The 141,873-nt window shown below is 37.9% G+C and overlaps 11 protein-coding genes, 4 long non-coding RNA genes, 1 other non-coding gene and 4 pseudogenes across 33 annotated transcripts; 9 read left to right on the forward strand and 11 right to left on the reverse strand.

The window, feature by feature from the left end:
• Window positions 1-6,584: 6,584 nt before the first annotated feature.
• On the reverse strand, window positions 6,585-8,137 carry LOC147478014 (protein NUCLEAR FUSION DEFECTIVE 4 pseudogene; annotated as a pseudogene).
• A 2,511-nt stretch (window positions 8,138-10,648) lies between these two features.
• LOC147478015 (uncharacterized) lies at window positions 10,649-14,835 on the forward strand. The gene is made up of 3 exons (XR_015207192.1): window positions 10,649-12,129; window positions 13,046-13,210; window positions 14,475-14,835. It is a non-coding gene; the product is annotated as an uncharacterized LOC147478015 (long non-coding RNA).
• A 1,531-nt stretch (window positions 14,836-16,366) lies between these two features.
• Window positions 16,367-20,992, reverse strand: LOC147478016 (O-Glycosyl hydrolases family 17 protein). Its single transcript, XM_086581667.1, has 4 exons — window positions 20,521-20,992; window positions 19,136-20,437; window positions 18,288-18,315; window positions 16,367-16,785 (listed from the first exon to the last, which is right to left on the reverse strand). The coding sequence occupies exons 1-4, from the start codon at window positions 20,588-20,590 to the stop codon at window positions 16,638-16,640; spliced, it is 1,548 nt and encodes a 515-aa protein (XP_086437793.1). The 5' UTR covers window positions 20,591-20,992; the 3' UTR covers window positions 16,367-16,637.
• Window positions 20,993-21,793: 801 nt separating this feature from the next.
• LOC147478017 (uncharacterized) lies at window positions 21,794-25,752 on the forward strand. Its single transcript, XM_086583234.1, has 4 exons — window positions 21,794-22,708; window positions 24,239-24,384; window positions 24,457-24,567; window positions 24,944-25,752. Exons 1-4 carry the CDS (start codon window positions 22,168-22,170, stop codon window positions 25,526-25,528), a joined length of 1,383 nt encoding a protein of 460 aa, XP_086439360.1. The 5' UTR covers window positions 21,794-22,167; the 3' UTR covers window positions 25,529-25,752.
• A 387-nt stretch (window positions 25,753-26,139) lies between these two features.
• TRNAF-GAA (transfer RNA phenylalanine (anticodon GAA)) lies at window positions 26,140-26,212 on the reverse strand. The gene has a single exon. It is a non-coding gene; the product is annotated as a tRNA-Phe (tRNA).
• Window positions 26,213-26,588: 376 nt separating this feature from the next.
• LOC147478019 (uncharacterized) lies at window positions 26,589-30,392 on the reverse strand. 6 transcript variants are annotated; one of them, XR_015208159.1, is made up of 7 exons: window positions 30,262-30,359; window positions 30,080-30,142; window positions 28,542-29,480; window positions 28,218-28,334; window positions 27,584-27,668; window positions 27,324-27,392; window positions 26,589-27,239 (listed from the first exon to the last, which is right to left on the reverse strand). XR_015208159.1 is itself a non-coding variant. In XM_086583235.1 (6 exons), exons 3-6 carry the CDS (start codon window positions 29,175-29,177, stop codon window positions 27,174-27,176), a joined length of 888 nt encoding a protein of 295 aa, XP_086439361.1. In that variant the 5' UTR covers window positions 29,178-29,480; window positions 30,080-30,142; window positions 30,262-30,359; the 3' UTR covers window positions 26,589-27,173. The 6 variants fall into 6 exon arrangements, 4 of the variants coding, with proteins under 4 accessions (XP_086439361.1, XP_086439362.1, XP_086439363.1 ...); XR_015208160.1 differs by lacking the exon at window positions 30,080-30,142 and having other exon boundaries at window positions 30,262-30,392; XM_086583235.1 differs by lacking the exon at window positions 27,584-27,668.
• Window positions 30,393-30,564: 172 nt separating this feature from the next.
• On the reverse strand, window positions 30,565-34,717 carry LOC147478020 (putative serine/threonine-protein kinase PBL22; annotated as a pseudogene). Its single transcript, XR_015209849.1, has 6 exons — window positions 34,315-34,717; window positions 33,557-33,729; window positions 32,673-32,811; window positions 32,332-32,403; window positions 31,920-32,105; window positions 30,565-31,301 (listed from the first exon to the last, which is right to left on the reverse strand). The product of XR_015209849.1 is annotated as a putative serine/threonine-protein kinase PBL22 (transcript).
• Window positions 34,718-39,281: 4,564 nt separating this feature from the next.
• LOC147478021 (uncharacterized) lies at window positions 39,282-39,782 on the forward strand. The gene has a single exon (XM_086586146.1). The coding sequence runs from the start codon at window positions 39,282-39,284 to the stop codon at window positions 39,780-39,782; it is 501 nt and encodes a 166-aa protein (XP_086442272.1).
• Window positions 39,783-52,893: 13,111 nt separating this feature from the next.
• LOC147478022 (uncharacterized) lies at window positions 52,894-58,381 on the reverse strand. Of its 2 annotated transcripts, XR_015207998.1 has the most exons (7): window positions 57,731-58,381; window positions 56,151-56,819; window positions 55,743-56,060; window positions 55,203-55,561; window positions 54,065-54,403; window positions 53,840-53,971; window positions 52,894-53,430 (listed from the first exon to the last, which is right to left on the reverse strand). It is a non-coding gene; the product is annotated as an uncharacterized LOC147478022 (long non-coding RNA). The 2 variants fall into 2 exon arrangements; XR_015207997.1 differs by having other exon boundaries at window positions 55,203-56,060.
• A 437-nt stretch (window positions 58,382-58,818) lies between these two features.
• LOC147478023 (uncharacterized) lies at window positions 58,819-61,036 on the forward strand. The gene is made up of 4 exons (XM_086583110.1): window positions 58,819-59,501; window positions 59,585-59,730; window positions 59,808-59,918; window positions 60,255-61,036. Exons 1-4 carry the CDS (start codon window positions 59,165-59,167, stop codon window positions 60,837-60,839), a joined length of 1,179 nt encoding a protein of 392 aa, XP_086439236.1. The 5' UTR covers window positions 58,819-59,164; the 3' UTR covers window positions 60,840-61,036.
• A 127-nt stretch (window positions 61,037-61,163) lies between these two features.
• On the reverse strand, window positions 61,164-66,461 carry LOC147478024 (uncharacterized). 2 transcript variants are annotated; one of them, XM_086583109.1, is made up of 15 exons: window positions 66,267-66,459; window positions 66,056-66,177; window positions 65,918-65,968; window positions 65,661-65,780; window positions 65,442-65,561; window positions 65,059-65,200; window positions 64,785-64,958; window positions 64,402-64,557; window positions 64,169-64,275; window positions 63,993-64,083; window positions 63,680-63,821; window positions 63,405-63,561; window positions 63,199-63,315; window positions 61,899-62,019; window positions 61,164-61,823 (listed from the first exon to the last, which is right to left on the reverse strand). In XM_086583109.1, exons 1-15 carry the CDS (start codon window positions 66,306-66,308, stop codon window positions 61,512-61,514), a joined length of 1,974 nt encoding a protein of 657 aa, XP_086439235.1. In that variant the 5' UTR covers window positions 66,309-66,459; the 3' UTR covers window positions 61,164-61,511. The 2 variants fall into 2 exon arrangements, with proteins under 2 accessions (XP_086439235.1, XP_086439234.1); XM_086583108.1 differs by lacking the exon at window positions 65,661-65,780 and having other exon boundaries at window positions 66,267-66,461.
• Window positions 66,462-74,772: 8,311 nt separating this feature from the next.
• On the forward strand, window positions 74,773-79,895 carry LOC147478025 (uncharacterized). Of its 6 annotated transcripts, none has more exons than XR_015208141.1 (6): window positions 74,773-75,186; window positions 75,284-75,333; window positions 76,091-76,586; window positions 76,682-76,895; window positions 78,071-78,404; window positions 79,842-79,895. It is a non-coding gene; the product is annotated as an uncharacterized LOC147478025 (long non-coding RNA). The 6 variants fall into 6 exon arrangements; XR_015208145.1 differs by lacking the exon at window positions 79,842-79,895 and having other exon boundaries at window positions 76,091-76,302; window positions 76,477-76,586; window positions 78,071-79,260; XR_015208144.1 differs by lacking the exon at window positions 79,842-79,895 and having other exon boundaries at window positions 74,773-75,190; window positions 78,071-79,260.
• Window positions 79,896-90,128: 10,233 nt separating this feature from the next.
• Window positions 90,129-92,932, reverse strand: LOC147478026 (uncharacterized). Its single transcript, XR_015208147.1, has 3 exons — window positions 92,770-92,932; window positions 90,415-90,565; window positions 90,129-90,240 (listed from the first exon to the last, which is right to left on the reverse strand). It is a non-coding gene; the product is annotated as an uncharacterized LOC147478026 (long non-coding RNA).
• LOC147478027 (senescence-specific cysteine protease SAG12-like) lies at window positions 90,213-91,517 on the forward strand (annotated as a pseudogene). Its single transcript, XR_015208146.1, has 2 exons — window positions 90,213-90,589; window positions 90,883-91,517. The product of XR_015208146.1 is annotated as a senescence-specific cysteine protease SAG12-like (transcript).
• Window positions 92,933-94,202: 1,270 nt separating the features above from the next.
• LOC147478028 (senescence-specific cysteine protease SAG39-like) lies at window positions 94,203-95,747 on the forward strand. Of its 3 annotated transcripts, XM_086584541.1 has the most exons (3): window positions 94,203-94,505; window positions 94,542-94,735; window positions 94,972-95,747. In XM_086584541.1, exons 1-3 carry the CDS (start codon window positions 94,297-94,299, stop codon window positions 95,601-95,603), a joined length of 1,035 nt encoding a protein of 344 aa, XP_086440667.1. In that variant the 5' UTR covers window positions 94,203-94,296; the 3' UTR covers window positions 95,604-95,747. The 3 variants fall into 3 exon arrangements, with proteins under 3 accessions (XP_086440667.1, XP_086440665.1, XP_086440666.1); XM_086584539.1 differs by having other exon boundaries at window positions 94,203-94,735; XM_086584540.1 differs by having other exon boundaries at window positions 94,203-94,735; window positions 94,975-95,747.
• Window positions 95,748-106,428: 10,681 nt separating this feature from the next.
• Window positions 106,429-107,924, forward strand: LOC147478029 (senescence-specific cysteine protease SAG39-like). Its single transcript, XM_086583693.1, has 2 exons — window positions 106,429-106,989; window positions 107,140-107,924. The coding sequence occupies exons 1-2, from the start codon at window positions 106,548-106,550 to the stop codon at window positions 107,730-107,732; spliced, it is 1,035 nt and encodes a 344-aa protein (XP_086439819.1). The 5' UTR covers window positions 106,429-106,547; the 3' UTR covers window positions 107,733-107,924.
• Window positions 107,925-125,618: 17,694 nt separating this feature from the next.
• LOC147478030 (putative inactive dual specificity protein phosphatase-like At4g18593 pseudogene) lies at window positions 125,619-139,079 on the forward strand (annotated as a pseudogene). The gene is made up of 4 exons (XR_015209850.1): window positions 125,619-125,759; window positions 127,729-127,891; window positions 128,151-128,346; window positions 137,970-139,079. The product of XR_015209850.1 is annotated as a putative inactive dual specificity protein phosphatase-like At4g18593 pseudogene (transcript).
• Window positions 132,357-132,716, reverse strand: LOC147478031 (uncharacterized). Its single transcript, XM_086586147.1, has one exon. It carries the CDS (start codon window positions 132,714-132,716, stop codon window positions 132,357-132,359), a length of 360 nt encoding a protein of 119 aa, XP_086442273.1.
• On the reverse strand, window positions 136,084-137,459 carry LOC147478032 (uncharacterized). Its single transcript, XM_086586148.1, has 2 exons — window positions 137,295-137,459; window positions 136,084-136,929 (listed from the first exon to the last, which is right to left on the reverse strand). The coding sequence occupies exons 1-2, from the start codon at window positions 137,457-137,459 to the stop codon at window positions 136,084-136,086; spliced, it is 1,011 nt and encodes a 336-aa protein (XP_086442274.1).
• Window positions 138,493-139,893, reverse strand: LOC147478033 (senescence-specific cysteine protease SAG39-like). Its single transcript, XM_086583614.1, has 2 exons — window positions 139,398-139,893; window positions 138,493-139,255 (listed from the first exon to the last, which is right to left on the reverse strand). The coding sequence occupies exons 1-2, from the start codon at window positions 139,837-139,839 to the stop codon at window positions 138,663-138,665; spliced, it is 1,035 nt and encodes a 344-aa protein (XP_086439740.1). The 5' UTR covers window positions 139,840-139,893; the 3' UTR covers window positions 138,493-138,662.
• Between the last annotated feature and the right edge of the window lie 1,980 nt (window positions 139,894-141,873).

The raw sequence follows: 141,873 nt of genomic DNA on the forward strand, positions 1-141,873 counted from the left end.
ATGGACGCCAATTAGATCTCTATGACTAAAACATAGGGGACTAGGCTCTGTAGTTTCTGAACGAATTTCTTCAACAAAATCAATGTTATTGACGTGATAAAATTCACGTAAGAAACCGAACTTGGCTCGTTGTTCACACTTTTTCCTTGCTCGTGAAATGTCCTTGATTTTGGCATGACCAGCTAGTATGATATTGTGGCTAGTCATTGCTAAATTTTGCTTCACAGTTTTTGAAAACAAAAAATTGTCTAATTGTCCCTTGTCAACTAGTCTCTGTATTTTTCCCTTGAGGGATCTGCACTCTTCTGTTTCATGGTTGAAATCATTGTGGAAGTGACACCAAAGATTTTTGTCACGTTTAGACTTAGTGTGTTCAGGTAAGGGCATCAGAGGAAAAAGTAAGTTGCGTCCCTTGATCTTCTCATATATCGCATCATACTTGGCATTTAATGGAGTGAGCTTCATTTCCTCATGAACTGCGTTAACTTTTTCAGATTTCTGTTGTTGCCCTTCCGATATATTTTACTTATGTTTTCCTTTACCTTCGTTTGAGTCTTTACTCCGAAAGTCTTTATCTCTGGAAGCTTTTGATCTAACATCTTCCTCCACATTAATGAATTGTTGCGTTCGTGCAAACAAATCGGACTTTGATTGTGGAGGGTCCTGTATAAGGGAGTTGTAGATTCCATTTTTATCGAAATGAACTCCTTCCTTGAATGCATGAATGATCATTATGTCAGGGACATCAGAGACCTCTGCTTCTACTTAGCGAAAATGAATTACGAACTTTGCCAGTGCTTCATCCTTTTGCTGCTTGGTGTTAAGCAAGATGTTGGCATCTTTAGGATGTGTCTAATTATGCTTAAATCGATATGTGAACTGGTTTGCTAATTTCTGGAATGACGCGATAGATTGAGCTGGCAAGCTGGAAAGCCAACATAAAGCTTCTCTTTTTAACGTAGATGGAAAAAGTTTGCATAAGAGGGGGTCATCTCTGTGCCAGAGAATTAGCCTACTTTTAAACTCCATAATATGATCGTTCAGGTCACCTCCTGCTTTTTTGAACGTAGGAAGTTCTTATTGTTTGAATCCTTCCTGATGCTCTGCATTTTGTATCTTTAGGGAAAATCTCCCGACGACATCTTCGTTCACTGCAAGGTCTTTCCATCGTGCATCAGTGACACCTACATTGGTTATTGTTTTCTTGACAATGTCTTTGAATGGTGCGCCTGTGACTTCTAGATTTTCGATTTAAGGAGTAATTTCACCACGTTGCATCTCACGGTGTTGTCGCCCCTAACTATTGCTTGCTTCTGTATTTGGCTGGTTCCTTGGGCTGCGAGACCTATGCCGATAAAAAGGGCTAAGCTGTCGAACTGGGGAGCCTCTTCTTTGGTGTCGCCGTACTCTAGGCTGACCTTTGTTAACCTGTCTATATCGGTTTGCTGCATTCAAGCCATGTCTAAGGTCATGTTGCAATTCGTCTTTGAGGTCCTGATCTTGGCGTCAAACATTGCGTCTTATGGTGGATGTTGTCCACCTTTCTGATGCGCTATGATCAACATTCAATGATCTTGTCATGTTATGACCACTGCTACGCCTAGTGTCGTTGGTATTTCTGGATCTGGATCGCCTTCTTGAATGGGATGAATGTCTGCTTGACCTTGAGTGATTCTGATGATGCTCAGGGACAGGCTCCAATGGATGGGATGTACCGTAATTAAATTGTAGTCTGTTGAATACACTCCGGTTTCACCAAATCTGGGGGCTCTTGCTGGTGTGGAAGATGCAGCATTGGCGTCATCCCTTTGTACTTGCTTCCCTTTGTCCAGTTGCTTCTGCAAGTAGTTGCTATGTTCTTTCTCTCTTCTGAACCTCTAATGCAACACTTCTAAAGGCACATTTTCATCTCCTATCTCCATATTCTCTGAATCCGCTTTGCTTGCCTCTAGATCTTGAGAATGAGTTATTGGAGCTGAAGTGGGTAATGCGTCTAGATCCGCGTTGTTTGGCACTGGAGGTTTGAAGGCTGAGCTTGCAGATCTGGAGCGACTGGTTGATTCATCAAGGTCTGATTAGTCGGAACTTCGGGATTGGGTAAGTTGTTTTCTTCTTCTTGTTGTAATCTTGCATTCTTGCTCACTTCAGATCTTGTTATTTTTGCCATTACCGAATCTTAGAAGAAAGAACGTGGACGAAAGTTCGTTGGTAAGAACCACGGATAAACCAATTATGTTTGGGTAAGAACTCACCCGAACACACTAACGATCTTGTTAGAGAGATGGTTGTAGAATTGTTGAGGATTTGTACCTTCAATGGCTGCCCTCATTATCCAAATCGTTCTCGGAATCAAGTCTCTCAAATGAGCGTAGTTCTTTGTTTCAAAGGAATGGGGTATTTATAGGATAATAATGAAATATCATTTCCTTAATTGCTAGAAAATCTTATGTAATTATGTAAAGTCTTAATATGGAAGCATATCTTGACAAATATGTTTTCTAAATCTAAACCCGCTATATATCTAGCTTATGGCCATAATTTTGGGAAGGCGGCGGTGCACGCCATAATTTTTTTGGGGAACGCCATAATTTTGGGCAGGGCCGGAACGCCATAATTTTGGGCAAGACAGGCACGCCATAATTTTTTAGCTGCGCTGGCATGCCATAATCTTTGGCATCGTGCCTAGTAGTGAGTGGCACTATAATGGTACCCAACGATGGTTATTTATAAGGGTGCAGATATTATGGCACATACCGTAGAAGCAGCCCTTTGTGGGTGTTAATATTGTTTAGCCCCAGTGTTAAAGCTTGATTAACATGTTTAGATGGCAATGACTTGTCCCAGTTCGGAAATGGCTATGGCTAGTCCCCCAGTTTGATTGGCTTGCAATAAACTGCAAGGGAGTGAGCTTCCATTTTGCAATTCAAGCGACTTACTGGTTTGTAGTATATGCAAACTGTCGAGGAGGGAACTGCGTGCTTTGAATTGTTATATCTGATTCGAGAACACTTAGATGCTTCTCGGTTTGGAATTGTTGATTCTTTTATTCAACAAAGTATTGATTCCCCTTGATTTGTTATTTCAATTGATGATGGATATGTTGTCAACCTTTTGTGTGTGGTATAACTCCATGGCGAGCGAGCTTTTTAGATTGATTGACATTATCGATGTGAGCTTTGCGATGTGGTTAGTCTAGGACGACTTGGAATATTGATGTTCGTTCAATCTCCAGTGAACTGATGATAACCTCGCGGTAAGCCGAAACCGACAGCCGGTGATGATTGTTCGAGTTGAGGCCCGATAGTTGGAATATTGATTGCTTCTTCCAGGTTGTAGACATGCTCTGACTTGACTTAAGGATGAGTTGATCTGAGGACGACCTGAGCTGAGGATGACCTGAGCTGAGGATGACTTGATTAAAGGATGAGCTTATCTGAGGATGACCTGGCTTGAGGACGACGACTTGAGGATGAGCTGATCTAAGGATGAGTTGAGTTGAGGCCGACCTCAGCTGATGATGCGCTGATCTGATGAACGACCTGGATGAGGACGACTTGATCAGAGGATGACCTTATCTGAAGATGACCTGACTTGAAGACGACATGACTTGACAATGAGCTAATCTGAAGATGACCTGAGCTGAGGTCGACTTGAGCTGATGATGCGCTGATCTGATAGACGACCTAGCTGAGGACAACCTAACTTGAGGATGAGCTGATTTGAGGATGCAGGAGGATTTTAGTCAGATGATGCTGAGTTGTCAGATTGCACATTGATGGTAGTAAAGTATCATGAGTTTGCGGATCAGCGCAAAGATGGCAAGTAATCGTGATCTTTAGCTAATTGGAGTAAGTTTGGATGTGTTTTGGTATTTTGGCCATAACTTTTGCTACAGTTGTCAGAATCACACGTGTGACCCCAATTCAAAAAGATATCGGCGGCGTGCACGCTGTCACCACCAAGCTATGCTCTGTGGTGGCCATTTTTTAGGTCAAAATTCACTGTTTTCTCTTGCAAATTCATCTTTTTCTATTTTTGTCCGACCTGAGCTGATGATGCGAGTAAACTGATGGACAACCTAGCGGAGGACGACCTGGTTGATGGAAGACATGACTAATGACAACCTGGCTGATGGACGACCTGGCGGAGACCCAACACCTTAGTTGACCTAGTAAGGAGTGACCTGTAAACTGGATTCCTGAATCTGTATTGTCACTGATTTGCCGTAAAGGAAAGTGTGACATGGTGGTAGTTGCAGCCCTTGGGTCGGTACTGGATCGACTGCAAGTGATATGTAAGTATGAAGTATATCTTGCAACATAAAAGTGTGCACAGATTATCTGAATTGATCCAAAGATTAAAGATTAGTATAAATGAATGATAGTTGAATGTAAACTTATCTCTTAGAACGTTGATTTTCCGCTTGCTGCCATTGATAATCCACACCAACGTCATGGAAACTTCAATGACGTGCTTGTTGGATCCTAAACCTAACCTGGTTGCTAAATTTAAACTGCCATTCATCGATTCTGCAATTTGTTTTTCTCCAATTGTCACTTGCAAATCTATGATTTCGATAGCTTTTCCCTTCGATTACCACGCTTCGTGAGCTTGAAAATTGAAAATTTTAGAGAGGTTGAGAGAGTTAAGTGGATGAATTTTCAAGTATTTCGATCCACATACGGCACCAGTGTAGAGGTAGTATTTGTTCGACTGAACTCGGTTATGTCGAGCTGCCTATGTATTGAGTTCTTTAGTGAATTCGAATCAAGTCGGACGTAGTTCAAGCTTTTGATTGGTTGATTGGATGGGATATGGAGATAGATGATCGAGAAGATGGAGCATTGGCCTCCCCTGAGAATGGAGAAGACGCTTCCTTTTATAGGCGTAGATCCTACTTTTGCACTGTCTTAATGATTGCTTGTACTCCTTCCATTACGAAGTAATGATCTCTCATTAATGATGTTGTTGACTAGCTTGTAGTAGTTACGTTTCCTAGGTCGTTTGGACGACCTGACATTAGGTCGTATTATGCACGCGACGCTTATCGCGTATCCGACCGTGGTCTACCGTGGTCTACCACGAGTGGTTGAGAGTGGAGGGTACTGACACCCCTCAAGTTGGTCATGATTTTATCTCCAATGCCAATAGCATCAATATTCTTCCAAGCATTTTTCAATGTTGTAAAAGCAAATCCAATCACCCTCAAACCTTCCCAAGATTCCAAAACCAAGTTTCTAATTACCAATCCTATATAATTTGATAATAATTTACCAATGCTCAAATCAATAAACTTTAATTTGAAACCAAATCCCCTGTTTAAAGCATTTTATCTGTCTAAGTGAAGGTGGAAAATCTATGCGTTAAGTAGGAAAAGTATCGGTGCTACAGAGACCTGTGGGCGCGACACAGAATAACGCAAACGGCTTAGCGATTTCTTGTTATTCTATACCCTAATAAATGTTGCTGTGAGATTCTTCTCATTTTACATGTAATCACATTGGTTATTGGTATGGTACTACTATATATTTAGCAGGTGCAAATAGAATATCTAGCTAGGTAACCATTGATATGATACTTAACAACCACCTCATCAGCCTCCACAACCACCAAAGCCAAGGTCCTCTGCCCCCCCACCAAACGTTTTGAGACTGGAAGGAGCTTTCCCATACCAAGATAACCATCCAATATTAATTGCATGCAACAACATGAAGAATCCCCTTGAGACAAGCCATGAAGAATCCTAGCCATCTGTACTTTGGTTAACGATTTCTGGCCATAGCCAGTTAGGTATATGTATAAGCCTAATTGTCTTCTTTTATTTATTGAAACACGTTAATGACAGTTTTCCACGAAATTCCATTCACCGACTTTGAACTTTTCATCAAGCTGAATTTGGCTAGCTGATGCCTGATTGAGTGTTAAACAAAGAAGCAATCAAGGCTCGTATTTGCTTGGTTGCTCCTATGAATTTGAGTTGACTTGAGCTTATCCATAATCCATTTGCAACACAAACTATACATAATAAATGCAAAAATGGCAAAGTTTTTAAATAGAGTATGTGGGGTATAATGCCAAAAAAATTTAATGTCCATTCTGATCTAAAGGGTTGCAGGGGTGGTATGCTTCCAAAATTCATAGTTCCATGTAAGTATCTCGGTTTACCTTTGGGTGTCAGTTTTAGACTTTTAGTAACAATGCAAGGAATGAAGTCTGGACCACCACCATTTATCGGTTTAAACTTCTCTCTAAAGGTGTCGCACCATCCTATTGTTAAATGCCTGCGGCTCTCGAGTTCATTACTTGGAAATTAGAATTCAAAAACATCAAAAATTGTCCATAAATTCCTGATTGATTGTGTGTGTTTTTTTTTAGGATTAGTTTGACTTACTCCCCCATTACTAGTTGCAATTAGTGTTACCCCCATTTTCAAAAATATTAGTGATACCCCCATTTGTAAAATCCAACGGCTCTGGGGATGATTTTTTTCGGATGAAGAAGAATCATCCTTTGTTAGATCTTACAAATTTGGGTAACACTAATTGCAACTAGTGAGGGGGTTAAGTCAAACTAACCCTTTTTGTTTTACAATATATAAAGATTAATTTGTAAAAATCTGAGGGGATGTAGCTAAACTCATTGGTTAGCGCTCTAGCATTAAGTCCGATGGAGTTGTCGTTGGCCCACGGCTGCAAACGCCTTCGAGGTTCGACGCTGATCCAAAGAAGCAATTAGAGTTGCTAAACTGTTAATAATTCTTTATAGGGGCTCAACCGCTTAATGTTTAATGAAATTGACTCCTCCTGAAGCATACTTCCTTTCTCAATTTTAGATTCATCTGGAGGAAGGCCCTGGTGATGTACTTGTATTTTTGACTGGGAAAGACGAGATAGAATCTGTAGTAGAAAGGCTTGTCAGAGAACGAGTTCAACAATTACCTCAAGTCAATCAAAATATTATGGGTAATTTTGACTTAACCCCCCACAAATGAGTAGCGGTTTGACTAAACCCCCCATTTTTAAAATCATTTGAGTTTGCCCCCCACTCCGTCAATTTTGTGTGTAACAGACGTTGGTATTTTAGCTATTGACCATTTTACTCTTATGAAATATTGCCCCCCACATTAACACGTTAAACCTAGATTTACGAAAACCCCCCAAACGTTGCCATTATTTAATTCTTGCTCTCTCTCTCTCGTATTTTACATAATGGCTATTTTGCCTTTATGAAAAGCGTAGTGGCCAAAGGAGCACGAGGAGTACAGTGTGACAAGCGTAGTGGCCTTTGGACTATTCCCGAGTGACTGAGCAATTTGTCCAAGACTGTTACTGTAAACCAATCCAATTGTTCCCCCGCAAAAATATGCAACATAGTAGAGCCAGAAATCACATCTCCTGATAAGCAAATGAGCCGGGTGTTCTTCACCAAGCACTGTTAGTTGATCCTTCACAATTGCCTTCTCACAACACCCTTCCTTCTCTGCCATGTTATACCCAACATCTCCATTGCCATTGTCATTGTAGTTCTCTCGTCCAAGTAGCTCTTTGTGAAGCTCAAGGTCATCAACCTCAACAAGATTAAAACCAGAACCTTCGAGACGAAAGCTAGTATGGATGGTGCGGCGAGCCCATTCTCTTGCAAAGACAATTCCTGGGATACCCAAGGGGAAGACCAGTAAGAGAATGGCACCACTGAACAGTAGACGTGCAGTATATGCTGAAGATGAGATTGAATTGAAGAAGAGGAGGTAGAGGCTAGTGAAGACAGCAAGGATGTTGAGGAGTAGGAAAATGAGGGAATCACGGCGAGCGGCTTCGGTAGAGAGGGGTTCAAGGGGAGGTTGGCGTAGTATTGGAATAAGCGCGGCAAAGGAAGTAACTAGAGGGACAAGGGAATTGAGGACAAGGTAGAGTGATGAGCTATCTGTTGAAGAGATTGCATTGGCAATAAGAGTGTATAAAGCTGGGCTTACACCATTAAAGCTAATGGTAAGGGACAATGCAAGAGCTCTATTTGTCGGAAATTTTTTAATGCAGAGGACAAAGCATATAGTATTGAACCAACAGATGCTACAGCCTGCTAGCAAGCACAGAAGAAACACCTACAAACCGAATCATAGACAAGGATAATTAATCATCACAGATATTTCAGGACACCTATAGCAGAAGAGTTTCATAAGAGTAGTTATGCGCAAGTGAAAACTCAGAAAAGCTACATCTTCATTTTTCAAACCAAAGGTGATATATGCTTATGAGTTGATCTGGTGTTACGTATATACTACAGACACTTAGTATTTTAGACACGTTAGAGTTACCTACAATGAGTTCGGATTCCCCTGTACTGGGTGGTGTGTTAACTTTCGCCAACCATAGAGAAAAGTGAAACACAACTTGATCTTCCAGTTTTAGATCAATCGTGTCGATACCATTGCTAATGATTCAAATTGGTAAGAGCATCTTCAGTGCGGTTATAGGATGTTTATAGTTGAGAAGGCAAACAGTAACTTCAATGAAGAAGATGCCCCATATAAGGGGTAAAGTACGGTGTTAAGCTTTATGGCAACTCCTTATAGTAAAAACAAGAGAAGAGTCGCGGGATAAAACAGTCTAGTGAACTTTTTTTTTTTTTTTTTTTTTTTCGATAATTCAGTCTAGTGAACTTTACCCAAATAATAAAACAGTAATGAATTTGTTGAGCAGCAAACCAATTGATTATGTTCGTTGATGACATTTGAAAGCAAATTCAACCAAAATCAACAAATTGTCTTAATTGAGAAAATAGATTTATTTTAATATTATTTTTTTTTTTCACAAAAGACATGCATGCAAAAATCGGGCCAGAAAAATTTGGACTGAGCACGCACAGCAGCCTCAGCAAATGTGGTGTATCCAGCAGCAACAACAGTGGAGAGTATTCCACGTGTCAGGAAACTAGTTAGGCATTTGGAAGTTGGAACCACGTGACAACGTGCGTTTACGTCAAGCTAAGAAGAGGCTGGCGAGTGTCAACATTCTTCTATGGAGGGAAGACTTAAAGGAATACGCACCAGCAGCCTTCGTCATGATATAGGATGTGCGTCTATTCTTTGAATTCTGGTATATAAATGCCATATTTTGAGATTCAACTTCCTGAAAACGAAGAAGTGGTTATACAATCTAAGGAACGACATGCCCATGTGCAAGAATTAAATAATGGTAACATTTTGGGGGTTTTATAAAACTAGGTTTAACGTGTTGATGTGGGGGGCAATATTTTATAAGGGTAAAATGGTTAATAGCTAAAATACTAACGTCTGTTACACACAAAATTGACGGAGTGGGGGGTAAACTCAAATGATTTTAAAAATGGGAGATTTAGTCAAACCGCTACTCATCTGGGGGGTTTAAGTCAAAATTACCCAAATATTATAACTGTTCCTATGTATTCATCTCTTCCCTCAGAGCAACAAATGCTAGCATTCCAGCCATCTCCGGTACTTTCTTATGCTCTATTTTAACTTGATTTCACGTAGCATAAGAAGTAAGGATGTTGTCAAAATCTTGATGTCAAGTTGGAGACGCAAAAATAGTAAACAAATATATAAATAAAACCTCTGCGTTCCAAAAATACGAAATATCTGGTGTTGTTGAACCTTGCTTGAAGTTAAATTCTCTTTTTCTACAAAAGTACATTTCTGGGTGCTTCTTGCGCTAAATGCATGGCATGAGTCAAGAGAAAAGGACCAACTGGTAATGAGCCACCGGGAGGCTCTAAATACAAAAGAAAGGAAAGAGAAAAACAGGACGTACCTACCTTGATTCTCGACTTCGACCTCATCTCGATCTCTTTTTCTCTAATGCAGGGCCGGCTCAAGCCAAAGTGTGCCTTAGGCGAGGCCTTTATTTGCGAGGCCTTTATTTCTCAGGCCATCTATAATCACCAAAAAAAGTTCACTGTATATTCACAATTTTATTATAAATTAAGAGCGAAAATCTAGTATCATGACTCAAATCGAACGAAAAAACGACAAGAACGTAACCAAATAAACATCAAAACTATAAATAAATAAAATAATAGATTCATTTGAAAAAAACAAAAACAAAACAAATTTCTGCGAGTATTAGATGATGAATTGATGATTAACTTGTTTAGAACTCAAAATGAAATTGACAAGCGGTTAAACTTGAAATTGGTGAAATAGAACAAGTGAGAGAGAAAGATTTAATGAGAGAAGTGTAATGACAATTTCTTTAATTAAGACAAGTTAATTAAGATAGAAAAGAAGAAAATGCATAGAATGTGGAGATTCTTTCACTAAGCGTGGGATTTTCCATTTGTTTTATTCTTCCAATGAAACAATTTGATTAAATGAGCACACTCCTTCAAAACTGAAAACTACTATGCGCTTGTAGTCACGGGGATGTCATTTTTTGCGGTGGACTATTGGATTGTATACACTCCACATTAATTCACTCCGAAATTTAGTGCGTGGATAGAAAACCCATTTGTAAACAAATTGACTATCATATCCTTTTTTGGTATTTTTTCTTTATAAAATTAGGTCATAATAAACAAATATGTGGATAAATTAGGAAATATGAGGCCTTCCAAATTTGAGACCTTAGGCGGCCGCCTAACTCGCCTAAGGGTTGAGCCGGCACTGCTCTAATGTCTTCACAAGAGATGGATTAGGGTTTGTTGTGGGGGGAGAAGAGATAGATTAGGGTTGTTGTGGGGATGAGATAGAGTAAGGGTTTTGGGCAAACAATATTTCGGGGAAAATGATTCAAGGACAGTGACTTTGATTTGGATGGGAAAATTGGGGGTTTTGCTAAAATGGAACATGTGAATCTCTATGGAACCATAAGACTGGAATTTTGCTTAGAGGATGATGTTAGTTTGGAAGCTAGTTGACTTGGGGGAGTTTCTTTCCAATTTAAAGATAAGTGAATCTCCTCTCTTTCTCAGTTCTAATTAAGATTGGCTATTGATTCGAGTAGAAATCTATGTGTGTTATATTCTCTTTATTAAGTAAATTGGTGCATTATTGAAGATGTGTTTATTCATGTTATTGTCTACTTGAACAGTTATGTTAGGTTTGAAAGTTTGCTTAGTTGAATTGGTATTGGTTGTTGATTTTATGGTTCTGACCTCACATTGTTCTGATATTATTTGAATTATTTATCTGTAAATGAACGCTACAGTCCGACTATGCAATATATTGTTTGTCGTAACATTTGTTTGATAGATGTTGAACTGTTGAGTTCTAATATTGAATTGTCGAGTTATTATATCGAACTGTCGAGATATAATACCGAACTGTTGAATTGTTATATGGGTTTGTTGAGTTATAACGTCGATGTGCTATATTTTGGAAGAACTACGTATGGCTTGATCCCTGAAAGGGTACGTAGGCAGCTATGTTGCATGGGTACGGATACAAGTGTCGGGTTTTGACACGGCAATGCGGCGATCTGGACCACCGAGGAGGTCGAAAATCAAGACACGGGGACACGGCTAATAGTATAATTTATTTATTTTATTTTGTTTAATAAAGAAATTATTTTAATTCTAAAACATTGAATCTTGAAAAACACAAGGCTTAAGGCATTTGGATTTTGGATTATAAATTATAATGTTTGAAATTGTGGTCACAAATTTGGTTGTATCCACAGGACAAGGCCCATTGGGCACTGAAAGTTTGAACCAATTATTAATTACTAGTTTGAAGTTTGAACACCCATTCTAAAAAAGCCTAGTCCATATTATTTGTTTCAAGACTGGCCCGCCCATTTCCACCCAATTTAAGTTACTTACATCAACAACTTAACTACATCTTCTTCCTTTTGTCTTGCATAACTCTAGATCTAGCCGCCATGAAAAAACAAGGTAGAGAGAGAAGAATGAAGACCAAAGCAAGAGAATAACTTTGGGCAAGGGAGACTCTCCAATCAATATTTCTACCTCTTATCTCTATATCTCCACTCTACCTCTCTGAAAAAGTTTTTTTTTTTCTTCTACTCAGATCACGAATCTGTATTGTGTCGGTGTCGATGTCGACACAACACGACACGACACAAGACACAGAGGAATTATTGGCGTACCCATGCAACACAAGTAGGCAGCCATCCGGCACATCCGCTTCCGTAGGTAGATACTCACCCCGTAGAGTTCTTCGTTTATGATATTTGATCGTTGTTTTATTTCATAACTATGTATGTTAGAGCGTGCTTAGTGTGATCTATTTTATATTGGGTCCTCATGTATTTTTTGCTTGGAAGAACTGATATTAAGTGATTCAGGTTTAATGTTTTACGTCTGTCATTTAGTTATAAATAGACAGGTGCAGGAATGGCACTGAGAGTAAGTTTTACTATAACTTAAATATTTATCGCTAAGAGTTTCATTAATTCTAGTTGTGTTTGTGTCCACCCGTTTGTTATATTAGAGATATTTTTATTTGTTTAGTCAATATTAGTTTAGTACTCAGGTGATCTGGCACTTGTCAAGACGCTTTAGTATCTTTCTCTTTTATATCTCTTTTAGAAAGTTTTATAGTAAGTAAATTATTGTTAAGGGCGTAAACCTTTTGATAGTTATGGGACTTGGATGTATATATTTAACTTGTGCTTTCGATAATGACTTTGCATGAGGTGCTTGGATGATCTGGCATTAGTCGAGACATTCAAGTACTTTGGCGTACTAAGTCCCAATGTTGAAGTTATCTCATTTTTATAAGCCGGTTACTTAACTGCTCTGGCATTGGTCGAGACGGTTAAGTAGTTGGGTTAACCAATGTGAAATATATTATTGTAATTTTTAGGTTACGACAGGTTTTTATATTTATGAAATGTTGAAAATATAAAAGAGACTCTACGAAATTTTCCAGAAAAGTCACGTATCGTAGGTATATAATTGTTTGAGATTTGGGGCTTTACCCTTCCTCTCTTAATTGTTTCCCTTCCATTGATATGTTGTCTTAATTTTATTATTTTTGTAAAGGAGTAAAGACACTTAATGCGTGAGCTACACTGTTGTTGTTGAATATACTTTATGCTACATGTAGGTCATACTGACAACGAATGTTGCTGAGGCTTCAATAACTATTCCTGGGATTAAGTATGTTATAGATCCCGGGCTGGTGAAAGCACGCCGTTATAATCCAAGCACAGGGATGGAATCATTAATTAGAAATTGTTCCAACATCAAAAGCACAAGCTGTTCAGAGGAGGTAGCATCTGAACTTTTTATATATGAAGCTATAAGACTAATTTTGCAGCTAAGTTGCATATCTAATCTATGCATGCTGCATACTTTTGGGCAGTATGATCAGCTTTCCTATAATCTTAAAACCTATTGTAAATACTTGATACAGTATATCAAATGCAATGGTTTCTAAATTATATTTTTAGTGTTTTCTGATGAACATGTTATCCAGTTTCTCCATGAGTATAGGTGGATTTCTTGCGTCCTATGAGTCATCCTCAATTTAATTGCACGGTATTGGTTGGTGATGTTCATGAAGTATATTCTCATTTCAATTATTGAATTCTACAACGCCTGTTTTGTTCAATCAAGTCTTATTTGAACATCAAGGCTTACTTTGAGGCTATTCTTCTTCATCAAGTGGTGGTCGTTTTGAGGCGTTTCTTCTCCATCAAGTCTTATTTAGAACGTCATCCTGTCATGCATTCTTACTAACTTCTCACTCCTTATATAGGCCCATTTACCATAAGTAGATTTCTAGGGCACTGCTCATATGGTCATTGTTTTCACTTCTCCATTTTAAGAAGTCTTTAGCTTAGTGATTTATGGCTCTGGTTGTTTGCTGTTCAAGAGTACTTGTTATAGCTGTTTATACCATCTGATTTATTCAATCAAAACGCCATACCATGGAATTTATAGGTCTCCCCTGAAAATCCTTTGAAAGTTTGTTTTAATGATAGCACGGGTACTTACATTTTACTTGTCCTTAAACTAGAACTGTATATATAAGATTATGGAATACTATATAGCATATCTCAGTATGATTCGATTAAAATAATGCGACCTAACACCAGAGCAAAATAAGTCAATGACATTGGTATTACACAATTGTAACTGGAAATCCTTTTTTCTCCTCCCTATATGGTTACACTCTCCTTACAACTGCATCATACATATCCGAGCATATTTCATTATATCCCTAAGTGCTCTGTTCTTTCGAAGTCAATGGAAACTGACGTGCATGAGTGTATCATGTGAAACTGACAGTAGCGGCATGAGTGTATGAGTGTATCATGTGAAACTGACGTGTATGAGTGTATCATGTGAAAGGAAAGAAGATGAACATCATTGCATGTATATGTACATTCAACTCTATTACCACGCTGAATAGAATAGGCGTACATTTTATACTTAATTATGCCATGTTACTGTTGGAGTGTTTGGTTGCAAGAACGTCTTCCTTAGACATATACTAAACCAGAAACAAAACTGACGCGTCCTTAATGCAGTGGTCGTGAAGGGCGTGGGAAATGCTTCCGGTTATACCCTGAGAGTGAATACGCTAAACTTGTCGAGTCCACTGTGCTGGAGATCAAGCGGTGCAACCTCTCTAATGTCATTCTTCAGCTGAAGGCTCTAGGTGTGGGTGATATTAGGAAAAGCCATCAAGGTGAAGTAAAGTTACTGATGTGCCTTATGTGCATCGCTGTCACCAGATCCCTCGGTTTTAGTCTCATTCAGTGAGAACTGAGAAGTGCCAAGTGCCAACCAAAGTTTAAAATAGAACTTTGGCATGTTGTTATTGGAAACGAAACGAATAAATTTAGCATGCTTTTATTGATGGAATGCAAAAAAAATGAAGAACAAAAACTGAAGTAACGTAAAAACAACAGTACATATTATACAAAGCCACATATATCGAACACGGGTTTAGGCTTGCATGCTCTATACAGCAAGTAATCTTCTCCTACTCTGAACAGTGTTTGTAGCCCAAAAAGATGCACGATAGATCACAACATTCCCATCACCTTGAATAATCAAGCGAAAGTGGTTGGGACCGCGTGCACTCTGACTACTCCACACATCAGTTCCAGATAAGATCACAAGGTTGCCGTTGTTGTGTAATTTTTTTAGTATTTTGAAGGTTTAATTGTGAAGTCATTCGATTTTATCATTTTTAACTAATGTTTCTAAATAAATTTGATAACATTTATTTAAATGTAAGCCCAAATTAAGGTATGCAGAAAGCCGGTGTCAAAATGAGGGTAGGGTGGCCCGCCAAAAAGCATGAGAACTTTTCAGAAATTTTGCCCCCATGATGTGCCCCGCGGCCCTTCCATTAGTCGCCAAATTCCAGAGCGCCCTGTTTCGGTTCACGTACAAGACAAGGCTACAATCTTATTGCATTATGAATCTATAAGGACCATTCTCAATGAATCCATTAGAGTTCAATATGTCACCACTAAAGAGAATATCTTCAGAAACTATACGCTAATGATGGACAAGAAAACAAGAAGCAAAAGAGACGATAATATGTTGAATGTACGTGTCATGGTTATATGTTGATCAATGAACGTGATTATGTATATGTAGAAGATACAAAATTGGGAGAAGGATGGTGTGATTTGTGTACGTAACGTGCATGGTGTTCTACTTATAGGACGGTGAAGAGGTGTAGTGAACAATATTCAGACGTTGAAAATGTCATAGGATTAGATTTTGCTATTTTGACCATGTAGTGATTGCTAAGTCAACAGTATTCTGCCATACACTTCGAGGGATGAAAATGTCATGGGCCTCTTGTTTGACTACCACCAACTCACTTATGCTTTTCTTCGTCTTTGTTATAAATTTGACAGGAAAAATGGCAGATCGATTTGACCCCTCAACTTGGCACAAGTTATTCGTCTTTTGTAACCTTCATTTTTGGCAGAACTAAGAATTACATATAACCACCATAAAAACATATGGCAAGGGCTACAACTATTTTGGTAAACATGTAGTAATCTTGCTCTATGCCACCAGCCGGCATTTGTGCTGCTTTGAGGTCTACATAAATAGTTGATCATGTGTCTTTCCTATGCAAATGCATCCATCTTTTTTACGAAAGTTATAGTATTGTCTTTGGAGTCGAAGCTTCGTTTTGCAACTTCAATGTCCTGAACGTCTAAAGTATATAAGCTTTAAGACAATCTGTTATGCCCCTCTGTAGTACAAGTTACAACTCACAGATCAAAGGAGCTCCATGATGTCAATTGCTTCTACCTTATAATACTTGCACACTGAGGGATCAATCTTGCTCCTACTCGCACCATTAAAATACTCGTGGGAACTTTGTCAAGTGGAACAAATAATTTGAACTGAACCCCACTACTTTTGTCTCCCAAACATAAAAAGAAAGTTCCAAAAGATAAATCTCCTTTAGGATTCTCTTTAATTCAGGATTCTCTCTTCCATCTACAATAATTCCAAAGAATAATACAAACTTCTCTCTTGTACCATCTTTCCAGGTAACTTTGCAGAAAACATGTGGTGCTGGAATGAAGGCGTCATGTTTACTGAGTAGTATTTACAAAAAGTGTATGTATCCCCCCCCCCCCCCAAACATCTAATCAATCAATGGAATAATACAAAATATTCTCAATTTCATAAGTACACTTTGAATCCCAATATCAGGAGAAGTGATTAGATGTAATAAGTGTCATTAACAAAATTATAAAAGCTTTGAAACCTTGAGTCCTACCACTTAATCCGGATTGTGCATTACTTGTAGAGTTGGTTGATGGGCTCCCAATCTTTGTCTTGTTGATTTGCTTCTTACTGCAAGATAATAGAAATCAATTAAAATGGCCATGAATTCAAGCTAGATCTTAAAAAACTCAGTATCCATACAAATAATTAAGAAAATGTCCTCGCTTTAGCAACAATATTTAATTATGAAAATATTTATCATTCAATTGTTATTCATGATACTAATTAGCAACAGTATGATATTTTGCACTAACTCCACCGCAAGCTGCTAGCCCATACCGTGTTCACCCACCAGGTGTCTTGAAACGTTATTGGTGGAGAGCAGGGGTCATGGTGATATGAAGGCAACTTTATATTCAGTTAAATCGTATTTGTATATAAGGAAAAAACACAACTAGAAAGAATGTATTTCTTTACAAAGACAGTTTACTGAAAATCCACATCCCCTTCACAACACTTCCGGTGTGTGGCATACAATTGAAATCTCCTATTCGAATAATGTCATGTTTGACCCGGCCTGCATTACACTATGGCTGTTCTTGGTATTCCATACATAAGTTTGCTTGTTAGGCATGGAGCTAAAACTACAATTATTCGAGGGCTTTGGTTGTCTTGGTAGGTGGTCTCCCATTGAAAATTCTGCCACAAAAGATGCAAATACAACCAAATGCTTGCAACAGCTGAACAGCATCAAACTGTATAAATCTGGAGGTACTTGCAACTAATATGAAGAAGGGCGGCAGGTGGCATCACCTAGCAAGACAACCAAAGCCCTAGAATTGCCTTGGCTTCACATCATTTTTAACCAGTAAACTCTCACTAAATTTGCAGGTTTACCAAGAAGGCCTGTTAAATGAAGTATAAAATGTGTTCTATGCCCTGCCTGTATAATTCAAAAGTTCCAGAGAAAAATTTGATTTAACCTTTGGATAATGAGTTTTCGTTGTGTCTCAACAGAAAGCCACACTAAATCATAGCACAAAGAAGGAAGCTTCAAATAATTTGCAGCCTTGAATAATAACAGGCCAAGTTTTGATGTCATCACTTCAATGTACTATTCATGCATGCAATGAAAATTTAACTCTAGCAACCTTTTGTAATAGAATACAGATCATTAAATCCCTGTCAATCAAAATCTTTGATGATGCTTCCATATACACACCACATTAACTATATTGCTGGCATGAAGGAGCATGTCAACTTTTTAGCTGATGTGTGTTGTGTTTCGAACAAGAATATCTAAGTTTTGAATGGGATCGTCTAATGTCTTCTGTTCAATATAACATGGGGAACCTTGAAAATAAATAACATCAGGGTACAATTCAGGTACTACAGTCGCATGCGAGGCTTGTCTGAGAATGGGAATTGATTATAACACTTTGTTGAGTACTCCTATTTGTTCCCAAGTTGACAAATTGTGTACACGTGGTGTGATACTCAGTTACCACTAGAGTAAAGTTTCCAGAGCTCTTTCTATTTATTTTAATTATAGAGAAGAAAATTCCATTTGACAGAGTCAGAGATATAGCAGGTAAACAAGGCAAGCAACCAACAGACAATGTCTTTCTTACCTGCCAGGAAAAATGCAGTTCCCGTGACCTGCAAAAATTCCAATGAAACAACTTAATTTTTTGTCTACCACCATAATAAAACAAACTCATGACACTAAAAAGAGATAATAGGAATAATAATGTACCATCATTTCTACAAAAAAATTGAAGACAGTAAAATAAAATAAACATTTTCTGGATTGTGTAGTAGTGCGGGACATAGTAGCAAGAATGGCAGGTAGTGAATATTGTGTTAGCAAGTACTACCACAAATTAAAATAAAATAAAGTGAAATAAAATATTAAAAGGCCTTTTAAGATACATTTTTAGTTGGCAATGCAGCTGCTGGAAAATCTTGCTTTTGCTTCCTAATATTTTTTTAGTACTTTAACTACATCTACTTCATACCATTTTCTAATCCAATTGCGCCACTGTTAGGAAAGAAGTTGAAAGTTTGGTGGGTGGAAATTGACCAGTGAATATTCTACAATGAAGGTGAAACTTTACCAATAATGAATACTTCATTTTCCTTTCAGTTCAAGCTTAATTGGGAAGATATGTCTTTCATTAGTTAATTAATAGCTTTTACTTGCACCTTAATTGGGGAAGTTGAAGTTTCATAGTAGTGAGCTCTCCTTTCTCTACTTGAAGCTTTTAAGTGGCTATTAGTCTATCACCATATAGCACTAGAAAGACAGAACATGCAAGTATGCAACCACTATACTTAATAACACAAGAACCACCAGTGCTAAATGTTCTTCATTGAAGCTTAATTAGTTACTCCGGTAAGTACTTCTGCCTATATGCATATATTACACATATAACACCAGAGCAAAATTATTGAAAGCATTGTGTTTAAAAAAACTTACTTGGGTCTGTAGTAGTAATCATGGCAACACCCTTAAAATCACAAGAACTGGCTGACCTCCCATCTTTCTGATAATAGCTATCAAATGCATAAGAAGCATGATTCTTGACATTGTTAGGCTGATAACAGTCCTCCCCTGGTTGAATTTCTGAGCAATTCGACCTCCCTGGACCACAAGCCCAATCAAGTGCTGCCTGCAATGACTTCGAATCAACTCCATCCATTGCCACACAATACGTCTGATTCGTAGTGTCTTTTGCCAAGAAAGACCCACTTCCAGAAACATGTAGCAAGTACACTGGTGTCACATTCCCATAAAACAACCCCCAATTCGCCTCGGATAATGGGGATGTAATCAAGTCTTCGTTAAACAGTTCATACAAATAAACACTTGAAGTAATTTCCGGATGTAATGGTGTACCACTTCGATCGAAAACATGCTTAATAAGATTCGAATTATAAGTATCAGCATTGTCAATAGTAGCAAATGGTTCTTTCGAATCACCACGAGAAGGCCACCCAGACTCAGTAACAAGAACAACCACATCAGTGATATTCAAATTCTTCATAGAGAAATAAGCAGCATCAATCAATGCATCAAGCACATTTGTATAATGAAGCAATGTATTAGGATCAACCATTTCTTTCGATGGAGTTAATGGTTTAAACAAAGAATTCTCCAAAGGAACAACCCCTTTATTTTGCATAAACACATAATAAGGATAAACATTCAACATCAAAGGAGAACTAGTCCTTGACAAAAACTGAACCAAAGGAAGAATAATCTCAACTAGGGTCTCATTGAAAAACGCTTGAGAAGGCGGAAAAGGGTCTAGAATTATCGACGCGGCATGGGGGGTTGAAATTTTAACTTGGGTATGAAGATTTGAAGCTACTAAAGCATTGTAAAGTGATTCAATAGCTGGTAAAAGTATAGGACCTAAAGAAGGTATACTACTTAACACTTCATCACCAACAGATACACCTGAAATAAGCGTTTCAGGATAAAAACCAACTACATTACGCTCTACCCAAGTAGCTGCAGTTGAATTTGAAGATCCAATAGCAAGAAGTTGATTATTAGGTACACTAATAATGACACGAATCTTTGTATGCGCTAATGCTCTAAGAATGTCTGGGTTAGCATCATAAATACGAATGTGAGTGATTTTTTGTAACTGAAGAAATGAAACAAGTTCTTTTGGTGATAACAAGTTTGAAACTTCAGTACCAATGTTAATTCCAACAAAGGGTTGGTTGTCTTCTTGTTGCGTCTTCAGTTCAACTGCTTCTGTTAAAAGGCCTGAAAATACAAAAAGAAACTGGGAATAAGAATAAATGAGAATAAAGTATAGTTTTTTCCACTGGGGGGATTGTTAAATTAACCTGTAATGAAGAAAAGAAGGAGGAAGAGAAGCATTTGTGGTTTTAATGAGTTAGAATTTGCCATGAACATGGAAATGAAGCTGTTCTGCTTCTTTTAGTTGAGTTGAAGAACTTGTTAGCATGATCTTTGGAATTGGAAGTTGAAATGTATATAAAAAGTTACACTCTTTGCTTGCTGGATTTGCTATTTGGTTTGTGTTGTTGTCTTGTTGAATCTTCTTGTTGTGTTTTTGTGGTTGTGTGGGAAAATAATGGAGAAGGAAGTCAGGAACAGAAGTAAAAAGTTAACACTCTATGATGCTATGCTATGATATGCTAAGAATCTATCTGGCATCATTACTGGAGTATGGAAAAATTGGTGGTGTAAACTGTTTTGCAGAAATGAGTAACTGTCCGACAGAAGATGTACTGAAGAGACTAGACCAGAGAATGAGCAACAGTGGATTGGGAGTTGGGAATGGGACCAGGGATTAGGGAGTGTTATGTGTTGGATCTTGGGCAAAAGTCCAATAATTGTATATAAATCCAAAATTAAGCCAACTAGCTCTGTTCTTAAAATTTAAAAATGACAACCTGAACTTTGTTTAGTTAAAAAGTTTATGCATAATGCATGTGTAAATGTCAAAATAGACTACTCATCCTGAGTCCTTACTATACTAGATTGGAATTGGTGACTACGTCTACTGGTCCAGTGTTTCATGCAAATGTCCAAAATAATCCAAAGAGAATTGGTAACCAGATACTCAACGAGATGTAACCTTCTCATTTCACTGAAGTCCAGATGGTTGGAACTAAGGAAACTTGGATATGATTAAACTAGGTGAAGTGTAACGGGAGCTTGGACCTAACCATAGCTAGAGACGGTGTATTTTGGTGTGTTGAACTTGGACTAATGCTTGATGCATAAAAGTCGACATTTAGTGGTCAGAATGTCATGTTATTATACCAACAACGTACCTCCTCATCTCACTGAAGTCCAGACTGGTTTTGAAGTTTGGAACTAAAGTAGATCTAATTTTCTTTATCAGTTAATCAAATTAGGTGGAAAGAGCTAATTAACTAATCATTTGAACAAATTTAGAATAGTTGAGTAGGCAAAAACATTCAAGTCTTTAATCCAACTCTTCACCCCCTTAGACCGGACCCCCATGGCAAACCCGTAGACGGTAGAGAGACCACGCGCTAACGGCTAACCAAACAAGGACAATCACTTGAGTCAGGTAGTCAAGATTCAACCACGGCTACATGAAACTACAAGCACACACCAAGCAGGTCATACGAGACAAGGGTGTACTGTACCGACATTGATCAAGTGAGCGGAGCGAACATTCTGGACCGAAGAAGGCTATTCGGACAAAAAAGTCATTTGGTTGGTTTCTGTCTATTCTCATTTCTCATCTCCTCTTCGTCCCTCTCCCTCTCCAGACCATCTCAATTTCTCTCTCCCTCTCCCTCTCCGCTCAACGCCCCCACTAGTATTTTCCAAACCGAAAATCAGATGCCATCAAAATTCGATCACAAATATTTCAATGCGCATTCTTCGAATCTAATCCCAATATCCCATTTCACAAAACCCACGAAATGCCGTGGAATTTTGTTCCACGGTTTCTTGGAAACCAAAAGCGGCGGCAAACGTTTTAAAAAACAATGAGTTGGGTCCTCAAATCACTCACTCTCCTCTCTTCTTCACTCCTCAAAAACCACACAAAACTCCATACACCCGTACGCAAAATAATGTCATGGTCCTGTACAAAATGCACAAATCTCAACCCTCCATTACAAAAATCATGCCAAATTTGCTTATCCCCTTCACTAACACCATCTCCACAACCTCTTTTCTCCTCATCATCACCATCACCATCCTCAAAACCAAAGTGGTCTTGTAAAGCTTGCACATTCATGAACACAGTGGGCACTTCAAACTGTGAAGTTTGTGGTACAAGATCATCAGCTTCATTGATATCTGATTTTGAAGAGTTGGATTCTATTTGTAATAATGAGGAGTTGGATTCTTCTATTGGGAATGTTTTTTATCCTTTACAACGTTGTAGTAATAAAAGGAAGAGTCTAGTTTCAAGTGTTAGTAGTAGTACTAGTACTAGTGTGTCTTCTGATGGTTCTGGCGAATTGGGCAAATTTCGTTCTGCGAAAATGGCGAAAATAATGGAAAAGGAGGAATCTTTTTTGGGTAAGTTTTAGTTATTGAGTTTTATTTGAACCCCTTTGTTGGAATTTTAGTTAGTGTTTTGAATATTCTTGTTATATCTTGACTTACTTGTTATCTTGATGTGTTTCTTGAATTGGGCTATTTCTATTCATAATTTGCATTGGTTCTATCATTTGTGTTTATGTGTATGTGTGTGTAATGTGGATAACTTCGTTCTAACCAAATGCCTCCATACTATATGAGAGTGTGCCTTGGTGCAATTGTAAGGTTGCCCATTGTGACCTGAGGTCATTGTGTTGTGTTTGGGTGTGTTTGCAATGTATAGTCTTTTGTTTCTTGTTTGGGTTCAAGTTTGTATGATCTACACTTTGGATAGTACTAGAGTAACGCAAAAGGGTGTTGAGGAACGAAGTTGAACCTGCAAAAATATTCCAATGCACATCTTGACAATCAAACAAGTCTGCAAGCACATATTCAATATATGTTTTTAAATATCAAAGCAGAGAGATCAGGTATAACATTCATGAAACATATGTGATTGACAACAAAGAGTAGATGGGACAGAAGTGTAGTAAAAAGGAAGGAAACTGAAGAAGAGATGATATAGATTGCCTGGTTGGAGTTGCAAGAACAACCGACAAGTTGATGGCTTTGGCAGCTATGGAAGAGCTAAGATGGAAGGTGTGTTTGGTTTGTGAGAGGGAGAGGGAGTGGTTAAAAGAAGACAGATGTACGGCGATGTTTTTTGTTTCCTCTCGGGGCAAGTCTCACATCGTTTGTAGATAAATGTATCTGATTACGGGATTCAACTTCTTTTGTAAATATATTGACTATAGTGCAATCCAAACTGCAACTAGGTTAGCTGTGGTTCTGTTTGACTCCATAGGTGTGTGATATGTAAAGAGAAGAAGAAACGATGGAAAGGGGTTTAAGATCCAAATCTAGGACATAGAGTCTTTTGGGCAGATTAAGTGCTGCTCAGCTCAGTTAGGAATATGGTAAAACTGTTGAAAATTTGAGAAGGCGAGTTCAAATACTTGAATGCTAGAAAGAGAATTATTGTGATGAATATGAATGATTTGCAACAAATGTATTATTGACTCTTTTCTATGTCCCTATGCTCGCAAGTTTGGTTTTCAATTGAGAGGATCATTGGACAACTGTAAGATGAGGCATCATTGTTGATGATTTTGCAGCATCTTGCTACTCGGGTGCATTATTTGTAGTTCTTGTAATCATATTTTATTAGTGGAATGAATTGAAAATTGCTGATAAAGAAAAATAAAATTGACTGGATAATTGGATTAAGTGAAAAGTCTGCCTTGTTTGCCACATAGTCTTCAGTCAGTTGTCTTAAGTAAAATGGAAAACTTTGTTTTTGACTTGTAATAGTTTCTTGGATCTCTGAGTTTATTAGGTGAATATGCTACACACTGATGAGCATCCACAAGAGTGAAAAGTCGGCAGATTGATATTGTAAAAATTTCTTCTGCTTGATGACATTAAGGAATCTATCGTGTTAATCTGATATAGTTGAAAGTATTGTTGCAGATGATGTTACTCCAACTGCTGGTCCTAGTACACTGAAGATCATGAGTTATAATGTTTGGTTCCGAGAGGACCTAGAAATGTATAACAGGATGAAATCATTGAGTAGCTTAATTCAACAGCATTCTCCAGATGTCATATGCTTCCAGGTTTGGTTGGTTCATTTCTTCATGCGCGGTCTACTGTTAGTACTTGTAGCTAATGATTTTGACAAAATGCAGGAGGTGACACCTAATATCTATGAGACTTTTCAGCAATTCAGTTGGTGGGAAGCCTATCATTGTTCAGTTTCAACTGATATGTTGAAAGATAGATCATATTTCTGCATGCAGGTGAGATCATACTTGTACTTCTTGTTCATATTGTTTTTTTCTTTCTTTTGCTATTTGTTTTCAGATACCACTGAAAAGAACCACTTCTGTGGTACATATCTACAAACTGGATGCATAGAAACTTAACGATGTCGAATCACATAGGATTAATTGTTTTATATTGGGATAGATATGAAGCTGCATATATTTTGTTTTTTTATGAAATATGGTCAAATAGGCTGTTTACTTCTCTTCCATTTATATATGCTACCATCTTTTAAATTTTTGAGTACTGAACATCCTAAAGATGTTGTACTCCTTCCATCTGCTTGCTTTCTAATATGATTTTTGTTTTGTTAAGAGTGCAACATCTCATGTGTTGGAAATCCTCTTGCAGTTAAGTAAAGAACCAGTTAAATCCTTCAGCAGTAAACCTTTCAGGAGTTCCATAATGGAAAGAGAACTTTGTGTGGCTGAGATTGAAGTCAAAGCAGGAAAACCTTTGGTTGTTGCCACTAGCCATCTCGAGAGCCCTTGCCCAGGCCCTCCCACATGGGATCAGATGTTCAGCAAAGAGCGTGTAGATCAGGCAAAGGAAGCTTTTACATTTCTTAATAATTCAACAAACGTAGTGTTTTGTGGTGATATGAACTGGGATGACAAGTTGGACGGCAACGTTCCTTTCCCTGATGGGTGGGTTGATGCTTGGGCTAAGCTGAGGCCAAGAGAGGATGGATTTACGTATGATACTAAGTCTAATCAGATGTTATCTGCTAATCGGAAATTGCAGAAGCGATTAGACCGTTTCTTGTGCAGCTTCCGAGACTACAAAATAAGTGGAATTGATATGATTGGCACAGAAGCCATACCTGGACTTTCGTATTGCAAAGAGAAGAAAGTAAAAAATGAGTTAAAGAAGTTAATGCTCCCTGTTTATCCTAGTGATCACTATGGTTTGCTTTTAACAATCTGCCGAACCTAATTAAAAAACAGTGATCTCTATGTGAACACATTTTGAGGCTGCTTGTTTTGATGACCCCCTCCATTTTGCCGTTGTGATGTTTGGTCGGAATTTTGTCAGTTTTTTTTGTATAGTTGGTGGGCTTGGTTTGAATTTGTAATTGGCTAAGACCTGTGGTGTACAGTGTACTCGTTCTTTGGTATGCCAAATATAAGGAGGATCAGAATGCTCAGTTTTGGATTGAAGTTCTTGTGCGTCTGTTAAAGCTGTGATTGTCATGCAATGGAAACTACGCCAATCAATATAATCAACTTAAAAATAGCTCGCATTCAATCCTTCATGGCCTTGCGTCAGAAGTTCAAAACTATTACTATAAACCACTACGGCATTGGGCCTTACATTTTTCTCTTGTCGTCAGTGTCTAACAGAGGAATGATTGAATGCACACATTGAAAAACCTAAATGTAAGATTTGTTAATCCTCAGTGTGAATCTGAACGAGTACAAAAACCAGATTACAGCCTTTGATAACTTTCATATTTTAAAGTTTTAATAACAAGCCCTACTAAGAAACCAGGCTGTAGAGCAAAAATACATATGAAAAAAAATAAAAAATAAAAAAATAAGACGAAATGCGGTGAGCGTGGATCGAACACGCGACCTTCAGATCTTCAGTCTGACGCTCTCCCAACTGAGCTATCCCCGCTTACTTGTTGGTAGTCCTGACTCCTGAGCTAGTTAACAGTAAGAATAACCTGTTCAATTTTGAGCTAGTTAATGAAATTTTTAAGTTCACATTTCTTAGCATGAGATGATCCACTTACTGCAGTTCAATCATTTGATGAGTTTGTTCAACAAGTGGTACTTCAAGAATCAAGGCCCACTACCCAGAAGCTTTGGTTTCTTTTCTTCTACTGAATACTGATTCAGAAACTAAATTAAAATGGTACCAAATCTCTCACACTACAACACATGCCATATATCTGACTTAATCTTCAAGGTTAGAGAACCTCGTATACGCTTCAAATGCTTTCTAATCTTTCAGCCTTCGTACGGTTTAAGTGCTTAACAAAGCATCAAAATTTACTCAAAAACTAATACATGCAAGTAATAGTATAGATGGAGATCCCGTGTAATCGAAGTATACATTTCAAAAATCCTTACAATGCAAATTAATTTGTGCAATAGTTCTTACCACGTAATTTAACTAACATTTGGTTTGCATACTAAAAATCGTTACTGTGCATACTGAACCACAGACCGCCTCTTAGAAGCACGAAGCTTTACTAGCAACCTACAGTCGTTTCTGCTGGAGCTCGGTGCATCCATATACTCATCCAACAACTCAAGTCTTTTCCTCTTATTCATCTTCTTGGCATTATGTCTCTCTTGCTCCTCTTCTCGCATGTCCTCACGCCATCTGATTTCAGCTAATCTTTCCTGCTCTGCTTGCATATTTTCTTCAGGTGATATTTCCTCAGGAATCTTTTCCGCAGGTCCCCATTTGAACCTCAAGTGAGGAACCTTGGTTTCTGACACTGCTATTCGGGAATTTTCTGATGTTTCCACCACAGGTATTTCTGTCGCACCTTCAGATGTTGACTTCTCCATCAATGTTTTGTGATGGAAATGAGAAGAAGGATCAAGAACGTTAGATTTCCCAGGGTTTACTTGACCTGTATGTCCAAATGTTCATACTTGGGGCATTTCTTGTTAGTCCGTATGTGTCCCATCTGAGCATAACCAGGAGCAAGTTGTTATGACATTTTTATGACTAATTTACAATGGTAATAACAAATAGTGCTATTTTCACTGACCTGACCACATGCTCTACAGGAAACACCTCCTCTCAAAGGTTTGTCCCTCGGTTTCTTCTCTTCAATAACCTGTTTACAAAGGAAAGAATTAACCAACACTATAAAAACAAATCTTAAAAAATAAACAAGCTGAACAAATGCCAGTTCGAGGAATGAGCTTAAATGATAATTTTAACAATAGACAAGAGTCATCTATTTTTAGACTAATGGTAATACACTATACAGAGAGAGAGAGAGAGAGAGAGAGGCTTCAACCGTACATAATGCCAATACGATTGTAAATCAAACAAGGTCCAGAATAACAGTGCATAAACAACTCCGTACGAGTATGGGAAGTCAAATTAGCTGCATCAAATCAAAATATCAAAAACACCTCGTATCCAGCTTATGCAACCTAAATGCTATTTCAAGGTACAAAACTAGACTTTAATTCATAAAGACAAATGAGTAATCAGCAAAGACACTCCTATTCAGAATGACATATGTAATATGAATCCTGAAATCTCATTAATAAATCTGATCCACATAAAAAATAATGTCGATGTGCACTTGACTTTAGGTCCTTTGTCCTTTTACAGAAACTTCAAAATTAGGCCTCTTTTTAATCGAGACGCCTTTGTTCCACACAGGATGCATTTTTGGTTTCTTTGAAGGCTTCTGTTTGGTGATATACTTGTGTGCACTTATTATGCAGCATCAAAATTCAAAACCACTTTGCGATATAGTAATTGCTATTATAGTCCATCCTAGTAAGATTTACTCTAGACCAACCTAGGCATTTTTAGTATGTACTGATTCAAATACATAAATACTAACATTCTAACAAATAGGTTCTTATTTCATAATAACTAAATTATAGGTATATCTAATAACATAAAACACCTCATTAATTACCTTAAGCCCATCATCAATTACTTTACTTTTCTTAGTTGGGGGCTTCATTATTGTTACAACATCTTTCTTCTTGTTGCCCTTCTTCGACTTCACTTTCTTACCAAGAATAGTTTCGACCTGTAAGTATCAAAATATAAAGTTTCTCCTGTGATTTTAGTTGCCCAAGGCTTCTTCCAACTAAATAAATACACATCTCATAGACTCATATTGAATAAAAAAAAGTAAACAAAATAAACACATAGAAACAGGTTTGCACATACCAAAAAACAAAAACAATAGAAGCCATATATTATGTATAGACAGGAACGAAGAGATTAACTATACCTTTTCAGGGCGACTAGTAATGTGCTCTTTCATAATAAATGAGCCGCCAGGAATAATCTTCTTTGTTATGTTTAGATTTACAGTTATCATCCTCATCTCCCCATAGTCTTCTGAATCAAGTAACTTTTCAAGGTCCTCGACAAAAGACTCCAGATCTCTATTCCCTTCAGAGGAACAATCAATTTCATTTTCTTCAGCAGTCGAAAGACTTGTCATGAGCTGTAACTTCGGGGCAGATATTAGATGTAGAACTTTGACACGGGGTGCACATTTTCTCAAATGTGAGTTCAACTCCCGAGAGCTTTCCCGGTTAGAATAATACTTGTCATTGGATATATCGAAGTGACCGACAGAAGTTCCCACTTGGCCAACCAGACCAGAAAAGTCCTCGCCGCTTGGGTTCACAGAGCTTGTAATTATCATAGAGGTAGCATGAGAAAGTATATGGTTGACATCCTTGGATTCTGAAATTTCAAAAATCATCTGTTCATCTTGAAGATTGAGTATCATTTTGGGTTTCGAAACAGCTTCACTTGTGTCCCAAATAATTTTGTCCAACCAAGACTCTTCCAGCATGCCCATGTTTTGCAAAGAATCCCTTATAGCACCAACCCCATGGATATAGTTCGCTTTCATTCGTCTGTATTGTGGGATATCTCATATAGTACTCTCGATTTTTTAGTACAATCAAACTTTCATCATCCCAACCAAAAAGAAAACTGAAAATATATATACTCAGGACAAAAATAAGTATTCCTAACAAACCTTTAGGAATAGGATGTATGGTTTCTCTTCTGCACTTTCTTTACGGGTTCACGAACACTGAATATTTCAGAGAAACGGATCGGAGCAGCACCTATATACCTTCTGTATCCAAAACAGGCAATGAAGCAGTTGACATCCCTCTTAATGCTTGTTGATGAACTTCATGCGCCCATCCTGCAAATCATGAGCATATGCTCGATTTAGATATTCCGGAAGCAGAGACAACAAAGGAATGCACTCGTCTTTCTCAAGCGATGGAAAAAATTAATCATGATGAAGAGATATAAGAGTACAAAGGTTGTGCCACGTTTGTGCCTACAATCTACACTGGAAGCAACTAATAAAGAAAATATAGAATAAAGACCATCAAACTGAACTACAAGATCATAATGGAAAGAGTAGTTCAGTCGAAACATTCCACTACCAAAACATATAGATCAACAAGAAAAGGGTAAAAAAGAATGGCTTAGAAAAGTCCATAATGACTATGTTTGGACAATAACTCGGCAGAAGGAAAAAGATACATAGACCCCACGATAAGGACCATAGACGATCATTCTCTGTGTTTTATAAGCTTTCTTAGTTTCATATGCTTTTCTGTTATTCACCTCTGTAAGTGTAGGCTTTCACCAGACTACCTAGAATTACTTACATATGAAAACGCGTAAATGCACCTGGCAACATAATAACTTAATAATGTGGTAATATAGCAATTACTTCAACAACAAATCAATAAACAAGTCATCAAAACAAAGTGATCTTATTAGTTTGACCTGAAAGGCTGAAAATCCTGCAACTCAACAGTCACTTCACAATCTTCACAGTATCAATAGTATCTGTTTACCAAAGATACATTATTATTGCGTACGTTGCACTATAATAAGTGGCCTAGGAGTTCTACTAATATCAAACCAATTCAAGAAATGGTAATCAAGATTCACGAAAAAATGATTACCTAAAGAAGTGACGTCATTTTGTTTCACATCATCATCGTCGTAATTTTTTTTTTTTTTTTTGCGCGAAGAAGAAAGTGGGAATGTGAGTGGGCTTTTTATAGGCTTCGTTTCTCTAACATATACTGTGGTTTATCAAAAGATGATGAAAGCCTTCATCTTATCACTAGTGTTGCTTCGTGATGTACAAAACAACATCTTGATGTATTTGGAGATCGTACGTCACAATATAAACGTTGTCCCACTCAAATATGGTCACACGGTACATCTATTTTTATTTTTATTTTCACTGAACCACACTATGATTATAGTATAACTACCAAGACGCACGTGCTATGCACGCGATATCAAACAAAACTTACATAAGAATATAAACATATATAATTTAGGTGAGCACACTTACAATTGACATTATACTTAAGCAGACACACTGGCAGCCATTTAAATTGCTTGGTTCCCAACTTCAACCAATGAGTAAAGTTCTTGGATCAATCGTTAGCGATGGTGTTGCGCCGAGAGGCTTTTGTTTTTGGGTATCTCTGGCCAGTCCATGGAAGCAACCACGTCTTTCATCTTACCCGCTAAATCAAAGTCTATGTGTTGGGCAGTACTTAGGCTCTAGTCATGTCCCACGAGACATTGTCCCACATCAGAAGTATAAACTTTAACATCTTGCATAATAGCATATGTGTTCTTGGGTCGGCTCCACTCATTGCCAATTGATATTGAGCTAGATGTTCCAAAGTTGAATACACTTACATAATACTCTATAAAAAAAATGAGAACACGAAAAGCTCTAAATATTCATTTTAAAGCACTGTATTATCTGATCAGAGAAGGATTTGTCTAATCCACTTAAGATCACTCTTTTAAGAACATATAAGAGCATTGTATTAAGAGCTTAATTACCCATTCAACCAAGCTTCTATCAGATTCTGAAGACTTAGATTGCAAAGCTTCTCTCCCACTTACTAACTCTAGTAGGAATACTCCAAAGATGTATACATCACTTCTATCTGAAAATCTCCCAAATTCTTTCACCCTATAATCAGTAAAAGGAGATAGATAAACAGAAGCTATAAAGAAAAAATGATTTTGGTACGTGATCACTTATTCACTTATAGTAAAAACATAAGACCGTAATGATGTTGCAATACTCGGAAACCAACTTCAGGGAGTTGAAATGAGTATTGGTTTAAACTTTAATGCCTAATGTATTGTACTCACAACGCCCAACTAAGAATGAAATGTCTCAAGGCAAGCGCATACTCACCGGGAGCATTTATCCAAGCCCAAGGTACAGTTAACTTAATTTAAACAACACACAATGTTTTTATTATTTGAAGATACAAATGATATAGTAGAGGCAAATAGGCAATGGCCTTTCAGACTACAAGATACATGGCAGAAGCTTGGGTGTACTGGTACTTGAAAGATCGGGTGCGTGGCAAATTAGCTACTTGTCGATCACCCGTATATAATCTTCTTGATGTAATTTCCAAATTATATCAATTGATACAATTTATCCGGAAAAAAGTCGCTGGAAGGAATGGGGATTAAACTGCATTATGGGTGCATGCAAAGAATGTTGCAAATACTGAAATATTAAGCACGCAAATATGATCTAATGCATGGAGAATTTTGTAGAAAAGAACATTACTCGGGAGCAAAGAACACGTCTTCATCCATTGTTCGATGAGATGGACCCGCAACGTTAACTCAACCAAGTACATTGCGAAGCCCTGCATCTGAACCTTAGCAATGAAGTTTTCATCAACAAGGACATTGGTCGTCTTAAAATTCTTATGCACCAAAATAGGAGTTATGGCATGAAGATGAGCCAATCCTGCAGGGAAATAAAACAGGGTAGCATCATTCAGGTAACAGCGGTTTAAGACCTTTCAAGTCTTAAAGAGGACTTCAAGGAATATATTATACGTCTTGCAGGAAGCATACTAAAAATTTGGTGAGATCCACTAAAGACCTTTAGATATCTTAGCTTACTAAGACTATGAAAAGTGAAAACTATTACCAGAGAAGCAGTTAATGCGCTTTGTTTTGCATAGGATCACCTTTAGCTGCACCAAGAGCTATTGAAAGTCTATTCTTGAACTGTAGTTTTTCATTAGAAACCTGACCTGCGCCTGCAAAAGAGAACTAAGAAACTTAAGTGGATCGACTTTAATTTAAAATTCTAGGAGAATTTGCATATATACTATATTTCGTAAGAACAACATTTGGATGCGATAAACTTTTGAAGTTTGTGATGATTAGAAACAATTAAGTATCCACATAAATATACCAAATGAAGCACAAAATTCGTGGAATGATTAGATCAAATTCTTAATATAAGAAACCAGGATATATAACCAATTTACAAGCTATAGTAACACATAAATGGCTGGACAGTTACCATATAAGTGACTGGAAATACTTCCATTAGGTATATATACTCATAGATAAGCATTTGTTGACCATTTTTTCTGGCAATAACCCAAAAGATTCACATGATTCACAAGATTCCGATGCCGAATAGATGAGAGATAGCATACCTTATAGGAAATCAAGTTTCAATCATTTCAATTTTTCAAGCGTAAAAAGATAGAGGAAAAAAAGTGACGTAATTGATGTTACTACATTAATATATAATACATATTACTTGTCAATCATTTATAACTTTTGTCGACTCCCTCAAACAAACAATTCATTGTCATTATATTACGTTGATTTGATTTGATTTTTAAAATTTCTAGGAAGAATACAACCTTATATTGATACAGTTTGTTATTTGATGGTCACGTGAAATCTGAACATACTCTTAGGAAAGGAAAAGAAAATAAGAGAAACATAAGAAATGTATCAAACTTCAAAACCTCAGACGTATTAAAAAGAAACTTGAGTTCACACTGGACACTTTGGAAAGCTCAAAGGAATCTAGTCTTTCCAAGACAAACTGGGCAAGCTGGAAAATTGCACGCAGTTTGGAAGATGTATAGGAAGCATATACTTTAAGAAATCAAATAATAAGAAAAACATATGTAGCGCAAGGAGAGTTGCGCTCCCAAACCAGGAAATGCCATTTTAAACCGTTAAAATTATGCATATTGTTTCTGACTAATTGTGAAGTATATGTTTTTCTAAACCCTAACTCATAGTGGAAATATTTACGGTTTTCTTAACAGTTTTCTAAACCCCCAACAAATTTTCAAAAACTGTAGGAAATTTTAAACATATTTCTTCACAGATTCCAAGTTAATTATAACTAATTGTACCCAGAAAATAACATGCACTACTTACCTCTATGATAAAATCCTAGCTTGGTGCACCAGCCCGCTTTTTAATGGCTACAAACAATCCATTGTGAAGCAGACCCTTGTAAACTTCCCCAAACTTTCCTTCACCAATCAGATTAATTTCACTAAAGTTCTTTGTAGCTAAAGCCAATTCTTCGAACATGAAGCATCTGGCATCTCGTTAGTCAAAAAGAGATCTACCTTCTGCTAAAGACAATTCAACCCCAATGTTTCTTCCTGCTGCATATAATTACAAAAGGTGAAGATCAACGTCATATTTCCTTCATTTTATAGTAAACTAAAATAGAACAGTAGTTTTCTTATATTCCTTTATGTAGAATTTAACACCTAATTAAAGAAACAAAACACAATGATTTATAGTGGTTCGGTGTCAATGCGGCAACCTATGTCCACGGGAGAAGAAAGGTTTTATATTGCTTGATTGATATTGGTTTTGTATTACAAAGGTGTTTATATAGCACAACATGAGTGCATATTCGTGTCTATTGTTTCTAAAAGGATTGGAGACTTTCCTCTATAGAAAACACACGAATATGTCAAACTTCTGTCAAAACCGACTAGGGCGTGACCAGCGCTCACATTAGTCTTGCTCGAGGTGCGACCCGCGCTCTTGCCTTGACGAACCTCCAGGCGATTGAGCGCGCCCTGCCCTCGACTTTGCATGTCCAAGGGCGCGACCCGCACTCTTGTCTTTCTTCTCCCACACTCCCCCTCAAGTTGGTGCGAAGATATCCAGCGAACCCAACTTGGAGAGAATATCATGGAACTTGGAGGCTGGAAGTCCCTTGGTAAAAATGTCTGCAAGTTGTTGGTCACTTCGAACAAAGGAGGTAGTGACAATGTTAGACTGTACTTTTTCATGCACAAAATGATAGTAAACTTCAATATGCTTAGTTCTCTCATGAAACACTGGATTTGTAGCGATATGCATAGCAGCTTGATTATCACAATAAAGTGTAGTTGGAAGATGCAACCCAAAACACAAATCCTTCAGAAGAGCGCAAAGCCATATGATTTCACTGGTGGTGGAAGCCATAGCCCTATACTCAGCTTCAGCACTAGAACGAGCCACTACATTCTGTTTCTTGCTCTTCCAAGTGACCAAATTCCCTCCCACAAAGGTACAATAACCGGAAGTAGACATCCTGCCCAATCAGCATCTGTATAAGCAGTAATAGATGTATGCCCATTTTTCCGCATCCAAATACCTCTGCTTGGCGACCCTTTCAGATACTGCAGTATTCTAGAAATTGCATTCATATGTGGAGTCCTTGAGGCATGCATAAAGTGACTAACCAAGCTCACTACATAAGAAATATCTTGTCGGGTAATAGTTAAATATATTAGTTTACCAACTAATCGCTGATCCTGACCAAAGTCAGTAAGAAGATCTCCGGTGTGATCTAACTTGGCTCCACTGTCAGTTGGAGAATCAGTTGGTTTTACCCCCCAACTTTTCTGATTCACTCAAAAGATCCAACACATACTTTCTTTGATTAAGAAATATCCTCTTTTTGAATAAGCAATTTCAATCCCAAGAAAGTACTTCATAATACCCAGATCCTTGATGAAAAATTTATTGTGCAGTAGATCCTTGAGCTCAGAGATTTCGACATGGTCATTACCTGTGATAACAATGTCATCAACATAAATAAGAACAACAACCAAGCCTGACTTGCTAGACTTAACAAATAAGGAGTACTCAGAATAATACAAAGGCCCCAAATCTAGATGAAAAGGTATTCACTCCTTTGACTCTTGGCCTTGCAGACTTGTAAAAAAAAAAATCAGAACTAAGAAAATGTTACTGCCAGCTCGGCCGCTACTAGAAGATCCTACAAGTAGGCGGGATAAAAATCGAAAATGCAGATATCACAATGATATTGGGCATGAAACAGATCACTGCAAAGCTTTAACGAAAGGAGTTCAATGACTCGTTGACGATGGACAGCTTACTGAGTTTGTTCAAAACAAAGCTCGGTCAACCCATATCAACTTGGTTGAACACAACGTTATCGATGTATGCCACGCACATGTCGATAGCATCTCCCGCCGTCAGTGAAAGATAGAAACACGCTTGAAACTTCGTCATATACAAGATCATTACCAGGTCAACAATTTCAATTTTGACCAAGGTATCAATACTGAGACCTATGAAGGGCATGAGTTGAAGTTCACTGAGAACGACGAAAAGGGGGTTTATTACCCTCACAATGACGTTGTTGTCATTACTGCAAGGATAGGAATCTTTAGGGTGCAAAAGGTTCTTATCGACACAGGAAGCTCAACTAGCGTGTTATTCACCAGGGCTTACTCTAGGATGAAACTGTCAGAGGACCTGATCATAGAGGATCGTAATCCAATCATTGGGTTCAACGGAGAACCAGCCCATGCTATTGGAAAGGTTCATCTCCCTGTGACAATTGGGCATCAACTTTCGGGATAAATTTTCTTTTGGTGGATTGTGGTTCTTGTTATAATGCAATTTTTGGTAGGGATTGGATCCATGCCAATCAAGCTGTTGTATCCACCTTCCACCATACGTTGAAATTCCTGATGCTAACGGGAGTCTGTAAAATCCGCAGTGACCAGATGATGTCACATCAGTGTCACGATTTGGCACTGGAAGATACCATGAAATCTGAAGTCTGGGGCAACATGATCCTCCAGGTTGATCATGCCAAATAGCAATTACAAAAACATTGGGCTTATCAGGTACAAAAAGCCTGACGCTCTGTAGAAGGTCCCTCGATCGATCAGTTGGAAGAAGTTTAGATAGGGGGCGAGAGCCACGAAACTACTTTCAACGCTGACGGTTTACCCCCAGCTGAAAAAAGAGCTCTAATTCACCTGTTATGGGATTATCAATAAATATGTGCCTAGAATATCGACCAAATGCCCAGAATCGACACGGATGTTGCTTGCCACCGGCTTGATATTGATCCGAGATTCAAACCAGTTCGACAAAGACCAAGGAGGATGGCTCCAGAACGAAAACTGAAGGTTAATGTCGAGATTGGCAAACTGCTTGGAGCAGGGTTCATTAAGCCCGTCAAATACCCTACATGGGTATCCAATATCGTCGCAGTTCCAGAGAAAAATGGGAAGCTCAGGGTTTGCATCGACTTTACCAACCTAAACAAAGCTTGCCCCATGCATCCATACCCATTACCTCGCATCTCAGATCTAGTCGATGCAACCTCGGGATTCGAGCATATGTCGTTCATGGACACTTCGTCTGGTTATAACCAGATACCTCTGCTTGAGAAAGACCAGGAGCACACAACGTTCATCACGGACCAAGGCCTGTATTGTTTTACAATCATGCCATTTGGTTTGAAAAATGATGGTGCCACCTATTAGAGGATGATGAATACAATGTTTGCCGACCTGATTGGGCGTATCATGGAAGTTTACATAGATGACATAGTAGTCAAATCCAAAGAAACACCCGACCACCTTCAACATTTACAAGAGGTTTTCGATAGGCTCATAAGATACAAACTGAAGTTGAACCCTTTGAAATGTTCCTTTGGGTTAGCGCCTGGAAAATTCTTAGGATTTCTGATGACTCGATGGGGTATTGAGGCAAACCCTGAACATATTCGGGCCATTCTCGAAATGCCTCCACCATCGAATAAAAAAGAAATTCAGCAGCTCGTTGGTCATTTGGCAGTCCTGAATAGATTCATATCAAAGTATTCGGATCGATGCAAGCCATTCTTTCAAACGTTGAAAGGTGCCTCAGTTTGGAACGAGGACTGTGATAGGGCTTTTAAAGAAATTAAAGCTTACTTGGTATCACCCCCCATCCTGGTCAGTCAGCAAACTGGCCAAGACATTGGAATTTATTTGGCAGCTTCTGAGATCGCAGTAAAATCAATATTGTTCGTGGAAAACCCGGAGGAGCGCCCAATATACTTCATTAGCAAAATGTTAACTGGATCAGAGAGTAGATATTCTAAAATCGAGAAAATTGCGCTTGCCCTGGTGCATGCAGCACGCATGCTTAAGCCATATTTTCAGGGATGTATTGTTAAAGCATATACAGAATATCCCCTTCGCAAGGCACTCGGACGAGTCGAAGAGTCTGGTCGCCTCGCTAATTGGTCTAGCTATTTAAGTGCTTACCATATCTTATATGAGCCTCGCACTGCAAAAAAAGGTCATGCATTAGCTTTTCTGATTGCGAATTTCCCGGTAGAAGATATCACGGTTTCTCCCGAGTTATTCAAGGAAGAACAGTTGCAGGATTTTCCCAACCACCAACCTGACTCCGTTGAAGAGAATGTCACCGGAGGCGAGGTGTGGGTTGTGTATACCGATGGTTCTAGTAATAGGAAGGGGTCTGGGATCAGTTGTGTGATAGTCGACCCAAACGGTAGTCGAATCGAACGGTCTATCCGACTTTGCTTTCCTGCTTCCAACAATGAAGTCGAATATGAAGCCGCAATATTTGGAATGAGAGCGGCACTCGAAATAGGGGCAAAGGAAATCAATATGATAACGGATTCTAAGCTAGTTGCTTGTCAGTTTGGAGGGTCATATCAAGCACGAGATGAACGAATGGCGACTTATTTAGATGTTATACGCGATCTCGCTGCAAAGTTTGAGTGCATCTTAATTTCACAAAGGCCAAGGAATGATGTTCGGCATGCCGATGCATTAGCCTATCTTTCCGCAGCAGTTGATTCAATTCAACCATGAAATATCAGGGTAGAAGTCCAGTTAATGCCTAGCATCGACCTCCCATTGCCAAATATGGCTGACGTCTACGCTGCCGAATGCAAGGCATTCACGCAGTCATGATGCGCAGCAAAGCGCGGGGCGAGCACCAAGAGCTTCCCATTCAGGATTCTCCTTGCAGCCATGAGCAGGACACTGACATCTCCCCCATGATGGATACTGACTCGGCAGCGGCGGAAGTTGAGGTTGTACAGGAGGAAGACTCTGCAGCTGATTCTGGAAATACCAGACGATCTATTTTCCGACATCAAGTCAATGGAACTTCTACTTCCCGATTGGTGTCAGAATCTAGTTGAATTCTTACCGACTGGAGAACTTCCTGTAGACAAGGCTTTATCGGACAAAGTCAAACGGGATGCGTGGCAGTTTGTGTTGTTACCTATCTCAGAGGAGAGATCCCACCTTTACAGAAAACCCATGGGTTCGGGCCCACTCCTCCGGTGCCTTACTCCTGAATAGGGACAACAGATTTTAAAAGAAATTCATGAAGGCATCTGTGGAAATCATTCGGGTGGTCGGAGTCTCGCTCACAAAGCTCTCACCGAAGGCTACTGGTGGCCATATATGCAAAAAGATGCCAAACGGTTTGTCTAGATTTGTGTACCATGCCAGAAACATGCTCGGATAATTAAGCTTCCCGTGAATGAGCTTCATCCCATACTTAGCCCTTGGCCATTTGCTAAGTGGGGACTCGACATTGTGGGTCCTTTACCTAAGGCACCAGGTAACGTCAGGTTTCTCTTGGTCATAACTGATTACTTCACAAAGTGGGTCGAAGCCGTATCCTTGAGTCAGATTCAGTATTCATATGTCAAACGATTCATCTAGCGTGATATTGTGAGCCGATTCGACGCCCCAGCTGAAATGGTATCGGACAACGGACGACAGTTTGATTCTACTGAGATCCACATCTTATCAAGATACAAAGATAACTTCTCGCGCCTCTACTATCCCTCGTGGAAATGGATGGTGAGGAAGCAACAAACCGTGTCATTCTTGACACGTTGAAGAAAATACTTGAATCAGCCAAAGAAAACTGGGCAAAACAATTACAAGGGGTGCTTTGGGCTTACAAGACAACCCCCCGTCGTTCAACAGGAATGCCACCCTTTTCATTGGCATATGGAACGGAAGCAGTACTCCCAACTGAAATAATCACTCCAACAGCACAAACACAGGCCATTTCCACAGAGATTAATGCTGACATCTTGGCTTGTGACAAAGCTATGGTGGAGGAGCTTAGAGATGAAGCCCTGTATAATCTCGTGACTTACCAGGACTCTATGAAGTGCAGTTATGACAAGAAGTTGCGCGCACGAGCTTTCAAACCAGGTGATTGGGTCTTATATACAAGGCAAAGGAGCAACGAAGAACCAACAGCGGGAAACTCGGTGAGAACTGGGAGGGCCCTTTTATCATTGAAAGGCTCGCATCCAAAGGTTCTTATTTTCTCAAGAACTTGACTGGCGATGTCCTAACCAAACCCTGGAATGCGTATCATTTGCGTTTATTTCACAAGTAAATTACTTATCATTAGTTCCACCAATAAGTTTCACATACATTGTACTTTCCTTCCATTTTTCATCAATAAAATCCATTTCCATTTACGTTGCATTTTAATTTCAAATAGGTCACTCAGTTTTACATTTATTAAACCCGGGTGGCAAAGGCTATCCTGCACTTCAGTTTTGGCTTGCGTAGTGTAGTGGGCCTACGCCTGGTATCATGATTCGACAATGTAAACCCAATAACGATATTGTATCGTTTTTGGTCTAGGTGCGATTGTTTAGATTACATCAAGCGTATACTCTTGGTGGCAGAGTCTGAACTACACTCAGATTTAAACCCAACTAATGAGGCACTTCTTGGTTGTCTTTTGGTCTCCACAAGGATCGTCTGTGGAGAATCTTCGCAATGGAACTATGCTTGCTCTTCAAGTGACTTAGTTGCATTGACATAGTCGCGACAACGGTAGACCACCGTCTAATAATTTCTAAGGATAGTTAGATATTACACATATCCTATTCGTGTTACGTACGCTTTCGAAGGTTATATGCTGATATCTTCGAAGGTTCTATGAATCGACCAATTTTAGTTCCGGGTGTGGATACGAAAATATTTTGGTATCACTCTGAATGTCAACATATACTGAAAATGTGACCCATCCAAACTATCAGAGTGTCGATATCATATTCTGGAAATCCGAGTTAATACGAAGCTTTGTTTGGTATCCGAGTTTGGTATCATATTTTGTTTGAACAAAAAAAAAAAAAAAAAAAACACCTCCAGCGATAGCCCACGAACCCCATGCGCTGGTACATCGCAAGTACTTGGTCCAATTTTGAAAAAACAAAAAAAAAAAACAAAACAAAACCAAGCGGTCCATCCAAGAGGCCCATCAGGTCTTATGTTGACCCTCCACCACCAGCACCTACACCGGCATTTTTTTGCCGGTTCAGCATTTTTTTGGCCGGTTCAGGCATTTTTTACTCGGTTTAGGCGGTTTCCATCCAGTCCCAGTTATTTCCAGCCGGTTCAGGCGGTTTTCATGCCTGTTTAGGTGTTGGCCAACTTTTTCATGCGGTTTTCAGGCCGGGTCAGCATTTTTATCACCGGTTCTGCATATTTTCTTATCGGGTCCAAAGTTTTTACGCCGGATAAACCTCTTCCATGACCATATCACTCATCCCCACCCAATTATTACACATTTTTCACCACTCCACCAACCCTTTTTACTTTTATATTTTTAACTTGGTCCCTCATTGTCAAACTTTTTCACTTAAATCCCTTTTTTACGTTTCCTTAATTCTTCAACATACCACCTTCATCTTCGTTTGATCCTCTGTTGAAGAGGGGGCAATGTGTGTACCCTACATTATATTTTCGATCTAGAATGTACTCGGACCATGGACCGGGAGTGGGACCAGTGGCGGATTAGTTGGGTGGCTGTCAAATAAACACTTTTGGATCATCCGGTCCTATAATCTGTTAGAGTTCACAACAGGTCCAGGGCCCATCCGGGTGGCCCAAGTTCGTGGATCCAGTCCGTCCGGATGAGTCTGATCCAGTAACCCGATCCGCAGAGGCGAGGAATCCTAGTGCAATCCGATAAGATCTTACACAAGGATAGAATGAAATCTTGGAGAATGATCCTATTTTAGATAGGATTATACTAGGATTCATCGAGAAAGGCAATCTCCGAGAATCACTTTCTTGGCCACCAAGGTAGGAGATTGCTATATATACGGAGGCTTCTGCAGCCTCCAGAATTACGTTTTGAAGAGACTTGATCCCTGATTCTTATCGGGCACGTGAGGGCAACCGAGCGTTGGTGCAGTCTCTCTTCTTCCAAAATACCTAATCCCATCTTTTTCAAGCTTTCGAAAGCACCATTACATCGGGAACGCCGGGTTAACTTTTTGCCCCGACAACTCTCACTGGGAAGACCGATTGTACTGCTATACATCTCAAGGACACTCACTGCTTTAAGACTAAATTATCATATTCCAATTAAAGACAAAACTAAACTAATCACATAAACACAAAAGCCAAATAGGAAAGAACTAAAAATGAGGATAAAAACTTATAGGGAGATAAAAAATGACAACGTTATTGTCCTGAAAAACAACAAATGAACAAAAAGTAATCATTATTAGAAGCTTCAAAACCAAAAACAAACACAAAGGAAATGAAAGAAACAAACCTTTAATAGCCAAAGTAGGGATTTCTATATAATAAAATTGGTTTTTTTTTTGTTTGTTCTTGACGAAGAATTCGGATTGTTTTGAAGAATTGGAAATTTTTTTGGTTGTTGAGAAACAAGCGAGAAGATCAAGGGGTAAAAAAGCCAAAAAGACAATATAGGTATCATAAATTTACAAAAAGCCAAAAAGACCAATTAGTCTTTCTAAATGGAATTTTAGTGTTTTGATTTAAATATTCATTCAGGGGCATTATGCGTAAGAAAAATACCCGGATGAATTTAAGAGGCCACGATCATTATAGGATATGCTACTAGTAGAGATATATAAAGTTTTAAACTAGTTTGTATACCCCGGCTATTTTGAATTTTTTCTTGATTAAAACTTTTTTTGATAGGCAATTTCTTGATTAAAACTCGTTAACTAGAAGCTTTAATAACTCATCTGTTAATGGGGTAGGGATCTTATTGACCTAATTTATAAGTGTGATTTCCATTTTAAAAACTTGCTAAAAAAACATATACAAATTTCATGATAAATCTTATGTTTTAATTGGGAAAAGGACCCCATTTTAATTTCCTAACAAATCGTTTTATTTATTTATTTACTTATTTCTAATGAGTGATCTTAGACACACCCATAAAAACACACCCGTACCCCATAACTAATTTAAGTTTTTGTTATACCCCAATAACAGCTTCAATCCAATAATATCTCTCAAATTAATTTGAAATATTTCTAATAGGGGCAAAATGATTAAAATAATAATAATAACAACACGTCTTTTGGGTATTCGTTCTTTTGAAATAAGAAATCAATAACACTTTTTTCTTTAGAAAGAATAAAAAGATGAACACGTTTTTTTGTCCAGTTACAAGTAAATAACGTAAAGTATATATGATTTAGTATGGAGTCCCACGAAGTATACTAAATAAATGACTTGTTTTGTCTTGGGTACATCTAATAAAAAACAATAGTAATTTATGATTCTAAATGTGTCTAAAAGAATTTTATTTATTTATTTTAAAATTGGGGTATGGGAGTGTTTTTATGGGTATATCCAAGATCACCCTTTCTAATTAAGAGAGTAATCCTGTTTTAATAGTTGACTTAATTTAGAAATTTAATTAGAAATGTGATTCTCGTTTTGGTAGGAAAAAGACATTTGGTTTTAATTTAGAGTGCTAGAATTTCCTTTTTCAATTGGGGATGGATTCCCGTTTTGATAGGAGATAATGTGGAATTTTAGTAGAGCTCAAAGAATACATTTTGTACGAGCTCTAATATTAAGATATATAGAAATAAAAATAAAGTAATGTTACCTTCAAAACAAACATAGAAGCTCGTGTTTAATTTCCCCATTGACCGAAATGAAAGAAAATTGGTGTTTCAAACTTTCAATAAGAGAGGCGTATTGATTTAAAATAGGTTTTGGCAAAAAATAGAATTTGAAATACAATTCCTATTATCTTTTTTATTTACTTTTTACTTTTAATCTGAGCTTATTTCGCTATTTGTTTATTAGGCAGCCATATTGGATTGAGAAAACACATTTTGAGAATAATATTAAGTACGAAACAATCAGTAAGTAATTTTAATCATGGAGTACTGAATAATCTCCGAAGACATATCTTCCTTAAACAAGTCATCTACGCTAAAATCCTCAGCAATGAGTAGCCATGGACCAAAATATTGCCGATATATCCGATATATGGTATTTTAGTACACCGACATCGATATTTTCGATATATATCCACCAAATATAGAATCCTTTTTTCCCCGATATATATATCGGAATTTCTGATATAAAACTTTATATCGCCGAGATAATCGATATATCTGATATTTGCGATATATATCATTTGACTTTTTTACCATTTTTTAATATAAATTCGATATTTTCAATATATTTTTGATATTTCCGATATATATGATATTTCCGATATTTTAAATAGTTTGGACTAGTCACAAAAAAAAAAGATATATCCGATATATATCGGTTTTTGGGTACACTGATATATTAACCGATATCGATATTTTGGTCCTTGTGACTTATAGTGTTGTACATTTTTCCAAATTTAAGTTTGAAATGTGTGGTTGTGCTTTGGGTTGCTGCAAGCCTGCAACCATAACATTAACAGGTGGAGGATATGGCACACTTCTTCCTTAGATATTATTTGATTAAAAGTTATTATTTATTATACCAGTTGAGAAAATAGGTTTAATCGGGTTTCAAATTCGGGTTCGGGTTTGATAATCGGATTCGAATTCGAATTCGGATAGAGTGAAATTATTCGGATTCGGATTCGGATATACCCCTATCCGACCCGTTCCCTGCCCTACTTGTGAGCAACTCATGTGGCTCTCCATTTGTCTAGAGACCATATCTCCGTAAGTAATATCACTTTATTCTTGATGTCGTGCTCACTTTGGTGTAATATGAGAGAAAAGATCATTATAACTACTAGCATAATGCACGTGCTCTGCACATGATAACCACTATTGATGTGAACAATATATACTTGTCAAAGCAAGTATCTTAATGCCTTGATGTACATTAGTTCCTTAATCCTTGACGTCTTAAAACTTATTGTACGTTAGCATTGGCACATTATACTTAAGCATATAATTTACAGAGGACTCAACGGAGAACTTTACGAACTTTACGGACTATTCTATAAGTTCCGAGCACTAATGATTACCAATCTTATTACATTTGACAGTCTGATTGAAAAGTCCATACACAGGCTAAAGAGCCCTTGGTAGGAGTTTCTGCCAAATATATAATTGTATAGTACAAAGGTGTGTAAAGCTCATGAAATAAAATGGAATCTTTACGATAATCTTAATTAACATAATCTAAAACACCTTTGTAATCAATACAGCTGATCTATAAGTGCATACCGACACTCGTGATTAACGTGAACAATTACAGGGCAGATCCAGTACTGTACCCAAATTTTAATTGGAATAAAATCCTTAAAAACATACTAATAAATAAACAAAAATAGATAACCAAACTACTATTTGCCAGTTCCTTCTAGCTTCATTTTCTAATTGCATGTCATGTGCCTTTGACACCTGAATTCATTTACACCAGATTATATGCCTTTCAGTTACCAACATTGTCGTACCTTTGGTAGTCTTGGAAAAAAATAACACCATCAAAACCCTTGATCCCTATATTAAGAGTAGTATTTACTTTGGAAAACTCATATGCCTTTGAAGACCTAATGACTTGTAAACGGAAGATGTTGAGGTGGAACACTTTAATAAAAATGCTCATAGTATTGAGAACAAAACAAATATGTAAATAACGATTAACAAAGATATGAATAATCTCAGCTAAAAAGTAACCTACTGACATTGAAACCCAACAAATGTAGAGCTCAAGATATAAAAGAAAATGACATACAATGAATGGTTCCCACAATAACCTTGGTCAACTAATCAATAAAGATAATAGACAACAAAAGTCTTAATCAATTACTTGAGCTTTGGAATCAAAGCAATAGTTTAAACAAATTCAGTGCTTCTAAACCCACAGGTATAATATTTGTTAAAATGACTTTACATAAGCAGCTACATCAGTTGCATGGGGACATGCCATAGATGTTCTAGATAGCATATTACTTATTATCTCCAAAGATACATGTAAATAAGGGTATGCAAATACCAAGATGCTGAACCAAATAAGGTTATCATCTAGTTCAATTAGTTGTGTTAAATATCCGAAACAATTGAAGTAGGAAAACAAAAATAGAAATGAAGAGAATAAAATAGAGTTTGAGAAGTGATTCAAAACTAACATCTTATATGCTATCCAAAGGATGATATGTTCATAAGTGCGTTAAAAACAACAAATGAGTGCCATTTGCAATTATTGGATTAATTTAGTTGCATTTTAATTCTTTTCCTTTTGTGTTATTGATCATGAACAAAAAATAGGCAAATATCGCATTGTATGCCTTTTTCCTGCTATCCCAAATACAACTTTAACCCTGCTTCTTTTTGTTCCTACAAATGCTCTCAGATCTGACGTAAGAGTATATTGATGCAAGATTTATCAGGATTTCAAAGCATTACCAAACTGGTAAAAGTAGAAAGAGTTTCACTATCACTATGTTCTGCTTGATAAGAAGCAAGGGATAATTGGATAATTAATGTGTACTATATGCTTTTAGATTTTCGTCTATATATTATCATGAACTTCTTGCCCTATTCCAACAATGGGAAACAAGGGTATATACCTAAGATGAACATGGTTGTATGTGAGAGTAAAAAGCAATGGCTTGAACTATGTGTTGCATATTTTAATTCAGTCAAAGATGTAATTGCAAACAAACACACCTTTCCTTAAGAGTAGAGAGGTCCTCCTCAAAAGCAATATGGTCTAACATATTTCCAAAGTCTAAAATTAGATAGTTGGTAGAAGAAGAAAGATGTGAAAGTGCATAGAATTCTGCCATCACCATGGCCTGCAAATTTTAAAGCCAAAAATGAGTACATTAGGTAGGCATAAAGAGAAATAATTAATATAAAAAAGATGACATAAACTTGTAGCTAAAAGTAGAAAATTATGCTGCGACAAAGCCACGCCTCTAGCACATAAATTGTACTAAACACTTATTCGCGTCAAGGCAAGAAGAAAGTAAAGTAATTGAATCACTGGGGAGTGGGTAGAGGGGAGATTTTCGGTTATCACAAAGCAGGTGAGGAGAAAAGAATAGTTTCCCTCCCCTTCATACTATATGTAAGAGTTAAAACAAATCAAATGTTTAACTAACTAAAACTTGGATTGACACAAACTACAACATTAACTTTCAGTTATGCATTAGATAGACCAACTTGGCACACACAATAGGCGGAAGTGTAGGTTTATTTTAGTTTGACGCTCTGAATTTCAGTGTAAAATCATGTTATATGAGATGGTATGGTTAGCTAGACAGACGAAACCAAGGTGTGCTTGTAGTAGGAATTGGGGTCGCTTCTAAATCACCTATTACCATGTATGAAATCAAGCATTTAACTAAACTTGTCCGACAGTGCAATGAATTAAATTGGATTTCACATTGGATGCGCACAACCAGGACAGACAACCTATTCTTATGGTTTCCCACGTAACATCCTTTCTCACCCCCTTAACTTTGCTTGGCACCTCCTCTATGCAAAAACCCAAAAAAAGAGACAAAATAGGCATTGTTTTTTTTTCCAAACTTTATTTAATAATGAACAACCAAAGAAAAGAAGTTTTTTTTTTTGAAAGAACAGGATTACCTTAACTATTGGTGAACAGCAAATGACAATTACCAGCAATGAATTCCATAACTCTATAGCCACATACTTTGTTTTGGCTTAAAATTTCGCCCATAAAAGACCCCCTCATTTAACCGTTCACCTTGGTTGTTGCAGCTTTATCAATACTTCTATTATTGCCCCAATTCTTCTCACTTAGTCCGTGAGCTCCCATGGGAACCACCATTTGTCTCGGGGCAGTAGAACTATGAGGTTACCCGGAATATCATGTGTAGAACTCCCAGAAGAAGTTGCTGCCCCAACCTATTGAAAAAAGAGGGCATGCACCTGCACCATAGCCCGGAGAGGTAGTCGCTCATTTTGCACGATATACATGCAAGCATCTGCTGTTAACTTCTCGCAGTCCATCAGTGTGCAGGTGCTTTTCCTCTCTCTTGCTCACACTTGGGTGCTCCTTGAGAAACATATCAATAGCACGATAAAGTCCGTCATGAGCTGGCCTTGAGAAGCCCGAGACCATCTCAGCAAGGTCCAAAAACTTTGACAGAGGAAGATTTGGGTCCCTTGCAATTTTAGCAAGATATCCGTCAACTAATTTTGCAACTGTAAACTTGGAAGTATTCGGCATAAATCATGAGCTTCTAATCACCTGCATCTCTTCATTCAGCGGAGGATCAATCTTTAGATTTTGTTCATGCAATACAAATTCTTCCACTATACTCTGTACTACATCAGCATCATACGTCATTGGCTAACCTTCTGGGGCTGGAATAAGTAGATCATTAACTGAAGCTTCATCTAACTGCTGGCCCATTCTCTTAACCAGCTCTCTCCTGCCCATTTCTCCATAATCGAGCAAGATTGCAGCTTTTAACATTTTCATATACAGTTACTCAATTAAAATAACATATTCATATATAGTCACTCTGTTGGCTCAGGCTGTTAGCAGAAGCTCCTGATTTTCAGACCTCATCTTAGCCTGAAAAATAAGGAAAATCAATTGTCTTAAATCATTAATTACGAACAACATCTGAATATATTGGGTAGACCAACATCAAGGTGGATCCTGTCACAGTAATAGCACATTAATGGTCTAATTATACAGTTCCAACCAAGTGTTAACCATGAATTCACATTAAACTTTGTAAATTGTACCTCAGTAGTGCTTATTGACCTATGCTTTCTTTGATCGTTTTCCTGCCCAAGCAAAGAAAGTGCAGCCTAAACCGGTTCAATTGATTTTGTATCAATTGCACCCATAGCTTGCTATTTTAAGTTCAGTATGAACCTTGCAGAATTGAACTTGAACGGCAGTGTGAAGGCTGTAACACATACAAATAATACTTAGGAGTTTGGACAGTCTTGAAATTAATCCGATAAAGGTTTTGTCTGACATGAACTTTTTCATAACCCTTGCTTCTCATCTTCACGTAAGTAACATCATCACCAACAGAACTCTAACTACTCAAATTTTTTGTTCAGGGCTTTATTTTAACCGGCCAATCTCAAGGTTTTAAAAAAATGCATCCTTGTAACAACACAAAGCAAGACTTTATTTCTCGCACCAATTTTCTGTCCCAGCAATTGACAGATAAACGGGCAAAATAACGTGCAACAGTGAGACAGGATCACACTCAACTACTCTTCACAAACAGGTAAGGGTCAGATAAGAAGAGATGGTGGTCCATAACCAGAAGAAGCGTAATCGGACGGGCCAGCACATGCATCCATTGCTGGGAATAGGGATGAATTTTGATCCAAACATTCGAATAGTTTCCCAAAATCTATTTAGGGGTTTTTTTTTCCCTGTTTATCTTTTCGTGTCCCTCAGTTGAAGCGAGTTTGGAAGAATATTCAACCATTTTACGGATAATTCTAGGAAAAAAACTCTAATGCTAAACATCTGCTGAAATCAGTCGACATCTCCAGTTAGGAGCTCCCCCAAGAGCTAAAACGGGATTTTCTACGCCAAATCAGGTGTCACCACTATCTGACCAATATGGATAAAAATGATGCGGGGACGTGGAGATCAATTTGAGTGACATACATAGCAGTTTAAAACAATGTGGGTACTTTCCTCAATCCGAATCTGGATCGTTGCAGTGACAAATAGCAGTTGATGTCAGATCCATTCTAAACTGAAAGTTAATCAGAAATCAGTTGACATCTACAATGTGTAAGCTTCCGCTGAAGATAAACAGGGCAGTTTTGCAACGAACCAAGGGGCGCCACCATATGACCAAACTGGTACAAAAAGCTTCGAGTACTTGGAGATCAACTTTAGTGACGCCCATCTTTTATCCATTTTTAAACTTACTTACATTATATCATTATCTAAACCGTCCCAGTACTCATCCATCAAGTTCAGCCATCCAGCAGCATGGCAGCCATCATACCTTTTGCAACAATGTGTTCCAGAGTCGTTCTTTCTGTGAGATTTTTCTTAAATACTTCCTCTCTATCATTTCTTTTCATCGGCATTGTTTGGTTCTTTTTGTAAAACCAGCTGACTTAGGGGTTCCAACATCAAGTTGAAGGAGTGCGCCTGGGGCGACTCCTCTTAATGTTGCCTTGGCATATGCGGGATGTGCTGCAGTGATAACAGATTTATCTACAGCTATTGAGGATGTGTGCTTTCCATAGCCTTCAAAGTCTTTTGGTTTAACCTTCAGTGACAAACGCATGTCTATATCCCCAGTTTGGAGTCCTTTGCTGAAGGAGCGACCCCTGTGAGGTTGAAGTCACAATTGGAAGGGGTGCATTAGATCCATGAAGTTGCTTGGATGATCTTTCACGTTCGGCCATATAGGCTGGCAGCTGGCATGGACACCAGAAATGCATGAGCAGCGTGGCCAATGGTTGTCATGAGCTTACAACAAAACATCATATCACCATGAATTCTTCTGTCTATAAAGCGGCTAAGGAGCAATTGGTAAGTCTGTAAAGAAGGTTGCAGTCCCAAAACCAGCATACTCTGAAGCACTTCATAAGCATCAGGGAACCGGTGTGCCCGAAGGAATGCACTAAGAAGAGAATTGCATGTGGGAACATTAGGACACAGCCCTGCGTCAACTGTATCCTGAATAAATGGGAACATGGTGAATACCAAAATAAGGTAGAAAAAGACAAATGAACACATATACTAGCTTGCATTTATAACCGACACTTATCCACCGTGAACACAAAAAAGGGTGTATGCATATAAAATGTCATTATTAGTTGCAAAGGTAAAGGAAATATCATAGCAAATTGGGAATTAAGCATGGTTTGGTCAAGCTTTTTTTTTCAAACACATATATAAACTTAATAGGCAGCAGCATTAGAGGACAGAAACACTTCTTTAACTCAACTTAATACTAAGCATAGCCATAAATGACTTTGATACAAACCAAGGCTTGGAGAAAGTAACTTTGGAGGCTTTAGGGAAACTTAAAAGAACAAACAGTAAAGAAAAACACTTAAAACAATAAAATCTTCAAGCTTCGGACTCCGTCTCGATGTCCATGGAGGGTTCATAATTCGAGTCGACATTATCGTTGGCCTCATCATCGCTGATAACTATAACCTCTGGATTGGCAAGTGGGTGCTGTAAATTTTGAATTTGATGTTGCAAGATCAGGTTCCAGTTGCGTACTTGTGCTATTTGGTTACGAAGCTGAGTAACTTGGTTGCGAAGAGTTTCGGCTTGCACACGGGTTTCACGCAATTCACAGAAGTTGTAGTCAATGATTTCGACTTCGAACGTATTCTTAAGGTAGTTAACGGCCAGCCTTGCTGCCACTTGTTCAGAGTCATCCCTGTATAGTGTGGGCAAGCCCAGAAATCTCATTCTTGTAGGTTGCAGTTCAACCCATGCCTCATACCTTCGGTTGACGAAATTCGATCCATACGATGGTAATTGCATACCTAGGATCCGGGATGCTTCATCAAGTAAGTTCTTGAATGAAATTGGAATGTTGTTGTACGCCATAGCCTATAATGGAATAACCAAAAAAAGAAATGAATTAGTTAGGAAATATCCGAAATAATAGTGGAGAGCAACAATAAGAAAGTATAACTTGCCTAGCTTCTTTGTTTAGTTGGAGAGAATGAATAAGCAATGAGACTAATAGTTGAGGAAATGTAATAAAATCTTTGGTATTTATAGAAAACAAACCAACCCAAAGTAGAAATAAGCTAGAGAGCCATACGCATATTTTTTTTCGGGCATTAATGGTGCTCGTCGAGTTATGATGGGTGAGGAGTTATGGAGAGTGGGTAATCATTTTGCTTCATAGGGTTTCCGTTATTTATTTATTTATTTATTGGTGTCATTCCATTTCTTTTGCTTGAACTTAAGTGAAGAGAGTGGGAGACGAAGCATTTGAGAGGCTGGTAAAGGTTTCAGTTGGGCTAATGTGACGGGATAATTGAAAGCCCATAATTGGTACCAACGTTTTGGAGGCGTAAGAATTTAATCTATTTGCTTTGAAGCAGTTATGCGAATATAATAATTTGTAATAATGTGTTTTTGACCCTTGCTTATTGGTTTATAATCCGTTTATTTAAAATCTTTGTCCATATTTTCACAATTATCACATGATGATGCCAATACAAATCTATAAAACCAATTGCCTAATTAATAACGCAAGTATATATATATATATATATATATATATATATATATATATATATATATATATATATATATATATAGTAATGGTCGCGTATGCAAATTTGGTACATAATATTGTGTGGTATGCTTACTTGATTTTATTATGTCTGATGGTTTTTTATACTTCACTGGGATATAGAAAAATGATTGATAATATGAAACACCATGAAAAATATTCGTTAACACCCAACCCACACTAATATCCAACATTGCACACTTGAAAATATTAGTTTTAATTGGGATGGTATCTCATTGCATAACAAAAAATGGAACGATAGTAAAGTGTTTGTACTTGACCATGTAATAGTAATCTAACTAAATAAAGACACAAAGCAATTGGCATTGTTTGTGTCAAAATAAAGAGCAGATGTAGCTAATGGAGTTCAAATATATAATTAATTAAGTGAAAATGGTTATGGCACAAAATTTTTAATTTGCTGAAGCATTAGAGGTGGGTGTACTATACTAATAGAGATGATAGAGAAGAGTGTTGATTAGAGCATAGCAAGAGGGTAACTCTACTAATAGAGATGATAAAGAAGAGTGTTGATTAGAAGTCATTTTGATGTTGCATCTTAGGACCCATAGTAATGTATAAATTAATATTGCGTAACGGCATGGATGAATATCCAAATAGTCTGGACTTAGATATGGAAGAATCTCCAACTAGGAACTTAGGATATGCTAGCTTAATGTAGTACTGACACATGCGAGGAGCTACTAAAAAGGTGCTTAGTGTTAGGCAATTCTTGACGCAGCCCACCCCATTTGTATTGCACAACAATAAATTGTGAGGCTATTGAAGTCTCCCATGAGGTTAGTTTCTGCACATATTATTGTGTGTATACATCATATATTAAGGTCACCTTTAGAAGTGGAAGCAAATTTGGTTCAGAGAAGCATATTTGAATAATTTGATGCATCCTTTTGAATTCATCATAATGTTTAAATAAGTAATTTCTATTCAATAAATAAAATTTATCGATTGGATCAAGTGTTAAGCACATTTAATTTGCAGATGTGAGTACAACTCGAACACTACTAAAGAAGACAATACAGTACGCCTGATGAAAGCTTGAGCAGAGTCAAGTACTTAGTATTTATTAGACTGAGTTGGCCATAATAGTTACTCGACTTCCATTTTCGAGATAACTTAGATGAATTCAAAAGAGAAGAAATGGCACACTATGTTGGGAAGGTTAGTCCTGCTTCTTCCCATCTACCATTGCAGAAAATCTCGTATTGATTTGACATGGGCCAGCATCATGAAATCGTTCATCGTCGGTTCCATCAGATTTCGCCTAAGTGTTTTGTTGAAAAAGAGTAAGTAGAATCGATGTATTTGTCCCTCTTACAATTGTCTAGAGCAACAAAAACTGGAACTGTTGTCTCCAGGACCATCTTCAACATATCATTTCTGATAATAGGTTTGTAAACATCATGATTGTTTCGACCTTCAGCCCAATTGACGTAACCTATTGGTTAGCTTGTCAAAATTACCTGCAAATTAAATCAAAATATCGAATCACAAAGACATTAAGCTACGTATGTGTGTAGCAGAAAATTTGAAGGGTGAAAAGCAATTGTTATTTATGGTACTGGCATTGCAAAGTATATGGAATAAAAGAGAGCCAACAATGAAGAAACTTGCTGCTAGTTGGACTTCCCAGTAAGGGACCATACATGCACATAAGGTGTTAGGAACATACGCAAGCAAAGGAAAGGAATTATGATGCACACTCCAACATGTATGACAAATAAAAGTTCCCGAAAAGGTGAACATATATATTGTCAATTCAAGTACGTATTTAAGTTCCTTGATGTTTAACAATTTTATTGAATGGGTAGCATTGGCATATCCGGATTAAGAACATATATAAAATATATACTGACACATCATTAGACTGACCTCTTGCTATAGGGTGCAGCTCGTTCAAAGATAGCCGTCACTGAAGTTTGGATTTGCTATATGCATGGGTGCACACTTGAGGTGGCGTTCCAATTCATCCTGCTTGAATTTTCAAAGGAAGTGAGAAACGACCTATTATTTGTATAACCCAAAGAAAACCATTGTTAAATTAGTGACTGATAAAAACAATTTATATACATTTCAAATAATAAGAAAGGGTCTTACAACAGCTATAACAGCATTGGGCAAGTAGTTCAACTGCTGATAGAGATTAGATTAAGTAGATATATAGATCCTCGACAATGATTTGAATATCATAAATTGTGCCTATGTGAGATATTAGTCATCGTTTCAGCTGCACCGAAATGAATAGCTACAATAGCAGGTTCGACGGCCTTGTTCGCCACCAACTTTTCATATTAACGTGGGCTTGCAACATATATAGCAAGGCTTTGAGGAATTTGAGAACATTGTCATTGTAGTTCTGCAAGGTGATGGCTATTGGAAAAGAAGCTTCATTTAACACATTTTTCCAAAATTGGTGAGCTTTCCACCATAGTAGACCTACACAAGCAAACTTGTAAATAGACAACTACTGTGGAAGGACAATTGTACATATTTAGTATACTGAAGAAAAATAATCAGGTAACAAAATTTTGATGTGCATGTAAAAAGCAATAGAAACTGCATGGAGTAAATATATATGCTTTAAGAGTTGCAACTTATATAGGAGATGATAAAGAATTTAACGGAGTGCGGGATCAGTCTTTCAAAGTTATTTCTGTTGCAGAGAGAAAGTGTAAATATGCTTTTTTTAAATGTTGTTTGACTTTCCCTTGACACTTGGGAAAGTTGCAAGTATAAATTTGATAGTTAAAGCTTCAGGCTTATGTGAACAATGTACTGTGGTGAATCAAGTGTTAATGCAAATGTCATGTGTGCTTTTCTTATTCACCATTGCCTGCTCTTTATTGTTAGGCTTACCTTATTCAACTTGGGAGAGTACAGTGACACTCTGTAGTGCCAAAATGTATGTCTTTAGAGGCAATGTACTTTTATTTGCCCCTTAACAAACCACTGTTGCTACCACCAAAATGTTGTTGTTCTCATGCTAAACATAAAAAAAGCCGAGCTTAAACAGGTTGAAGCTTTATGACTGACTTGAGATCGAATGATATTCCTACTGGATACTAAATGACCTATACAGGTTGAATCCAAACCCAAGACGACATGTATAACTGACAATGTTTTTAAGAGGAAGTCCATGAAAAACACTAAGAGCATGTGCTTACTCCCACACTTGCAAAACATATAGTTGAGTTGTTATAGTGTCGACGTAAATGCAAAGTAAAAAGGAAATTACCTTCTGTTCGATGGAGTCACCATGATGTGGAAATAACACTGAGACGCAGCTGATTGATCCACCACCCTTAGCTGAGTCTTGTCTGCTTGTACGTAGAATGGTTTTAGACAGGGGCATGGCTTGATTGCACTGGTGTTATGGTCCTTCTTCTTCACTAAACTATTTTGCCCACCCCCTCTTCCTCTTGCTCCCCTACCTCGGCCTCTCCCATTGTCAATACCCTGCAGTTGCTGGTACATATTTACTTAACGTGCCCGCTGCGGATTGAATTGTTGATGCTGCTACCACACATTGGGCTGTTGTTGTTGCTGCTAGTGGACGTTATGAACCTCCTGGCATTTGAAATTGCTAACAACAAACTATTTGAAATTTGTCACATTAACAGGTCAAAGAATATATCACTCACTATTTGCAAAGAAAAGCCAAATCTCACCTAAAAAAGAATAATTGCGACACATGGAAGAAATGTAATGTATAGTTATAATAAAAGAAAGTTACCCAAATTGGTTAACTTAAGAGCTTGATTCTGAAAAATCATACCTTGCACATGTCGTCAAGTCCCTACCACCAAGGGGAAATCAGAATACAATGAGCGCATGACGCTGCAGAGGCTTCGATTTGACATCATCCCTAATTATATTATGATTAAGTGGTTGCCTAAATCAATTTCAGCAAAAGCATTAACCGCATCAAAATTAATCCCGGAATTTTCTTGATCACCAAAAGCCGGTCCGTAAGGTGTTCACTTCTCATTCTCGTTTCTAATTATCCTAACCACAGCCTCTATATACCTTCCGTTAACTTCCAATGTGAAACAGGACAACCTTATCAGCAACATAAGGGTATTCACAGCTTCATCTTAGAACAAAAGAAAAAAAAAATATTTACAGAGAGCAAAACCATCTGAACTGCAGAAAAGGTAAATAGAAAACTGGAATATGAAACCACCTGAAAACGGAGAGGCAAACCATATGAACTGCAGTACGCAACCTGGCCTAAATTGTAGTATCAGTCGAGACAAACAACGAACAAATTAATTGACGACAATCAATATCAGACTAATAATTTTAAATATTTGTTAAGTGTTGTTCTATAAGAAATGACCATTCTTGAGAATGTTAGACTCAGTCTTCCAACCATTTCTAAATTATGAAAAAGAAATATGATGTTAATACATGTATCCTACTCCTTGCTAATCCATTCTCTGCACCACATGTATGAACCCTTTCTTACCTTTAACGTTTAGCGGCTCAAAGTACGCAAGTAAGCATTCGAAATTTTATTTGATGGTCAAATAACAAACAACAACAATGCATATAAAAAGGAAAAAAACATCGATCCCCATTAAAAGGTCACCTTTGTGACAATTTCGTGAAGCTATACCTGTTGCAAAAAAAAAATTAAATATATAGATGAGAGAAATGGGCACATAAGAGAAAGACGGCTGGTTTGCAAGCAATTAAATCCAGTATAAATGGGAATAAATTTGGTATTAATGTGAAGGCGTAACTCGCGAACAATTTAATAGCGGCGTGATTATATGCATAGTAGGACACTTAAATTAAACTGGCCTACATTAGAAAGTTGCATAAGAGATTCCATCTGTACCACATATACCTTCATCTAGGAGTGTAAAAAAAAACCGTTGACCCATCATCCGGTAGGGTACCCGGTCTTCACCCGCCACCCAAACCCGCACCGACCTGAAAATAGACTCGCCCCGCCCCGCCACCGTTTTTATGCGGTCGGGTTATGGGTGTAGGTTATATGTTCAAACCCGACCTGTCAAGCCGCCCAACCCGCACCGTGTCAAAAACCGTTGACCCAATCCCGTTTACCCGCACAATTTCAAAACTCTAACTCTAATATTTTTGTATTTTGTTTATAATTTCTTTTAACTTTTGTAGAAATTTGAAAGATATAAATACAAACTTATGAGTTCAATATCAATTTCACATATTCAAGTTTGAACATTGGGAAAATATCAGAAATTCAAATTCAACTTTTGAATTTTGGAGAAGATAAATCATTCATCCTTGTATTCATTTTGAATTATTTTAGTTTATATTTTATTGTTTTGTACCATAGATCCTCACTCCCATCTTCATTTTATCATGCTATGGAAAATAATCAATTTACAAATGGTAAATCACGATAAATAAGTTTCAAATTTACAAATATGGTTTTGGATTCAAATTCAAGTTTTTTTTATTTTTGTTTATTTTTTATTGATTGATTCAATTTTTTCTCTATGCTGTGAATTGGAAATATATTACTTGCAGAATTAGAAAGTTTTTTTTTTAGTGAAATTGGGTTAAAATGATAATTTTCACCCGACCCAGATGACCTGCCCAAAACCCACCCCGTAAACTGACCCAACGGGCCGGGTGATGGTACTAAGACATGACACTTCAACCCGCCCCGCCCCGTCGGGGACCACTGGATTTGTATCCCCTAACCCGCCGCCCCCCGCCCATCATCACTATTTGACCCATGAGTTGACCCCCCCACCCGTATTACACCCCTACCTTCATCTCTACTGTACCAGTATGGTAGTTACAATCCTTAGAATTCATACATAGATGTTTGGTGTATGCGAAAGGGAAAAGTAACACTAAGCTTAAATCCATAGAAGTAGTTCTTCTAGCGATGGAAATAGTGCTCCAGACTATACATAAGCTTTTTTCAAGTTGTAAAAGAAAGAAAGTGTTCGGTGTTACCGCACATGTTGAACTACGTACTTAAATTCAAAAACCCCATGACAAAATAGTGCTCCATTACAAAAAATAGTAGTTTCACATCCTTGAATGGATTTTATCCAACCTGAAACAAATCAATTGTATTTCTAATAAAAATAACATTTTGGGATTTGATAGTAACAAAGAAACAAAATGTAAAGGTACTTACTTGTATATCAAAATGGAATCAAATTGAAGTGAGATGGATTGGAATTGGAGGAACAATCTTTTACAACCCAAAAACTTATATCTAAGAGTCTGAAAATAAGAAAGGTGGAGAAGGAGAAGACGAAGTGAGAGAAAGTTTTTTTTTTTTTGCAAAACAATGTGGGATACGTAGAGATTGAGAGGAAAGGGAAAGGATTGGTATATTTATGGTAACTAGTAAACTGCATAGCAGTGGGGCGTGAGCGGAGAGGGAGAGGGAGGAGGGGAGAGGGGAGAGGGGAGAGGGAGAGGGATGAATAGGAGAAGATGAGGACAGACAGAAACTAACCAAATAACGTTTTGGGCCACCTTACCCTCACCCGGGCCAAAATCGTTCGCTCCGCCTCACTTGATTAAAGTCTCTATTAAATAACTAATAAATATAGGCCTACAATTCATATATTGCGTGCATTTGGTTTTCAACCTGAATTTATACAAAACTCCTTTGTGAGTGTGTCATAACTTAAAGGTATAAATGAAAATAAAAACTGAAATGACTGAATAGTTTTTTTTAAAGGTATTGAATAATTTATTTTTATATGTAATCAAAAGTATTTAGTAGTAGAAAAAAAGTTGGTCCAATTTAAAATTACATATTAATTATGGTGTAGTCTACTAATTGAGATAATTGAGAACTACATATGAAATTGGTATGATTACCCAAAAAAAAACACATGTGAAATTGGTACGAGTGTTGTTTTAACGGAATATAATATTGTATGTCAAATGTTTTCAGTTCCAAAAGATATATAATTGAATTTTCCTTTCTCTCGAGATACATAAACATTTGTTCAAAGGAGTATCTTATTTAGGTATATGCTAATCCAATCAAGATATTTTGGGTTGAAAAATGAAATACCTTGTTAACTGTTTGGCCCATATAATTTTGAATTCGAAATAAACAATTAATCCACAAAATGGCGGCAAACCATTTATTAAAAAACCATTTACTCTTTCTTCTCTCCTCAAAAGTCAAAACCCTTAGCATTCCATTCCATACACCCGGTCTCAAAAATAATGTCGTGGTCCTGTTCCCAATGCACATATCTCAACCCTCCATCACAAACATCAACATGCCAAATCTGCTTATCACCTTCATCATCATCATCAGCAGAAAAATGGTCTTGCAATGCTTGCACATTCACTAACACAGGTGGCAACTCAAACTGTGAAATTTGTGGTACAACTTTACCAGTTTCATTGATATCTGATTGCAAAGAATTGGACTTGGGCAGTTCAATTGGCTCTATGTTATTGCCTTTCGAACCTTCTAATAAGAGGAAGGAGGGTGACTCTGAGTCTTCTGTTGGTTTTCGGTTGCCGAAAATAGCGAAAAAGAAGGAATCTTTATTGGGTTAGTCTCTTTTTATATGTTGATTGAGACCCACTTTTATATTTTTGTGTCCATTTTATAGTTGTAAGTAAGTGTTGTTGCAGAAGATAATACTCAAGATGCTGGTTTGAGTACATTGAAGATATTGACTTATAATGTTTGGTTCCGAGAAGACCTAGAACTCTCCAAAAGGATGAAAGCACTAGGTGATCTAATTGAACAACATTCTCCAGATGTCATGTGCTTCCAGGTTTGGTTCTTTCTCTTTTTTTTTTTATTCACTGTTACTTATGGCACCTGTGGCTAATGAATTTGACTGGGATACAGGAGGTGACACCAAATATCTATCACATTTTTCAGCAGTCCAGTTGGTGGAAAGCTTATCATTGCTCAGTTTCAACTGCTATGTACAATGTCAAACCATATTTTTGCATGCTGGTGAGATCATAGTTATTCATACTTATCCATTATTCACCTTCTATTTGTTCAGTATGACCTTTTGGAAGTTTAGAGGGTATGAAAACAATCACTTTGGGGGTCGTACTTTGGGAATTTATATGTTTACAAATGAAAAGTTTACGGTGTTGAATTACTTAGGATGATAAGATAAGTTTTCCTTCTTTTTTTTTAGAAAAGAAATCATGCTGTATATACACTACCATCTTCCAGTTCTTATCTAATATCTGAATATCCTTGTGGCTTGTAGTTATCCCATCTTATATATTGCTAATTGTTTAGAGTACAATATCTCATATGTTGTAATTCCTCTTGCAGTTGAGTAAAGTGCCAGTAAAATCCTTCAGCTGTAAACCTTTCAGCAATTCCATAATGGGAAGAGAGCTTTGTGTGACTGAGATTGAAGTGAAAGCAGGCAAGTCTTTGGTTGTCGCTACTAGCCATCTTGAGAGCCCTTGTCCAGCCCCTCCCAAATGGGATCAGATGTACAGCAAGGAGCGTGTAGATCAGGCAAAGGAGGCTCTTACTTCTCTTAAGAATTCAAGGAACGTAGTATTTGGTGGTGATATGAACTGGGATGACAAGTTGGACGGGAAGTTTCCTTTACTTGATGGGTGGGTCGATGCTTGGGCTGAGCAAAGGCCTGGAGAGGATGGATACACATATGATACTAAGGCTAATCCGATGTTATCTGGTAATCGGAAATTGCAGAAGCGTTTAGATCGTTTCTGTTGCAGCTTGCAAGATTACAAAATAGGTGGAATCGATATGATTGGCACAGAAGCTATCCCAGGCCTTTCATATTGTAAAGAGAAGAAAGTGAAAAATGACGTGCAGAAGTTAACCCTTCCGGTTTTGCCTAGCGATCACTATGGTTTGATTTTAACAATCCACAGTAGTTAGCTGAGTTTTAATATTTGCCAGCAGTAGAACACATCCAAAGGCTTTTTGTTTTGGGGACTGTCCCATTTTACTGATGTGAATATGTTATGTTTGGTTCTTGTTTTGCCAATTGCAGTATTTCTTTTTGTAAAGTTGGTGAACATCGTTCAAAGTTTAAAGGGCTTTTGAATCAATTGCTTCTCTTTTGGCATGCTAAATATATGGAGGATCGCATTAATTTATTTGGTAAGTTCTTAAGTTTTTTTGTTATATGCATCTTATCTTGGTGAACTGAAATTCCATTCTGCTGTTATGTTGTCATGCCAATGCGTACAAGTATATAGATGACGAACACATGACCTTTACAACTTTAAATATATAAACATTTACATGAAAAAGATTGAAAATGAAATCCCGTTAACGTTTGCTAATAATGAAAGAAGGAAATTAACTTAAACTGGAAATACTTGCTTCTAGTAACGACTAAAGGAAAAACGATGATGTGAGATATTACAGCCCATCACACAAGTACTGATAGAATGTAAACACTAAAATATACTCAGATTAGTTTTTAGGTTTTATGAATTTACTTTTTTTGTTTTATATTGAATTAAATAAATTTAGGAATACTCCTATTATTTGTTTCGTATTCCAAATTAAAATTGAATCATATCTGGATTACGATTAGATGTTTCATCTTTCTGTTGACCACTCAGACCTCTCAGAGGTTTTTGGGGCTTCGAGCTTTAAAGTTGAAGGAGCTTCAAGTCTAAAAGTTGAAGGGGCTTCAAGCCTTATGTAATCATAGAGAATTCCACAAAGAGGATCTCCTTCCCTAGCTTGTGTGAGGTATAGGATGTTGTCTCCCTTTATAAGGAATGATGAGGATATATCAATGTTGAAGAGTCGGTATAATCCATGAATCCCATGACGAACAACAGCATTATCCATGCCTAAATTTAGTACTTGAAATACAAGGTGACCATCTAGACTATTTATGTGGACCTGTGGTTAGAATAAGTGTTAAAGAGAAGTCAAGAAGATTGGTAACAGTTTGGAAAACAAAGATGCATTAATTACCTGGAGGTTGGAGCGGTTAGCTGATGCCATGGAAATTCGAAGCTTGTAAGTTCCATTGGTTACTGAATCTAGATTGAACTTTACTTGCCATACTGATGGAACATAATTTTCAGCTCCCTTCCTGAAAATATTGTTTGAACCATTTTTGTCAGCTTGCAATAGAACTTTTAGAAGTTAAAAAAAGTTGGGATACAAAATAGAAGAATGTCTTAAAACTTTTGATAAATTATAAATTTGTGTGTGTGTGTGTATTTTTCCAAACTTAACCAAAGTTTCTGCTTCTATGTAACAGACTTGTCATCCTTCCACAAAATAGTGTTATTTGACTAATAAGAGTTTTAAATCACTGACAAGGAGTCAAGGATGAACAAAACTTTTGAACAAGGAAATAGAACTAGAAACACCTATAGGCTATAGATAGGTGAACTTGGTTATGTTCTATGGGATTAGAGTCCGTTTACTGTTGTATTTCTGTGACCGATGTGAAACTCAAAGTCGAGACTCGTCTAGTATACATGTGAACTTATAATTTTTCAGACATCAGAGTAGCCATTATTTGCTTATGCTCAATTTAAAACATTTAATGAATGGTCATGCTAGGCATGGCAGGTGCCAACTAGCAAAGCTGGTAAAACCTTTGGGTGATGATATCAGAGGTCTGGGGATCAAACCCGCTAGCTAGGGGTGTGCATAAAACTGGCCGGTCGGTTTTGGGTCGGTTATGTTTATTAGTCGGTTTGGTTCGGTTAAGTATATGTGAAAACTGATAGGGTTAGTTCGGTTGTCGGTTTAGTCCCAAACCCAATAAAACCGAACCATATATATAATATATACTAAAAATATATATATATATATATATATATATATATATATATATATAATTGATTTAATTTAAAAATATGTGAAAACCGGTCGGTTAATATCGGTTAAACCGTAACCCAATTGGTTCGGTTCGGATATTGGTTCTGCTGGAAATTAGTTTGGTTTGGTTCGGTTTGGTTAGTATAACCCAGCCGGTTCGGTTCGGTTCTAGAAAAGCATAAACCGATAGGGTCGGTTTGGTGGTCGGTTTAGTCCCAAACCCGACCTGTGCACACCCCTACCGCCAACATCAATGAGTTACTGATCTCATTTAAAACAGGTTGCGAAGAAAAAAAGAAAAGAAAAGAAAATGCTTAGCACATTATATTGGTTAAGAAGCATTTCTTCCTTGATAATGATAAATTTTGTGGCAGACTAAAATACTGTGGAAATGATCACATAAAGACTACGAAAAATAGGTTGGACTTAAAACTTTCACCTGTCTACTTGTTCGAAAAACCAATCCTTCTTTGAGTCATTAGCTCCTATTGTGAAAACCTGATCAGAGTTAGGGTGTATATCTGTGTATCTGTCCCATAGACCATACTGTCTGAACCTGCATTGCAGAACTTTTTGATGGGATGAAATTTGCTTTCTTGTGGGGTAAACGTTTTGAAGGTCAATATGATAGGAAACATTGCTTACTTCTCAGGACTATTAATGAACAATTTGTTTATATACATTGGGTTCACATCAGGGACATAAAAACCAGTAGCTGTACGATCTGGAAAACCAATCTCCCATACAGTTGGGCCATCTCTAGTTGGAAGATAGATCACATTTCCCAGTTCTGTTTCTGATCCTGTAAAATAGAATACTCATTATTACTGCAGGCCCGTGAACATCAAAGAAACTGATCTTTCTAGAGACAACAGGGGCTATAGAATATATATAGACGAAATGAAACTCAAGAAATGTACCTGCAGAAATGTTAACAAGCTTCTTGTCCAGGTAGTTTCCCACAAAACCAGGAACCCATCCATGAAGACCATAAATACCTGGGATAACATTGTTGATGCTGAAAGCTCCAGTTGAGTCTGTTTGTACCCAGAACTGATAACCCTGTACACTCAGGAATAGATGAAGAACAGGCTCAATTAGTATCTGATATATTGATCCGTGCCTACAGATTTTTAGGAGGTCATTGATGGGTTTTATGTCATGGTTGGTATACAAGACAAGTTATGAAAATCATTCAGTGTGTTAATTATATGTAGCCAGTTCTATTCTTACCTTGCTTTCTACTTCCCAACCTCCTTCAGTCCTAGCTACTGATAAACCAACATAAGCCGATTTAGCAGGAATAAGAGCTCCAGAAACAAATCTGTGATTCACAGTAATTTGAAATATCAGTGTACAGCTCAAGTAGATATGTTTTGGAAGTTTTTAATGCACTCATAAAATATTACTTATCCTGAACGAGCAATCTTCCTGAAGCTGATCCACGTTCTTTTGCCGCAAGAAAGTAGGGTGAGGACACAAAACTATACGGCCATGTTGACACTTCTAGCAGCCTCTAGGATGAGCCATAGACCATGAAAACAAACCCAGGAGCAAAGTCGGCATGTAACTGTTTAATTTCATGGTAATTGCATATAACAACACTTCAAGTGGAACAATTTGTAGAGCTGTCGGTATATACCTGTTTTTTTGCATCTATCCATAAATTGTGTGCATCAGATGTATCTGGTGTTGCGTTAAGATAAACTAAAAAAGGGCCTAATACCTTCCTCCATGCCTCTCCTTCACTAAAATGTGCAATTATATCATTGCCAATATAGTGACATCCATGAAACATCTGCAGCAGACAACCAAATGATCAATATATCTGTCATGCGGCCATGTGGGTCTTAAATATAAATATGGCTGCCCAATTATATTTGTTTATTTTAGATGCTCTCTTGTATGTATTGCAAAATGATTTTGTTACAACATGTTATATTCTTAAATGTAACTGAATCACTATATTTTGCCTTCACAAATGCAATCCTGATAGAGGACTAAAATGAAGAGAGGGAGAGTTACAGTGAGGCATGTCGGACCAGTATGGCATGTAAGATTTTGCTTCGTAGGTCCACCATTTCTGTACTCATTAGTAGGGATTACAACCCAAAATCCGATGGTAGGACTGCCAGAGCTTATCCACCCATGTAATCCGCCGTCCTTGTTGTCCATTGAGTACTGGTATTTGTCATCAACCTTAATACATCAACAGACACTATAGTCAGACACTCAGACACCTTCAACTCCGTTGCTCTTTGGTTTCAGTTACACTACAAAGAAAGATTGTTCCACAAACCTCCCCTTTAAGATCAGGATTTATTGGATTCGTAAGCAAGACAGCTTCAGGTACAATAAGCTCTTGACATCTATTAGGAAGTCTATCCTCTGGCATTGGCATTATTCTTTGCTTTTCATCTGTAATCGCCATGTAATGAAACCTACACCATTCAATGATAAACAACTTAAACATGCATGGCTAAACTACGGTTATAGTGCGTCTGGTTTAATACTAGTTTATGTCATGCATTTACGCTGGTGGTTATTGCGTTATGTTTATTTAGCACATCTCCTATTGTGGTATAAGTATAACTATCAAGATCAACCACCATGTACATTGTAGTTAGATGTCAGATTATTCATAAGCAACATCTTCAGAGGACCTAAAGTTAGGTTTATTACTTGTCTCTTCTTAATATAAACACCATTCTTGTCTGCACTAGATCAAAAGCAGGCGAGGCAGTGGAGCGCTCATATATGGCATAACAATAGAACCCTGAAACCCCGCTCCTCATAATGATTCTGACAATTACAAAAAAAGGACATTAAAGTCGATAATTATATTACATCATTCTAGTCTAGGAAACATGTCTCCAAAAATAAAAGGAAAAATGAAACAACCTCTTGTCTATGCTTATTGGTAAGCTGGAGCCTCTAGCAGATGGCGCCCAGTTGCTTCTGAATGAAAGTTCTATACAGTCTTTACTTGAATTAACGACACTATACTCCGTCGCTCTAAGTCTGGAAAGATAATGTTGTATTGTCAGAACCCAGAACTTGGTAAGTTTTTGAAGTAAGTTCTCTACCTTGATACCAACCAGCCGAAATATATATAATAAATAGAAAAATAATGCACTTTCGATCTGTTAAGCACTCACAATTGGTATCTATCCCCGCCTCCTGGTAAGTTCCAGTTGATGTCCCAATACCTGCACAGTTTCTAAGATGTTACTTCATAGTTTATTGCAGTTGCTCTGACTTTTTGTTACTTAAGAGAAACTTGTGTGTTTATATACCCTCTACTAGATGATTTTGATTGTACATCCAAAAGGTTGTCCATTCCTCCATAACTAATTCCTGTCAAAGATCCATCAGGTCTCGATATTGTAAGCTTTGCTAGGCCATTGTCCAATGTGACCTGCACAAATTTGAAATAAAACGCACACTTTTATTAGACTGTTTATTACTATATTATATTTTTGTGCAAGAGAGGTAGAGTAAACTTGCATAGGAGGGTTGGGTAGTTAAGATCACATTCTTCATAGCCATAAGAGAAAAAACCCTTAATGCTGAAAAAAATCTTAATGTTGTTTGTTCAGAGAAGTAAACAGAGTTTCGATACTTGCTCAATGGTTGATGATGTTTAAATCGTTGCTTACAATGATTTAAATGAACTATGAAGCAAATATACGATGGTCTTTTTTCTAGGTATGTCTCTATGCATGATTCATTCTCTTGTTAATATCAACTTGGTCATTTACTATGTATATACGTACTAAGATCAAACATAAGGTACGTTAAACTTTGATTAAAGACAAAGATGTTTAAAGATCACTAGCTGTTTTGTGACTTTGTCAGCATATACGGTATGCAAACAATGTTGTTCGTGGAATTTATAGCTGTCATATGCGACTAGACATAGTTCAGTTGACGACAGTAATGAAAAATTAATGAAAAAGTATATACCGAGATAACGTCAGCATACACACAGTAATGAAAAATTAGGCAATTTGTTCAACAACTTTAAATCAAAGAGATAAATTAAAAAATGTATTAATAACAAAAGAAAAGGGTTAATTAGTTGGAAAAGACAAAAAAAAAATCAAATCATAAGGACACTACCCCGAGGATATCCTCATAGGGATGAGGGTCTGTAGACCATTAGATGTGTGATCCAATAGTCTGAAAATCAAGAACAAAGAGAATGAGAAAGAAAATGAGAAGATGTTGTATTTCTAGACCTCGCAGCCCTCATCTTTATGAGGACATTCTCGGGTAGACAACGAACCTCTTTTTTAATTTTATCCCGAAGGTCTGAACCAGAATGATCGTTAAAGTTGGTTGAAGTTTCTCAAATAATCATCCTACAAATCTTAAAAACTTGAATTCTGATCTGTGAGCTCCATATAGCGACTTCAAGGCTGATTGTACGTGTCCTAATCAACTAAAATGATATACTTGAACTTACACTTGCCTAGTATTGTTTGCCATAACTAAATTATGCAGATATGATCATATTAATAGCATCATAATCATCACTATTTAGATTATTAGAAATCCTATAGATCGAGTTATTACTTCAGACAATTGAATCGAGCTTTAATTTTCCCGAGTGCAAACACGGAAATATGTAGACTCAGGCTTCTTGTTGTTGTGTATGGGGGGGAATGGCGAGCCACTTAGTTGTTGTAGCACCATGAGTCGATCACGACCATCCATGCATTCAATTGCTCAAATAAACAGAAGGTTTCCACTTAAAAAGGTAATACATTAGAGCAAGTCCAATGGAGAGCTGCTAAAAGTGCCATATAAGTGCTACACATGCTTTTTAGCTTGCCTTGTCTGTTTTGAAGTGCTAAAATGATATGGACGGTACAGTTTTTACCATCCATCGAAATTTAACATACGGACAGCAGAAATTATGTCGTCCGTCTTCCAAACTTATTATAACAGCTGTTAGTGAATGTCTTAACTTTGGTTGGGTTTTTGACTTTTTCCAAATTTAAAACATTTTTAACAGTCCCATTAGAATAACATTTTTGTGGTTGGAGTGCCATATTTGTCTTTAGTAGTCTATATAGCCCTGAGCCCTCCATTGGACTTGCTATTAGCCACACAAAAGTTATGGTGTGAAATTGTGAACGATAGACGAGAATCCCACAAGTCAAAAACTCCAAAGATTCTTTTTTTTTTTTTTCCAGAAAACCGAAATTTTCAATGACGACGAAATTGATGTCGATCTATGCCGCCATGGTGTGAACGAACAGATGTGCTGCACTTTGAGGTTACTTACGTGCTCGACTTGGGCCTAAACCGAAGCCAATAATTTGTTATCGTACCAAAACTTTAATACTTGTTTCTCTGTGGCCTGCCTCTTAAATCTACATCAGGAAACACTTTTCCGTGTACGTTGGCAAATTCGTAATGAGTCTGGATTCAGTGAGGGTATCTGCAAACACAGATTTAAAGGGATGCACAATCCACCATAGCGAGTGATTCACAAATTCTCTCCCTTCTGAGTTCAAATTCTTACGTATAAGGGTAAAGATGAAATTGAAAAACATAAAATTTGAGGAAGAGGGAAAATCGTCTTCTTCCTTGTTGCTGGTTGCATCATTATCCCCCCCTCTAAAACCTTTTCTGGTTCAACATTAATTGACTAATCAGAAATATAAAGACAAAAATTAAGGTATCTAACAAAACATCCTCTGCATATCAACTCTATTACGTCATCGCAAGTATGAACAAATGGAAATCAACACCCATCCAGATTCAGTAAATAAAATTGGGTGGGAAGCTGAAAACATAACTTTAATCAACACTTTGAGTTAGCCTCTTATTATGTTTGATGCTGGCAGGATTCGAGCTCTAGACTTCTAGTATTATCGCCCAAAAATTTTACTGACTTTACTAGTCGGCACCATATGTACTTTTTTTCTTTTAATTTTGATTAAATCCAATTAAAAGATAATTTAGAGACAAAGGAAGTAAAATGTTCATGTCAATGACATGAGAAGGTTGTTTAGATTTGATGATTACTTTGGAGCACATTTTCATATTATCAATTAACATCTATTAACAAACCCACACCCTTGTTTGCTTTTGAAATCAACTGAGTGAGATATGTGATCTCTAAAAATAGGAGAGTGGGCAATCAATTGCATGTATATCCATTATTATGTATGGAGTAAAGTGTTGTTATAACTTGCTAGATTAAAAGTGGTGCAACTCTATCGTGAAAGAAGCAAGTAAACAGGGAAGAAGAGGTACTTGTCTTTATTTGTATTCCCAATTATACCCTTACACGTATCTTCATCATTTGAAGTTAGAAGAGAATAATTTTCTCAAGATTTGAACCCTCAATCTTACGGTGATTTGTGCGTCCCCTTTAAATCTAGTGTGCGGTTACCCACTCTGAATCCAGAAGAATGAAAACGTTAATTCGTAGAAATATATGCAGTGTAATTGTACATCATGACAAAATTACTTTGAGCATATATCAATTTCAAAATTTACAAATATATTTGTAAAGTCTTGTTATTCCTTACAAAGTTACAATACTATAAATATTTACAATTTAAAAAATAAAAATAAATGTATAGAAAGCTATCCATTATCATAAAAATTAGTAAACATGTTTTTAAACGAGGCTTTTACTTTTTTTTGGGCAAACTTGTTTTTAAATGAGATCAGTAACTTGTTGATGCGGCGGGTTCGAACCCTAGACCTATGATATCACCACTCAAATGTTTTAACTGTTTATTCGTTAAAAATTTACTAGGTAACCAATCAATACGAAAACCTTTTACGTAATTTGAAAAAATTGGAGATTTTTGTGACTGGTCTACATCACTCTACCTCCAATCCATGACGTACACTAGCAAGTAGTACATAGATGAATCTGTTAAGCGGCTAGAGCAATAGAATCTTAAGCGGCTAGAGCAATAGAATCTTAAGCATGCAAATGTGTCTATATAAGCTCCAACTAGGCAACATACTTCATCGAAAACAAAACATTCACTAAGAAAACTTGTTTTAGTTGAATTGGTAGCAATAGTATGGCTGCAACATGGCAATCAATCAACTTTGTTAGTGTAGGCCTAATTATTTTGAGCCTTTGGGCATGTCAAGTGATTTGTAGGACTCTACCTGATACTTCCATGGTAGAGAGTGTTGGAATCTTCATGTGTATTTCAAATACTTGTGTGTTGTTTAGTCCCACATTGGTGAACCACCACTAGGTAGTGAGGTATATGAGGTGAACCTCTAACATAAGGGCGTGCCCTTAGGGTACAAAGGCTTTTGTGTTAGGAGGGAGGACTCACCCAAAGCCACACGCGCCCAGACCGAACCGAAGTGGGTGTCGTGGGCTTGGGGATTACCAATTGCCTAAAATTACCTGTTATTCTGTCCTTGTCTTCTATTGTTTTCTTTTATCTGCATACAACAATCTTAAGGAAAGATCAAGATGTCTACACCTGTTGACACCCGCGATCAAAGAAACTAATGCGGAGTCATGGAAGTAACCGTCTATGAGAGATCCCGCACCTCTCTTGAATGCTCGCATGAATTTACCTAATGTGTCAAAGATTGAATCCTTCAACGGTTCACACTTCAAGAGATGGAGAGAAAGGGTGTTCACGCCCTAGATGTACTCAACTATGCAAAGTATCTCATCGATGACACCCGTGGAGGTTCTAATGATTTGAAAGAAATCAAGTCGCTTGGCTCAATGGGAATAAGGTATGTCGTCATGCTATTTTTGAGTACCTTGTCCAATGAGATTTTTGATATTTATTGTTCAAATAAGAATGCACATGATATTTGGGAGAGTTTGAACAAGAAATACATAATAGAGGATCTTTGGTACTTTTAAATATGCTATTGGGAATTTTCTAAAGTTCCATATGAGAGGATAGAGATGTAACGTCTCAAATCCATGATTTTCATGTCTTTGATTAATGATTTGAAAACCGGGGTATTAATTTACCCGAATCCTTTGTTCTTTGGATGTTTGATTGAGAAACTCCCGAAGTCTTGGGAACACTATAAAAATAGTATGAAGCATAAGCGTAAGCGGATGACTCTTGAGGATGTGATCATTCACATTCACATAGAGGAAAAGAACAAGACTTCGGGATGAGGTGTTGTCTAAGGAATTTCATTCTAAAGCCAATATCGTTGAAGGTAATCCCAACAAATTTAACAAAACCTCTAAGAAGCGAAGTCCAACAAAAATAAAATTTCAAGGTCAAAGGCACTTCTTTTAAAAGGAGTGGTAATGCGGCAATAGAAATTGTTATGTTTGTGGTAAACTGGACATAGGGCTTTTCGGTCGCGGATACCAAAGAAAGACACCGATGATCCTCCCAATGCTAATCTAGTTGAGGGAGATGATATTGTTCTTCTTTGTCGTGTCACAAGTGTTCATACCCTTTGGGAAGAGGAATTGGGTACTAGATTACGGTGCCACCATGCGTCTGTGGTGATGTTGAAGCCTTCTCGGACTACATACTAGTGAAAGATGAAAAGGTCTATATGGGTGACTCTAGGTGCATTTCTGTTGAGGAGCGAGGCAAAGGTTCTTCGAAGTTAACCCAGGGAAAACCCTTTCACTTAGTAATGTTCTTCATGTTCCTGAGATTCGTCAGAATCTGATTTCTGTGTCCCTACTGGGAAAAGCTGGCGTCAAGGTGACTTTTGAGAGTGACAAGTTTGTTCTGACAAAGAATGAGGGTTTTGTTGGTAAAGGTTATTGTAATAATAGTGGTCTTTTCATGTTGAATGTACTTGACAACATTATTATTAATAAGAATGAATCTGCTTCTACTTATTTGCTTGACTCTTTTAATATATGGCATGGTAGACTCACTACACCAGAAAAGGCCATAAACGACGGATATTGCCGTCCTAAATCGAGATTTACGACGGAAAATAGTGTCTTAGAGTTCGTCGCGAATAGCCCTGTCGTTAATATTAACGACGGGAAAATCGTGGTAAAAGCGAATTAGAAATCGACGGTATTGCGACACTTAAAGGCGTCGTTAATTATAGGACATTCAAAACAAATTGCAGCAAATTGCCTTTTTTTTGAAGCGCCTATTTTCAAATCTAGAGCGTCTTGAATCGTTAAGTAAATTTTTGTCTTAAATTTAGGACACGCATTTTCGCGGTGTATTGTCTTAGGGAAGTCAAGTAACGACAATATTTAGCCGTCGTGTTTGTTCAAAGTAATTTTTTTTTTTAAATAATTCATTTTTGGTAGAGCGTATTTTTTTTCCCAACATCGCTACTAATACTACATAGTTCTCATATCATAAAATCAATTATACAAACATACTAAAGCATACTAAAACAACACATTTGAAAATTTGATATATTATACATTGGTTTTCCAAAATTTACAATTTTTTCAAATTTCAAATTGTTGATTGCCAATAAATAACTAGGCTTTTAAAGTACACATCAAGGCATAATAAAAACATAATGGGAAAGGTTCAGTTATGCGCTATAAAGTTGGGTTGCTTTCGCCTTGGCAAAGGTACTCATCACAAACCGAACTTTGCGCCAATCTTTTGAGTCGGAGTATGTCCTCGTGAATGTCGAGCCTAATGCTCCAATGAACCACGATTGACATAGCAGCGATGGTTTTATCTAGCATAGCTTCAACCTACATGGGATAAAAACAATTCATGATTGGAGACCAGAAAATAATACCATAATCCGAGGAAAGAGTTAGAAAGGTTCAATCCATGGTGAAAATTTATTTTCTTGTTACGTTTTTCGCAAGAAGTACCAATTTCTTACTCTGCACGGGAATCTCCCTCAAGACCATGTCTATAGCAAAGCATCCCATTTTTCAACCGAATTTGGGGTGGCCGTTTAACGATTGGAATGGTTCTTCCATTAAGCATAGTTAGAGGCTGGAGGAGATCACTTTCACTTTCTGCTTTGCATCTGTTGACATCGTCCCCTTTGTCGGGCAATTTGCACTTGTGCCCCAAGGATTCTCGAATAGCTCCCTTGGCCAGTGTGTAAAGTTTCCGTCCTCTGTTTTTCTTTGGCGGTTGTAATTTTTCAGCCTCTAGGATCATGGTGTACCATTTCTAAAAGACAAAAATATGTTATATTAAAAGGACAATAGCCGGGTCGAGGTGAGGGATATCCTCTTAGAACTCTAACAAATCTGAAAAACCACAAATTTATTATATCATGCATATATCAAGAAAAATAAAGAACACGCTTAGGAGAACCAAATGAAATAATATCGAGCCTCATTCAAGTCTCATTTGGAGCATTTATCGGCTCTGAGTGACCAATGCTTTCCCCTATAAGGTTAGAAAAGCCAAATAGAAAGAGACAGGGAAAAAAAAACAATACAACTAACAAGAACAACTTTCTCAATGCCAAAAGGTTCCCAAAATACTGATCTAACATACATACATGCATACCTTGACAGGATTGCACCAGACTCCAACAAGACCATATATAGGAGCCGCAAAATATAAGAACATCGAAGTGATCAGTCCAACCAACACCTAAGGAGTAAGGATGATCCATTATCTGACATTAAACCTTTTATTCCTAAATAATAGTAGTTAGAAAAGGACACGCAGTTAAGAGAGTGCCACATGTAGAGATACCATTGAGTATCAAAGATATGGAAAATCTGAAACGCCATAGTAGAGTCCATCAAGAACAAAAGCAAGGGCGTTTCATCGGTTGAGAGCCAACAACAAAACCGCTTCATAAATATGTGTCGGTGTTAGTATTTTCTTCATTTGATTTAATAATTCTCAAAAATATATAAGTTTATGCAGTCTCACAAGTAAAATACTGCATTTTCGTGGGGAGGAGGGCACCTAGATGTGGTCAAATCAAGTCATATTGACTACAACCATCCTGTTCCATCAAAAGATTTCCAATTTTCATTAAAGTCGAATGGTTCGTTGCTATGATATAAACAACATTGCTACAAGTCTACCACCAAGTAGCAGCAACTGCGTTGCTATGATATAAATAGCGAGAATGCATTTGCAACTTCTCGTAGCTCTTCCACTCCGATTACATTGTAAGCATATTATAGATCCGATTGGGAATCACAGAGTGGTTGAAACGCCTTGTATAATTGTCATGCAAAATGCCATTTTTAGGCTATCTCAAAGCTACCATGCCTTGCATGTATCCTCGGACTTCTCACATAGTAAAGACAATAAATAATCACTGGTCCTTACCAGAACCCCGATCTTGTGATCTCCCAAGACAGCAGAGTCGAGGTAAAAAAGAAAAGGTCTCAAACCGAAGAATAAACATAACACTAAAGCTACTCCGGTCAACAAACCAATTTGAATCATATTTAAACAAGTAACCAACTACTTAATCACTTGAAAGATAATGAAGAAAAGGCCAGCCAATATTAAGGGAAACAATGTTTGATAGAAGAAATGTTTTTAACAGTAAAGATAAGCATAGCGGACAAAGTTCAATTCAACAAACAACTATGTTTTAGGATTGTATCCCAAAAGAACACAAGTATCATAATTTGAGGAATCTTCCTTCGGTACTTCTAATTCATCAAAATAAGCACCCGTGTAGACATTATGAAAACAAGTGTTCTCAAAAAAGAAGAAGGCGAGGAGGCCTTCTAGCACCTACATAGTTGATTTTAAAGTTCACCCACCAAAAAATAGAAACAATACTTCTTAAAAAGGCATAAAAGTTCTTCAACCAAACATTTAACATAATTCAAACACCAACGAAAATACGAACTAGTCAACTAGGTCTCTGACTGTTCTTCTTCATATCTCTTCAAGCCTCTCTACCCATCAAACTAATGACCCACATGTCCCTCCTCTTCCTTTCCCTCATCCAATAGAAAATATACTTCATGAAGTTTTCTTAAGTCAACATTTTGGAAACTTCTGAAGTCTAAACTCTAGGACGTTATCTGCTATGGTTGCTTCTCCAGCCGTTACCCAGTAGCTTCTCTAGCAATCTAACACAATCCCTTTTATGGGCACTACACCAAAACTAGAAATCAGTAACGCTTACTTTTTTTAATTAGTAACAGTTTTTTACCGTGAGAGAGTTCCTCACACTTTATTACCGTGTGGAATGATGATAAACTGTTACAATGATATTTTATTAAAATTGAATTAATTTGTAACGGTCTTCAGTTATTTTCTTACGAAATATATGCGCTGCTAAAGTGTGAACGATTTAAAAAAAAACAAAAAAAGGAGAAATTTGGGAATTTAGGAAACAGGAAAAAACTCGCGCTCTAGTGAAGTTTTTAGCTAATTCACAACACTCCTTAAGGAAAGAAACTCTCTTTCATTGATTCTCTCTCGAATAAATCTCTCTCAAATCTCCATCAAAGGCCTCTCAAATCTCTTTCAATCTCTCACTGATGTTTGCTGCCGCCGTTGTAAGTACGCCTTCCTCTTCCGTTCAATTACCTAGGGTTTTCTAATTGGTCAGTCACACTTACTTCTCTCTCGCGATTTTAATCCACTATGATGTAGGGTTTGCTTGGTCTGATTCAGTCCAAGTTCGGTTCAAGTTGCTACAAAAGGTACGATTTTTACTTTTGGTTTGTGTTTTTCGACTGAAGCTACCATCTTATGGTCTGATTATTGTTCTTGTTTGTACATGTTTTTTATTGATTAATGACTTGTACCTGTGTTCATGTCTGAAATTCTTAACCTGCTTCTCTGAAAACTTTGTTTTTTCATTAAAAGCTTAATGACTTATAATTGTGTTCTTGTTTGCACATGCTTTTAATTAATTAACTATCAGTATTCAGTCATAGTCACACCTTAATCCTAAAGTAATGAGAAATTAATTCTTTGAACCAAACAACCCCAACATTGAAACCAGTTTTAGATTCCCTTGAATCTTTACATGCTACAGTTAGTCAGACTTGTTAATCAATGAGATTGGTGCAATAGCCTTTCTCATTTGTCGGAAAACAATACGTTCAGAATGTTCATCAGACCAAACTGCCATGAAGTGTCCTTTACATGATCTACGACGATGAGGCCATGTTGCTAAGAGGTCTTTCACCTTTAGGGTGTGATGAGATAGAAAGCTCCTTTTATCCTTTCTATTTTAAACTAGACGAACACATCAAAGTTGTGTATCTAGTATTGTTTTGTCAAGTATGTATTATTGTTTAACGGGTGGCGTTTCTATTTAACAAAGCAAACAATCGTTTTGGCGTCCTTTTGAACCATCCAAAGTTCATTTGCATTATCGGCTATCAATCTTTTAGTATCTAGTATTGTTTTGTCAAGTATGTATTATTGTTTAACGGGTGGCGTTTCATGAAGTGTTCCAAGAAAAATGGATTGGCACGGCGTCTACAGAACGAGGGATTGGCATTGATTTACCAAATTTTAACATGTAATGGGATGGTGGCAGTCTGCGCTAGAGAAGCTCTAAGACGTGCTTGATGTGTGACTTATCCACTAATATGAAATCAAGCATGGACCATTCAGTAAATATAGGAGATGACCTGAGACTTTGAAGGACAACAAAAACTGTACTGTGTTTACTTTTTACCCTATCTTGAATGTTCCTGACTTTCATGCCTGTCCCAGATTTAGCATTAATTTCTTGTATATAAATCAGTGAAGACTGACTGCAGTCACAACTCACAAACCTCTGCACCAAAAGCGCACAAACTTTCTCACGTATACTGTTTTTCTCGTTCCAGTCTTGCAGATTCCAGATTCTATAACAAGATCTTCTATATTTCCTCTTCTCTTTGTACGCTAATTACTTTCTTCAACAGTCCTTAAGATTGTTCCCATCCCGTGAAACCAGGTATTTCCTTACTTTGTTCAGAAGACTATTATATTACTACTATCTTCAACTACTTTATTTACCAGGACTCTAATATGTATATTTCAAATTCTTAGTTCGTTGTGTAAACACTTGAATAGCAATGAAGAATTCAGTTTCGGATCAGAAGTTTTACATAGAAAGTGAAGAAAATGAAGAGAAAGTGTCGTCGGATAAAGGAGACGATGTGAATGGATACAATTCTGATTCATCTTCTACGGTTTCTTCGATTGAAAGCGAACAACATAATAGACCTGGTTCTTACAACACTTCATGGCCACAGAGTTACAGGTCTTTTATCTCTGTTCTTTGTTATGTTTTTGGTTCTTCTTAACTGTTTGTATGGTCCATGATTTACTATTTATTCTCTAGGCTTATTGTCGTTGCATGTGGCTGGATAACTCACTGCCCATGTTCTGATCACTTGTTCCAACCTCTCCAAGGATGATATCATTACTTCTTTAGATGATGTTACCTGAAAATAAATTAAATGAGAGCTTTTTATTTGGAGGAAAAAAAAAGTATTACTAAGATTATAAATTGTTTTTTGAGAGCCACGTACATTATAAATTTTTAAAGAGACGGATGGGGAAAATGGAAAAGATTTTGACAAGCTTTCATTTTCGTCATATTCTTCTTATGTGTTCTTTTGCAATGAATGCATTGATTATCCTAAAACAATCCCCACACTATGAAGTATGAAAGCATTTTTTTCTTTCATCATTTGTTCCTATCTGGTGGCCCTAGTAGTGTCTAGAGATGACATGAATTCGAGAGTCGAGACAACAGATGTCCTCCGCCCAGTTGGACGAAAATCAGATCTACTCCTTCAACAAAACAATCGCCTAGCTAACTCAGCGAAATGGCGAGATACAATGTTGGGTCGCTTGTTTTTTGTGTGGCGAGTGTGTCTAAATTTTAGACCATTCTTTGCAACACTGACCACGTAAAATTAGCTATAATACAAAATTGATCAAGCATGTGGGGTATGGTGTTTATTCAAAGGACAGATCCAAAACATCAGACATCTAATCCAATTAATGTAATTGACATGTCCATCTTGTCACCATTCATTATGTATGCCCAAATAGGGTGCATTCTGATATTTCAAAAATTCAAAGTATTGGGTGCTATCTGTAGTCCTGTAGATCCATCGATTATATATTTATATGACAGCTTATCAGAAAAATGCTAGTAAGTAAGTTTCTGATGTAGGTGCTTATATTGTACAAGTATATCCCCTTTTTTATGAGAATCCGTCTTCGTGAAGCAATACTCTCTTTTAGTCTTATGTTGGGCTAGCTGTTGGATCTCCATATGATTGCATATTTGCATGACATTAGTCTGACTTAATGTTTAATGAACTCTTGATCCAGTGTAAATCTAAGCCAAAAATGTGGTTCTTAACTTTCTATATTACATCTAAACAGAAAGTTTAAAAACCGTGTATCCTGTTAATTTTTCAGGCAGTCTATAGATATGTATAGTAGCGTACAATCTCCGAGTATTGGGTTTTTGGGCAGTCCGTCCCTGTCCCAGTTCTTTCCTCTCTTCTTCCCTGACAAGGCGGCATACCCCTGAAATACTGTCATCCTTGATTAAGCCATTGTTACCAGTAAGCAATGAGCAACAAGAAGAGCAACAACATCAACGTCGCAGTTCTCATTCTTTGCTTCCACCACTTCCAACAAAAAGGTCTTTCATTAAGAAGGCAGGCCCCTGAGCAGCAGACTCATTCCAAGGTCGCGCACGAGGTAGCAGGTCCTCGCCAGTGCTCTTATGGACAAGCGGTTTTAAATGGTAAGTAAACTTCCTAACCTAGCTAATTACTAACTGAATAGATTTCTGCTCACCAACATTTTACTGCAAGCAAAAAAAAAACATTTAACTGCAAGCGCTTGCGTTGGGCTGTGAGTGATTGGATACAATGTGTAGGATCTCAAAAACCTACAACATGGTAGTGGGCAGTGGCCTAGTTTTATTGAGAATTAAACATTTAAACCTGCATATATATATATCCAACCACTTACTAATTAACACCATGAGCGCTAAGCAGAAATGGGGACCAGTATTCCACAAGTCCCCAATGACATACGTACTAATATAATGGAGCAGGGAATAGTGAAATGAAAGTTGTTGACGAATACATATCATCTACTAATGTGCTAAAATCGACAAAAATGTTATTGTGGCGTGTATTATTTCAGTAAAATACATGAGAGTCTGAGTTCCAATACTTATTACCATCGGTGGACATCACACAAGAACCCAATAATTGCAAATCCAAATGTTAAAAGGGCATGATTTGAAATGTGCTAATATTCACCTTTCTAAGACAAAATGCATTGTCAATTTAGTATATCAAGACTTCACCGGCCTCAACGCACAAAAATAGTAAATTATATTGGAAGGCCATGGAAAACAAAAACTTATCCAACCGAAAAAAAAAAAAAAAACTTATATTTCCTTGAAAGTCCTCATGCGACACATATATTTCCCATAAAGATATTCTAATGGTGTCAAATATCAACTTACCTTTGTTTATCGTATTCTTCAAATATCGTGAACTGCTTGGCTGATTTATATGGATGTCACAAAAATGGATTTTGGCTTATGTTTTTTGTCATTCTGCAACTTCATTTATCCGAGGTGGTCCAACTTCATCAGATAGTGGTGTTCACCTTACCCTGCAGTTATTATAGCCTACTTCTCTTCCAATTCGTTATCAACTCAATTACATTCATCTTTAATTGCAAAACACAATCCTTTCATTTTTTTATTTTTTTTCTCCTTGTCTCTGTCCATGTTGTCACAGTATCATCTTTCTTCCAGAATGCTAGGTGTTCCATTGACATAATATGGTTGCTGGGCATTATTAAGATAGGTTCTTTCTTTTAAATTCTCCACAAATGTACTGTGACAATGAAACTGGTGGTGTGTGGAAAATCGTTAGGTATGAATATGTTATTTTAACTCAGCTAGGAGATGCCAAGGCAAATGAATTAAAAAAAGGTTGGGAAAGGAATGACCATCCAGTCAAGCTATGTATGAAAACATAAAAATCGTTGAAACGTAAGTAAGATGGACATTTCATCTCTCCAAAAAAAATCTTCTCCACTCCTTTCATGCCCCCATTGCAATGTAGTATACTAGTGTATTTGAGTTACGATGCCGCAAAACAATCTACTCAAAACTAACACTGCTACAATTTTCTTTCTTATTTTTTCATGTCTTAAGGGAGCCTTTGTCTAGTGGAACATGGAAAGTAGAATCTACTCTTTTGTTGGGCATCTTAGGAAGGTGTTGAGGATCTCCGTGTACACTCCAACTTAATTAACGAAACTTCTTCGCTTTTTGTGTGGGTGTTTTAATGCGTAAACCTTCAATTTGTAGTCTATATTCGTTTCTAAAAGTTGTCTAAATTCCTTCATATTGTCTATTAATGAGTTTTGTTTTGGAAGATAGGTTCTTACATGTGAGTAGTGTGAATGTATGGTGTGTATATATTCGAAGTGTTGTATCTCGGGTTGGAACTAATAGAAGTGTATAACACTGATATAAGTGGAAGTGATGTATACGTTGTTTTCATTTTAATTTTGGTATATAATTTATAGTGTTCTTTTGATTCGAGGATTGGTTATTTGACTTAACTGGCATTGGTCAAGATGGTTAAGTAGCTGGTTCTACGAATCAATATATATTTGAGTAGCTGGTTCTACGAATCAATATATATTTGAGTAGCTAGTTCTAATTAATTAATATATTATTTGATTTTCAGGTTATGATAGGATTTATGTATATGAAATGTTGAAAATCTGAGAGGAGACTCTGCAGAAATTTCGTCTTTTCGTCAAGGTGTCCGACAAGGTTATAGGGTTTTGGAAGTTATATAAACTTTCATGTCTATACTATGCTTCTATTGCTACTAGCCTGTGAATTCCGTAGTTTGAATATAAGGAGCTACTACTTAAAAATAGGATATAAGTATATATCTATACATATTTGTTTTCTACTGCCTGACTCATTTTTATATATTTCTATTGGTGTATAGGATGAAAGGGACTTTTCTGATGATACCATCCCAAAATCATTCCCTGATGCTTGCAACTACTGAAGGTGCTAGTTCTATACAAATGACGTGAGAGTTTGAGTTTAAAGACAAGTCCCATTGATTTGGAAAACAGTGTATTTCATTCGTGACAAGTCCTATTTATGAAAGATGTTTTGGTGATGTTATTTTAATAAAAGATTATATGATTGGATGTACTTGTGAGATTAATTTCTTGTTTATGTTATAGACGATTGTAGAATACCCAATAAGTGGGGGCATCTTTATGCAGGTTCAGTAGTCTCCCAAAAAAGGTGGTTTTGGGGGAAATTATTTTTTTTACATATGAAATAATTTTGTAATGGTGGAAAACCGTAACTAAGCTTTGAAATGAGTAACACTTACGAAGCAGCAAAACCGTTACCAAAAGAAAATTAATCGTTACAAATTTTATAAATCAGTAACACAAAAAAGCGTTACTAATTTTATAAAACCGTTACTAATGTTAGAAAAGAGTAACACAAAAAAAACGTTACTAACTTTATAAAATCGTTACTGAAGAGTAATACAATTGAGCAAAAAAAACCGTTAGCAAATATTTTAAGTTACGGAAAAAACTGTTAGCAAAATAATACTTTGTAACGCTTTTAAACCGTTACAAATATTTGTAACAGATTACCCACGCCCAAACTGTTACGGATAAAAAGCGTTACAAATATTTTTTGTAACGGTTTTTGACTGTTAGTAATAGCCTATTATGGTATAGTGGGGTTTTTTTTGGTATTTGAGCTCTTTTCGGGCATTATGGTATTGGGATTAATTTGTTTTTGCAAGCCGCCTAACCAAACCTGGTTGGCCTATTTGGATTACTAAACGATTCTGAGGCCCAGGCACTCCTCGCACCCACGGCCTAGGAAAAGAAGTCAAGACATAACAATATCCCTTTTGTGTAATACACTTTACCACGCCACCACGTCCCCTCTAGTTTTCTCGGGCCATTTATATATGCTATGTGTGTGTAACAAGAAAATTTTGGTATTGAAAAAGGAAATGACCCAAAAATAAAAACAAATGGAGTTCACTTGAAGCAAATACATGATAGTACGTCGAGGAGAGCAGGAGTGTTCTTTGCCAAATCTATAAGGAAATCGATCTCAAATACCTCCTAGAAATCTTCTTAGGATCCATTACAAGTTCACCCCTTCCGAAAACTCATGAGCTTGGCTACATATGTTGTATGGAATTTTATAACCATGTGCAAGAGGTAGAACGGTCGGCAATGGTGCGAAACAAGTAACAACAATTCTCAGATTTTAGTCGTTTTCGGACACGAGCTCGTGTTTGAGCCCCCAATAGTAGGCAGGTAAAAATACAATGGATCGACAAAAGAGCTACCAGGCATGAAAAAGGAATACCCGGTTCCATTGCAAGACAAGCTCACGTCAAGTTATAAAATCACCATGCCATGTGCATGATATGCACAAACTAGTGTAAATTTAAACCAAAACTATGCTTAAACAATCAAATAAGAGAAAAAGGAAATTGTAATTGTAATCAAGTAATTAAGTACCTCAAATGAAGCTCGGGCATGCATTCAGGTTGCCTCACCCTCGAAATTGAATTTCTCAAATTAAGAATTTATTCAAACAATTGATACCCGGGGAACTAGTTATGACAACTTGAAATGATAACTCTATTTGAATGATCATAATCATTCGAATGCAATCTGAAAATAAACATAATGAGTAAATGTCAACTCTTCAAGAATAAAATTCTGATGTTGTCGGACACAATCTATAATGTATTATTTGGCGCATGAGTAAATGTTTGAGGATGTACTCTAGTCGCATCATCGGTACTGGACCGATCCCCGACTTACGACGGACTTACTTGAAGGATGGAAGGAAAGGAAGAACTCGACTCCTTTACTTAATAAGGAAGGCACGAGGGAGCCCGACTTATCGCATGGGATGCCCCCCCCTCAGCGGGGCCGACTTGACGGCCACCGGAATTGTCCCAAAGCGTCTCATTTCGGATAAGATCTCATACCCGGGTAGTGGAACCTATCTTACAAACAGACTTCACTCCCTGCAGGTTGTAGAAAAAGCCTCGCTTCTCCATTCAGAGAGCCAAGAGGAAAAAGATTAAATCACCCTTGCTTTCTTCCCAAGCCAAGGTCTCGGTCGACTAGTTTTCTAATTATTCGCCTCCTATATCGCCGTCCTTTCCCGACCTCAGCTAGACCTTCCGTCTCTATGCTCTTATCCGGAGGATTGGCAAGCCCCATAAAATTCTAAAGGCGCAGAAAGTTAGGAAGCCTTTTGTGCAACCGTCCAATCTTCGTGGGCCTTAACATGGAGGTTTCTACGACGAGAGCTACTCAAGAGCTTCGGACATGCAAGAAGAATTCTAGAAAGAAGTAAGAGGCAGATCCTCAACGAGAAGAGTGGTTGAAATACTACTCTCGAAGGACAAAGGAAAGAGATCGAGACAGATGGCTTTGTGGGAGTACCATGTCACTCCTTAATTATGTTTATCGCTCTGGTTTTGTCTCAAGACCAAGCAAGCGAGTTTTCAGATAACCTAATATATAACTTACAAAGATGTGACCATAATTTCCAGATAACCTAATGTACTACATACATTGGGGAGTCCATACATTTTCAAGGGTGACATTTTTTTTGTAAAAGCAAACAAACTTTAAACATAAAGAAAACAGAAACCAAATATGTCGTTGTTGGGTTTTGCAAAGATATTAGCATATATAAGCGGACTGTGTGGTCGTGGTCTAACAAAAAACGAAGTGGATCATGGACTCGATCAAGATTTGAGTTTTTTCTTAGAAGTTTTTAGGTTACCAATTTGTTGTGCACAATTGGGTTGTCTTCCGAAGTTACAGAAGTACCATTAAGTTCCTCATTTTCATCGCTTGACCTACCAACTTCTAAAATGAAAAGGGTGATAATATGTTCTTGCTCGTTTACTTTAAAGATACACTCTTTCTCACCATATGATATTCCTACTTACAACTAGAAACAATAGAGTTTCTGCAAGGATGATCCAACTCTAGATACAACCCCTAGCGATATTACCATTGAACTATCCCACTTACTAATGAGGCTTCAACAAAGTTTCAAACTTTGTAATCTATGCAACCAGAAAAACATTGTACTTATAAGCTTGTTTCATCCATTTCAGTATTTTAAGGAAAAAAACAAAGTTCATTTGTGTTAAGAACTGGGTAGTATACTTACAAAACCCCACACAATTCAATCCACCAGAAAATAAAATAATAGGCAAACAATAGTAAATATTAGAACAAAGAGATTGGTTTTCGTGATTTTAAATAATGAAGAAACCGTAGGCAATCTTACTAACATAAGAAATTGAGCAAATTATAAAAAAGAAAAACAATTGTGATAGAGAAAATTAATATCATCGGAGAGACCACAAAAAGTTGTTTCTGAGATACTAATAACTCAATACACAAAAACACTTCCTCCTCCCCTTTATTCTTATTCTTAACCACAAAGCAAGTGGCATACTACTACTTTATTCAAATATACTAATTCCATTAAAAATATCAATCGAAAACAAGAAAAACATATTGCAACAAGTAAAAACAATGTTGTTTAACACTAAAAATCAAACTAATAAACATAAAAAGGTATCTTTACTAAAAATAAATTGTTACCCAAGAGAGCGAGAAGGTAGATGAGATTTTGCGTGAAGCAAGAAGCAAAGAAGAAGAGAAACGACCAATGTTGCCGAAAACAAGTGGTGTGAGTGAATTGAAGTCATTTGCGACTTGACTTGCAAAGTTAAGATTTTTTCTCCATAGATCCAATATTATTGCTACACCCGACATTATTCTTTATTAATTATTATTAATTTATTCAAACAAGAAAGATGAAGAAGCTCACTCTTCCTTCTTTTTATTTGGTTGATCCTAAAACTTCGATGGAAATACATTCGAAACCGGGTTGAACAATTACGACATTAAGCAAAATTGAAACTTGTTGAAAGAGATAGCGATGGTTACCAAAGCTTGAGAGAGATGCAGCTCTAGCTCTTGCCGATCTTGAGGCAGAGAGAGGTAAAGCTCTTGCACTTCCACCGTCCCCTAAAGCTTCACTCTTGCCGCTTTGTTTTAGTTTTGGCCTTCCGGGTTTAGTGCAAAATATCAGGGCTTTAGTGCAAATATTGGGCTGGCTTGTGAGAAATAGGGGAAACCAACTACTGACGGTATGTGAAAAGTTAAAGACACTTTGTCTCGTCTAAATATGGGACAAAAGCAAAGTCCTTTTGCCAACATAATGAACTAATACGACGGGCACAAAGCGATTTAAGATGGTATTGCTTCGTACTTTATTGAAGACGGAAAAAATAGTCCTAAGGGTGCGTCCTTTTTCTTAAATTCTGGTGTAGTGACTAGGACATGTGAATCAGGGATGTCCATTCTGCCCGAAACCCGAAACCCGCCCAAAACCGAAAACCCCCGCGACGAAACCCCGCCTGAGGCCGACAAAACCCGAACCCGAACCCGGACGAAATACATAGGGTCGGGTTTGGTCACACTATCTAAAACCGGACCGACCCGAACCCAACCCGATAATTTGGCCCTAAACCCGTTAAAAGGGTTAAAAAGCCCGAAACCATATCCAGACCGAACCCGAACCCAAAACCCAGTTATATAGGGTAAAACCCGAACCCGACCATAATTCCCAACAACTATATTTTCATTTATTATCTACTTATCTTCAACAAACTTTTGGTCTTTTGCTCATTACTATTTACTTTTGGTCTTCAAGACAAATTACCTTTGACCGTACCCTTACTACTCTTCTCCCTCTTCCCTCCAACAACTCCCCAAGAACAAGACAACCCAATCACACGTTCATGATGAAGAGATTGGTGGGTTTGATGGTGCTGCTAAGTTTGCATTCACTCAGAAAATTTGCAGCACCTCCTCAAATATCTCTTTCTAAATGTGGTCACCAAGGCTGAGCAAATCAACAGGTCGGATTCACACCACCACAAGAAACTGAAACTCCTAAAAAGCCATCAATCTTATTGTCAAATCAACAGGTCGGATTCACACCACCACAAGAAGTCGAAACTCCCAAAAAAACCATCAATCTTATTGAGTTATTGTCTTGGAATTGCTTGCTTTGCTTGGTCTACTTTTGTCTTCTTTTGCTTTTCAAAAAATGCAATCCTGTGTGTTTTGAATCTTTGATGACTGTTGGGTGGCTTTACGATGTTAAAGTTAAACAGATCAAATCCAATAAAAGAAGATGGCTTTTGATTAATTAGATGAAAAGAGCGTTTTTCTTGAGATCTTGAGATCTAATAACTGAAAATGGCGTTCACGATGAAGAGATCTAATATTCTTTTATTTCATATATTTCGGGTTTTACCATACCCGAAACCCGAACCCGAACCCGAACCCGACGGGTACCCGAAATATAGGGTTAGGGTAGGGTTTGGTCACATGTATCCAACAAATACCCGAACCCAAACCCGACCCGCAAAGAATAGGGCCGGGCCCGGGTAACCCGATACCCGTTCAAAACCCGAAAAATCGGGTTCGGGCCGGGTCGGGTACCCGTTTGGACATCCCTATGTGAATGTTCAATATATGAAAAGGATGAAAGCATGTGGTTTATTGTCTAATATTTCTGTTTTTTCTAATGATAAATGTGAGATATGTGCTGAGACTAAAGCCATGAAGAAACCCTGCAAAACTGTGTCTAGAGATAAAACTGGATTACTAACTCTTATTCATACGGATTTGGGTGAATTCAGAAGTACCATGTCTAGAGGGGGGAAGTTTTATTATATTACATTCATAGATGACTTCTCTAGGTACACCATGGTATATTTACTTAGACACAAACATGAGGCGGGTGAGATGTTTCTCAAGTACAAAGTCGGAAGTTGAAAACCGGCTTTAAAGCTGAAGATTAAGAGACTTGATCCGATAGGGGTGGAGAATATGAGTCTAACCCTTTCCGGGACTTTTTGTGACAAGAGTGGCATTATTCATGAGACTACTCCACCATACTTCTCCCGAGTCTAATGGAGTAGCCGAAAGGAAAAACAGAACACTTAAAGAGATGATGAATGCTATGCTTGTAAGTTCTGGAGCTTCCCTGAACTTGTGGGGGGAAGCAATCTTATCTGCTTGCCATATACAGAATAGGATACCCAACAAGAAAACAGGGAATAAGACACCATATGAGTTATGGAAAGGTCATGTACCTAACCTGACATATTTAAAAATGTGGGGGTGTCTTGCTAAGGTTCTTGTGAGCGAACCTAAAAAAGAGAAAATTGGGACCTAGAACTATTGATTGTATGTTCATTGGTTATGCTCATAATAGTGCTGCATATAGATTTTTAGTAGTAAAATCTGATAATAACCTTGTCGATGCTAACACTATTATAGAGAGTAAAAATGCTGATTTCTTTGAGAATTTGTTTCCTTTGAAAATTGGCATTGAGAGGTTGGTAGCTCCTAGTGAACAACAATCAACAGATCCTGAACAAGAAATTCGGAAGAGTAAAAGAGACAGGAAATCCACCAATTTTGGTGATGACTTTTACACATTTCTTCTTGATGATGATCCTGTGACGTATAATGAGGCAATCAGTTCTCGAGATGCTCCTTTCTGGAAGGATGCTATACACTCAGAACTAGATTCGATTATAGCTAATCACACATGGGAGATAGTTGATCTACCTCCTGGGGCGAAACCTATACGTTACAAGTGGATCTTCAAAAAGAAATTGAAACTAGATGGTTCCATTGAGAAATACAAGGCTAGACTTGTAGTCAAGGGTTCTCCCCGTAAGAAAGGCATTGACTATTTTGATACTTATGCCTGTAACTAGGATTTCTTCTATAAGAGTTCTAATGGCTCTAGCTGCTATTCATAATTTATTTATTCATCAAATGGATGTAAAAACTGCATTTTTGAATGGTGATCTTGATGAAGAAATATATATGATGCAGCCCTCGAAAGGGCGACGATAATACCGGGGAATGAGCATAAAGTATGCAAGTTAGTTAAGTCTTTATATGGGTTGAAACAAGCCAAAACAATGGCATGAAAAATTTGTGATGTCATGATGTCTAATGGATATCACATAAATGATGCCGATAAATGTATTTACTTCAAATCTTTTGATGTGAATTCATATGTGATTATCTGTCTATATGTGGATGACATGTTAATCATGAGTCCTAGCCTTGATGTTGTGAGAAACACCAAGATGTTTTATCCTCCCAATTTGAAATGAAGGATTTGGGAGAAGTCGATGTGATTCTTGGAATCAAAATCATCGAAAATGATGATGGCTATACGCTTTCACAAGAGCATTATATTGAGAAGTTTTTTGAAGAAGTTTAACTTTTATGATAGTAAGCCTGTGTCGACACCTTATGAGGCAAATAGTGAACTTCAGAAAAATGCTCAACATGGTGTACTTCAGTCTAGATATGCCCAAATTATTGGTAGTCTCATGTACTTGATGAATTGCACTAGATCTGACATTGCTTATGCAGTTAGCAGGCTAAGCAAATACACTCATTGTCCTAGTCAGGAACATTGGAGTGCGTTAGAGATTAGCCAAGTACTTGAGAGGAACAATGAATTACACGCATAAGGTTTAGACAAACTCCACCCGTGATAGAGGGTTATTGTGATGCAACCTGGATATCGATTCTCATGATATCAAGTCCACTAGTGGTTATATTTTCACCCTAGGTGGAGGTGCGATCGCTTGGAAATTTTCTAAGCAGATCTTGATAGCTCGTTCAACCATGGAGTCCGAGCTTATTGCTTTAGATAAAGCAAGTGGCCGAGGTCGAGAGTGGCTTAGAAACCTCTTGGCAGATCTTCCTATTGGTACAAAACCGCCTCGGTGCATGCATTGCATCAGGTCGGGATGCGCCGCAATAGCAAAGGCAAAGAGCAAATTGTATAATGGGAAGCGAGGCATATTCGTTTGAGACTACGGTCTATAAAGCATTCTTTGGAACGGAGTTGTGGCTCTAGATTATGTGAGGGTCGAGTTAAATTTGGCCGATCCTCCTCGACAAAGCCACTTAACGGGGAGACAAGTGGTTGATACGTCGAGGGGATGTGACTTTTGCCTTAGATAGAGGGCGACAGCGGCGGAACCCCACCTATGTGATTAGAGATCCCATGAAGTAGGTTCAAAGGGAAAAACAAATCACCTCGTCGCTCTGGTATGCTATTGTCTTTATTTGAGACGTCCCACCCTATGACTAGATAGCATTATTGTATACTTTGTATAACTTGAATAGCAATGAGAAAAAGGATGAGTTATTTTACTCTTAATAGAATCCATAGTCCATTATTTTTATGAGATAGTGTATTTTAACTGCTATGTACACTTGATGGATATCTACCTACGTGAATGTAGAACTGGGTCGGTTCTTATGAGTATTCAGGCAAATACTCTAGAGCATTCACATAACACGATTTAAAGGGCCAAAAAGCTGAAACAATTGAGAACGGCATATAATGAAGGAGCAATGTGGGTGCATGTCCTCTATTTTACTACAAGGGAATGTTGGTTCAAAGATTTTTTAATCCACCACTTTCAACGTATTATAAGACATGTTACCCTATGGTTGGTTCAAGCCCGAAAAGCACCAATTATCTTATGCATTGTTTTTCGATTCTCTCCGGCATTTCGTTAACCCATTTCTTTTGTAATATCCTATTCCAAAATAGTGGGGGACTATAAGTATTTTGAAATAGTGGGGGATTGTTGAAATCTTCATGTGTATTTCAAATACTTGTGTGTTGTTTAGTCCCACATTGGTGAACCACCACTAGGTAGTGAGGTATATGAGGTGAACCTCTAACATAAGGGCGTGCCCTTAGGGTACAAAGGCTTTTGTGTTAGGAGGGAGGACTCACCCAAAGCCACACACGCGCGCGCGCCTGCCCCACACCGAACCGCGTCGCGTCGCGTCGTGTCGTGGGCTTGTTGTCTAGTGGATTACCAATTGCCTAAACTTGTTTTTCTTTTTTGAACAAGTTTTGGCTGGAGTCGCAGTGCGAGTTGGACTCTGTCTCATAGTTGTTTTGGGAGACCGAATTGAGGAGTCATCCTCATGTTTGGATTCCTACAGAAACCTCTATATAAACACAGCAGTGTGTGTCTATAGGGATGAACCGACATGAGAGAGTAAAGAGAGAAGTTGAAGTCGTCTTCTTTGCCTCCACACCAAATAAAACAACTTCGTGGATACTCCCTTCTCTCCACCCCTACACCTAAACGGATAAGTCTTTTATTGCTTCAATCTTCTTCTCTTCTCTTCTTCCGTCGGCCGCCCGAGGAGAGAGTTATATTCTTCGTGTTCTAGAGGGTAGTCCGTTCTAGTGCAAAGTCGGGGCATTGTTAACCATTGAATCTCGTGGAGGAAGACGCAACTTTGTTGCCTTCTCGCACCATTGGAAGGGGCGAAATCTTTCCTTAAGGACAGCCTAATCCGCACCTTGGTTATTACCTGTTATTCTGTCCTTGTCTTCTATTGTTTTCTTTTATCTGCATACAACAGAGAGACATGAGCAGTGGATGGCTCTACATGGTCGTATATACACTGAAGCAACTGAGAAGGATATGCGTTTTAAAAAATTCCAAGAGAACGTTGCGTATATTGAGTCTGTTAATAATGCTGGAAATCGACCCTACAAGCTGAGTGTTAACAAATTCACAAACCTAACAAATGAAGAGTTTAAGGCTGTTCGAAATGGGTACAAAAGAACTTCTTCACTAGAAAAATCATCGGACGGGTTGTTGTCCTTCAGACACGCAAATGTCAGTGTGGTACCATCTAGTATGGACTGGAGGAAGAAAGGTGCTGTAACCCCTGTCAAGGACCAAGGCGAGTGTGGTAAGTGTTTATTTACGTAGTAAATAACCTTTACCAATAGGTAATTAATAATTAATTCATAGGTAATTAATAATTAATTCATTTATCACTCTAGCTTGATGCCGCTTGAAAAAGTAAGAAGAAAAGAAATCATACTTCAGTCATCAATCTGTTGAATTGGTAGCATCAACAATATAATTTACACGTACACGTACTGCACCAGCTACACCTATAGATAGTACGTAGGGCCGCATGATATCAAATTGTTGAAATTCATTTCTAATACTTCAGCAACATGTTATCGAAAAACACAGGAAGTTGTTGGGCATTTTCAGCAGTTGCAGCCACAGAAGGAATTAACCAACTCAAAAGAGGTAAGTTGATCTCATTGTCAGTACAAGAACTAGTGGACTGTGATGTTAAAGGCGAGGATCATGGTTGCCAGGGTGGTTTCATGGGTGATGCATTTCAATTCATCCAACAAAATAAAGGTCTTGCAGCAGAAGCTACCTATCCATATAAGGGTGTTCATAGCACTTGTAATAAAGCAGCCTCTCATGCAGCCAAGAAAGCAGCCTCTCATGCAGCTCAAATCAAAGGTTATGAAAATGTTCCAGTTAACAGCGAGAAAGCACTTTTGAAAGCTGTAGCAAGCCAACCAGGTGTAGAAAGCTGTAGCTATTGATGCAGGTGGCTTTGATTTCCAGTTTTACTCGAGCGGTGTTTTTACTGGTGAGTGTGGAACAGACCTAAACCATGCTGTAACTGCTGTTGGTTATGGAGTGAGTGTCGATGGAACGAAGTATTGGCTTGTGAAGAACTCATGGGGCAGTGGATGGGGTGAGAATGGATACATAAGAATGCAGAGGGATGTCAGTGCCATGGAAGGTCTATGTGGTATCGCCATGAATGCTTCCTACCCTACTCTGTGAGGAAGAACTTTACGTTACCCTATATTATTTGTATAATATTATAATGGAATATATGGATTGTTGTAAATGAATGTATATATGGATTGGATTGTGACAAGTTGTTATGTGACTCTTATATGTAATTATGTATACAAAATTTGAAATAAGAAAATTAATTTTTTTGTATATTTGTAATATTAGTTTTGGTCACTGAATTCAGTTAAGAACTAAACAGTTACAAAACTAATCGGTCGATAAACAATATGCGATTAACAGGTAAATCGGCGAGTAATTGAATTGGTGATTTAATCAAATATATCCGATGTATATATCTTCCCATTTCAAAATATATAATAGTATAATCATACAAAATATTTTAAAATCGTTATTCGAGATGATATACAACAAAAAAAAAATATCAAATTCTCATAATCACATCCAACCAACTCAATCTTGGAGTACTATAGATATATATCAAACACAAAAAATTGTGCATGTTAAATATTTAAAAGAATAAGGGAAAAGAAAAAAAATATATATATATACAAAATTTTGTATATTTAATATTAGTTAAGGAGGAGAAATAAGTAAACTCTTAATTAACTTTGTGTGTTGTTTAGATATTTTATTATCAATATGGTTTAAGAATCCAATTTGTTAATTTTACTTATATTTTTTAGGAGAAACCGATATTTTCCGTGATTTTTTTTTCTCAATTTAGTGATAAATCGATCAATTTGAAAAAAAATAAAAAAAAAATAATAATAATAATAATAATCGGGTCTACAAGCGATATAGCGATTAATAGCCGATATTGATAGCATAGGTTAAGAAGCTTAAATATGCATGGAAACCCAAGAACAAATATTCACAAACTTTTAGAAATTTGAATTTGAATACTGACGAAATAAAAATTGAACGAGCGGGGGCGAGTACATAAAAGTACTTGGTCTAGTTGTCTGTCTTACCAAAAATAATCAGAAACCCATCTTCTCCGACCACATCTCTCTCTCATCTCCATAATCCAATTTTCGGAATAAGTTGGTAGTTTTTATATCTCTGTTGCATCTTCTTCCTCTTTAGATCGGTGCACGACACCTTCGAAACCTTCCTCACAACTTTTCTTCTTAATTGCTTCTCCTTATGTTGTGACTATTTCGATATATATGAACTAGTTTTACTGAATTACCATAAAATATAACGGATAAAGAAATATATGAACTAGTTTTACTGAATTACCATGTTGATCATCACCATAAAATATAACAAATAAAGAAATCAAATAATCACCTAATCCTTGGCTGAGAAGAAGGAACAAATAAATCAGACATCCTGTTTCCATCAATCTCCAAACTGGGGAAAGAGTAGACCAAAGAAGAGAAAAAGTTGTACTCACTAATTAACTATTAAAGTGACCTCAGTAGAAATAAATAACCTTTCTATTGAAGACTAGTTTTGGATGACATCACTCACTGTTATATTTTGCTATTGTGGTAACTGGCAAGTTGAAAATATAGGTAAGGCAACAAGCATACCTCTTTTGCCATTATGATTAGCAATTCGGGATACGGCAAAAATTTGGTACGGGAATAATTTGAGTTATTTTGATGATTCAAAAAAACAGTATGGTCAAATATTCGGTAAAAAATTCGGAATACGGTAATTATGCGGTGTTTAATTAATATGCGTTTTAAACGTTTGGTTGCAAAAATTCGTGACATTATGTTAGTAAATATTAATAATAGTTGTTATTTTTTACAACATAACAAACATATCTAAACAATTTAGCTATAAAAATATCGAAACCAATTGAATGGTCCACATATGTACCTTCGCTTATTTGTTCTTAAATTGAAATTAGCGTTCAAATTTCAAAATACACACACACACCATGAGATATGAGATGACAATTTAAATATTGCCCTAAAAGTATAAAAGCAAAGCTTTTGAATTAATTTATCACTAATAATGTAAGAGTGAGAGACTTAAAGTAAGAGTGAAGACATAAAGTACATACAAAATAACAAAAACGCAACCGAATTTGTATTTATTTATTATTAGTTTTTTTTTAGCCGAATTTTTGAAAAATTTGGCAAAATCCGTATTATTTGTTTCAAGGCAAAAAATCGCGAATTATTACGAATCTTTCAAACATTCGGGAAAGTATTATACGTTTTGCCTTTTAAAAATTCGATTACCGAATTATTCGCGAATTGCTAACAAGGGACAAAATGCCATACAATAATACAATTCATCTTTTCAAGCTTATATTTTATATTAAAAGATTTCAGCAACTAATCAACTCTATGGGAGTTAAGTAGGTGCTTGTAAAAAGAATTTGTCCATAATGTACTAAATAAGCCCAGAACATCCAATTTGCTTATGTCCTTAAAACATTTTGATTTATCAACTAATCAATCTGGTACGAAGTTGTTATACAATCCAACATAGAAGTCGATCTGGACTGAAACAAAACCAATAATTTTATGATCAGATCAATAGCTCTGTTCCTAAATCTTGGTGCCGGCCAGGCAAGTCTAAATGACTAAATCAATATACTTTTTCGTGCAGGTTGGAGAGTTGGTCTATATCAATCTTCCTACATCGCACTAGCAACGTACGTAATTAAGTTCTTGTAGGTAAAAGAAATATCGAGGTATTGTGCGAAACTGCCTATATAATATAAGCTTAAGACCACCTTAAGTTCGAGTGTGCCGACACAATCTTCCATAAGATCATAAGAAGCGTCTAGTTAAGAATCTCAGTTTAGCTCCTAGCAATGACTTCAACATGGAAATCCATCCACTTTCTTAACATATGCCTAATCATTTTAGGCTTCTGGGCTTGTCAAGCGCTTCTCGCGCTTTGCCTGAGGTCTCCATGTTGGAGAAATATGAACAATGGATGATTCGTTATGGTCGTGTGTATAATGATGCAACAGAGCAGGAGACGCGTTTTCAGATATACAAAGAAAATGTTGAAAGGATTGAAGCCTTGAATAGGGCGGGGAACAGATCCTACACTTTAAGTGTTAACGCATTCTTCAAAAAAAAAAAAAAAAAAAGTGTTAACGCATTTGTTGACCAAACCAATGAAGAGTTCAAGGCAGCCCGAAATGGATATAAAGGTTTTTCCTCACCTGCAAAACCTTTCCAGGCTACTCCTTTCAGATACGAAAATGTCACTGCAGTTCCCTCAAGTATGGACTGGAGGAAGAAAGGCGCAGTAACCCCTGTCAAGGACCAAGGCCAATGTGGTAATCTTCTTTACTTGGAGATCTTGACTAGCTTTCATAATGTAGAAAACATAACTAGCTAGCTTTATCCTCTATACTGCTAACCATACATGTCTTTAGTTCTCTGACTTTTATCCTACAGATAAACCCAAGTTTTTCTATTAAACATGTTTCTAGTTGCCCCTTGCTCAGGAAAAGCAAAGTACACTGTACATTACTAACTTGTGAAATTTCAAGATCCTGCTCGGCATTCTCAGCAGTAGCGGCTATGGAAGGAGCTACTCAGCTAAAAACAGGGAAGTTGATCTCCTTATCCGAACAGGAATTGGTGAACTGCGACACTAAAGGCGTGGACCAAGGGTGTGAGGGCGGTGAAATGGATGATGCATTTCTATTTGTCCAATGCAACAAAGGCATTGCCTCAGAAACTACCTATCCTTACACTGCTGCAGACAATACTTGCAATACTAAGGAGGAAGCCTCTCATGCAGCTGAAATCAGCGGTCACGAAGATGTCCCAAGAAACAGCGAGGTGGCCTTGCTGAAGGCCGTGGCCAACCAACCAATAGCTGTAGCGATTGATGCTGGAGGCCCTGATTTCCAATTCTATTCAAGTGGTGTATTCACTGGTCAGTGTGGTACAGATCTAGACCACGGTGTGACTGCAGTTGGTTACGATGTGAGCGACGATGGGACTAAGTATTGGCTTGTGAAGAACTCATGGGGCAGCGCATGGGGTGAGAATGGATACATAAGAATGCAGAGGGACGTTAGTACCAAGGGAGGTCCATGGATGCTTCTTACCCTGTTGCTGCTTAAGGACACAAAGAAAGTGATGTTCCTATTTCCTAGTCCGGAAATCCTGTTCTTACTTCCTAGCCTGTATTAAGTTCTATATGATGTATGTACCCGAATCCCCTTTCACATGTATATAAGGCATGTCACGAAATTAAAGGAGGAATGTATGTATTATATATCTCAAGCTCTGTGTATAATTTTCAGTAAGAATGAACATCTTTGGTTATAATGGTTTTGCCTAGCTTTTAAAAAGAAAAATATCTATCTAATATCTAATAAGATAGGTTTTTTTTTTTTTTTTCGCTACAAGACAAAACTATAATAAAAGACGGCCCAAATCATTTCTAGCAAAATCTAACGGCTACTGTACTTTGATAATTTTAATTGTTGAATCGGGACACTAATGGAACGGCTCCGATTTGGTTTTTATGGGCTTTGTTTCCATAAGGTCGCAGGTTCCAACCATGGAAACTTGAGGGTTTTTTGTATGAATTTATTAAAATTAATTCACTCTGCCAAATCTTTGTGTCGCTACTTTCGGCAAATCAAGTTTTTGGATTCCATCTTGCTGCTATAAAAGTGAATCATCATGTCTTCTTGATTGATTGAGTAGCCATTAAAGAAGGAACAGCAACTACAACTGAAGAAGCAGATCAAGGCTGTTCTCATTTCTATTCTTACTTGAACAATACCAAAAAAGAGTAATGGAGTTATGGCTTCCAAGTCCTGAACTCAAGCGAAGGTGACCTTACTTGCACATATTGTTTTTTACAAGTCACAACCATTTTCTCTTATTTCAAGTGTACATGATCAGAATTCATAAGCTTTCCACTTACCCTTACATGATTAATTATGATGTTGTTATTTTTTAAGTATAGATGAACCTGAGTATGATAATGTTATTAAGTTTTATTATGAATGTATGGTTAGGAAAGGGGTTGGGCATAATTGTTATACTTTTTCCTATGCTAGGATTGTGAAGAGAGGGTTTGCAGTAGATTTGTTTGGGCAGAATTCTCTAATTTACATGTATTATTCGATTAGGAGAATTTGGGATGCGAGGAAAGTGTTTGATGAGAGGTGTGAGTTGGATTTGGTGTCATGGAATTCGATATATGATTGCTGGGTATGTGAAGAATGGGGAAGCTGGTATTGCAAGGGAGTGTTTTGATGTGATGCCTAAAAGAGATATTTGGAGCTGAAATTCGATGATTGTGTGGTATGTTGGAGTCGGCAATATGGAGGCTGCTCAAGAGCTTTTTGAGGGGATGGTGGTTAGAGATGTTATCAATGTGCTGATGTTTTGTGTTTACCTATCGTTTGTGACATATTACAAGTTTGTTAGATTATTTGTCATTATGCGTCAATGTATTGATATTATGTGTGTGTTGTACTACGATACTGTTTTGTGTTTTGTTTTGGACTGCTTTATATTGGTGCTACTTTCGTTAGAATTTATCAAACCTGAATAGAAAAAAGAAAAACATAGATTTGGCAAACTGTTTTACTTCATGTTATTAGTCAACACCATTTTTTTAGGCAGTATTTGAATTTTATTTTTTACTTCCAAGTGAGAGGATTTGAGTCAATAGCTTACAATAAGGACTATAGTGGTGTGGTTTTGTTGACAATCACTCATCTGATGAAATTAAAATCCCATTTTTTGTTAAGGAGAATATTCATGAGCTTCTTGAGTTTCACAAAAATTGGTTAGAGCTCCCCTAAACCAATATTCCAGGTATAATATTTCACCCGCTTTTGTTCTTAGAACTCTCCTTATTAAACCATCATTTCAGTTATAATACCATTTAACTTTATGCATAAATGGTATGCAAAGTCTTCTTTAATGTTTAATGAGTTGTCTTTTAGTTTTAGAAGTAATTTGTGTTATGTATAAATATGAAGTTATATATTTTGATATGGTTGATCTATAAGAATTGTATTGTTTGATTTTAAGGTTATGATAGGATTTAGGTTTTTGAAATGTTGAAAATACAAAGGAGACAAAGGAGACTCTGCTGGATTTTTTATTTTAAAAAAAAAAAATGATGATGCTCCTTAATTGAAGACTCTCTCTCCTTATTTTTCTTATTCTCATTCTGATATATGTTGAATTAATGAATGTGTAATGGTATGTGTAATGAGTTGGTTTGTGAGAAATGAAATGCATAGAATTGCAATCATTAAGCTCATTTGAATATGCGTATGAAATAATTATGAAATATAAAATTGTTGGAAATGGTTATATCATCGATCCAATGCTACTATAGAGATGGTCTCTTGGGGTGTTGTTCAAAAGCAATGTGTCTAGAGTGACGACTGACACGGGCATTCACTAGTAATGAATAACCAATGAAGCAATGACGAAAGAAAACATGTAACATAGAGGATTTATTCAGAATGATACTTTGCATTGTTACCTTTTTCTTGAATATAAATTTATGTGTAGTAAAAAAATAAAACAATTTTAGTTCTATAGAAGTCCCTACCTTCTTTCCTGTATATATACTTAGTAAGTTGAGCATGGGAGCAGAGAACATAACAAGGATAAATTATGCTTTCTTGTCTTGAAACTAAATTCGTGGCATCTAATATTTTGAGGAATTATAAGCATTCTAACAAAGATCATAGAAAGCATTTCGACGTTACAATTATCACAGTCACATTTCCACGACAAATCTTACCGCTTTGTAAAATCTACAGAAGTAATTACAAAAAAAATATGTAAGTGGAGTATGGAATACTGATATATGTCGCAAGCAACACTAAAACACATCCTAAGTAATTTAGGCAAACACAATGATTGACTTATCCAACCATTTGAGTTTCTAAGGCCAACAGGACTTTGTCAAATTGCAATCGCTAAGAACATATTATTACTGCTATATTTTTGAGTTCATTAGCTTGCTTTTGTGATCACTGCTTAGAAGTAGAATCTTACAAGGAATGGTCTGTCTGAGTATGTCCTTTTCATGCCTAGAACAGAATAGATTATAGTGTCAAACTTAAACAATGAGTAAAGAATATTAATCAACTTCTGATAGTACTATATTTAAAGGTGCTCTAACACTTGAGTTTTAGAATTAGCATAGTTTGGTGTTGGATGTAAATAAAGAAAACAATAAATAGACAAGGACAGAATTAACAGGTAACAACTAAGGCGCGGATTAGATTGTCCTTAAGGAAAAATTTCGCCCCTTCCAATGGTACAGAAAGGCAGTAGTGGCATATGTTGGCGTTATCCCTCACATGAGGAGAGAAAACGAAGTTCATTCTGCTTGGAAATGTTTGAAGCGACCCGCGCTCAAATTGACCTTGACCAAGCGCCGACTGGCCTTCATGCCGTGGAAGACTTCCAGTAACTTCAGCGTAACCTGCGCTCGACTTGGTCTTGCCCGAGGCGCGACCCGCACCCAAGTCTATTTTCAGAAGAAATTGTGGACCGCGAGTTTGCAATAAGAGTAGAGTTTTTGGCAAAACCTAACACCCAGAAAATACACGAGAGGCAGCACAAAAGTCAGAGAAAACCCAATCTTGAAAGCTATCAAGATTGAGAGATAATCTTTACAGAGAGACAACCCTGTAAAAAGATAAGAGTGATCTAATAAGGTGAGAGACTGAAATGAGAGATTGTAATCTTTCTTTCCATTTTATAAAGAACTAGCTCTTGTGGAAGTAGGCACCATTGGCCGAACCACGGTATATCTTTGTGTTGTGGTATGCGTTTAATTCTGTTTTACATTATTATATGTTATTAATAGTTGTTTAACGAGTTGGGCATGTTAGCATAGGTTGTAGTTGATATTTAGAATTTGTCTGGAGTTGAATTGTGTTCAAATACAAGTTATATGTGTAGGGGGGGAATCGATTGGTAATGGTATAAACCCCAACAAGTGGTATCAGAGGCAAGTTAGATTAACCTAGGGTGTTATCCAAATCTTGGTTGGAAGGTGTTTGACAAAACTCCTTAAAGAAGATTTGAGTTTAAATAACTTGTAGAAATGGACCATTCCATGAACACTCGTATGACGAGTCTTAATAGGAAGAACTACACCATTTGGAAAGCCAAGATGGAAGACTTGCTTTATTGCAAGGACTTGACACAACCTATTAAGAATGAAGGAGAAAAACCGGAAGCGGTTGCTGGGGCTGAGTGGAGCAAGTTTGACAGAAAAGCAATTGGATGCATTCGACAGTGGATTGACGACAATGTCTTTCATCATGTATCCCAAGAGACTACAGTTTTTGGCTTATGGGCTTATGGATGAAACTCGAAGACCTTTATGAGAGGAAGTCGGGCGGAAACAAAGTGCTGGTCGTTAAGAAGTTTGCCGACACGAAGTACCAAGAAGGTTCTTCAATGTCTGAACATCTTAACGAAGTACAGAATATCATCAATCAGATGCATTTGATGAAGATTAATTTGGGAGACGAAGTTGAGGCTTTGTTTCTATTAGGCTTTCTACCTGAAAGTTTGGAGACATTAGCAGTCTCTCTACACGGAGCAACCAAGGATGGAATTGTTACCATAGAGATGGCTACCACATATTTGTTGAATGAGGAGACTAGAAGGAGTTCAAAAGGCAGCTTCCCTCGCTCAGAGATCCTTGTCACAGAGAAACGGGGAGAGGTAGATACAGAAAACCATCTCGTTCTAGAGGTGATGACAGAAGTAAATCTAGGGGTAAAGGTAGAACTCCTAAGGCAGAGAGGCAATCTTACTATTGTGCCACCAAGGGCCACTTCAGATATGAGTGCAGAACACTGAAGAGGGATGAGAAAAATAATTGTGTACATGAAGACATGGTGCAGAGGAACGGAAACACAGGTAGAGATACTACCGCACTAGTTAACGACCTAGTGGGAATTGTGTCAGATTGTGGTGTGTGTTGTCTTAATATCTCATGTCAGGAAACAGAGTGGGTGATAGATACAGGAGCATCCTATCACGTCACACCGCACAAGGAATTCTTCACTACCTACAGTGGTGGTGAATATGGTGAAGTAAAGATGGGTAACAGTGGCGTCTCGAAGATTATAGGCATTAGTGATGTTCATGTAGAAACCAACGTCGGCTACACCTTGACACTCAAGGATGTCTTTCCAAAGATTCTCATCTCACAGAAAGGATAATGTCCTTGAACTAGTACACACAGACTTATATGGTCCTATAAAAGTGAAGTCCCACGGGGGAGCTTCATACTTCGTGATCTTCATTGATGATGCGTCAAGAAAGATATGGGCCTATAGTCTGAAGACCAAGGATGAAGTACTGGGCGTGTTTGAGAAATTCCACAGCATGGTGGAAAGAGAGACTGGGAAGTTGTTGAAGTATATTCGCTCAGATAATAGGGGTGAGTACATTGGGCCATTTGAAGAGTATTGCCAGAGTCATGGGATTCATCATGAGCAGACTGTTCCCAAGACACCGCAACAAAATAGAATAGCAGAGAGAATGAACCGTACCATTGTAGAGAGGATGAAATGCATGCTATCTCACTCTAAGCTACCTAGAACCGATTGGGTAGAAGCAATGCGTACAGCCGTGCATGTGATCAACCTATCGCCGTCCAAACCTCTGAATAGTGATTATCCAGAGAGAGTATGGTCAGGCAGAGATGTTGATTATGGATACTTGAGGGTATTTGGGTGCAAGGCATTTGTGCATATTCCGAAGGATGAGAGATCCAAGCTTGATGACAAAGTCAAGCAGTGCATTTTTCTAGGTTATGGAGATGAAAAGTTTGGTTACAAACTCTATGATCCGATTAACAAGAAGGTAATCCGAAGTCGAGATGTTGTGTTCCTAGAAGACCAAACCATAGCAAACTTTGAGGAGGGTGAGAAGCTACATGCTTTCACCAATGATCTTGTTGATTCAGAACCAGAAGTTCCTACTGTGGAACGTGTAGAAGCCATTGAGAATGCAGAGAACCATGAGTTTGAAGCTCATGATGAGAATCCTATTGCTTATGATGGGATAGAACCTATTGGTATAGAAGATGCAGATGAGATGCATGAACCACCACCAAAGCAAGCAGAAGTGCATCCTCCTGAGGCACCAGCAGATGGGGCAAGGAGGTCAAACAGAGAGAGACTAGCTTCAACCAGGTATTCACCACATACGTACGTGCTACTATCGGATGGTGGAGAACCTATGTACTATCAAGAGGCACTTGAAGGTACATGCAAAGAGAAGTGGTTGAAGGCCATGCATGACGAGATGGATTATTTGCATAAGAATCACACTTATGAGTTAGTTGAGAAACCGCAAGGACGAAAAATTCTCAAGAATAAGTGGATGTACAAAGTCAAGCATGAGGAGAACAATCCTCACCCAAGGCACAAAGCTCGCCTTATTGTGAAGGGATTCGGTCAAAGAAAAGGGATTGACTTTGATGAGATTTTCTCTCCTGTAGTGAAGATGACTTCTATCTGGGTGGTATTGGGTATGACCGCAAGTATGAACATAGAGGTTGAGCAGCTAGATGATAAGACAACTTTTCTTCATGGAGACTTTGAAGAAGATATCTACATGGACCAGCCAGAGGGGTTTGAGATCAAAGGCAAGGAGCACCCAGTATGCAAGCTGATAAAAAGCTTCTATGGGTTGAAGCAGGCACCAAACAGTGGTACATAAAGTTTGATTCTTTTATGGTGATGCAAAGATACAAGAAGTATGCTTCTGATCATTGTGTGTTTGTTCAGAGATTTCCAGATGGGGATTTCATAGTGCTATTGCTGTATGTGGATGATATGTTGATAGTTGGCCCAAACATCAACAAGATATCCAAGCTGAAGAAAGACTTGAGTAAGTCCTTTGAGATGAATGATTTGGGTCAAGCAAAGCAGATACTTGGGATGCGGATCACTCGTAACAAAAAGAGTGGGAAGTTGTGGCTTTCTCAAGAAAGCTACATTGAGAAGGTGTTGAAGAGATTCAATATGGATCAAGCGAAGCCACAGTTGTCCGCTTGGTGGCTAGTTCCGCATGACTAAAGAGATGTGTCCAAGGGTGAGCATGAGCAGAGTCCGATAGAAAAGATTCCTTATGCATTCGCAGTGGGCAGCTTAATGTATGCAATGATGTGTACAAGGCCGGATATTGCTTTCGCCGTTGGTGTTGTAAGCCGATTTCTGTCAAATCCGAGTAAGAAACATTGGGAAGGTGTTAAGTGGATATTAAGATATCTCAAGAGCACTTCCAAATCGTGTTTGTGCTTTGGTGGAAGTAATCCCTTACTTGAAGGCTAATCGATCACGGACACATGGCGGTGATATTGATTTCGATGAAGTCCACCTCCGGTTATCTGGTTACTTTTACAGGGGGAGCAATTTCTTGGCAATCAAAGATGCAAAAGTGTGTTGCCCTCTCCACTACAGAAGCCGAGTATATTGCAGCCACTGAGTGTTGAGAAGAGTTGCTATGGATGAAGAGGTTCTTCGACAAACTAAGGCTAAAGCAGAAATAGTTTGTAGTTCTATGTGACAGTCAGAGCGCCATCCGTTTGAGCAAGAATCTGAGTTTCCATTCTAGATCCAAGCACATACACTTGCGTTATCATTGGATTAGAGAATACTCGAAGATAAGTATTTGTGTATCGAGAAGATCCATACCGACAAGAACAGGTTGGATATGATGACCAAAGTCTTACCGAAAGATAAGTTTGATGTTTGTTGTGCTATTGCTGGAATGGCAGCACACTCCTCCTGTTGATTTGGAAATTGCTTGGAGGAAGCCCCCCTCACTGTTCAGGAGGGGGAGATTGTTGGCGTTATCCCTTACATGAGGAGAGAAAACGAAGTTCATTCTGCGTGGAAATGTTTGAGCGCGACCCACGCTCAGATTGGCCTTGACCAAGGTGCGACCAGCCATGCATGCCGTGGGAAGACTTCAGGTACCTTCAAGTAGCGACTAGTGCTTTCTGACTTGGTCTTGCCCCGAAGCGCCAATTCAGCACCCAAGTTTATTTTCAGAAGAAATTGTGGACCGCGAGTTTGCAATAAGAGTAGAGTTTTTGGCAAAACCTAACACCTAGAAAACACACGATAGGCAGCACAAAAGTCAGAGAAAACCCAATCTTGAAAGGTATCAAGATAACCTTTACAGAGAGACAACCCTGTAAAGAGATAAGAGTGATCTAGTAAGATGAGAGACTGAAAGGAGAGATTGTAATCTTCCTTCCCACTTTATAAAGAACTAGCTCTTGTGGAAGTAGGCACCATTGGTCAAACCACGGTATATCTTTATGTTGTGGTATGCGTTTAATTCTACTTTACATTATTATATGTTGTTAATAGTTGTTTAGCGAGTTGGGCATGTTAGCATAGGTTGTAGTTGATATTTAGAATTTGTCTGAAGTTGAATTGTGTTCAAATACAAGTTATCTGTGTAGTGGGGGAATCGATTGGTATTGGTATAAACCCCAACAACATCTTCCTCACAAGATTCAATGGTTAACAACAGTCTGACTTTGCACTAGAACATACTACCCTCTAGAACAGCAATATAACTCTCTCTGGTGGCTACAGGAAGAAGAGAAGAAGAATAGGGCAGGTTATGGTTTCTATTTCTCTGAGATGGGTGTCTTATGAACTGTACCTTCTATGGACGCACATCCCCTGTATTTATAGAGGTAGGTCGGTCACAGCAGTCCAACTTGCACAATGACATGGTCGGTCAAGAGACCAACTCACACTAGGACACTGAAACCGTATTTATAGAGGTAGGTCGGTCACAGCAGTCCAACTCGCACAAGGACATGATCGGTCAAGAGACCAACTCACACTAGGACACTTGAAACCGAAACTTACAGTAAAAGAACATGGTTGGTCAAGAGACCAACTCACATTAGGACACTGAAACCGTATTTATAGAGGTAGGTCGGTCAAAGCAGTCCAACTTGCACAAGGACATGGTCGGTCAAGAGACCAACTCACACTAGGACACTGAAACCGAAACTTACAGCAAAAGAAAAAACAAGTTTAGGCTTTTGGTTAGCTACTACCCACTAAACAGTAAGCCCAAGCCCGACATGACGCTGACTTGACATGACTTCGATGACACACCTTTATGGTAGAGGAATGTCTGCACACTTTATGGTAGAGGAATGTCTCTTATACTTCACATGCTAGTGGTGGACAATGCACTAAAGTGGAGAGAACACACTTTGTTTTGTTCATCTCCTCCATAGTCTGACTTTGCACTAGAACAGACTACCCTCTAGAACAACAATATAACTCTCTCTGGTTGAAGAATGTCTCTTATACTTCACATGCTAGTGGTGGTTAACCAATGTGGGACTATCTACAATGCACTAAAGTGGAGAGAACACACTTTGTTCATCTCTTCCACTTTGCACACACACTAGTATTTAGAAATACTTATAGAGATTCCAACATTTGGCAGGTTGTTTTATCCTGTTGTCTCACTTTATAGCTGAAGAATGACAACACATTCAATCTACTACCTTCTTACAAATATTCTATATTGTTGTCTTTTATTGTGAATTTAATTTTCTTTTAAATGGTGGATTAATGATTATTCGTGTTTTTTGTAAACTCCCTTAACCAAATTGATATAGTCAAGATGCTAGAACAAGCCGATTTTCTCCAAATATGACCTACATGGTTTGAAGACCATCCTCATAAAAATTCATGTCCAGCGTTTTTACTGTTTCATTCAATGTTTTGAAAACCGAACCGGTAATCGAACTGATTTTTTGTTAAAATGGTTCAACCAGGTTCAACCATGGTTCGACTCGGTCAGACCGATTTATGTTTATTTAACAAGTTTTTTAATAATTACAATAATAAAATGAATAAATACATGTTTTAATTCAATATTAATTGGTATTATATATCAAAATAAATTTCTTATACAAGAAATACATAGTAGTATGTTGGTTTGGAGTTTGGATTATCTTGTTTAGGTGTTAGGTTCAACTCCTCACATTATCAAGTTTTCAAAAAAAAAAAAAAAAAAAAAATTATATAAGGATGATCCGGTTTAGAATTGAACCTGTTCAACCAGTTCGCCGGTTCAACCTCGGACCTCGGTTTAAATTTAGACCGAGGGTCCAACCATAAACTCAAGTTTTAACTGAACCGAACCGAAAATTTACCGGTTCCGGTCGGACCCCGGTTCAACCACCGGTCCGGTTTTCTAAACACTGGTTTCATTTGCTTAAGAAAAAGAAAATCCATTAATTAACAGATGATCTCGTGTCTTCTTTTTTAAAAGTACTAGCTGAATTGAAAATTTTCACAGACGACTTATTATTATTATTTTTTAATAAATAAAAAAAATGGCTGAAAAACAAAAACATATCTTCTGTAAAAATCTATTTCATCTTCTACACTTTCTATTTCCCTTTATATTTTCTTTGACGCGTCTGTAAGTATGTCCTAAGAGGCAAAAGAAGTTTTGAGGAACCATTTGATCCATTAAAGAAGTTGCTTAAAAGTTAAAACTGGCGTACTGTTTGAAAATCTAAAACTACTTTAGGGAACCATTAGAAAAAGTTTTGCGCATGCGCAGTTTTATAAGCACTCCTTGATGCGAACTAAGTTGCACTACGTGTAAGGGTGTAATCACATATGGTGGTGACATTATCAGTGTTAACAAAATCAAATTCATTATGCAACATAATTAGTAATTTTTGTACGTACACTTCAATTATCAGTAATTAAGTTGTTACACAGTCCAACGGAGTTGTCTAAATGGCAAAAAAAAACCCATAGTTTGTCATTATCTTAACCACATCTCTGCTGCTAACGCTAAGGTGCCGGCACTTTGAAGTCTAAATCAATAAAGCCTACCGTAGCCGTTGGAGAGTTGGTCTCAATCATTCTATCTTCATCAAAGTTAAATAACAACAGAATTGAATCTCTGATATCTTTAATATATATAGAATGTTTAGAATCTTTATGAAGTTAGTTGTCTATATAAACTCAAGGATAACTCGACTTCAAGTGTACCTACAAAGACATCCATAACAAACATTAATTCCGAGTCTTGGTTTCAGTTGCTCGAATGGCTTCAGTCGGGAAATCAATCCATGTTTTCAATATAGTCCTAGTCATTTTAAGTCTATGGGCTTGTCAAGCTGCTTCTCGAACTCTCAATGAGGCTTCTATGTTGGAGAGATATGAACACTGGATGGTTCAGTATGGTCGTGTATACAATGACGCAACGGAGAAGGACAGGCGTTTTGAAATATTCAAAGAAAATGTCGAACGTATTGAGTCCTTGAACAGGGCTGGGAACAGAACCTACATATTAAGTGTTAACGGGTTTGCAGACCAAACCAATGAAGAATTTCAGGCAGCTCGAAATGGATTCAGAGGACTTTGCTCACCAGCAAAACCTTTCCAGGCCACTCCTTTCAGATATGAAAATGTCACTGCAGTTCCCTCTAGTATGGACTGGAGAAAGAAAGGCGCAGTAACCCCAGTCAAGGACCAAGGCCAATGTGGTAATTATAGTACAAAGAGATCATGACTAATTTTTCATACTGAAGAAGAAACAACTAAGCCTTTTCCTTTCTACTTGTTGCTACTAGTGACCTTGCAGGGAAGTGATCTTCAGTTCTTCACTAACTTCATATAATAATGTGAAATTTCAGGATCTTGTTGGGCATTCTCAGCTGTGGCAGCTATGGAAGGGGCTACTCAGCTAAAAACAGGGAAGTTGATCTCCTTATCTGAACAGGAATTGGTGGACTGCGATACTAAGGGCGTGGACCAAGGGTGTGAGGGCGGTGAAATGGATGATGCATTTCTATTTGTCCAACGCAACAAAGGCATTGCCTCAGAAACTACCTATCCTTACACTGCTGCAGACAATACTTGCAATACTAAGGAGGAAGCCTCTCATGCAGCTGAAATCAGCGGCCACGAAGATGTCCCAAGAAACAGCGAGGTGGCCTTGCTGAAGGCCGTGGCCAACCAACCAATAGCTGTAGCGATTGATGCTGGAGGCCCTGATTTCCAATTCTATTCAAGTGGTGTATTCACTGGTCAGTGTGGTACAGATCTAGACCACGGTGTGACTGCCGTTGGTTACGATGTGAGCGACGATGGGACTAAGTATTGGCTTGTGAAGAACTCATGGGGCAGCGCATGGGGTGAGAATGGATACATAAGAATGCAAAGGGATGTCAGTGCCAAGGGAGGTCTCTGCGGTATCGCAATGGATGCTTCTTACCCTGTTGCTTGAGGAGACAGGAATGTCCTGTTTTTACTTCCTAGTCTATCAAGTTCCATATGTTGTATATAATAATATATATCCGAATCCCCTTCCACGTGTATATAAGGCATGTCACGAAAGGAAGAATGTATATGTATTATCTCAAGGTTTCTGTGGAAGTGTTATATAACTAAAAACATCACTAAAACATTTTAGTTATAATGGTTCAGTTTTACCTTTGATGATTTGAACGATAAAGTTATCACAATCAGATTTCTCAGTTGCAAAGGGAAATTATTAATTTAACAGACCGTTAAAGTTTCAAAGTTGAACGTTGTTTATATTTATCACATTGCTATCACTAATAACATATTACCTCTGTGTTTTCGATTTCGTTAGCTTGCTGTTGTGATCACTAATTAAGAAGTAAAATATTACAAGGAATGCTCTAGAAGAAAATGGATTATGGAAGGTTAATATTTGTCAAAATTAAGACTTAACAAAGAATGTTATTCAACTTAGAAGTATATTGTTACATATAAAAGTTTTATTTACACGAAGTCACAAACACTTGAGTTTTACTGTTAGCATAAGTTGGAAGTGAAGTCTCGTCCCATTTAATGGCTGAACAATGACAACATGTTCGATCTTCTACATTCTTTGTCAATATACTATTAGTTGTCTTTTATTGTGTTTTTAATTTTCTCTAAAGTGGTGGACTATTTATGTTTTTGGTAAACTCCTTTAAACAAGGTTAGAGATGCTAGAACTACCAAATTTTCACAGAAGATTTGTATTCATTTTGTACATTACCTATTTATTGTTTTTTTTCTTCTTTGAATCGTCCATACGTATGTCCTGAGAGAAGTTTTGAGGAACCATTTGATCCATTAATAAAGTTACTTAAAAGCACTATTAGCAACGTAGCACATCTTAATTAAAATAATACTATTCGAGGAACCATTTGTACGTCATTTGTCATTTGTACGTCATTAATAAAGTTATTTAAAGTTTTACTGTACGTCATTTGTCAGTACTCTCCACTCTCAAACACTCGTGGCAAACCACGTGTCCAGACTACAAGCAGGTCGTATATACGACCTAAGGTCAGGTCGTCCAAACGACTTAGAAAACATAACCACTGCAAGCTAGTCAACAACATCATTAATATCACTAGTAAACGGGCACGTGCGTTGCACGTGCTAGGAAAGAAAATTGGGGTGGAGAAAATCAAATGAATGAACATGTAAATTAGAATAGTAAATTAAAAACTTCAATAAGAAAAAAAAAACACTTCAATACGGTAGTTGTATTTTTTGTTTGATTCAATTTTTGATGCTCTGCCATGTTGCGAATAAATATATTCAAAGAGGTATTTAACTGCTTGTAATTTAATCAATATATAATTATTAGTGTATATGCTACAAACTAATTTAACAAAAAAAATAGGTACTGGGAAAAATGCTAGTGTTCTACATAAAAAAAAATTTTTTTTTGTTGAACTGGTATTAAAAACTCTAATATTGCTTGAAATAGACGGAACTTCTGTATGTCAAAGGTGTCATGTTGAATAAAAACTTCATCTATAAAATTGGGGTGGAGAAAATCAAAGGAATGAACGCATGTAAATTAGAATAGTACATATTACATTTGTTTGAATGGATTATGTGTAAAATGTTTTAGAATAATACAGGTTGAGGTCTAACAAAAAAACTTCAATACGCTAGTTGTATTCTTTGTTCGATTTGATTTTTTTTTAAATTTTTCTGCCATGTTGAATGAATAAATATATTCGAAGAGGTATTTAACCGCCTGTAATTTAGTCAATATACAATTATTAGTGCATATGCCACAAACTAATCTACCAAAAATATAGGTATTATGTTAATGAAGGTAACCTTTGTGCTGCTAGTTGTGTAATTATCTTGTCGAGCATTTATATGTGATTGAGGAACATTGTTGGATTCATATGAGTGTCCTATCTGTAAGATATAAGAATATTATATCATGGTGTGCAACATAATTGTTATTCTACACTGGAGAATAAAATATCTAAAAAAAATGCAAGAAGAATAACTTTTTTTTTTTCATCATTGTCTTCAAAATGATCTAGCGAATCCATCATATCTTTTTTTTTTTTTGTTGGTATAAGTAGGTAGCTTGGCTGAGAGAGAATTTGTAGCTAGCTTTTTTTTTCAATTTTTTTTTTTTTTTTTTTTTTTTTTTTAATTTAGAAACAATTACATTGGGAAACAATTAGAAAAAATACATTGGATACTGTTAATATTTGTTCTATAGATCTATTAAGTCGGATATAATATGTGGAATGAATTGAATGTGTAAATAATAGCTTTCCGAAAGATGGCTATGTGGCAATATTACAATATAAAATCTTTCAATATAATGTGGATCTTATTTCATGTGTATGGAGATTGAATGATTCAAATGATGGAGTGTTGATTTTTTCAAATCATCTGTATGGATGCGACAAAAGGAAGAAATTATGGATGCTAGCTAGTTGTATCGCTGAATATATGACATCTGTTTCACCCTGTTGTTAGTCGCAAGTTCCTTTGATCAATTATTACATTGGTTATTGGTCCCCATTTTAAAAATGTTATTAGCACCCAACTCCGCAGGTTTCGGGCTTCCACTTGATTAACATAATGCAATGGAATGTTGGTTCTTTGAGAGTCAAATTAAGTGTAATGATCGAGTAGTTAGCAAAGAAAAGTGCGAGTGCATGGTGAAGGAGTGCAGATGCATTATAAGCGTGATCCATTGTGCATACTCACTATGCTATGCCTAGATGATTATAGAAACATTTTGTCAAGCGTCAACAATTTTGATTATATATAGAAAGATCCATAATACATACTGGTGTACTGGGAAAAATGCTAGTGTTCTTCATAAAAAATTAAAAAAAATTGTTGGACTGGTATTAAAAACTCTAAAACTATAAAATCCGTTTTTTGCCTTGCACGTGATTGACAAAAAAAAAAAGTGTAAGATCCTTATAGATTGTAATTTTGCAAAGGAACACTTTTAGTTGTTTAGTATGGGAGGAGTATGCAAGGCTTGCAAATGAAATTTTACATATAATTGTTGTAGTGAGCTGTGAGCCATTGTAGATGGGTAGCTACCAATCCATTTATTTTAATTAGCTACCAATCCATTTACTTAGGGTAGTTCCAATGGGAGTGTAAACCGTATAGAGTGTAAAGTTTACACTCCAAGTGTCAAAAAACTATTTCCAATGGGGGTAGTATACCGTAGATAATAGACTATTAGTTGATAGAGGAGATGGGGAATCTCGCTATTAGTTGATAAATAGCTCGAACGACACTTTAACCAACATCCGAAGAAGGTATGTATGTAACTCTTTGAAGTTTAATGCACAGGTAGGGGTCCTTAACCCCATCACTTTATTAAAGAAAAAGGATACGCTGACCGAGTATGTGTGAGTTCTGGCTGCTTTGTGCACCATCATTAGGCTTTTGTTTGTGGATTAGATGTAATGTGTTTAGGCTGTGGTGGGGTTTTGTGGCGGGGAAGGCGGTAGATGATACTGAGTTCACCCGTTTCATACAATATTTTTTAGGTTTTCCTTAGAAGGCTGAATTTAAAGTCGATATACTGTTGAATTTTACCTTTTGGATAGGAGTTTTATTTGTGTTGGTTGGAGCAAAAATTGAAAGGAGACTTAGTTATTTCAGTCATGGGTACGGGGTACCAGTGTAGACTGTAGAGGATGTTATGCTATCCGGCTAACGGATATTCTGACATGGCCCAATGACTATATCCCAAGGCAATCGGATTGAGTAGTGTGTTTCCACCTTATGTAAAAAAAAAACCCTATGTAAAGTAATTCCTCTTTCTAACAAATGGGATGAAGAAGACACATGAAACTGAATTGTTTTAATAGGTTCAGTGATGGCACGGTCAGAATCTTTTTGCAACTTGTACTATCGGTTATATATAGGAATGTAGAACATTAAGTTGAGAAGAGTGACACAACAACTGTTTTCCTTTACATGGTTAAACAGTTCAAATCCATTTTTGTAATCTCGAAAGCACTCTAATTTGTGCCCACATTAAGAAAGAAATGTGATGTGTTTTGACTTTTGAGTGTTGCAAAAAAAATTTATTCTTACTCTACACTCAATTATGAGTTCATAAATTCTATAATGACACGGTGGTTTTGTTTTAGCAATGTCAGAGTCTGCTTCGACTTCGAATTTGTTTTTAGACTACGACCTGTGCAGCCCTTTCCCAAACTCCTTTGTTGTAGTAAGTATTTTTTAAGAATAAATTGTGCATAAATTTCCATAAACATTAGAAATGGATATTGTTATATGCTGTTGAGCATCCGATCTGATGGGAAACTCCCAATCAAATTTTTGATAGTTGGAGAACTGAGATGAAACTAAGCCTAAGCAATATTTACTTAGCATGCAAATGTTGGATTGATCAACTATAAGTCTCAAGAGCTAATAAATTGAAGGCTTTATATATGATGAGTTTCCATGCATGCAGAGTTTTATATATGTTAATTGCAACGACAGTACGATTTGAATTACCCTTCTTGCAGTTATACAAATAGTCCTCCAACAAATTTAGTTAAATCCAGATAAATAATAATAAAAAAAAAACTCCAAAGGTTTGCAATATTATTTATACTAAACGTGGTGTGGAAACACCCATAGAGTCTAAGTACAGGTTTTTTACAAAGGAAATCTGGCAGTCTACTATGCCAACACGGCAACACATATTTGTGGCTATTACAATACCATAAGAGGCTAGAATGTCCCCTGTAGAGTTTCTCTCTCTGTAGATGTGTATGAGAGATACATCTTCAAAGAAGGAAAAGAGATGCCTTATGTCGTCAATAATGTCTCCTGCCTCCCAAGGTCGGTTTTTGTCTTCTCCTATGATGCATTGTATCAATGCCTTTGGGTCGCATTGAATGTGTATGTATATGATCTTGTAGTAGATGGCTAAGTGTAGAGTCTCAAACTTAGTGCTTATGCTAGAAATGAGTTGCAGATTGGGACAAAATCTAATCCAGATAAATGGGCCTTATAGAACATGGAAACCGAAAGGACGCTATTCTAGGGTCATCTCCCAATGACGATTCTCACAGGCATGATCGTTTCTTTTTTTATGCCCCAATCCATCTTTAACAGTAACTGTGTTTCTTTCTCTCCTTCGTTCATAGGCTCAAAATACATGAGGGACACGTCCAAAACTGTAATATGTACTCTGTGTTTCAGGTTGGAAAATTTGTAGATGTTTCATCGAGGAAACGAGGCTCTCTGCTGTTCATCCATAACTCCCATGCGCCTTTTCCAAGTTTGACATACTAATAATAACATGAAGTGCCTGACAAACTGAATCACTCAAACAGATCCTAGTAAATAAAGATTATTTGCTTCAACTTCATTTTCTTGATTACCACTCCTTGTGGTTTGCTCGAGTCGTACGTACCATGTACAAGAACACACCACCACCCACCCCCGGATGAAAAAGAAAGAAAGAACGATGGTTCTTTGAAACTATGTATTGAAAACTCAATAAGCGAATCTTAACAAAGTAATCAATATTTTGGGGAGGAAACCCTTATTGTTACTCAAGAAGTGGACTAATGGCGTTCTATTCATAAGATTCAAGAAAGATTATAGTAGAGTTTACAAAAATATCGGAGGAGGCCCACTACACGGAAACATAAGAACCCACTTGGCTAGGCTATGAGCCACCCATTAAAAGTCCTACTTAACGATTCGCGGTCATTACATCAAAATTTTGAGAGAAAGCCAAAATAGAATTTAAAAGGGTTGACACTTTGACATCCCCAATCGACTGCAGTAGTTCCTCCAGTTAAGGCTTTAGTGACACATTGATTGTCTCCAAATAGGGTACTTGTTGCAGTCCTAGCCATTGTGCAAAGGCAAGCCTTGTCGCTAGTTCTCGCAAACATAAAATTCTGACTGCATGCCTTTGTTTGCTATTAACTTAGTATACGTAACTCTCTCAAAATCTGGCCATCTTCACTTGTGCACATAGAGCACCAGCAGCTCCTCTAGAATTTGACATGCTAAAGGCACCATCAAAGAGTATTTTCGCCAATCATTCCGAGGATCGAGACTGATTTACAGTTTGAGTTGCAACAACATTACCATTCTCTAGCCAATGGTCTTGTTCAACAAAAGTCTGGCCCAATTGACTTCCCAAGCGTAATCTGCATGTTTCCACAAAGTGTGCATAGAAGCTTGAGCTCCTTCCATCTTGACTTGGTTTATGTGATTCCAAAGTTCAAAGAGAAAAACGACGCAAAAAAACAGGCCCCTAAGGTGTGTGTCATCACATGCAAGAGTTCAAACTAAGATTCCCCGGTTTGTTTAAAAGCAGAGCAAACTAACCACTAATAAAGTAATAAGCAATTACTTTGGAATGTATAGTGCTAAAATTACGAAGCAAAAACTTCACTATAGAACTAACATTTAGATCTACATGCATTCAAGATACCCCATAAAAATTTGAACAATGAAGAAGCAAAGGACAATTTAGACTAATAAATCTAGCTAGTCACAAAGTCTAATAAATCTGAACAACAACAACTAAAAGGTGTGGCTCTCTATAACATCGATATGTTTAGGAAAGCACTTTGAAACCTGAATAAAACATGTTCAGTATGAGAACATCATATCACATAACGAACATAATACAAAATTAAATTTACATGTCATGGATCGAAGGTTGGAACACTACAACTTGACCCATAAATTTTGAGATTTGATAGGTCCAAAAATCACCTAAAGGAACATGACTCTATACAGATTTTCTTGGCAAATTAAAATTTATCACCAAGGTGTGAAAAATAAACTATGGAAAAGAACCAACATAAGATGTTCACATGTTATATGAAAACCAACCAAGCACATGTCAAAACAAAATGTTCTCGGGGCATTCTAATTCGCGCACGAGATGTCTTTGAATTTTCTTGATTTGCATAGGAAAAAAAATGCTTCAATATGCAAAGGAAGCAGACCATAAGATCGAAAGCAAAATTATTATATTAGTATATTACTTACAAAATGAATATTATGCATTGCAATGTTTCAAGTAAGAAGGTTAATCTAGCACCTAAAAAAAAAACCAAAAGAAACAACTCTTACCCTTTCTAGTTGCAATTTGCTAGGATAATCGCTTTCAAAAGTTCTTTGAAACCATAACTAGAATCAGACAAATTTTCGCTACTCGATGATTTGGAATGACACCCGCTTTCAAAACTATTCCGGGATTACTCGAGATGTGTCATTTTAATGTTTATTTGTAGCATGTACATGTGTTGGGGTTAACATAACTAGAATTGAGGTTCAACCTATCAATATCGTTTTTCAATCTTTTATTTTCTTTAGCCAAACAAAACTTTTTTTTTTTTTTTTTATTTAAGTTGTCATCAAGTATTCAAGTGGGTTCTCAAAAATCATTGAATGCATATTCAAACCTCAACTTTTGAGATCCGCCAATCTCCGGTTGGCTATACGGTTAGAAAAAAGAAAAATCTTGGTTTTCTTTTATAGAATTTATGGGAGAGGGCTTCCAAGACAACGACATAACCGATTTAATTCATTTCGAAGTCAAGTATTCAAACCATCTAGTTGGTCTATCCCATTCCCTCGATCTTGGTTAGGGGAGGCAATTGAATGCATATTCAAACCTCAACTTTGTTGTCTTGATTTCTCCACGATCTTTCAAACCTATACTATAAAATTGGTTCAAATCAATAATCGTTATTCGACAAACTATCAATATAAAAAATTTCAATATGATGCTCATAAGCCAGTTCAATATTATATTTTCTACAAATGAGTACAACTACCGAAGGAAAATTCAATGAGCAAAAGGATTACAATCTTACATGTAGCATTTACTTTAGAACAAAGGTTTTCCATTGGGCATAGATCTGACTACTTTCAGACAAAGAACAACTCTTGAACCACCGCAAAAGTTCCATTCATTGCTTATGACAGTTCTCATCATTGCCACTCTTCAAGCGAAAACTTCGGCTCCTGCACCTCGAAGATTAGAAATGGATCTCTGTTCTTGCCAAAGAGTAAAATCAGCCAGCATAGCCTTCCATGACTGACCAACTTACATATAGAAAAGTTTTACTATAGGAACCATAAGGCCATACACCTTAAGTGCTAACATGTTACAGTAACAATGTCATGACTCACGAACTACCATGCTCATGTAAAACTAAATCAAATACAAAGGAAGTGCCCAACAAAGTCTAGATTTTCCGGTCGCATGTGATTCTATAAATATTCTGAAACTAAAAATAAAAAAATAAGTAAATAAATAACATGGACACCATTTATGAAAAAACAATTAGAAAAAAGAAAACCTGGATTATATGAACCAATGAGAATATTCGTAAATGAAATGAAGACCCAAGTATGTTTAGAATGGTAAACGTGTATCAGGGATGAAGGGCAGTAAGCAAATTTAAAATTAGAAGAATAGAAGACATGGAAAAAGTAAAAAGTTTTTCAAATTAACCTCATCCATTGCATCAGTGCAATTCCTACAAATAGAAGGAGGGAGACAAAATATTGGGGGTTGGGGATATAGAGATACTAAAAGGAAGAGAAGAGAATATAAAAATCATTCAAAGAAGAAGAGAAAAAATTGGAGTTCGGAATAGAAGGAAATCGAGATGGAGAAGCCAGAGATGGAAAATGGGATCGAAACGGTGTCTTTTGGCTATATTATCTGTTAAAGCAGAATTTCCCATGATTTTCCGTTTTTTTCCCATTTTTTTTCCATTGTTTGTTGAATGACAAATTTACCCTTGCACATAAGGGTTGTGAAAATTTTGTGGGTGAAACTTTTGGGTACCCTTTTGATTTAAAAGTTTGTATTATTTCAACTTGTTCAAATTTGATTTAGTTCAAATTGTGGGTGAGTTAGACTGATCACGTCGTAAGAGAACTTTATTTTTTATAAACGTATATGAAAGTCGCAATTACATTTTCTCAAATAACTAATCGGTAAAAACGCCTATATTACACAATGAAAATGAGCAATAAAGAACGAAGAAATTAATTGGTTTCAAAAAAGCGTATCTGATACAAAATTGTTATGTTTCTGGAAAAAGGCTCCCAAGATTTTAATACGACTATAATTGCTACAAAGTAGAAATCCCCAACATACCAATGCTCTGAACCAAGATTCACCACTTAGAAATCTACAAATAAAAAACCATTGATTAATAAAATATTCAAAACTATAATTTCTATGAAGTTGATCCTAAGAAAAGCTATGGAGAAGTGTCCGATCAGAACAAACTTGTCTTCATACAATCCATTGAGGTTAAACCTTAAATGTCTATTGTTTAAATATGGAAAGTATGGTATGGAGAAAGCATAACATGTGCTAGTGGTTAAACCAGAAGAAAAGTGTGACATTAACCAACGTAGCACATAAGTTTACAAAATCCCAACTATAAGTGTCAGACCATTTGTGTATGGATTCTGACTGATTATCTTATTAGGCGATATCAATAATATATATCACATTAAAAGAAAGCCATCAAATAAAATAAAAACAAAATGACATTTGTCTAAACTAAGAACCCTATTAGTTACATGTAAATCAAAGTTCAACGCATGTTAATTGTCAATAAAAGTTCTCACAATGAAAGCAAGATCAATCTCTCGTCATTGTATTTCTTGATCATTGATTGACTCAGTCGACGCAAGGATAGTACACCTTTGAATTGTTTAGCAAATGACAAAACCAAGAACTTAAACAGGAGAATAATGTGAGAGTTCTTGAAATTGCTCATTGGCAATGTATTGCACCTACTTAGGTACACTAAAAAAGCATGTTCATAAGTAATCAATTTGAATAATCTGAGGCACGCGTCTTAAGCAATTAAGTAAAGGAATATATGAGTTAAAAAGAATGAGTATTGAACATTATGTAGAAACAATCTACCATGAAAGACAGAGAATAAAATAGAAAATAGAAAATAGAAAATAGAAAATAAAAGCATAACCTGAAAAAAAAAAAAAAATCATTTATGAATCACCAAAAGTCTTGGGTTAGAGATTTTATTTTTCTTCACTTTGGCGGATACTCACTTGATTTTGTATTATTTCCCATCGACAATAACACAATGAAGCAAAGGATAATACCCTTAAGTCTTCTTGATGCTGTTGAATGAAAAATAAAAGTTTAAAAAATTCAAACAAGAAGCAATGACCAACCTATTATTGAATCCGGTGTGTTTCTCCCAATCCAAATAATCCACTTCCTTTCATTTCTAAGAAAAAACCTGTAATACAAAGCAATTTATTAAAACGAATAAACTTGAAACCGGACAATTCTTAGAGTGACAACTAAGCGATGTCGAAAAAAATGAAGACAACGAAATTTAACTAAAAATAAGTCATCCTAAAATTTGAGAATGACGGGTTAGATAAAACTTTGGTAAAATTTTCAATCGGAGTTAGATAAAACACTGAAATTAGAAAGAGGAAAATTGAAGACACATCTTGATTGGTGAACCAATGGTCATTGACGGTTGGAAGCCTTAATTTGGATAAAGTGAAAAGCCTTAAAACTTTTCGTCAAGTTTTATTGGGAAGAAAGTGAAAAGTATCTACCAAATCAAAGTATTGTTTACCCAAATCAAAGTGAGTCTACCAAATCAGGCGATCCGCGTTACGTTCAGCGGCAAGTACTCTTCATTACCAAAGGGTCAGAACCCATCTATCACCAAGAACTGCATTCATAGTCCCGGCAGATCATCCAGTATCCATTGTCACAACAGATAATCAAGATTTGCAGATTGTTGCATTTAAGATCAATGTTGAGAATAACCAAAGAAACTACCAATGTTGCAGGTATGTGTATATATGTACATCAATACCAAAGAGTCCGCGTAAGTAGTAAATCCGCATAAGACAATGTATTGAATCAACTGGAAAGGGAAGCAGAGGAACTGTCCTTCAACGTGGTCGCCGTAAGGGAGGTGGAAGCCATTCTCAACAACCAAAGGGAATCAGTCTTCCTGGTACTAACCCATAATGGATGCTGTGGGTGTTTAAGAACACACATGCAGTGTAGCATGTTTGTTTATGTAAACAATGGATGAGAAGAGATCATGGAGAGAGTATCTGAGAGGGGATTTGGGAATGGGGATAGGGAAGTTACAGAGTCGGAATGGTTTCCCCTTTTTTTTTCTTATATTTTCTTTCGGGAGGCGAAACGGTGTCTTCTAAATGACGAATATACCCTACAACTTAAAACTGGTATGAGGATTTCGTGGGTGAAACTTTCGGGTACCCTTTTGATTTAAAAGATTGAGTTAAAATCGAGAATACGGGGACTAATAAACGGCGGCAAGTTTTCCCATTATATATAAGATTAATGAGAGATTATTACTTCGTAACGGAAGGAGTAAAAACAATCATCAAGACAGCGCAAAAGGGGATCTACGCCTACAAAAGGAAGCGTCTTCTCCATTCTCGGAGAGGCCAATTCTCCATCGTCTTGATCATCTATCTCTATCTCCCATCCAATCAACCAATCAAAAGCTTGAACTACGTCCGACTTGATTCGAGTTCACTAAAGATCTCGATACGCAGGCAGCTCGACATAACCGAGTTCAGTCGAACAAATACTGCCTCTACAGCATTTATCAATGAACGCTTCGATAATAGTTGTTAAAATTACAAAAAAGTTTTCCCCTTGGGGGGATTGAATTACACGATTCAATAATTATTGGTAGAGTTCTTTTCGAAAAAGCTGTGAGCTGTTTTTCAGCACTTCATGATACTAGGAAGTTTAAATTAGTCAATCCATTTTTATCTGAAAATATTACCTTTCATCAATTTAAGTATGCACTTGACACCATCAGTGTTACAAAATCAAGTTCATAGTGAAACTAAAAATCTAATTTTTACACGTCAATCTAATAGTAACTTGTTATCCAGTCCAAAATAGTTGTCTAAAATAGAGAAAACGAATAATTTGTCAGGAGGGTAATAATACCTCTGCTGCTAACACAAAGGTGCCGGCACTCTTGAAGTCTAAATCAGTATATTCTACCATGGACGTTGGAGAGTAGGTCTCGATCACTCTGTCTTCATCAATATATAATAAAATCATAACTGAATCTGTGGTTAGTGTAATATAAAAATTTTAAATTAGGAAGTTGCCTATATAAGCTCAAAGATAGCTTCAGTCAAAGTGAGCATAGAAGCTTATCAAAAACAAATTCCATTAGAGACTTGGTTTAAGCAGCTAAAATGGCTCCAATATGGAAATCAATCCACTTTTCCAATATACTCCTAATCATTTTAAGCCTCTGGGCTTGTCGAGTTGCCTCTCGAACTCTGAACGAGGCTTCAATGTTGGAAACGTATGAACAATGGATGGTTTAGTATGGTCGTGTATATAACGATGCAACAGAGAAGGAGACGCGTTTCGAAATATTCAAAGAAAATGTCAAACGTATTGAATCCTTGAACAGGGCTGGGAACAGAACCTACATGTTAAGTGTTAACGGGTTTGCAGACCAAACCAATGAAGAGTTCAAGCTAGCTCGAAATGGATACAAAGGACTTTGCTCACCAGCAAAACCTTTACATGCCACTCCTTTCAGATATGAAAATGTCACTGTAGTTCCCTCTAGTATGGACTGGAGGAAGAAAGGCGCAGTAACCCCTGTCAAGGACCAAGGCCAATGTGGTAAACATTTTACAAAGCGATCTAGACTAACTTTTCATAATGAAAAAAACCAAACCAAAACCTCGATTTGTAACTGCAAATAATTTTCTTTCTATGCCTGTTGTTGCTACATGTGACCTTATAGGGAAGATAACAACAATCACTAATATAACACCCCGTGTTTTATTTCTTTTATTTTTCCTAATAATAATAATAATAATAGATAATAGATAAAATAAAATTGGATAAATGTTAGTGGAAATAGGAGACGTGGGTTTATGGGATAAACTTTCTTCCCTATTTTGGGGGTTTTGTTTTTAACAGAAAGGAAACAGAATAGAGTTTTCTCATGAGAGTTTCTGGGAGGAAAAAAAACACAGCGAGGGTTTATAAAAAAAAAAGAGAGGAGAGTTTTGCTGAAAAGGTTTTGAACGAGGAAGATTATCTTTTCGCGTGACAGTAGACGTCGGGCTTTCGGGGTTTCGCTTTCGGGAAGCAGTTTGGTTTTAAAACGGTGAGTAGATATTTTATCTTTCACTGAACCAATATTTATAAGTCTGTTTAAAAACTTTAATGTCTGATATCTGATAATCTGTTAATTACTTTCTGTTCAATTATTCGTCAGTGTTATTCTACATACTGTTCGTTAGTTTGCGATCTTGTGATCGACTTAGTCATCTTGTGTAAACAAACTTAAGAAATAAAAAGATGATTTTGAATCAAATTTAATTATTGATATACGTTGGATATAAGCTTGTTCTGTTGGAGTTTGGGTAAGCCGATTTTATTGGGTTTTGGGTGAGGGGAAGCCTTGAAACAGCCATTAATGGCGTTCGACCAAGACCCAAACCGTTCCGATTTTTAATGTGTTGTTTGAATGTTTTGTTGTTTGGATTTTGTTGGGACATTGTTGTTGGGTTGAGGTGAATGTGTTGGTGGTGGATTGGGTATTGGAGAGGAGCTGTCGAAGCTCCAAAGGTTGTTAATGGCGTGGGATGCGATTTTTGCAGTATGATGAAATCACGAATTGTTAGGATAGGTGTGTAGGGGTTTTTGTGGGGATGAAAACCGCTGGGTTTGTTTTAGTCATCGATGGCCGGTGGTGGCTGCATCTACAACACCACCGACAAAAATTAAAAAAAAACTTTGATACATGAATAAAATATGCTCTTCACTATTACATTCTCAATCTCATTCTCGTTGCTTTCATTAATCTCGCTTTTGTTATTTGACTAAATCATCTTGCTTTCATCAATCTCACTATTGTAAGAGAAATAAAAGATGATGGATTGGGTTCGCGCGGCTACCTTTGAAGAGAAAGCAGGGAAGCGTCTAATCCACTGTTCAGAGAGAGACAGAGAACGAACGAGGAAGGAGAATGGAAAATTAGAGCCTAATCTTTTTTCTTAGAGCCGAAACTTATGGTGGGCGGGTTAAATTTGAGCCGAAACTAGACTTTTTCATAGTGTAGGTATAACACCCGACTATTTCTATTTATTATTTTTATAATATATGATTTATATTATTATTAATAATAAATAAAATAAAATAAAATAAAAGGGATAAAGATTTGAAAGAGATATGGTAAAGAGGATAAACTCCATTCCTGTTTTTTCGGGGGGTTTTAAAACAAAAAGGAGTTCACACGTAGAGTTTATTTTACAAAAAAAAAAAAAAAAAAAAAAAAAAAAAAAAAAAAAAACGGAAAGGAGAGTAACACCAGTGAGTAGTTGTTGTTTGAAAGTAAAAAGAAAAGGTTTCGAACGAGGAAGACCATCTTCTTCGCGCGACAATCGACTTCGGTTTTTAGGATTCTTCCGCTTTCGAAAATCTAGCTGTCCGGTTTACAAACAGTGAGTAGTCTAAGTCTTTTTATTTTAAGATTCATATTTTAGTTGATTGATTAGTATATATTTTTCTTGTTAGTAATCTAATTCAATTCTTTGATTTTCGTGGAACCTTGATATATTTAATTTGACCCAAAAATATCTCACATAATTTGAGTCACTAACACAAAGCTCTTGAAATAGACAGTGATATTTGAGTAGACGGTGATATGCAAATTTTTGTTACTTTGAACTGTTGGTGCAAGTTACCTTTTCATATATATATATATAAAGCCTGATAGAATTGACTTGTAGTATTTAGCTAGTTTTATTGATTGTCAGCAGCTTGGGTTTCTTAGGAAAAGTTCAATAATGGCTATGGGTCAGAAACTTGAGTCCATAAATTTTTAGACTATGATTGTTAATGGTTTGATTTTTAACTACACTTTGTTTTATATGTGTGTATGTGGTAGTAACAATTGTTGGTCTTTGGGTTGATGTGAAGCTTTAAAATTCATTAATGGCGGTAGAGAACGCGATTTCTGGCGAGTGATGGAATGGGGTTTTAGTAGTGTCAAAATATTGGGTTTTTAGTAAGGATGAAAACCGAGCGGTTTATAGTGCTGGCGAGTGGAGGTTTGTGGTGGCTGCTTTGGTGGTGGAGGCGCGCTGGTGAGGAAGAAGAATGTGACCAGTGAGTCTCCTTTTCTTTTTGTTTGGGCTTGGGCCGAAACAACTTATGGGCTTGAGTGTTTGGTTTAGATTTTCACATATGGGATTTAGTTCTAGTTGGACTTGGGAAAGGCTAAAGACTTTTGGGCCTAAGTTTTGTTGATTTGGGACTGATCAATTTTTGTGTGGACCAGGTCTGTTGAGTTTGAGTGGACCGGATTTTATTAATTTAGATGGGCTTTGGGTTAGAGTTTGTTTCTGGGCCAAATCTGTGCCTGGTTTTGAATAGAGTTTTCACCTAGTTAGGGTCAGATTCAAACTCTTGCCAAAACATGAAAAAGTGAGTTTTCTGTGTCTTCTTTCCAACCCAATTGGCCTCGTCACATTCTGAGGTCTGTGGTGGTAGATATCTTGTCTGGAAGTTTGGTTGACAGAAAATAGTGAGTCAGAAATCAGTTTCTGCCCACTATGTTTAAGTCCGGTTTTAATTTAGTTAGAGTTTGAACTAAATTTTTATGAAAACATGAAAAAGTAAGATTTTGAAGTCTTATTTCTATTCCAATTGGCCTCATTTCATTCCGAGGTCTGTGGAATTAATTATGGTGTTAGGAAGTTTAACTGGCAGAAAATAGTGCGTCAGAAATCAGTTTCTGCTCACTGTGTTTGAGCCTAGTTTTCGAACATTTAGAATGAGATTGAGTATTTTTGTAAAGCATAAGAAAGTAAGTTCTGTGTATTAGCTTTTCAACGAAAAAATCCTTGATGCCTTTGGACACCTGTGGAAAGCGTTGTGTTATTAACAAGATAGTCCGTCAGAAATCTAATTTGTTGAAAATTAGGATTTTTACCAAGTTTGAACTATTTTTACTCCGAGATAGAGTGACATTGGGACTTTGAGTTCTACATGAAAAAGTAAGTATACCTATTATAGTTTTCAAATAATCAAGTGGAGTATCATTTGGATGGCTATAGGAAACGTTATTGTTTTGGCAAGTTACCTAGATAACCTACCATGTTTTCTTTTTAGGGGAGCTCTAATTAATTTTTCTTATTGTAATGAGATAAATGATTTTACTTAGACATACGAGTGTCTTGAATATTGATTCCTTAATTTCACATTTGTATTATATTCCAAGCATAATTGTTGCATATACACTAAATGTTAATATAGATTTATGTTATCTTCACGTGACATATTACATTAAAGTTTGTGTTTAATATATATACAATTGAGGAATGAAAGGGAAATGAAGTGTGCAACCTTAAAACATGAATTCTTATTGTTCTTTGACTTTGACAATGTGGCTGATAAAAACTACAACAACTCAGTAACAAATGTTTGTTCCCTTAATTAATCTCAGATATCTATACATCTTACTAGGGGGACAAGGATTAATTCTTTTGAAATTCAAGTTAATATACATACAATAATCAAAACATCTACATATGAACATGCATGCAGTGATCTTTACAATGAAAAGGTCGCTTCACGGATCCTTTGGATTCCTTTAGGAATATCGAAACACAAATTCTTTCACGCTTTTTCCACTCACGTTTTGCTAACTTCAAATACGGTGGGGCACACGTTTTCTCACATACAAAACGGATCGGAGGAGCCGAGGTCGAGAATTCACATCTACTACTTATTATCATACCATCCTACTCCTAATTGAGCTAGAGGTCTTTATTAGGTGTTTTGGAGCTTAGGTGGTAGTGTAGAAGAAAATAAAATGGAAAATTCAAAAATAATAAGTATGGGAGAATAAGGTCTTCGAGATATTTACACTAGAAAAATCCTTATTTTCTTTCCTGCTTCTAACATGAGTTTCCATCCGATTTTCAATATGGAGAGAATTTGGATATTGAGAGTGTAATTTTCATCTGGGAGAAAAAACTTACTTTTTATCACGTCATTTTCATCCGAAGGAATAATACTAATAAACATGAATTAAGACACCCTAATTCTTCTCACAACAAAAAAAAGTACAGAGAGACAAACCGCTTCTACGTACATGTTATTATAAATGTTTCTCTTTGTGCACCCACCATCTTTCATTTTCATTCATTTTCTCTCACTATCTCTAAAATGAATAGGTTGTTTAGTCTTTTTGTGAAAAACTGGTAATCTTAAATTTGTGTTTGGTTTTGGACTAATTTGTATTCTTATATACTTTTGCTTCATATTGGTAGATAAAACATGAATAAAATAATAAAATGCAAGAAATAATATGCTCAAACAAAAACAAGAATAGAAGCAATCACAATGAGATAAACCTCCATTTCACTATACTACTATATGAAATATGGGATAATAACTACACAAATTATATAACATTTTAAAACTGAAATAAAAAAATGCAATTATCAATTATAAATTGAAATTTAAAAATAATGTGAAGAGGTAATCCTAGCTAGTGGAACTATTAACTTTATAACAAAAAAAAATAAAAAATAAAGAAAGATTGGTGTTCCCAAATGATGCATCCAATATTCCAATGTGAAATTGCATATATATTATAAAGAATAATAACATTATTCACCTACAAAAAAGAATTTAACAGATTGAGAGGATTAATAAAAAAACAAAAACAATAAAAAAAAAATGAAAAAAAAAAAGGTTTTTGGTGAGAAAGAGTTTATTTAGTGAGGGAAGACTGGACCAGGCCGATCGACAGGCTATGGGCCGCATTACCAGCCCAGGCCCACATTTTCTTTAAAGAAGTTCTATTTCTACTACAAAATGATGTGGGAACTTGTTTTTATGGAGAAGAAACGCCTCAAAACGCTACCTGTGTTCTCTCATTACGTCTAACAGGTACGACCCTTTTTTTTTTCTTTTTATGATCTTATGCACCACATCTTTAATATTATTGTTATTTTGAATGTGAATGTTATTACACTGTCTTGTTTCTGTTACAATGTTTGCCAGTTTCTCAATATGAGGTTTTATGGGGGAAAAAATAGCTAGACTTATTGCAACATGTTGTGGGAAGTGAAGGTGTTGGCCGGGTATCTATATTTTTGAGTGTTATGAGATGGGGGTTTTAGTGTTTTTTTCATAGGTTGTAAGCAGGGGCGGCTCAAGGCAATCGGGGGCCCTAAGCAAAGTCCCAATAAAATTGTTACATCTTATAGATCGATATGATTTGTTTACGTTATTTCATATGAATGCAAACGCTTAGTTTATTTAACAAAAAATTTAGAAGATAACAATTATTGTAAAAATTGATCCAAACATTTTCTTTTTTCTTTCTTCAATAGTCTCCCCCACAAACATTTTCTTTTTATAACAAAAAATTTAGAAGATAACAATTATTGTAAAAATTGATCCTAACATTTTCTTTTTTCTTTCTTGAATAGTCTCCCCCACAAACATTTTTTTTTATAACAAAAAATTTAGAATATAACAATTATTGTAAAAATTGATCCTAACATTTTTTTTTTCTTGAATAGTCTCCCCTACAAACATTTTTTTTTATAACAAAAATTTTAGAAGATAACAATTATTGTCAAAATTGATCATAACATTTTCTTTATTCTTTCTTGAATAGTCTCCACAAACTTTTTTTTTTAATTGAATTTTATTGATAAAAAATATAGAAATACAAAGTGAAGTAGAAACATATGAGTGTTGTGAGGGAGATCCTCACATACAGAGAGATCTAAGACAAAACACCATAAACACATAAGGAAGAGTGGAAGAATAAAAAAATATCCTACACCTATAACATCGTAGCAGATCATGGCCAAACAATAATGTCACAAATTTGAAATTTCAATAGATTTATTTAACAAAGAATTACACAAGAGAGAGAAAGAGATTCTACACTAAATTAAACCATATAGAAAAAACCAAATAAGGCAAAAGAATGATATAAATAATATTGAAGTGTTGGCTTCAATTTGATAAATTGTCATAGGGTGTTGAAGAAGTTTAATTAGTTATGGAGGCGTGTCTGTTTATTTATTGGAGAAGGCGAAAATGCTAGGAAACGAAGGAGTTTAATGCGACTTTTTTACTTTACAATTTTCCAATGTAAAACCGTTTATCTAATAGATTAAAATAAATGAAAAACAAATAGTGAGTTTTTTTTTTTCACAATAAAACAATAATAGACTTAGAACTGTAGGTGGGATAGGATATATTGGGCCCTTTGGACTGTGGGCCCTAAGCGGAAGCTTATTTTGCTATAGGGTAGAATCGGCCCTAGTTGTAAGAAGTATGAAGATATTGGGACAAAACTTAGATTATTTGATGTTTGTGTGTTATATTCTACTGCTGCAATGTAGTGAGTGTACTTTGACTTATAGTACAAAATATCCCGATATATCGTGATATTTGAGGATATCTATCCAGATTTGAAAAAAAATATATAAATATCACGATATGTACAGATATATATACGACTGCAAATATCGGTGATATTTCAATGATATTTGTGATATTTGTGATATTTGATGATATTTTGCGATATTTGGTGATATTTTATGTATATAACAATTTTATTTAATATTTACCATTATATTTCAAATAAATATAAATAATGTATCATGATATATCAAGAAATATCCACAATATCCACGATATTTGTCGATATTTTGAATATATCCACGATATTTGCATGTGGAATAATATCAAATATCTCCAAAGAGGGGGATATATCCACGATACATATCTAGAAATTGAATATCCATAAATACCTATATCCTGATATTTTGTAATATGCTTTGACTACTGTATGCATTAGTTACATTGGTTTTTATTTGTTATTAATTTGTGACAGGATATAAGGATATATCTGATACTAATACCATAATGGAAGAAGAAAAAAAGTCTGATGTTGGAACAGACTTGCAAACGCAATTAATATACCGTTGTAAGAAGTGCCGGAGAATCGTTGCATCTCAGGAGAATGTGGTTGACCACAAGCGGGGGAGGGGAGAGATGTTTTAAATGGAAGAAGAGAAGTGATTCGTGGGACACGGAGAAGGAACCGCCGAGTGCTCCTCTATATTTGTTGAGCCCATGAAGTGGATGCAAGTAGGTTATATTTTAACCCGGCCTATTTATATTTTTATACTTGTTAACTTAATTTGTAAATTGTTAACCTTTGTTGTTCGTGGCTGCGGTGGAAGAAGGTACAGGTGGAAGAGAAGCTTGATTGCTTGGGTTGCAAGGCAAGGCTAGGTTCCTTTTGGCGGGCAGGTGTGTGCAATGCAATTGTGGTTCATGGGTGAATCCAGCTTTTCAGCTACATAAGAACCGAATAGACAAATGCCATATATGAGTAGTGCTATTCGTATTGCTTGATAGCTGGACAAGATGAGACCAAATTGGGAAGCATCAACAACTAATCATGGAGTCTTAGGTATTCGTAGCATATAATTTAGTTTGTCTTTAGGTATTGTTGTGACCTATCTCTTCTCCTCCTCTCCTATTCTATTTATAATTCCCCTCCTCTCCCTTGAGCCCTCCATCTGTCCATTCATCTCTCGGTCTATGGATTGCCACGTGGTAAGTTCCCGTACGACGTTAGGGTTTCGCCCTTGCTCTTGCTGGGCACGTGTCGAGATGGTTCAATTCCATGTCAGCTAGCCTTCCGCGCCGCGGCTCTCCGCTGTCGGTCCTCGGTTCTTGGCCTCCATACTTGACTCCCATGTCCCCGGTCTTAAATAACATGCCCGTCGTCCCACACCCAGTCCTCTTCCTAGATCCATTACCCGCCGGACCCTCGGCCCTCATAAATTGGGTCGCTACAATGCCCCCTCTCGAGTCCGCGAACCTCCTGAATGTTTGTGGGCTCGAGAACTCAAATTACCTGCCTTTTTCCTTGGCTTCTGTTGCACGCCTTTCTATCAATGGCGCACGTGTCCCCCGCGTGCTTGGTTCGGGTCGCCTCGTTTCCTGCTCCTCCACGTGTCACCTTTCCTCTGGTTCAACTGACGGCTCCTTGGTTTTCGATCCTATTCCTTTCCCCTTTTACCCCCTTCACGCTTCAACTTCCACTCACTTCTTCTTTCCTTCTCATTTCTTTCTCACCTTTCTTCATCTTCCTTACCAGACGCTATTTTTGAACTCTCCCCTTTTTCTTCCCCACTACTCTGCGCCCATTTTACATTCGACCCCTTCCCCTTTCTAGTTTTCCTCCCACTCCTCCACTCTATACACTTCGCCTGCTCAAGCGTTTGTCTCTGCTGCTGGATTGGTGCACCAGGTTGGTAATCTTTTCTCTTTAACTTTTGCATTTCTTTTCGTGAACCGTTCATATTCCTTAGCTCTCTCCCATGTCGGATTCCCAATCCGACGGTCCGACTTCCTCGCGGTCATATGCGGAGGAGTCTTCTCCTCCGCTTGATCCCACCGCGGCCCCCTCCACCACTGGGCGGCCTTTCAAACTTCCACCTCCCCCACGCCCGACCTAACCTAATGGAAGCGATTAGGGTTGGCTATGGCATCCCAGACGACATCCTCCTCGAGCACGTGCCCGACGTGACTCACTTCCCTCATCTGGTCCCCCCCAAACCTGGGTGCCTCGTGGTCACAGTTGGCCAAATTGTCTCTGGCTTGCGACTACCGCTGTCTCGACTAGATGTCGAAGTATGTAACCACTTCAACATTCCAGCCTGCCAGGGTATAGGCAATTTTTGGCGTATCATGTATGCCGCGAACTATTACAACCTCCACCATGAGCCCCGAATAGTCCTCCGCGACATAATTTCTCACTATTACATACGCAAGAGTACCAAAGATGTGAGCGTTGGATACCACTCTTTCTGCGTCCGTCTCGGTAAACAGTCCTTCATTCTCAAACTCACCACCTCGGACAAAACTTGGCATCACTACCCCCTGTATGTCTTTGGTAATTTCTTGTCCGCGGATGTTCCATCTGAAGTGACTCTCAACCATCTCACCTTCCTGCCTCGCGGTGAGTTCGCTTTACTGCCTCTCTTTCTTATATTGACTATGTTGCGGACTCACTCCTTATCTTTATTTCTCTCTTGTGCAGGTTGGAAGTCTGACTCCAAATCCCGATTTTACGTCGGCTTGAAGTCCGCAATCTTTGAACAAATCCGCAATCTGGGCTCTTCTCAAGCTGAAGTCCTCGGCATAGATCCCTCCCACGGAACCCCCTTATTGACTGACCCCTCTCTGCACACCTTGGGTAAATATTCAGCTCCATTTTATCTTCCACCGTCCCCAAAGAACGAAAGCCTCGTCCTTCACCGCCCTCACTATCCGCCTCCCATCCTTCCCAAAGTAAACCTCGCCGCCGCGGCTTCACTCGTAAAACCACCAAGTCTCAGGCCCGGGCTTGGGCTCTAGAGGAGATAGTCAGAAGGTCCACTGCCCACCTTCCTTCTCCGCCCCGCCAATATACATCTCCTTCCTTCCGCTCCCTTGCGGTGGGGACGATCAATATATTCCTCAACTTCCCCTCCGGCCGACTCATCGCCTCCCCATGGACATCTCCAAGATTAAGATGTTAAGCCGGCGACTCGGACGATGAAGTGACCGAAGTCCCCAACTCCGTATTTGTCCCGGCCTCAATTTGTCCCCACATGTCCGCGGATCTCGTCTCGAAGAGCCCCCCCCAAGCTTGCAGCAGGTCGTCTCCTACCGCAAGCCTTTCTGCGGCTCCTCCGCCCTCTCCACATCTACAGCGTCCTGGCAAACAAACCGCTCGCTCTCTCCCTGGGTCTGCGGCTCTGGAAACTTTCCGCCCCCACTTCAAGGTCTTGCGGCATTTCGGTCAATGTAGAGGATTCTGCTCTAGAAAACCCTACCGTGGCCTCGGCCATGTTCTACGGCTCCCATCTTCCCCGCGACTTGCCTTATGCCGATTCTGGGACCTTCGAACATCATCGCACCTCTCTGTATGCCGGCTGGGAGAAGGTATGTCTCTCTTGCCCACCTTTCACTTTCCGCTTTGCTCCTTATTATGACTGCTCTTCCCTTGCTAGGTGAGCTTGGACATGGCCTATATGATCCGCGGCCTTTTCTCTTCCCTGAATTCTGTGGAATCCTTAGAGAAGGAGGTCGGCGGCCCCAATGGACTAAGGGCCACCTGTGCACGCCTCCAAGATGATCTGTCGGCCGCGGATATGGCCAAACTTTGAGCTGAAGATGAATTGAGGACCGTTGAAGCTTCCCACCAGGCCTTTATGGACGGAGTGAACGACCGTTTAAGCAAACAACGGGAAGCCCTTGTCCTCCAACATAAGGAGAATATGGCCGCTCTCCTTCTGCAACACACTCAGGACATAGTGCAGCTGCGGATAAGCTTCAAAGCTCAAGCTGACAAACGTGTGGCCAAGAAGCTTGCTGAGGAACATGCGCGTTTACTCAAAGAAGGCCGACTCCTCCCCGAAAAGCCTCCCTCTCCCATGTCGGAAGATCCAGCAGTCACGGTCCCCATTGCCGCAGAGCAGCCTGTTTCTGGGTCAGTTGACGTTGCCCCCCTCGATTATTTGCGAAGATTACGTTTGTGAGGCCTCCCTCGGCCGGGCCTCGACTTCGAAGAGCTGCTCGACCATGTTCCTCTTGTCGAAGATCTGTTGCAAACTTTAGACTAGCCCCACGTTGGTTGTCTATTATTGTACTAGCTATTTTGTAATTGACTTTTCCAACTAAGTGTGCCGTTGATCTTATTTTTTCTTTCCCTTTTTACTTGTGTGTTGGTTTGATTAAGAACTGTTTCACTCTTCCCGATTATATGTATGATCTCTTAGTTTTAATTCTTTGTTTTGTCGACATCTTTCTTTGTTCGTCCTTTCCTCGCCTCTATTCTTTCTCATTTCGTCATTTCTACCTTTGGGGCCTTCTCTCCTCTTGCCCCCACGTGTGATCCACGCCTCTCGCTCGGGAATGTCTCTTTTCCCTTCGGAGTCACTCGTCGACTTCGAGTTCCATCGGGGCAGCTCAACCTGCCATGGACCCGATTTAAACACTTCGACCGCGGAAGGCTCCTCCCCACCGCGGCCTCTTTTTGGAGTGGCTTCGCCTACCGCTGGGCTTCTCTCTTTGCCCCCGGTGCAGCGTATGCCTTTCTTCCGCGGAAGGCTCTCTTAGATCCGCGGCTCTAACTTGAGGTGGACCTCTCGTCCTCAGGCGTCTCTTACCCTCAACCGTGTTTAGCCTGACTGTTACCGTTTATGCAGGATGGCAAAATTTACTCCTCAAAAGTGCCATTGTATTATATATTTACAAACAGCTCCAGTGTATCATTCTGGACTTTCGTTACATTCAAACATAAAACTTTTTTAACATTCTCACATTCCATAGTTTTTCTAGCATTTTTCCTTCCGCTGTTCTTAGCTTGTAAGTACCAGCTCCTCCTACGTCGACCACCGTATAGGGCCCCTCCCAGTTCGGCCCGAGCTTTCCGTCATTCTCTCTCTTGGTACTCTCTCGTCACTCCATCGTAATCGACATCCCCTCTGAACTGAACTGCGGCTTGACTCTCTTGTTATAACGTCTCTGAAGGCTGCGGTGATATTCCTCTAGTCTGATTCGCGCCGCATCTCTTCTCTCTTCTGCTAAAGTCATATCCGCTGTCAATATGCCCTCGTTCAGCCCTGTCTCCACCGCTCTTGTCCTCGTCGTGGCTGCTACCATTTCCGTGGGAATCACGGCCTCGACCCCGTAAGCTAAAGAGAAGGGAGTTTCCCTGGTTGACGTTCGAGGCGTGGTCCTGTATGCCCAAAGAACATGACTCAGTTCATCTGCCCACACTCCTTTCTTATCCTCTAGCTTCCTTTTGAGATTGTTCATAATGGCCTTGTTGGAAGACTCTGCCTGCCCATTTCCTTATGGATTGTATGGGGCCGAGAACCCCTGCTTCACCTTGTATGCTTGCAAGAACGCCTTCACCTTGGACCCGGTGAACTGGGTTCCATTGTCCGCTATGATAATATATGGCAACCCAAATCTACAGATGATATTCTCCCACAAGAACTTGATCACATGAGTTTCCTTGACCTGTTGCAGGGCCACTGCCTTGATCCATTTGGTGAAATAATCTGTGGCCGCCAACATGAATCTCCTCTTGCCGGTAGCCATGGGCAGCGGACCCACTATATCCATTGCCCACATCGCGAAAGGCCACGGACTTGACACACTATGTAATGGTTCCGCTAGTGCAAAGATCATCTGAGCAAACTTCTGGCACTTCTCACATCGTTTAGCGTAGTCCACGACATCCCTTTTCATGTGTGGCCAAAAGTAGCTCTGTGATATCAATCGTGCTTTTGTTGTTACGCCTTTAAAGTGACTTCCGCAATCTCCCTCATGCAACTCCGCCAGCACTTCTAGGGCTAACTTCGGCCCGAGACACTTTAACAAAGGCCCACCGAAATTCCTTCGATATAGCTCCCCTTCTATGAGCACGTATCTCCGAGACGTCTGCTCCAGTCTCCTTTTCTCCCCTTTATCTTTCACCACGTTCCCCGACAAAAAACTATTGATGGGTTTAATCCAACCCTTCTTCTTCCTCCCTCGCACGACATATCTCCGCCATTCTTTCCTCCCCCTCATCTATACTAGGTTTCTCCAATCGCTTTACCTTTATCACTCTCTCTTCAGATTAGGGGATTTGCGGCCGCCACATTATGCTTTAGGCGCGGCAGATGTCCGTTCTCACCGCTGCCCAAGTGTATGAACTTTAACCTTCGCGAAACCGTGGCCCTCTTTTTGCAGCACTTTCAAATATTTTACCATCGTGGGGCACCATTTACAAACCCCCATTTGCTTGACACACTACCAAATTTGAGTCGGAATACACTGTCAATTCTTTCACCCCCACATCCTCTGCCATTCTCATGCCCGCTATTAGTGCCTCATACTCTGCTTCGTTATTTGATGCCGTGAACCCTAACCTCATGGTTAATTCTATTCTGTTGTTTTCTGGCGTGACCAACACTGCTCCTATCCCACTACAAGTGTCTATGGCTGACCCATCAGCGAAGACTCTCCATCCATTCCTCCGATCCCAGGGGTCCAACCAGTCCTGTTCCATGACCCTTTCCGGCTCCATGACCATCTCTTCCCCCCAGGTGGGGTCCTCCGCTGGAAACTCTGCTAAGAATTCTGCCACCGCCTGCGCCTTTTCCGCTGTTCTAATCTGATACTGTATCTCGTAAGAACTCAACATTACTGCCCATTTCAGCATCCTCCCCGACTTCTCAGCTTTCAATGCTTGCTTTAGAGGCAGATTTGTCACCACCACTACAGAGTGCGCCTCAAAGTAAGGTTTCAACTTCAGGGCCGAGAACACCAATGCCAAGGCATATTTCTCTATTCTACTATATCGGGTCTCGGCTTCCAGCAGTGTTTTACTTTGGAAGTACACCGGCTTTTCTAATTTACCCTCAATTCTGACTAGTACCGAGCTAATGGCATATTCCGTGACCCCCAAATATAAGTACAACTTCTCTCCCTGTTCCGGTCGCGACAGCATAGGAGCCTTACCTAAATAACTCTTCAACTCTTGGAACGCCTCCTCGCACTCCGTGGTCCATTCGAAATCCCGAGTGTTTCTCAGCAACCGATACAACGGCCTACACTTATCTGATGACTTTGAGATGAACCTATTCAAAGCCGCGACCCTTCCTGCAAGTCTTTGCACCTCCTTGACATCCTGAGGCGACGACATCTCCGCTAGGGCTCTTATCTGCTCGGGGTTGGCTTCTATTCCCCGGTGAGTAACTATGTATCCCAGGAACTTCCCTGTAGTGACGCCGAACGTACATTTCTCTGGATTAAGCTTTAAATTGTACAACCGCAGTATTTTAAACGTCTCTTTCAAACCCTCTAGATGCTCTTCCTCCGACATGCTCTTCTCCACCATGTCGTCTATGTAAATCTCAATCCCCTTTCGGATCTTGCTTTCGAACATTTTCTCCCCTAGCCGCTGAAAAGTGGCCCTAGCGTTCTTCAATCCAAACGGCATTCTTGTGTAACAATACGTCCCACCTTCCACTACGAAGGCTGTCTTTTTCCTGATCTGGCCCATACATGGCCACCTGGTTATATCCCATTGACGCGTCCATGAAAGAAAACACTTTAAACCCTGCAGTTCTATCCACTAGCTCGTCTACTCTCGGCATGGGGTAGCTGTCTTTGGGGCATTCTGAATTCACGTCAGTGAAGTCGACGCACATCCGCACCTTGCCATTCTTCTTAGGTACCGCTACCACATTTGACAACCAGTCGGTAAACGACACCTCTCGTATTATACCTCCCCCTTTCAACCTCGCGACCTCCTCGCGAATTCCTTCGGCGTACCTCGGTCTAATTCCTCGCATCTTCTGTCTTACTGGCTTCGCGTCCTCCCTCATATGTAACCTATGACATGCGAATTCTGGGTCTAATCCGGTGACTTCCTCGATCATCCATGCAAACACATCTTGGTTGGCAGACAAGAACCGTATTAATTTGCTCTTCCATTCCTTAGATAGGCTGGACCCCACTGATGTGAACTTCTCTTCACCGTCCTCCCCCAAATTCACTACCTCTATCTCATCCAAGGTCTTCGGTCCTTCTGTTAACTCCGCCGACCCCTTCCCGACGGGGCCCTGTAATTGCTATGCCTGCCTCTTCCTGGAACGCGAGGTCTCTTCCTCTGACCCGCGGATCAATCTCTTCACTGTACTCTGGTGGCTGTTTTTTGCCGACACCTGATCCCCGCGGACCTCGTATATCCCGGTAGGGGTAGGGAACCGAATCACTTGGTAGTAGGTGGAGGGAACTGCTTTCATCTCGTGAATCCACCTCCTCCCCAGGATGGCGTTGTACTGTGAGTCGGCATCCACCACCTTAAATCTTGAAAACACTGTAACGGGTCCCGCGGTCACTGGGAGCAAGAGCTCCCCCAAGGGTTCGTCATGCTTCCGTTGAACCCATACAAATTTGTTGGTGAGGGTCTCAACTGCTTCCTTTCTATCTTCATTTCTTCCATTGCCCCTCTAAACAGTAAATCCACAGCACTATCGCAGTCCACCAACACCCTCTTTACTATGTAATTTCCCATAGTCACCGTGATCACCAACGCGTCCTCATGCGGGGAGTTAATGGCTCGGAGGTCCGCGTCGGTGAACGTTATACTCTTCCTTCCTTTCGCGGTCCAGTAATCCGCCCGCGACTACCCTGCTGTCTCATGTACCCGCTGTACACTTGCCGCTCGCCTTATTCTGTCGCGGTGTGCATTGTGGCTCAATATCTCTCCACTGAAGATCACGTTGATCGTTCCCAGTATCCTCCCCTGGGTAGGCGCCTGCTCCCCTTTTTCCTCTTCCGCTATAAACTCCTTCAACAATCCCTTTCCTATCATCCTCTGAATTAACCATCTTAACGCATAGCAGCCGTTTGTCTCATGATTGTGTATTTGATGATAGGCACAGTAGGGTCTGCCTTGTACCTCCACTGGCTTGGTTTGTGGACCCTCATACCCCTGCAAATTCTGAATCAACGGTAGTATTTCACTCAATGATTTATTCAGTGGCACTTGCTCTTCCTCGCGATAGGGCTTTTTGTCTCGACTCTCCCTCTTAGCCTCTTCTCGGCTCCTCTCGGGTCGCGACGAATACCTTCGATATCCGCTGCTCCCTTTGTCAGAGGGCTCATATCGCCGACGCCCCTCAGCTTTGTCCAACGATAACACCGCCTTTCCTGGCCTTCTCACCTCCTTCTGCATGGTGTCCTCATACCTGATGTACTTCTCCACCCTCGGGTACAGGTCCTGTAATGTTGCTATCTCATTCTTTGCTACCGACTCATGTACCCTTGTTCCCGGGTGTAACCCTCTCTCAAAAGCTATCACCGCCATCCTTTCATCTAGATTCTCCACTTTCAAAGTCTCCGCCTTGAATCTACACAAGAAATCTCTCACCGATTCCGCAGACCTCTGCCTTACGTTGAACAAGGCCGCGATGTCCACCACACGCTTCTTCTGGTGTATGAAGTGATCAATGAACGCCTGCTCCAACTCCTGAAAGTTATTAATACTCTTAGAAGGTAGCCTGTAATACCAATCGGATGCTCCCCCTTTTAAGCTTGCCGGGAACATCATACATCTTAGTCCGTCATATCGCGGCTCCTGCCACAACGGGATCTGCTGCCGGAAATGATGAATGTGGTCAGCTGGGTCCCCTATTCCATCATACCTCTCAAACCTTGGCTGGTTGAACCTCTTCGGCACCTCCGACTTCCATATCAAATCTACGATTGGGGTTCGCTATTCAACCCGCCACCACCGACTTCGCCATTACCTCCACGCCTTTGGTCCGCCCGGGCTAGCCTTGGATCGATCACCGACTATCATTTTTCGATTTGTTCCTTAGTGAGCCCCACCACCGTTTGTTCTTCCGCATCAGTTCCCCCTTCCTCCTCTTTCCCTGCTCTAGACACCTCCCTTTCCGACTTCTCTATTGTTTCTCTCCCCCTCCTTAACCCCTCATTTTCCTCCCTCAACCTCGATATTTCCTCATGCAACAACCTTGTTTCCTCTGCTCCAGACATTACTGTCTCTTCCCTATCCTGCTCCTCCCGCCGTTCCTTATTGACTCCACATCCATCTCGGGCTATCGTCTTTTTGGTCGCCCCACTCTTTTTTTTGTTGCCATCTCACTATTTTTCCCTCTCTCTTTCTTTCTTATCCCCACAGATGGCGCCAAATGTTGTGACCTATCTTTTCTCCTCCTTTCCTATTCTATTTATAATTCCCCTCCTCTCCCTTGAGCCCTCTATCTGTCCATTCATCTCTCGGTCTATGGATTGCCACGTGGTAAGTTCCCGTACGACGTTAGGGTTTCACCCTTGCTCCTGCTGGGCACGTGTCCAGATGGTTCAATTCCATGTCAGCTAGCCTTCCGCGCCGCGGCTCTCCGCTGTCGGTCCTCGGTTCTCGGCCTCCATACTTGACTCCCATGTCCCCGGTCTTAAATAACAAGCCCGTCGTCCCACACCCAGTCCTCTTCCTGAATCCATTACCCACCGGACCATCGGCCCTCATAAATTGGGTCGCTACAGGTATGTGTATCATATAATTTAGTTTGTCTTTTAGCAACTTGTATAGATAATTTTGGACAAAAAGGACATCAGATGATAAGAGAGCATGTTGATGTATGGTGGAATTGATATAGTTATGATTATTAACATGCAGTTGTTCACATAGGATGTGATTGTTCCACTTCATATTGATTGGCATCTTGCGAAGCTGTATGATCTTTTTGTTAATTTTTTTTTCTAATGTTTCGTGTTATACAATCTCTGAATGATGCCGTGAAAGAGAGAACTGTGTGCTATAATGATCTGTATCTTGTTTATGACTCTGTTTTTGGTGTTTACTAATTTCAGCATTCAGGATTACGAAAGCTGTGCTTGTTTACATGTAAAATATTGGATGTAATTTTGGGCTAGAACAAGGGATGGTTTTGAACTTGAATAGGGATGAGTTGTTGATTGGTGTTTCTTTTCTTTATTTTTTTTAACAATAATTTAAGTTTAAAACAAGGAATCACAATCATTCCTGCTTGGAATGACAAAATGTCAGTAAAACTAAATTAAAGAAGTTCCCATTTCACTTGAAACTTATACCCAAAGGCTTTTATTTACAAGTACATTCATCCTTTCATGACAAGCCATATATACAGCTAAAAGGGAGCTTAGTATATATTCATATAGAAATTAGAGCAGACCAGGAATAGAACTTTCTTTGCCTCCTCAAGCAATAGGGTAAGAAGCATCCATGGCGATACCGCAAATACCTCCCTTGGCACTGACATCCCTTTGCATTCTTATGTATCCATTCTCACCCCATGCACTGCCCCATGAGTTCTTCACAAGCCAATACTTAGTCCCATCGTCGCTCACTCCATACCCAACTGCAGTCACACCGTGGTCTAGATCTGTACCGCACTGACCAGTGAATACACCACTTGAATAAAATTGGAAATCAGAGCCTCCTGCATCAATCGCTACAGCTATTGGTTGGTTGGCCACGGCCTGCAGTAAGGCCACCTCACTGTTTCTTGGGACATCTTCGTGACCGCTGATTTCAGCTGCATGAGAGGCTTCCTCCTTAGTATTGCAAGTATTGTCTGCCGCAGTGTAAGGATAGGTAGTTTCTGAGGCAATGCCTTTGTTGCGTTGGACAAATAGAAATGCATCATCCATTTCACCACCCTCACACCCTTGGTCCACGCCTTTAGTGTCGCAGTCTACCAATTCCTGTTCAGATAAGGAGATCAACTTCCCTGTTTTTAGCTGAGTAGCCCCTTCCATAGCTGCCACAGCTGAGAATGCCCAACAAGATCCTGAAATTTCACATTATTATATGAAGTTAGTGAAGATCACTTCCCTGCAAGGTTACTAGTAGCAACAAGTAGAAAGGAAAAGGCTTAGTTGTTTCTTCTTCAGTATGAAAAATTAGTCATGATCTCTTTGTACTATAATTACCACATTGGCCTTGGTCCTTGACTGGGGTTACTGCGCCTTTCTTCCTCCAGTCCATACTAGAGGGAACTGCAGTGACATTTTCATATCTGAAAGGAGTGGCCTGGGAAGGTTTTGCTGGTGAGCAAAGTCCTCTGAATCCATTTCGAGCTGCCTTAAATTCTTCATTGGTTTGGTCTGCAAACCCGTTAACACTTAATATGTAGGTTCTGTTCCCAGCCCTGTTCAAGGACTCAATACGTTCGACATTTTCTTTGAATATTTCAAAACGTCTGTCCTTCTCCGTTGCGTCATTGTATACACGACCATACTGAACCATCCAGTGTTCATATCTCTCCAACATAGAAGCCTCATTGAGAGTTCGAGAAGCAGCTTGACAAGCCCATAGACTTAAAATGACTAGGACTATATTGAAAACATGGATTGATTTCCCGACTGAAGCCATTCGAGCAACTGAAACTAAGACTCGGAATTAATGTTTGTTATGGATGTCTTTGTAGGTACACTTGAAGTCGAATTATCCTTGAGTTTATATAGACAACTAACTTCATAAAGATTCTAAACATTTTATATTAAAGATATCAGAGATTCAATTCTGTTGTTATTTAACTTTGATGAAGATAGAATGATTGAGACCAACTCTCCAACGGCTACGGTAGGCTTTATTGATTTAGATTTCAAAGTGCCGGCACCTTAGCGTTAGCAGCAGAGATGTGGTTAAGATAATGACAAACTATGGGTTTTTTTTTGCCATTTAGACAACTCCGTTGGACTGTGTAACAACTTAATTACTGATAATTGAAGTGTACGTACAAAAATTACTAATTATGTTGCATAATGAATTTGATTTTGTTAACACTGATAATGTCACCACCATATGTGATTACACCCTTACACGTAGTGCAACTTAGTTCGCATCAAGGAGTGCTTATAAAACTGCGCATGCGCAAAACTTTTTCTAATGGTTCCCTAAAGTAGTTTTAGATTTTCAAACAGTACGCCAGTTTTAACTTTTAAGCAACTCCTTTAATGGATCAAATGGTTCCTCAAAACTTCTTTTGCCTTTTAGGACATACTTACAGACGCGTCAAAGAAAATAGAAAGGGAAATAGAAAGTGTAGAAAATGAAATAGATTTTTACAGAAGATATGTTTTTGTTTTTCAGTGCCATTTTTTTTATTTATTAAAAAATAATAATAATAAGTCGTCTGTGAAAATTTTCAATTCAGCTAGTACTTTTAAAAAAGAAGACACGAGATCATCTGTTAATTAATGGATTTTCTTTTTCTTAAGCAAATGAAACAGTAAAAACGCTGGACATGAATTTTTATGAGGATGGTCTTCAAACCATGTAGATCATCTTTGGAGAAAATCGGCTTGTTCTAGCATCTTTGACTATATCAATTTGGTTAAGGGAGTTTACAAAAAACACGAATAATCATTAATCCACCATTTAAAAGAAAATTAAATTCACAATAAAAGACAACAATATAGAATATTTGTAAGAAGGTAGAAGATTGAATGTGTTGTCATTCTTCAGCTATAAAGTGAGACAACAGGATAAAACTACCTGCCAAATGTTGGAATCTCTATAAGTATTTCTAAATACTAATGTGTGTGCAAAGTGGAGGAGATGAACAAAGTGTGTTCTCTCCACTTTAGTGCATTGTAGATAGTCCCACATTGGTTAACCACCACTAGCATGTGAATTATAAGAGACATTCCTCAACCAAAGAGAGAGTTATATTGTTGTTCTAGAGGGTAGTCTGTTCTAGTGCAAAGTCAGACTGTGGAGGAGATGTACAAAACAAAGTGTGTTCTCTCCACTTTAGTGCATTGTAGATAGTCCCACATTGGTTAACTACCACTAGCATGTAAAGTATAAGAGACATTCCTCTACCATAAGGGCGTGCCCTTAAGGATTTTTGTGTTAGGAGGGAGGACTCACCCAAAACCGAGTCGCGTCATGTCGGGCCCTTGTTTTTTCTTTTGCTGTAAGTTTCGGTTTCAGTGTCCTAGTGTGAGTTGGTCTCTTGACCGACCATGTCCTTATGCAAGTTTGACTGCTTTGACCGATCTACCTCTATGACCGGTTTTCATGTCCTAATGTGAGTTGATCTCTTTGACCATGTTCTTACCTTTGTAAGTTTCGGTTTGGTGTCCTAATGTGAGTTGGTCTCTTGACCGATCATGTCCTTGTCCGAAGTTGGATCGCTTTGTGGACCGACCTACCTCTATAAATACGGTTTCAGTGTCCTAGTGTGAGTTGGTCTCTTGACCGACCATCTCCTTGTGTGAGTTGGACTGCTGTGACCGACCTACCTCTATAAATACAGGGGTTGTGCATCCATAGAAGGTACAGTTCATAAGACACCCTTCTCAGAGAAACAAAAACCATAACCTGCCCTATTCTTCTTCTCTTTTTCTTGTAGCTGCCAGAGAGAGTTATATTGCTGTTCTAGAGGGTAGTATGTTCTAG

The sequence above is a fragment of the Coptis chinensis genome, chromosome 9 (genome assembly GCF_015680905.1).
Source record: "Coptis chinensis isolate HL-2020 chromosome 9, ASM1568090v1, whole genome shotgun sequence".
Lineage (NCBI taxonomy): Eukaryota > Viridiplantae > Streptophyta > Magnoliopsida > Ranunculales > Ranunculaceae > Coptis > Coptis chinensis.

Bases quoted from the DNA above. Each gene is read 5' to 3' on its own strand.
- LOC147478016 (XM_086581667.1), bottom strand. From the start codon at position 20,590: ATGTTCATGGCAAATTCTAACTCATTAAAACCACAAATGCTTCTCTTC. The intron at 18,316-19,135 runs GTAAGTTTTTTT...GAATTTTTGCAG, and splicing joins GATTACTACTACAGACCCAA to GTCACGGGAACTGCATTTTT. The intron at 16,786-18,287 runs GTAAGAAAGACA...ATTATCTTGCAG, and splicing joins AACTGCATTTTTCCTGGCAG to TAAGAAGCAAATCAACAAGA.
- LOC147478017 (XM_086583234.1), top strand. From the start codon at position 22,168: ATGAGTTGGGTCCTCAAATCACTCACTCTCCTCTCTTCTTCACTCCTC. The intron at 22,709-24,238 runs GTAAGTTTTAGT...GTATTGTTGCAG, and splicing joins AAAGGAGGAATCTTTTTTGG to ATGATGTTACTCCAACTGCT. The intron at 24,385-24,456 runs GTTTGGTTGGTT...GACAAAATGCAG, and splicing joins CAGATGTCATATGCTTCCAG to GAGGTGACACCTAATATCTA.
- LOC147478019 (XM_086583236.1), bottom strand. From the start codon at position 29,177: ATGAAAGCGAACTATATCCATGGGGTTGGTGCTATAAGGGATTCTTTG. The intron at 28,335-28,541 runs GTATAGTTAATC...TGATACTTACAG, and splicing joins TTACTAGTCGCCCTGAAAAG to GTCGAAACTATTCTTGGTAA. The intron at 27,393-28,217 runs GTAATTAATGAG...CTTTGTAAACAG, and splicing joins TAATTGATGATGGGCTTAAG to GTTATTGAAGAGAAGAAACC.
- LOC147478021 (XM_086586146.1), top strand. From the start codon at position 39,282: ATGGATGGTGAGGAAGCAACAAACCGTGTCATTCTTGACACGTTGAAG.
- LOC147478023 (XM_086583110.1), top strand. From the start codon at position 59,165: ATGTCGTGGTCCTGTTCCCAATGCACATATCTCAACCCTCCATCACAA. The intron at 59,502-59,584 runs GTTAGTCTCTTT...GTGTTGTTGCAG, and splicing joins AAAGAAGGAATCTTTATTGG to AAGATAATACTCAAGATGCT. The intron at 59,731-59,807 runs GTTTGGTTCTTT...ACTGGGATACAG, and splicing joins CAGATGTCATGTGCTTCCAG to GAGGTGACACCAAATATCTA.
- LOC147478024 (XM_086583109.1), bottom strand. From the start codon at position 66,308: ATGGCTATGAAGAATGTGATCTTAACTACCCAACCCTCCTAT. The intron at 63,316-63,404 runs GTAAGCAATGTT...TCTGCAATGCAG, and splicing joins TTCATTAATAGTCCTGAGAA to GTTCAGACAGTATGGTCTAT. The intron at 62,020-63,198 runs GTGAAAGTTTTA...CAATATTTTCAG, and splicing joins TTTTTCGAACAAGTAGACAG to GAAGGGAGCTGAAAATTATG.
- LOC147478028 (XM_086584539.1), top strand. From the start codon at position 94,297: ATGCCTAATCATTTTAGGCTTCTGGGCTTGTCAAGCGCTTCTCGCGCT. The intron at 94,736-94,971 runs GTAATCTTCTTT...CGGCATTCTCAG, and splicing joins CAAGGACCAAGGCCAATGTG to CAGTAGCGGCTATGGAAGGA.
- LOC147478029 (XM_086583693.1), top strand. From the start codon at position 106,548: ATGGCTTCAGTCGGGAAATCAATCCATGTTTTCAATATAGTCCTAGTC. The intron at 106,990-107,139 runs GTAATTATAGTA...GTGAAATTTCAG, and splicing joins CAAGGACCAAGGCCAATGTG to GATCTTGTTGGGCATTCTCA.
- LOC147478031 (XM_086586147.1), bottom strand. From the start codon at position 132,716: ATGAACAATCTCAAAAGGAAGCTAGAGGATAAGAAAGGAGTGTGGGCA.
- LOC147478032 (XM_086586148.1), bottom strand. From the start codon at position 137,459: ATGTCTGGAGCAGAGGAAACAAGGTTGTTGCATGAGGAAATATCGAGG. The intron at 136,930-137,294 runs GTGGTGGGGCTC...AATAACTTTCAG, and splicing joins CTGATGCGGAAGAACAAACG to GAGTTGGAGCAGGCGTTCAT.
- LOC147478033 (XM_086583614.1), bottom strand. From the start codon at position 139,839: ATGGCTTCAGTCGGGAAATCAATCCATGTTTTCAATATAGTCCTAGTC. The intron at 139,256-139,397 runs GTAATTATAGTA...GTGAAATTTCAG, and splicing joins CAAGGACCAAGGCCAATGTG to GATCTTGTTGGGCATTCTCA.